Source organism: Lampris incognitus, chromosome 21 (assembly GCF_029633865.1).
Source record: "Lampris incognitus isolate fLamInc1 chromosome 21, fLamInc1.hap2, whole genome shotgun sequence".
Lineage (NCBI taxonomy): Eukaryota > Metazoa > Chordata > Actinopteri > Lampriformes > Lampridae > Lampris > Lampris incognitus.
In genome coordinates this window covers 9,518,447-9,662,625 of record NC_079231.1, presented here as the reverse complement: position 1 = coordinate 9,662,625, position 144,179 = coordinate 9,518,447, and the positions used below count along the sequence as shown (strand labels likewise).

General features: G+C 44.4%; 3 protein-coding genes across 3 annotated transcripts; all 3 read left to right on the top strand.

Moving 5' to 3' along the window:
* Positions 1 to 30,075: 30,075 nt before the first annotated feature.
* trim63a (tripartite motif containing 63a) lies at positions 30,076 to 31,826 on the top strand. Its single transcript, XM_056301335.1, is given in 2 exon segments — positions 30,076 to 31,288; positions 31,291 to 31,826. Coding segments are annotated over 2 exon segments (1,029 nt in total). The 5' UTR covers positions 30,076 to 30,285; the 3' UTR covers positions 31,317 to 31,826.
* Positions 31,827 to 51,525: 19,699 nt separating this feature from the next.
* Positions 51,526 to 75,740, top strand: mlpha (melanophilin a). Its single transcript, XM_056301380.1, has 16 exons — positions 51,526 to 51,574; positions 53,064 to 53,223; positions 57,530 to 57,751; positions 58,163 to 58,275; positions 59,955 to 59,996; positions 60,480 to 60,538; positions 60,741 to 60,830; positions 61,216 to 61,327; positions 61,902 to 62,098; positions 62,966 to 63,049; positions 66,342 to 66,572; positions 68,704 to 68,874; positions 69,567 to 69,728; positions 71,108 to 71,167; positions 74,100 to 74,191; positions 74,634 to 75,740. The coding sequence occupies exons 2-15, from the start codon at positions 53,114 to 53,116 to the stop codon at positions 74,157 to 74,159; spliced, it is 1,713 nt and encodes a 570-aa protein (XP_056157355.1). The 5' UTR covers positions 51,526 to 51,574; positions 53,064 to 53,113; the 3' UTR covers positions 74,160 to 74,191; positions 74,634 to 75,740.
* A 3,901-nt stretch (positions 75,741 to 79,641) lies between these two features.
* lrrfip1b (leucine rich repeat (in FLII) interacting protein 1b) lies at positions 79,642 to 134,795 on the top strand. Its single transcript, XM_056301005.1, has 22 exons — positions 79,642 to 80,344; positions 102,904 to 102,990; positions 104,180 to 104,197; positions 105,716 to 105,763; positions 108,026 to 108,070; positions 110,514 to 110,564; positions 114,728 to 114,808; positions 115,313 to 115,357; positions 117,254 to 117,340; positions 117,950 to 118,027; positions 118,805 to 118,840; positions 119,491 to 119,616; positions 119,713 to 119,883; positions 120,846 to 120,938; positions 121,601 to 121,693; positions 121,858 to 121,950; positions 122,594 to 122,729; positions 129,937 to 129,986; positions 130,719 to 130,833; positions 132,244 to 132,323; positions 133,108 to 133,212; positions 133,425 to 134,795. Exons 1-22 carry the CDS (start codon positions 80,255 to 80,257, stop codon positions 133,533 to 133,535), a joined length of 1,839 nt encoding a protein of 612 aa, XP_056156980.1. The 5' UTR covers positions 79,642 to 80,254; the 3' UTR covers positions 133,536 to 134,795.
* The last annotated feature ends 9,384 nt before the right edge of the window (positions 134,796 to 144,179 follow it).

The following is a 144,179-nucleotide window of genomic DNA, read 5'->3' as shown; positions in this document are numbered from 1 at the left end:
TTCAGGGGTGTTTCTCAGTAAGTCTACTTGTCTGTACTTATGTCCTTGTGAAACGTCACCTGTTGCATCTCAACTGTACAAGTTGGTGTGTAGCCAAGAATGCTTCACATACCGAGATGGGTTCTTGATCTGCCCAAGAAACCGAGGACGTATCAGGTGGTCACTCCGCAGACTTTAAGAGAAAAAAACCCGGGATTTTCTGCATTATCTCTCTATATATGTGGTAGGGATAACTTTCCATTCATTAGCAGCCATAATATGGAACAGTCTTCTGTTCTGTGTGTCTCTGAAACGTTGCCGAAAATTTGTCCTCTTGTGACGTCACTGGTGGACAATCCGTAAAAAGGAACACTATTCAACACTTCCTGGTTTGCTGCTACCTTGAGCTGGCGACATCGAAATAGACTACATCGGATCAGGAGCAAGGCAACATACAGCTGCTGCAGTGAATGCCACCGACGACGGTGATTCATGGATTATCGCCGGTGACGTCACCGACCGGCGGACATTTCCCCCTCAAGTTTCAGCGGCGTTTCACAGACACACAGAAGACCGCTCACACTGATTCACGCCGTGAATGCAACGCAAAAATACAATGTTTTGTTTCAAGATTAATTAACGAGGTTTTTTGCTGCTAGCTGAGTGGTCATATTCCACAATCCACCATCTTTACCTTTCACACCAAATGGACCAGCGCCAGTCCAAAACGAATCAGGACATTTCTTTTCTGTTTCATTTTCTTTTTAAAAAAAATGTTTTAACAAAACACCACCGATAAAAACAGAGAGGACACCTCTGATTTAAATTAAAAAAAAACGGAAACAAAAAATGGTAACACTTGAAACTACACTTCATCACACAGAAATCATTCAATAATTGGATAAGTACCGTATTTCCCGGACTACAAGTCTCTGTTTCTTACTCGCGTGGCTGGTCCTGCGACTTACATCCCAAAGCGACTGACAGGTTGTAATTTTGTCAGACGAACACACTGCATTTCAAGTAAGGCCACCAGATGGCACTATTTAATCACGTGACTCATCTGAAAACGCTGTACCGCTTTATAAATGCGACTTATACACCGAGGCGACTTACATATGTTTTTTCCCTCGCAACAACGCGTTTTTTGCTGAGTGTGACTTGTTCTCTGGTGCGACTTGCAGTCTGGGAAATATGGTAATTTACTTGAATATAAGGTGAATAGAGCGGCATAGTGGCGCAGTGGTTAGTGCAGTCGCCTCACAGCAAGGTCCTGGGTTTGAACCCTGGAGTAGTCCAACCTTGTGGGTCGTCCCAGGTCATACTCTGTGTGGAGTTTGCATGTTTTCTCCGTGTCTGTGTGGGTTTCCTCCGGGCGCTCCGGTTTCCTCCCACATTCCAAAGACATGTAGGTCAGGTGAATCGGCCGTACTAAAATTGTCCCTAGGTGTGAATGTGCCGGCCCTGTGATGGACTGGCAGCCTGTCCAGGGTGTCTCCCCGCCTGCCGCTCAATGACTGCTGGGATAGGCTCCAGCATCCCGCGACCTGAATTTGGATATGTGGGTAATGGATGGATGGATCAGGTGAATAATGTATGTGGTGCTATCTTTACTATGGTTATGTTACCCAGCAGGACATTCAGTATTGAAGTTTAACAAGTTTAACACATAATTACTATTTATCCCAGTGACATGAAGAATTCAATACTTGTTTGGTTCAGTGTGATGTGTGAATTTATGCCATCCAGTGTTTGATGTAGATCATATTTAACATCACATTATGACAAGGAGCCAAACTCAAGATATAGAAAAATCTATACTTCAGCCATATTTACCACTCATGATAGTACGGTTACATCTATTTTACTCATATAACACTTGGTTATTTCTGAGCAATGAATGGCCTGTAATTTGAAGCATGACCAAAACTTTTGTGATATATCTTGATGGTAGAAGTCATCTTATTTCAAGATCAAGCGACATGGTGGCCAACTTACTGATGGTTGTTTTAAGAAAAACAAGACCGTGGGACTCATAAGGCTTCATAGCACTTGTTAAAGTGAACATTGTCTATAGTGAGACAACTTCAGGTTTAGACACTCTTTACAGATCGCGTCTCTTCTCAGTTGTCTGACGCCGACCTCTTGTGTCACTGCGTTAAAGCTGCTTCGTTGGAAGTTTGCCCCGGTCAAACTCAATGGACCCCTTAGTAAATACAGAGCCGGCTGGACTGCGAGGCTGAATACCAGCAGAGAGCTGATCGCCTTTGGCATCCGTGTCGGCCGCTGTACATGATGGACAGCTGAATGCCCCTGTTGCACACCCTGAGAAGCGGTTTGGAGGCATTGTTAGCATTTCTTCAGCTTCATGTCAAGGAGCGAGCTGTCAGGACAAGAGATCCTACAGAGTACGTTTCTTTTTATCCCCAACATGGGGTCTGAGGACCACCGGCCGGTCTTTGAGGGAGTTCCAGGTGGTCCGCAGCAAGACAAGGGAAAGCTTATTTCTGATTGGAAATGAATTTCATTAGATAAGAGACTGAAGTTGACCAAAGTTGTTTTTGGTAAAGACCAGCCTGGATAACATTGAGGCCTCAGTGATGCACTAGTAAGACACACGACAATTTATAAACACCACAACTGGAACAGAAATCCTATGAAAAGTAAGCGAGATAAGTCAAAACACACCATAACAAGGCTTTAGAAGTTTAACAGACCAACAGATGGCTTGCAGGCCGCCTGGTGCTGCACATCTGAATGGCAATATCTATTTATGTCCATATTTGTATTTGGATTCATACTTAAACTCATTTACATGAAAATATCTTCAAGTATATTTGCACATGAATGTTTATTTGCTCGACCATATCGGCAGCAGCTGTGGACAAAGACCAGGCTGACACACAAGGAAACTGGAAACAGTGTCTGGCCATCAATTCATAGTCACACATGAGACTCCAGCATTGTGAATCACACGAATGAATAGTGACACACAGATATATGAAATGTCCTCCTGGGTTTGTTGTAAGAATTCATTATGAATTAGCAGTAGTGTACCATGGGTTTCAGTCAGGGCCTTCAGTAAAGAACCCCCCCCCCCACACACACACACACACGCGCGCACAAATTTCTCATATGGTTGCCAATACAGCCACATGCAAAACACACTATCACGCACTACTGCATCAACACCAAAAAGACAGCTTATCTTCAACAACCACAACACACACCACTGTGCACTATAGCAGCTACTGCAGCATCACCATCACATCTTCCTTTATGTCACCAAGCAACCAGATGCACACACGCACCACATGGCACAAAAACAACAAACAAGTTCCCACAGTCGATGTAGTGTTCACCCGTCACTCACACAACTTCACCAAGTTCAATAAAGTATAGCCACAATATTATCAGTGCACCGCCTTCAGTTCAATAAGAACAATGTGCACACCAACCTGGAGTGCAAGTTCCACCTCACTTGAGAGACTCGTTGCAGCCTTCTCTTGCAAAATTCATCTGGTAATTAAGTCTGTTTGGGAGGACATGTAAAAAATGCGGACAATCCCCCCCAGATTCACAAAAAACATGAAGTAGATTGGCAACAAGATTGTCAGCAGCCATGAATGTGGCGGCCATTGTGTCTTCCATCAGCATGTAGCTTAGTTTGCTCATAACCTGCTTAAGGTTCAAGCCCAATGTTGATGACGACACCGGGGGCTAGCACGGACACATCGCAGGGAGCGTTCTGTCACTACACATCAAAATCTGATTGGCTGATGATACGGTCATTCAAAGTTGGAATCAGTTTGCAGCTTCGGGCTTCAAGGAAAGGCTCGCAATACAAACCAGAGCTGATCCAAGGAGCTGTGATGCGTTTAGATGATGTAGGAAATCCCTGCTCAGCCCCACGAGTAAACAAGTAACTGAATTCAGAGACATTTCAGGCACACTTCCAATTTATCGATGAAAAACAAATTATAATTTTGATTTTGACAGGGCCAGCAGAGAAGGCCCCGATGGCCCACTACTGTGAATTAGACAATTTAATACTAAATGTAAAGTCCATTACTGCCATGACCAAAAAGCTGGTGGGATACTTTATACGTCGTATATACGACTTGTCCCTGTCATAAAGTGGCTTTCAAATACTTTCAAATTCATAGATGGAAAGTAACAAAGTACATTTACTCAAGCACTGTACTTAAGTACAGTTTTGAAGTACTAGCACTTTATTTGAGCATTGCCATTTGTTGAGACTTTATACTCATACTCAACTACATTTCACAGAGGAATATTGTACTTTTTAATCTACTCCATTTATCTGACGGCTGTACTTATGACTTACTTTGCAGAACAAGGTTTAATTTTAATTCAGTTTTAACACTGAAAGGGACGTTTTCGGAATGAGTACTTTTACTATGGATACTTACTACATTTGAACACTTTTACTTAAGTGAAACTTTGAAAACAGGACTTTACGATTAACAGCATATTTTTAGTGTTGTACTACTACTTCCACTCGAGTAAAGGAGTTGAATACTTTTCCCACCGCTGGAGATGAGGTAACTGTCTAGGAAGTGACGGATGACTTTCGTGCCACTGTGGCTTCTAAACCAAAGTTGGACTTGCTGGTTCGGTGTGACGGATCTCTCCTCACCTGTGATGCAGTGGCCTTCATCTGAAAGCCCTCCGGAGCCCATTCGTCTTCACGGTGTCTCACACCGTCCAAACACAACACAGACCCTTTTTCAAAAACCCGTCCGCCAGGTTTCAAGGAAATAACACCGTCCAGAAAACATTTACAAGAAATGTAAGGCTTTACGAATTTAAATTAGTTTAAGAATTAAAAGGAAAAAGAAGAGAATTAAAAATTAAAAAATTAAATTAAATCAAAAATGTTGAATTTAAATTAACTATTTAATGATTAAAACTTAACTAAGAATTAAATTTGGCGGCCTGTCCAGGGTGTCTCCCGGCCTGCTGCCCAGGGACTGCTGGGATAGGCTCCAGCATCCCGCCACCCCGACTGGGACAAGCGGCTCGGTTAATGGATGGATGGATTTAAGGCTTTATTTGGTGATTTTAAAAGGGGGAAATGAACGAGCACAAAACTCAAAAATTGGTGCAATTTGCATGGAAACGTTTAGAAAAGAGCAAAAATAATCAAATTTTAAAAGGAAATAATGGAGGAAAAAAACTAACAGAAAAACTATTTAATAAGAACCGAAGTCCAACAAACAAAAACCCAATTTCCACCTAAATCTGCCAGAGACGACTTTAGTTTATATTTTCTGCTAATAAATGAACACATTCTCTCTCTTCCTTTATCTCTCTCACTTCTTTCTGCACCCGTGTTTCTCTTCCTCTCTGTAAACGAATAAACAGTTAGTCTCTTTTCTCGCTTTGTAAAGAAACAAACTCAACCTCCTTCTCTCATCTCCCTCCTCTGTCAACACAAATATAAACTGACGTCTTCCTTTCTGTTTTCCTCTCTCCCTCTCTCTCTAAACAGTCAAGTATAACCCCCTCTCTCCATCTAGTCTGCATATCTTCCTCTTACCTCTTCCCAGTTTCTCTTCCTCTTTCCTTGCTCCCTCTTTCTGTGCACCCTTACTGCCTCCTATTTACTTTCTCTCTTTCACTCATCCCCCTCTCTGTAAACATACAAGTATAACCCTCTCTCTCTCTCTCTCTCCATCCCAGTCTGTGCATCTTCCTGTTACCTCTTCCCAGTTCCTTTCTTCCTCTCTCCCTCTCTTTCTGTGCACCCTCACTGCCTCCTATTTACTTTCTCTCTTCCACTCACCCCCCACCCCCGTCTCTCTCTAAACTGATCTGGGGTTCTGTGATGGAAGTTGAACTCTTTTGTGGACATGTTCATTTAAAGGGGTGACTTTGGTAATATTATTATTATTATATAATATAGTAATATAATAATAATAGACGTATCATCTCTCTCCATTTCCACTTCAGTCTCTCCCTGTGTTTTATTTCTTCCATTTTCTGTCCGTCTTCCTCGTCTTCTTTATGAATGAACACTGGCCTACATCTCTCTCTCTCTGGTGGCTGGCTTGCACACAGAGGAGCTCTGTTCGTGGTTTCTGCTGTTGGCAGGCCCACATGCTGCCGCTCTCAGCAGCTCTCTCTTCCCCTCCAGTCTTCATCATTAATAATAAATAGTTTATACAGCGCTAAGCCCCGGCCCTCTGCATCCACACACATATCACAGCAATGACTGTTGTTTTATACGCTGCCCACTCCTGAGCACTTCATCTGGGACAGGCCCCTTCCATTTATCTCCATTAGACCAGCCGGACCGCTCAGACCACCACTTGAAAAGACACACACACACACACACACACACACACACACACACACACACACACACACACACCAAGTGTGTGTGTGTGTGTGTGTGTGTGTGTGTGCGTGTGTGTGTGCGTGCGCACCACAGACCGGTTCAGTCAGTGACAAACTAACGGGAGGTCATGAGGATCACAATAGGGTCAATGATTTAATTTATCTAAAGTAATGACATATTTATTATTATAAAACTACGGCGTTACTGAGACCAGTAGAGAGGTTCAGCGTGACAGCAGTGGATGGTGTGATCAGAGGCGCCGGTAATAAATGGAGGAGAGGAAACAGGCTGGGAGGATTGTTTTGGTTAAAAACAAAAATAGAAAAAAAAAAACCAAATGGTGAGAAAGAACAAGACGTGTTTGGTTAGGAAGACGAAGGGTGAGTCCATGAAAAGGGCCGAGAGTTGGAGGGTGTGTGTGTGTGTGTGTGTGTGTGTGTGTGTGTGTGTGTGTGTGATGTGATGTGCACTACCTCCTCTATTTAACCTTTGAAAAGTGAAACGAGGATTTGAGGTAAATGGAGAATACTGTAGTTTAGAGGTGTTGTGCACTGACCCGGGGCGTATCTTAAAGGGCCGTACTGGTGTTTTTGCATGTTTTAGCCCATCTGCTACAAAATACCGTCCATGCAGTGTCTCGGTCCACATCTGCATCTAAGTTTGTGTCTTGCTTTGATGGCTGGGAGAGCTGGCGCTGGATCGGCTGGGAGAGCCTGGTCTGCTGGGTCCTGTGGGCCCGGGGACCACGGCCCTGCCTGGGGCTGCACCCGAGGAGGAAACACAGAGGGTGGGCTGACAGGACGCGGGAGCGGGGCAGGCTAAGCTAACTGCTAGCCCATGCAGACCGGCAGTTCTGACCAGAATTCTCTGGCGACATGAATGTTCGCCAGAGAATTCTGAGGAGAGTTTATAAAGAAGAACGCCACCTCATTTTACAACGATATTAACCCATCCTATTGTGTAGGAGTGGTGGGCGGCCGCAGCGCCCAGGGACCAGCTGCAGTCCTTCTTTCCACTGCCTTGCTCAGGGGCACAGACAGGAGTATTAACCCTAACATGCATGTCTTTTTTTTTTCCTTTGGATTTTTTTCCCCCTTTTTCTCCCAAATTGTATCCGGCCAATTACCCCACGCCTCCGAGCCATCGCGGTTGCTGCCCCACCCCCTCTGCTGATCCGGGGAGGGCTGCAGACTACTACATGCCTCCTCCCATACATGTGGAGTCACCAGCCGCTTCTTTTCCCTCGACTGTGAGGAGTTTCACCAGGGGGACGTAGTGCATGGGAGGATCACGCTTCCCCCCCCCCTTCCCGAACAGGCGCCCTGACCGACCAGAAGAGGCGCTAGTGCAGCGACCAGGACACATACCCTCATCTGGCTTCTCACCCACAGACACGGCCAACTGTGTCTGTAGGGACGCCCGGCCAAGCCGGAGGTAACACGGGGGTTCAAACCGGAGCACCCGGAGGAAACCCACTCAGACACGGGGAGAACATGCAAACTCCACACAGAAAGGGACGGCCTGGGGTTTGAACCCAGGACCTTCTTCCTGTGGGCCACAGGAGTCAAACTAAAGATGACAGGGAAGTCCGGTAATTATTTCAAAATGTAGTTTGCTTTTGGAGAATGGAGGTGAATAATATAAAGGACATGCATTTTGTAGCAAATGTGCTAAAACACGGAAAACCACCGATCTGACCCTTTGAAAAGGGAAGACGCTTTAGTGGCCTTGACAGAAGCTTTACCGTCGTCCTAAAAAGAAATACATGCCAAACCAATTTCTTGATAAAAACAGGTGTGGAAAATGTTTTAGTCCCATCCACGTTGACCTCCTGTTTAATCTGCTGTGTGGATGGAAAAGTCCCCTGCTTCTCTTTCATTGTGCCAACTGAGCACATCACGCACACGGCAAATGACCTCCAGATAGAGAGGTCATTTGTCCCCGTCCTAAATCGACGAGGTGAGAAGAGTTTTAATTGGGGATCCTGACCTGGCACTGACCCACACATCCTGCAAAGCTGTCCAATTAAAATGGCTCTGTGGTGCATTTACAGGCTTCAGCTTCGAGAGAGGAAAACACTTAACCCCCTTGAAAACATGCAGATATTAACGGGCTTTGTTCCACTCCAACTCTCTGGAAGGAGACGAACTTCTGACATAAGAGCATCTCGTAAATCTCACCAGCCAGCAAATGCAGTCTCCCGCTAAATCAAACCCAGAGTCCAGGTTTTATGTTCTAATCGGTCCGCTGTCGCTTTCATCTGGAGTAGCTGCCGAGGAGGGGGTCGGCGGTGTGCGATTAAATTACTCTTTGTTAACCAACATTACATGCAACCGGTGGTGACGAGGTCAAAGGTCAGAACTGGCGTTAGCCGACAATAGATGTAATAACCATTCCTTTAATTCTGGAATAATCTTGTTGGAGAGCGAAGTGATGGAGAAATAAACCTTAAAAATACACTTTCTTTTTTACTTCAAGACAAAAGGACGTTGGAGAAAATATAAGTTTGAATAAAAGATAGTAGAATAATACAGAAGATAGAAGTACAATATATTAGTAGATAGTAGAAGACATGGGGTGGCACAGTGGTTAGCACAGTCGCTTCACAGCGAGAAAGTCCTGGGTTTGAGCCACGGGGTAGTCCAACCTTGGGGGTCGTGCTCTGTGTGGAGTTTGCATGTTGTCCCCGTGTCTGTGTGGGTTTCCTCTGGATGCTGCGGTTTCCTCCCACAGTCCAAAGACATGTAGGTCAGGTGAATCAGCCGCACTAAATTGTCCCTAAATATGAATGTGTGTGTATGTGTGTGTGGGCCCTGTGATGGCCTGGTGACCTCTCCAGGGTGTCTCCCCGCCTGCCGCCCAGTGACTGCTGGGATAGGCTCCGGCATCCCCATCACCCTGAGAGCAGGATAAGCTGTTCAGATAATGAATATATGGATAGAAGACAGATGAGAAGATAGTGGAAGATGATAGGAGATAAAAGAAGATAGACCAGAAGACAGCGGAAGATAGTTTAGTAGACAGTAGGAAATAGAAGACAGGACAGAAAATAGTAGAATATAGATTAGTAGATAATAGAAAAATGCCAGACTAGTATTTGTTAAGTAATGTGGTTTGGCACAGCTTCTCACTGAATTCAATCAGACTCATCTGATAGAAGTTACACATAGCAGCATAAAGTAAATAATGTGTACTGACATACAATAGAGAACAAAACACACACCTTATCCAAGGCTACAAGGAAGAGAATCTGCAAAAAGAGACACCAGCATAGAAAACAGAGGAAGGGACCAGACAAACAGTCAGTCTATACCTTTGATCTCCAAAACACAACCCAGTACACTTCCAGAGGGAAGGAAGATAATTAATCCTGCACTTCATTACTGAGAACGAGGTCACCGCCGGCAGCTACCGAGCAGAGGATGGCTCCTCCATCCTCCAAACAATCACCGCCATCAATGGGGTCAAACAACAACAGGCAGGCCAAGGGATGTAAAAAAACCACAAAAAAAACCCAAACCCAAACACACCTTCAGCTTGTAGGAAAACCCACACAGATATGAGACTTGGTTCTAGCACCACGCCTTAGCACAATGCATCAGCTCTGGACTCCACTGCTATAAAAAAAAAGTGTCTCGTTCGCAAAGTCAATTGATTAATCTGGTATAGGAAAGCAAAAACTAAGGCAGCTCTTCTGATATCACCGGAAGAAAGAAAGAAAGAAAAAGAAAGAAAGAAAAATGGAAGGCCTTTATTTTTCAGCTAATTCATGATTCAACGATGAAAATACTCTATGTTATGACTTAAAACATAGCCACCATATCTTTATTCACTTCCAAACAAATGAAAACAGAGTGATTGAGGAGTCCTATTGATTACAGTGCAAATTACTTTGCTTTTGGACTTCCTTAAAGAGAATATCTCAAGGAAAGATCGGTGATGCGCTCCATGTTGATACTGCATACATCCCATTCCATTATGTTCATCCATCCATTATCCAAACGACTTATCCTGCTCTCAGGGTCGCGGGGATGCTGGAGCCTGTCCCAGCAGTCATTGGGAGGCAGGCGGGGAGACACCCTGGACAGGCCACCAGACCATCACAGGGCCAATACTGCATACAGTGCCACGAAAAAAATATCTGCCCCCTCCCTGATTTCTCCTGTTTTTGCACATTTGTCACAGTGAATGGTTTCAGATCTTCATACAACATGTAATAAGACATGGAAAACCTGAGTAAACACGAAACAGTTTTTAAATAATAATTATATTTATTGAAGGAAAAAGTTATCCAACACCCAAGTGAAAAAGTAATTGCCCCCCTGAACTTAATAACGGGTTGTGCCACCTTTAGCAACACCTGCAACCAAACACTTCCTATAATTGGAGATCAGTCTTTCACATCGGCCCACTCTTCTGTGCAGAATTGCTGTAATTTAGCAACATTGGGGGATTTTTGAGTATGAAATGCTGGTTTAAGGTCCTGCCACAGCATCTGGATGGGGTTCAAGTCAGGACTTTGACTAGGCCACTCCAAAACCTTCATTTTGTTTCATTTGACTGAACCTGAGGTGGACTTAGTCTTGTGCTTTGGATCATTGTCCTGCTGCATAACCCAATTATGCTTTAGCTTCAGATCACAGACTGATGACTAGATGTTCTCCAGAATGTTCTGGTAGAGAGCAGAGTTCATGGTTCCTTCAATGATGGCAAGTCTTCCAGACCCTGAGGCAGGAAAGCATCCCCTCACCATCACACTACCACCACCAGGTTTGATTGTTGGTGTGATGTTCTCATTGTGAAATGCTGCGTTTGCTTTATGCCAGACATAACGGGACCCGTGTCTTCCAAAAAGTTCCACTTTTGACTCGTCTGTCCACAGAACATTATCACACGAGGCACTGTCCCAAATGTGCTTTTTTTTTCAAATGTGAGATGAGCACTAATGATTCTCTTAGTTAGCAGTGGTTTGTGCCGTGCAACTCTCCCATGAATTCCAGTTTTGTCCGGTCTCTTTCTTATTGTCGAATCATGAACGATGACCTTAGCTCAGGCTAGAGAGGTCAGCAGTTCTTTGGATGTTGTCCTGGGATTTTTGTGACTCCCTGAATGACTTGTTGCTGCACCCTTGGAGGAATTTTGGTAGGCCGGCTACTCCTGGGAAGATTCACCACTGTTCTATGTTTTCTCCATTTGGAGACAATAGCTCTCACTGTGGTTTGCTGGAGTCCCAGAGCCTTAGAAATGGCTTTGTGACCCTTTCTAGACTGATATATCTCAACAACCTTTATTCTCATCTCTTCCGGAATTTCTTTTGATGGCAGCATAATGTGCTGCTGGTTGAGACCTTGTAGCCTACTTCACATTGATGGTAAGGATTTACGAGTCATGTTTAGATTCAACAGGACTGGCAGTGATCAAGTCTGGGTGTGTCAGCTCTTACTTAATCCAATGATCCATTACATTGGTTAACCGACTGATTAAGTAACTTAGTGGACACTTACTCTTTCACACAGGGTCAGCTGGTGTTGGATAACGTTTTTGTTTGAATAAATAAAACTATCATTTAAAAACCGATTTTTTTTGTTTACTTGGGTTCTATTCGTCTTATATTACATTTTGTACGAAGAGCTGAAACAATTAAGTGTGACAAATATGCAAAAGTCTCCCCGCCTGCCGCCCAATGACTGCTGGGATAGGCTCCAGCATCCCCACAACCCTGAGAGCAGGATAAGTGGTTTGGATAATGGAATGGGGGAAAAAAAGAAGAAGAAGCAAAAACAGAGGAAATCAGGAAGGGGGCAAATATTTTTTCACACCACTGTAAGTGGGTTTCCAAGAGATATGTTAAGACTCGTTCTGGATTAAATTGAATTTTACATGGAGACTCTTCACAACAAAGTCAGTTCAGAGCAGAACGATAGACTTAATGTCTGGGAGAAACTGGCACTAAATTAATACTGTATACCGTATCATTGGTGTTCCCCTGCCCACCCTGCAGGACTTGTACACCTCTAGAGACCAGAAACAGGCGGGCAGAATCAGCACAGCCCCCCCACACACCCAGAACACAGTGTGTTTGAACTCCTACCCTCTGGCAAGTGCTACAGAGCATTGTGCACCAAAACCAACAGACACGGGAACAGTTTTTTCCCACAGACCAGCTCTCTCATGAACACTTAATAGCACGGCGCAATAATGGACACTTATTATGTAAACATGATACTTTGTACATAGCCCCCACTCCCCTACGTAGTATTATTTATCACAGATACGTGTCCCAGTCCAGGGAAACAGACCGTCAGTAACCTCCCCACCCCACTATCTATCACTTAGATACCTCAGATGTAGAATATAATGTACACTTGTGAGTAAAGACTTGTAGCCCAGTGCTGGGAGACAGACTGTCTTCTCTCACTTACATATCTCCAATGTGCAATACAAATGTAGCTGTAAATACATATGCAACTACTTTACTGGTTACGAATTATTCAGCCATCACAACACTCTGTATACTTGTGACATACCTTGTTGTGCACACATCCATCAATCCATCCATCCATTATCGAAGCCGCTTACCCCAACCAGGGTCATGGGATGCTGGAGCCTATCCCAGCAGTCACTGGGCAGCAGGCGTGGAGACACCCTGGACAGGCCGCCAGTCCATCACAGGGCCCACACACACACACACACACACACACACACACACACACACACACACACAATAACACCTAGGGACAATTTAGTATAGCCGATTCTCTGGACCTACATGTCTTTGGACTGTGGGAGGAAACCGGAGCACCCGGAGGAAACCCACGCAGACACGGGGAGAACGTGCAAACTCCACACAGAGGACGACCCGGGACGACCCCCAAGGTTGGACTACCCCAGAGCTCGAACCCAGGACCTTCTTGCTGTGAGGCGACCACACTAACCTACTGCGCCAATGTGCCACCCGTGTTTAGTAATGGATTTTACAAATCTATACATTAGAATTATATTTATTGTTCATTTGTAGACCTCTAGTTTGCATTGATATTTATTGTTCATTTTTACAAACCTTTTCAAATGTAGAGTCTACAACGGTATGCCACTGTTCTTACATTCATGCACTTTTGCAGTTGTGTAGCTGAACTGAAGTGTTTAGCTGCAGCGGATGCTTGCATGCATGCTTTGCAGCCAGTACAATTCATTATGCTTTTGTCACTGTGTGTTTTCTAAGATACTGGCTAAATGTGAAATTGAGTACTGTGAATGACATGAGTACTTGGGTCATATATGGCTTCCAAGTCACACTCTTTTTTCTTACTTGTAGTTTTGCTGTGTTTTTTTCAGGTTGGCTCAAGGCATCATGCCACATTTTCCTTTCATTGATTGACAAGTCTTCCCCCACTACTACATCAAAAACAGCCCTGAGCATCCAGGTGGCGTGGCGGTCTATTCCGTTGCCTACCAACACAGGGATCGCCGGTTCGAATCCCTCTTACCTCTGGCTTGGTCAGGCTTCCCACCCGCAGACACAGCCAACTGTGTCTGCGGGTGGGAGGCTGGATGTGGGTATGTGTCCTGGTCACTGCACTAGCGCCTCCTCTGGTCGGTTGGGGCACTTGTTCGGGGGGGGGGGCTGGGGGGAATGGCGTGATCCTCCCATGTGCTACATCACCCTGGTGAAACTCCTCACTGTCAGGTGAAAAGAAGCGGCTGGCGACTCCACATGTATCGGAGGAGGCATGTGGTAGTCTGCAGCCCTCCCCAGATCGGCAGAGGTGTGGAGCAATGACCGGGACGGCTCGGAAGAGTGGGGTAATTGGCCGCATAAATTGGGGAGAAAGGGGGGGGGTCAAAAAAAACCCCCAGCCCTGAACGTTGTCAACCATTTTGAAGTTTACAGATTTGTGCAGGTCATCTCAGTTTGTCTTCCATTTCTACAAATCAGTGCAATTACTCATAAATAATATTTACTGTTCACTTTCATTATACAATTTTTGTGATTATGTTGATTTATTTCCTTTGTTTTTCTTTTTTGTTTATGAGTGATATATGTAAGTACTACAAGCTACTGTATACCGGGGTCAAATTCCTTGTATGCAGAAGAATGCCTGGCCAATAAAGTTGATTCTGATGTTAATACCGGTGGCGGCTGGCCAGTACAGGGCGATGGGGCACGGCCCGCCTTCAAACATAAAGAGATGAAAATCTACATAAACATGTTAAAGATAATTTAGTTGTATAATACAAATAATTATGAATAAAAGTGTTTTCAGTCTGTGAGCGCCTGTCAGCAGCATTAAATATTGGTTCAAATGGTATCTGGTTGATTTCCATCTGAATACATATACTTCCTGGGTGAGGGGCGACGGCCAAACGACACCTTATGTAAGCCCTCAAACTTGTGGCGAGCAGGTGACCTGAGGCTGCTGTCTGATTGGTTTCTTCAGATTTTCCAGGGGGCGCAGTTCTGTGTGCCCCAGACACTCCCACTTTTATTGGCGGTGAACTGGTATTGTTTTAATGTTTTTTCATCTAATGTGATTGGGCAATTCTCGTGGCTGTCAATCATGTTCACACCCACCATGACGCCTCATCTCGACTGTCAATCATCCACCGTCTACGAACCCTGATAAAATCTATAGGCTACATTGTCCTTCTTAATAACTCTGTGACTGCGTGGACATTAAAGCAGCTGTCAGGTGTGCTGCGCCAAGCTAAATTGCGCCCCCCCCCCAAAATCATTAGCACCAGCCGCCACTGGTTAATACTGTATATAATGTTAACACTGTATATAATGTCAACACTGTATATTATGTTAACACTAATACTGTATATTGTCACGAGTTTAAACAAAACAGGCACAGATGAGTTGGATTATGACCAAATGAAAGAAGTGTATTCTGTAGAAGTGTGTATGATTTAATTTGAACCAAGTGACTGATTTAATTAAACCTGACCTGACCCGGGCAGACCAACACCACTGTTAGAAACCAGTCGGAGTCATTTCATGCCTGTCTGACGACTATGGGATTCAAAGTCCCTCTCAAAGAGGCAAATTTGCTCACGGCTTTTCAAGGTTTTTCGTGGGAAATGAGTAAACATGACCAGGTTTAACTCAAACACATACCGCTGAATGTGTAGGCTTTTTGTGAGGATAATTCAAGAGGGTATGCACACACTGAGGTTGGTATGTCTGGCCAAATTGAATTTGGTAAGACATACATGACGGTAATTGACTCAGAAGCAAAAGGTTTCTTGAATTAGAAACGCTTGGAATGAAAAACACAGGGACTCGTTTCAGCGAGCAACACATCCCGGTTTTATTAAGACATAAACCTGCTTTGCTGTTTTAATTATAGTCAGATTTACTGCCGCAGTCAATCACAACAAATCTGTGAAGGTGTTCCCCTTTATTAACATTTTCACAGCTTTAAACCAAAACCATATGCCGCTTGCTGGGCTCTTTAACCCGGGCGTTACGAGAGCATCTTTTATTTTCTGTTCAAATTCACGGCGAATAAATCCCAAGTGGACTCTCCTCTTGTGTGAACCTGGCTGAGTAAGTTCACAACCCAAAACACAGCTGCCAATTCCACCGTGACCCTGAGACGAAGTAATCCCCCTCACGTTCAACTAGTTCCTCATCGCTCTTCTTTCGATGTCTTGACGTTAATGCCACCGGCCAAAGGAGACTCCATGTTGTGCTAATCTCTTGTTGGCAGACTCTTGGGCGTTGGTTCCTGTTGGTGCAGACTCTGGGGGCTCAGCATAGTCCTGTTTCTATCACAGGTAACCTCTTTTATCTGTGGAACTTACAGAGTTTCGCTGTTGCTCTGTACGTATCTTCCAGCTTTTTGCATTGCTTGGCATGAAATTGAAGGATATTCTTCTGTCTCTCGGTAAATGTGAAGCTGATGTCGGGCCGGGTCTCTCTTTAGTCAAACACAGCCAAGGTATCAGGATCAGGCTTTATTGGCCAAGTGTGCTTTTACACATACTCAGAATAGTTGTCAGAATCATCACCGGTTACTCGGGGTCGAGTATGACCGTCCTCCCTCTGGGTCCTCAGGTGGGTGTAGAGGAACAGCGTGATCCTCTCACGTGCTACGTCCCCCTGGTGAAACTCCTCACTGTCAGGGGAAAAGAAGCGGGTGGCGACTCCACATGTACGGGAGGAGACATGTAGTAGTCTACAGCCCTCCCCGGATCGGCAGAGGGGGTGGCACAGCGACAGGGACGGCTCGGAAGACTGGGGTAATTGGCCAAGTATAATTGGGGAGAAAAGGGGGAAAAAAATCCAAGAAGGGTATGTACAACTATTAAACAACAAGTACATTCGCCACAAGTGCAAAGTGAGTCAGCTGACTTCAGCTTAGGTCAGGTCAAGTTGGCAGGTGTGGAGATGTGTAGTTTAGTTTCCTTACTGATTTATCTTAGTGAATATTTAGTGATCTTTGCGTTCATTATTACATAATGGTGAATAATCAGTTTTAGTGACACTGATTTTTCATCAGATCAGATTGTTTAATAGGTTATGTTCAGTAGAAGAGGTTCTGTGTTACGACGGCCTCCTTTCACACATGGATGCTCTCACATCCAAGTGACAGCTAGCGTATACATTTCAGTTTCTGATGTTTCTGCACCTGCAGATGGAGACCTGAAGTCCTCTGTGGTGAACAGTGACAGGTCAGTACATGGTGTCAGGACGTGGGTTAGTACACGGGATGACTGTCATCATCATTAAAGGGATTGTTGTGTTGCATCCTGTGTGTTGCTGTAAACCTCAAGCCAAGTTTTGTCTGTAAAATGCTTTTACCAAACAGGTTTGTCACAATTAAAGTGCAAACAAATTAGATCGCAAAGTAGATTTGTGTGTGTGTGTGTGTGTGTGTGTTTGTTCTGCTATATTTGTGAAGACCAATTTAGGGTTTTAACTGTCAAAGTGAGGACATTTTGGCCGGTCCTCACTTCTTTAAATGTCTATTTTATGGACCGAACAAGTAAATAAAAACGTTTGCATGTGTGTGCGTGTGTGTGTGTGTGTGGGCGTGTGTGTGGGTGTGCGTGTATGTGTGGGTGTGACCACACCACAAGGGGTTGGCACACAACCAGGAGTGAATTGGAAACTACTTAAGAACTTTCTTTGCACACAAACCCCCACAATATTAATTTTTTTCTAAAATGAAAAGTTTTTAAACTTCATGAAATACAGTGAACATAATTTATGTTGTGTTCAACATTTCTTTCTGTTCATTTAGAGACACAGGCCTGAGCTCACCTCCTCCCACCTCAATGTGAAAGACACATGTGTGTGTGTGTGTGTGTTTCTAAACAGCATTGGCATGTATTGATATAAATGACTTGACACTAAGTGGTGTGAGAGGCGAGGGTGGCGGCTGTGACCTGCACACAATTCTTCCTCCACACCAGGAGATATAACTTGTGGCTAAGTACAGGATGGGGGGAGTCACACTTTCTCTCCTCCACATTCCTCAAATGTCTCTAAATGAAACTCATTTCAGGTGGAGCGAAAGCGAGAGAGAGAGCGAGAGGGAGAGAGAGACTGAGAACAAGAGAGACCGAGACAGCGAGAGATGGAGTGAGAGAGAGCAAAAGAGAGAGTGTGAGCGAGAGCGATAAAGAGAGTGAGAGATAAAGAGAGCAATAAAGCAAGAGAGAGAAAGAGAGAGAAAGAGGGAGGAATCACTGCTTTCAATGAAAAATGATTCACTGAATGGTTTAATAAGATCTCCATGTATGAAGGGGGTGGGGAGGGGTGGGGGTATATATCTAATAATACCACCATAAAACACACACAGAGAGAAAATCAAACCCTTGTTTGCTCTTCCTGGGCTCGGACTCAGATATTTTCAGTAACAAAGACTCTTTTGTGAGAGTCTGCTACCCGACAGCTAGCTTGTCAGTCATGAGTCCTGTCCTTCTTCAGTCAGTCTCAAATCAACCCACTCTAATCTAAAGCAGCAAAATGAAGACGGACCCTTAAACAGCTCAGCCGTCTTCCTGTGGGATATCTTTCCCGGTTTCTAGTGAATTATGGGAATCTGTGCATTGCAGGTCTTCACTGTGGTTACCCATCGTACTGAAGGTGAATATCAGTTTTGATTAAGAAGATAAGACTTAATAACCTACCTCACCGAATTACCATTTAAAGGACTATTTTCAGCAACTATTTTCAATGGTGGAGATATACTGTATATTGAGAGCCAGAGGGACAGCAGAGTATAGTATAGTATAGTACAGTACCGTATAGTACAGTATAGTATAGTACAGTACAGTACAGCACAGCAGAGTATAGTATAGTACAGTACAGTACAGCACAGCAGAGTATAGTATAGTACAGTACAGTACAGCACAGCAGAGTATAGTACAGTACAGTATAGTATAGTATAGTATAGTATAGTACAGTACAGCACAGTACAGTACAGTAGAATACAGTATGGTATAGTCAGGCCTGCCCACAGAAATGACTGGGCCCCTGAAAAGGTCCAGTGAATGGCCCCCCCACCCCAAAATCTGCTTTACTAATATCAGCTCATGCGTGTGCTCTCTCTCCTGCTAAAAACATACATGTAAACTGAGAGACTTGGTAATACACACACACACACACACACACACACACACACACACAACAATAGAACTGTTTGACACATACACACCAAGGTCAACAAAGATCTGCCACACGTTTCTTAGTAGGAAATGTAGGTTTGGGTGTCCGGGTAGCGCGACAGTCTATTTCATCGCCTATCAACACGGGGATCACCTGTTCGAATCCCCGTGTTGCCTCCGGCTTGGTCGGGTGTCGCTACAGACACAATTGACCGTGTCTGCGGGTGGGAAGCCGGATGTGGGTATGTGTCCTGGTTGCTGTGCTAGCGCCTCCTCTAGTCGGAGGGGGAACTGGGGGGAATAGCATGATCCTCCTACGCCACACGCTACGTCCCCCTGGTGAAACTCCTCACTGTCAGGTGAAAAGAAGCGGCTGGCGACTCCACATGTATCGGAGGAGGCATGTGGTAGTCTGCAGCCCCCCCGGATCGGCAGAGGGTGTGGAGCAGCGTCCGGGACAGCTTGGAAGAGTGGAATAATTGGCCGGATACAACTGGTGAGAAAAAAAAAAGGGGGGGGGGAAGAAGCAAGTTTTTACCTTATGGCTTCATCTTTGCCTCTTACACAGCCATCTTTCTTGTCTTAATGGATGCAAACTCCTGGATAATGTATCTACAGTCCATCTGTTTAGCCAGCAAGTGTTGCCATTATCATTGCTTATATTTAGGAAGAACATGATTACCGCTGGCGGCACGGTGGTGCAGTGGTTAGTGCGGTCGCCTCACAGCAGGAAGGTCCTTGGTTTGAACCCCAGAGTTGTCCAACCTTGGGGGGGTGGTGGTGGTGATCCCGGGTCATCCTCTGTGTGGAGTTTGCATGTTCTCCCCGTGTCTGCGTGGGTTTCCTGCGGGTGCTCCGGTTTCCTCCCACAGTCCAAAGAGATGCAGGTCAGGTGAATCGGCCATACTAAACTGTCCCTAGGCGTGAATGTGTCGGCCCTGTGATGGCCTGGCGGCCTGTCCAGGTGTCCAGGATGTCTCCCCACATGCCGCCCAATGACTGCTGGGATAGGCTCCAGCATCCCCATGACCCTGATAAGGATACGCGGCTTGGATAATGGATGGATGATTATTGCTGGCCTCCATGCCCCCCCCCCCAGAGACTAGGCCCAAGGGAACCCCCCCCATGAGCAGCCCTGAGTATAGTATAGTGTAGTATAGGAAATATATTGTTGTTTTCCATGACAACTACACAGATGAATGGTTTACAACTGTAACAAATGAATATCAACTGTTGTTTCATCGGGAAATTGTGAGTGGAATTGATTTTTTGTGTCCAAACATGTACAATCCATGTACGTAGGACACGGATGAAGTGTGTCTTTGAAAGACCAGACAGAAACTATTAGTTGTACTGCATTTGATTCATAAGTTATTTTTAAGCGAACTTGTTCCCCGTATCAGTTGACACAGAAGGGAATAAAACGGCATGCCTTGATTCAGAAATAGAATTCTTGCAAACAGAAGCTTGTCTTTTTCCGTCTTATTTAACTGTGGGAACCTCGGCCCATCTATAAACACCCTGTCATTCAACGCAGGGAGCACCTCACAATGCACAATGTCTTCAGTCTGGCCTTTGATTTCCTGTGAAAGAGACTGGCCGGGTTTGTGTGTTAAGTTTCCATAATGCCACATCTTAACAAGGTGTAAACGTGGAAAGTGTAACATAATCTTAATCAACAAGTCGTTTACTTCCACTCTTTCCAACTTAGTGACAGATTACAGTCCGGATACTAGCAGGGTGCCTCATTCCAGTGGTCTCCATTCAGGCTGGGGATTTGAACTGGTGACCACGGGTGCCAACGTTTCGCTTAGCGCTTCTTAAAATACCAGCAGAGGTTCCTGTCACGCTCAGGTCGCCCTAACTCAGACTCACACGCCACAATAAGACGCCATTGTTTTTCCATACACAAACGGACAATAGATTATTCTGGCGAGATGGCGTTGGCCGATACGTGTCCCGCTGGCACCGTTACAGAGGAAGCAGGCCTATGGATCGTTTATCTTGAATTGTCTCCGGAGCACAAACACGCTGGAATAGACCTTCTTCCATCGGAAAGGTCTTTAGAAGGCTTTACATAGGACTGTACACGAAACTGTCTCGTCAAAGCCTGACGTCTTGTAGGACAGGGCGGTATTTCCCCTGTGACTTGGTGGACGTGGTTGAAGTTTAATAATACCAAGTTCAGTTTGCTAAAATGAGGAATTTGCCTTTGCTCCACTTTGTTCAATATAAAGACACAAGGTTATGAAAACATTTCAGAAAACAAAGGGAATTTGTTGGCACAGTTTCTGCAAAAAACCAAAAAAACCTGCAATTTCTAACAGTTGCCCAATACATACACATCTATCTGACTGAGAATGCTACTGATGTGGCCACATCGTTACTGATGTGACTGGATGTAGCACCCCCCCCCTTTCCCCCCCAGTTGTATCTGTCCAATTACCCCACTCTTCTGAGCCGTCCCGGTCGCTGCTCCACCCCCTCTGCCAATCTGGGGAGGGCTGCAGACTACCACATGTGGAGTCGCCAGCCGCTTCTTTTCACCTGACAGTGAGGAGTTTCGCCAGGGGGATGTAGCGTGTGGGAGGATCACACTATTCCCCCCAGTTCCCCCTCCCCCCCAAACAGGTGCCCCGACCGACCAGAGGAGGCGCTAGTGCAGCGACCAGGACACATACCCACATCTGGCTTCCCACCCACAGACATGGCCAATCGTGTCTGTAGGGATGCCCGACCAAGCCGGAGGTAACATGGGGATTCGAACCGGCGATCCCTGTGTTGGTAGGCAACGGAAGAGACCACCACGCTACCCGGACACTGGATATAGCAGACTTAACAGTTTTATGCTTCTTTATTTCTAGATATTTACATCTGTCTGTCTGTGTCAGTGGAATTACTGACTTGTTTTGGGGACTTGTCTTTCCAGATGAAGTACGGCACATAATTCATGATACTGTTATCTTCCTCTCCCATCCCTGAGATGCCTCCTCTGGCCCATGAAGCTATTCACATTACACACACACACACACACACACACACACACACACACACACACACACACACACACACACACACACACACACACACACACACAGAACCTGTCATAACAACAGCTTAAACATAATATTTAACAAGTGGTATGATCTGTCTTTGCTGTACTCGTTGTACAAGCCGCTTGACATTTATTTTCCTGTATTTCCCACCACTGGCCTTAATGGTGTACCGCGGGTCTTCCCCGCAGACGCCTATAAAAGACCCTCAAGTCACGTCTCTCTGTGGGTGAACAAATATTTCACATCTATTGGGGATTTTTGGCAGCTCTGTGGCTGATCGTATATCCAACCCAACCAGAGAGCGAGGACGCAAACGCAGAGAACAGTCATCTGTATGAATGTGTGTACTAGTTATCTGTATGAATGTGTGTACTAGTTATCTGTATGAATGTGTGTACTAGTTATCTGTATGAATGTGTGTCCTAGTTATCTGTATGAATGTGTGTACTAGTTATCTGTATGAATGTGTGTACTAGTTATCTGTATGAATGTGTGTACTCGTCATCTGTATGAATGTAATCCCCTGCTGTTGTCCTGTGCATTGCACCGTGTCACACTACAGCTCTGTGTTAATACTCTGTTAGTTTTCCATTTGACTCCCGCCATCTCCAGTTTTTTGTATTTTTGTTGACTTGTTACAGCCCAACGCCTCAGCGCACGGTGAAAAATGGGTAAAGTCCGCCACCTTGTGGCTAACGATGAGAACTGTATTAAAGTTTCTATGTCAAATCCCGGTGGCTTCATTTTCTGTAATATATATATATATATACACACACACACACACACAGACACACACACACATTTAAATAAATAAAACACTCTGTAAAGATGTCCCCTTCAACAAATCCCTGTAATCTTCAGTCTTTTAAGAGAAAATCAGCTGAAGGTCCCTGCAGGTCAGGCGATGACACGTCTCGTTTCAAGACATCGACTTGTTTGAAAATCAATGGAAACAAATGGAAATGAATAAGAAAAGCGAAATGATAAATAATAATAAATAATTGCTCATCAGATAAAGAAGCAGACTTGAGCTGGTGAAAGTTCTGACACTCTACAGAAATGAAGTTTTCCAAACCAAAACCAAACACGAAGCAAGTCAATGAGTTTGTACACTGAAACAACTTTAAATTGTGTGAACAAACCCTGACCTGGAGGAAGAGCCTGCAAACACGTGGATTTTCTCTGCAGGTTGGTTTATCATTATAAGCCTCTTTTTATTTTCTTTTTATAAAGGTGAATCTCACTTGTAATACTGCTTCACGGTCCAACAGCCTGGACGTTACAACGTGAGTTGAAACCCACACAACAGATGCAGGTTCTGAGTTGGGACATGTGGACTGTATGTGGAGTGTGTGTGGACTGTATGTGGAGTGTGTGCATAGATACACAGTGTACTGTGGTGTTTTATGTTCGGGGGTCCTCTTGCCATATGTGTAACATGTATGTACAGCACTGTATGTTCCTGTGACATGCACACCGTGTTGCACTTCACATGAGACACATTCAGTGTGTACTCACTATAAAGGAGCATGAGTTGTACTGATAACATATATAAATGAAAACATATGTATATAAATGATAAAATATAAATATAAAATATAAATAAAAACATATATAAATGAAAACATAAATGATAACATAATAACAAATGATAACATAGGAACGATAACATATATATATAAATAATATATAAATGAAAACTTATGTAAAAGATAAAATAAATAAATAAAAACACATATAGATGAAAATATAAACGAAAACATAAATGAAAACATACATTAATGAAAACATATATAATTGAAAACATAACAAAATGAAAACAGATATAAATATATAAATGAAAACATATGCAAAGGATAAAATAAAATAAATGAAAACATAAATGAAAACATACATTAATGAAAACAAGTGAAAATAGATATGAAAATATAAATGACAACATATATATGAAAACATATATAAATGAAAACATATATAAACATATAAATGACTGCATAGTTGTGAAATATTCTTCTGTAAAGACGGAACAAGAAGCTGTGTTGTATTCCAGCAGTGTGTTTGTGAAAAGTGTTTTAGTGTTTTATATGTGCTACTGTACTCCTCGTGAATGTATACACACGTATCTTTCTTTCCACTTTGTTATTTTAATCTTTTTTGCCTGTCGTCCACTACTGCAATTGCATTTGTTTACCTGCTTAACAGTTTTGTTTTCATTTCTATTCAATAAAAGTAAATTAAAAAAAAAAACAAAAAAACAACAACAACAAAAAAACAAAACAGTGAGCAAAGTAATTTCATCATCTTTCTTTCGTTTTCCGCTCAGTAACCCGAGGTGAGGCAACGTTCATTCTTGACGGCTAAAAACACCTCGACGTAAGACCAGCTGGAGGAAATACAAACTGTCATGTGAGAATCGCCGTGAGGTCAAAGGTCGGGAACATGTGGCGTTACTACAGATGTCTGTGGCCCCCGACCTTCCCTCTGACATTCACTCAACGACATTCAAATGCTTCTTCCAGCCATGCAGGTTTTCCTAAACACCACCTAACCTTGGCTCTTGTTGCTTTATTTTATTTTATTCTACTCTATTTTATTTTAGCCAATGCTACCCAGGGGCCTTTGCAACTTGCCTTCACTTGTCATGTTTTATTTCTTTATGTTTTAGTTTTCTTACAGGAACGGTGCACGAAACATGCAAAATAACCTGCCATTCTAATATATAAAGACACGTCAACTAGGTCAGATTTCCTGAAGGATAAAATCCCTTGTTTATGTGAAAGAACAGAATCCTTAACAAGTTGAACTGAATTCATTTTAAGATATTCCGAAGACAGAACCTGCTCAATGTAATCAGGCAACCATTACACAGAACCACTTAAAGCAGCTCCGCACTAAAAACCTTATTGTACTTTGTCAATTCACGCACTGATTTGGGAAAAATTGTCCGTGGGCCGCCCTTCCTGACACAACCACTAACCCTGTGGACGGGGGCACAGGTAAAGCGCTGGATGCCATCCCAGTATTCATGGACCTGCGCCCACGCCTGTCGCTTGAACATTACATTACAGTCATTTAGCCGACGCTTTTATCCAAAGCGACTTACAATAAGTCCATCATTTAACGTAGGAAATCAGGAGAACTACCAGTCATCAGAGGTCATAAGTGCATCTAAACAAGCATCTAAGAGCAAAACCAGTGCTAAAGTAAAAGTGCAAGAAAGAGATTTTTTTTTTTTAAATGAGTGAATACAATAAGTGCTAAGAGCAAGTAAGAGGGTAGACTCATTCAGATATACTGTTCCAGGTCTGCAGTGCGCTGCACAGAGTATAGCTGTTATTACCGGTTTACACCTCTAGTCCCTTGTTCAGCCCCTGGGGCGACAGTGGCTCAGAAGGTTGAGCAGGTCATCTGGTAACTGGAGGGTTGCCAGTTCGACCCTCGGCTCTTCCCTTACATAAATGTCGAGGTATCCCTGAGCAAGACATCTAACCCGACGAGCTGGTGGTTGCCTTGCATGGCTCACACCGCTGTGTGTGTGTGTGTGTGCGCCCATGTGTGTGTGAACGTGAGGTTTCATTGATTGCAAAGCACCCTGAGTGGCTGTTTCAGCAATATGAATGCAATGCATTTACCAGTTTAAGTGTCGTGGCCTTTGGATCCTTTACAAATCAGGAATCAGGACCATGTATTCCCCAACCCACAGTTGTGCAACACAAAGACAAAAACACATCCAAACTACAAGAACACATATAGCCAACACATCTAAAAATAAAAGTAAAAAATAAAAAATAAATCTTATAGCCAACGAACCCTTCCACCCCTTCCTGCCACCCCATCCTGCACCTGACGCTCTTGTCTGGGATGGTGACATGTGTTTTCAGGAGCACACCCGCCTCCAAGAATTCCTCGGAGCCGGGGCACGTGGCCACGTTTGACGAGATCACATGGTTGATTGTGTGAGCCCGGTGTGTCAGGATGCACCGGGATGTGTAACTGAGAAGAAAACAAAAAAGGAGGAAAATATTTCGAAGAAGCGTTAAGTGTTTTTGAGAACAGAGAGCGTTCCGCGTTTCCCCACCGAGTCCTCTGGAAGTGTGAGAGTTAGCAGTTTGTCATTCCTTCCTCACAAAAAACACACCAGCAGGGGAGAGGTCGACTCCAAAGGGAAAACTCACACGAGGAAAAGGTCTTCGCTGAACCAGGTTAAGAAACACAAGGGATTAGCTACATTCAGGCTCACACAACCACCTTGTCACCTGATTACTTGTTCTAATTGATAAGTTGCTTTCTGCCTTTTGAGACGCTAACCCGGTTCTGTCTGAGGTGTTTGAAACGCTGACCCGGTTCTGTCTGAGGTGTGTGTCTTTGGTCGACATCAGGAGGGTAGAAGAATGTTCAGTTGACTTGCCTGTCTCCGGGTACAGAGGTTTCAGATATTTCCATCAGTACTTTGGTTTGGCTTTGTATTTACAGTGCATCCGGAAAGTATTCACACCCCTTCACTTTCCCCACATTTTGTTATGTTACAGCCTTATTCCAAAATGGATTAAATTCCTTTTTTTCCCTCATCAATCTACACACAATACCCCATAATGACAAAGTGAAAAAGGTTTTGTAGAAATTTTTGGCAGCTCATTGGCAGCTCATTTATTAAAAATGATAAACTGAAATATTGCATGTACATAAGTATTCACACCCTTTACTCAGTACTTGGTTGAGGCACCCTTGGCAGCGATTACAGCCTCAAGTCTTCTTGGGTACGAAGCTACAAGCTTGGCACACCTATATTTGGGGTATTTCTCCCATTCTTCTCTGCAGATCCTCTCGAGCTCTGTAAGGCTAGATGGGGAACGTCGCTGCACAGCTATTTTCAGGTCTTTCCAGAGATGTTCAATGGGGTTCAAGTCTGGGCTCTGGCTGGGCCACTCAAGGACATTCACACACTTGTCCTGAAGGCACTCCTTCGTTGGCTTGGCTGTGTGCTTAGGGTCGTTGTCGTGTTGAAAGGTCCTGAGCGCTCTGGAGCAGGTTTTCCTCAAGGATCTCTCTGTACTTTGCTCCATTCATCTTTCCCTCGATCCTGACTAGTCTCCCAGTTCCTGCCGCTGAAGAACATCCCCACAGCATGATGCTGCCACCACCATGCTTCACTGTAGGGATGGTATTAGCAAGGTGATGAGAGGTGCCTGGTTTCCACCAGACGTGACGTTTGGCATTCAGGCCAAAGAGTTCAGTCTTGGTTTCATCAGACCAGAGAATCTTGTTTCTCATGGTCTGAGAGTCCTTGAGGTGCTTTCTGGCAAACTCCAAGGAGGCTGTCATGTGCCTTTTACTGCAGAGGCTTCCGTCTGGCCACTCTACCATAAAGGCCTGATTGGTGGAGTGCTGCAGAGATGGTTGTCCTTCTGGAAGGTTCTCCCATCTCCACAGAAGAACGCTGGAGCTCTGTCAGTGACCATCGGGTTCTTGGTCACCTCCCTGACCAAGGCCCTTCTCCCCCGATTGCTCAGTTTGGCTGGGCGACCAGCTCTAGGAAGAGTCCTGGTGGATCCATCTTCTTCCATTTAGGAATGATGGAGACCACTGGGCTTTTCGGGACCTTCAAAGCTGTAGAAATTTTTTTGTACCCTTCCCCAGATCTGTGCCTCGATACAATCCTGTGTCGGAGGTCCACAGACAATTCCTTTGACTTCATGGCTTGGTTTCTGCTCTGACATGCACTGTCAACAGTGGGACCTTATCTAGACAGGTGTGAGCCTTTCCAAATCATGTCTGATCAATTGAATTTACTACAGGTGGATTCCAATCAAGATGTAGAAACATCTCAGGGATGATCAGTGGAAACAGGATGAACCTGAGCTCAATTTTGAGTGTCATAGCAAAGGGTGTGAATACTTAGGTACATGCAATATTTCAGTTTTTTATTTTTAATGAATTTGCAAAAATTTCTACAAAACCTTTTTTCACTTTGTCATTATGGGGTATTGTGTGTAGATTGATGAGAAAAAAAAAGGAATTTAATCAATTTTGGAATAAGGCTGTAACATAATAAAATGTGGGGAAAGTGAAGGGGTGTGAATACTTTCTGGATGCACTGTATATTTACAGTCAAAGATTTTTTTTTCTCCCCTCTTCTTCCCAATTGTATCCGGCCAATTACCCCACTCTTCTGAGCTGTCTCGGTCGCTGCTCCACCCCTCTGCTGATCCGGGGAGGGCAGCAGACTACCACATGCCTCCTCCCATACATGTGGAGTCGCCAGCCGCTTCTTTTCACCTGACAGTGAGGAGTTTCACCAAGGGGATGTAGTGCATGGGAGGATCACACTATTCCCTCCAGTTCCCCCGAACAAGCATCCCAACCGACCAGAGGAGGCGCTAGTGCAACGACCAGGACACACCCACATCTGGCTTTCCAACCGCAGACACAGCCGATTGTGTCTGTAGGGACGCCTGACCAAGCCTGAGGTAACATGGGGATTCGAACCACCGATCCCCGTGTTAGTAGGCAACAGAACAAACCGCTACACCACCCGGACGCCCCAAAGATGCTTTTTACAGAGCCCTGAAAGCGACACGGTGCACCGTGTTCTGCAAACGTGTTTCAGGTGTGAACTGGTGTGTGCGACAGTTTCTGACATGTATGAGATTTAACTTGTGGTGTAAACTGCCCAAGCATGTACACATGTAGCTAGCCTATCCATACTGTATGCAAAAATAAATATTTAAAGTTGCCCTCTATTATCACCCCTAAATATGACACATGGGAAATTAAAGTAGCACAACATCCACAAGTAAAACCATGACCGCAAAACAGTTTTTATTATCATAAATTATGTTGTTGTTATTTTCTTATTACTAATGATTTGGTAGTTTCTTATAGCCTTACTTGCCTTCGCACGCACACGAACGCACACACACGAACACATTCTTGTAATTGTCTGCATAGACAACACCACTGTTGTGGTCATGTTGTGAAGCTGGGCTACAGGGGATTTATCAGATTGCTACACACACTTAGCCCTCCCGCCCAACACACATACACACACGCACTGATACCGCTCCCACCAGCAGCTATTTCGTGGAATTATTTCCATGAAGCACGGTGAGGCAAGGCCAAAGCTGCCCGCTGCTCTCTGTGAACTGAGTTGCACAAGCAGCCACGTACAAGCACATGACTTCCTGTTTACATGTTGGGTACACCTCGTGGTGTAATACTCGAGGTGTAACACTGGTGTACGCAATGTGCTACACACACGAACACACACACACACACACACACACACACAGAGGGTGAATTGTATGTGCATGTGATATAGTACACAGGCAGACACGTATTGTCTGAACACACAGAGGACAGGAGGTCACAGGAATTTGAACGACACATGGCCGAGCCAGCGGCTTCAGCTTGTCCAACAGCTTTAACTATCTTCAACATCACTTTCTGTTGTCCTGTGTTGGTAAGGGTTGGTGTTGATTCTCCCCTCACCTTGCAATCGAACCTTTAATTCACACAAAAATAGCAAAGCCTTGATTTTCATTCGTGTCATTTCTCCAGACGATGAACTGATGTAGAGGAAAGGCAATTGTCCCCTTTTGTGCTGCTGAGTCAATGGGTTTTTCTATAGAATATGAAGAAATGTACGCCTCAAGGACATGCGTGAGGATTCTGCAGGTCACAGAGATGTCACAGGTTGTTGTTGGCAGGTGCCACATCTGCTGACCGCAGTCCAGTCTGAATGTCTGAACACCCTCTCTGTGTCACAAGGGGGCTTGTTTGGATCGCCGTTCTGTTTGAAACACTCCAACAGAACAGGCAGGGTGGTAATAAGGGGCGGGGGATTGAGGCTAAGTATGGCATGTGCCAGAGTGGTAGGGTGTGGGGGGTGGCTATTTTCTCCGAATTGAGCCTGACAAACAAGCCGGTGGTGGTGGTGGTGGGGGGTAGGATCGTGCCTCAGATGGACTGGGGAGGGGGTATCGGGTTTCCCACCCCCCTGGGTATAAAAACAGAGGACTCTCTCACGCCCGGGGTAGACCAAAATAAACACGGCAACTCTAAGACAGCACGCTAACACTCTGCCAAAGAGAGACTTACAAAAGGACAAAGCGTTGCACACAAATCTGAGAGACCAAAAGCCACAGGACTGTAACGAACTAACTGCAAAAAGAACCACTGACAGAGAGTGAGAGAGAGAGAGAGAGAGAGAGAGAGAGAGAGAGAGAGAGAGAGAGAGAGAGAGAGAGAGAGAGAGAGAGAGAGAGAGAGATGGACATCAAGACGTGCCAAGTGGTTCGCCCCCCGAGCCCGATGGAGAGCCTGGAGAAGCAGCTGAGCTGTCCCATCTGCCTGGACATGTTCACCAAACCCGTGGTCATCCTGCCCTGCCAGCACAATCTGTGCCGCAGCTGTGCCAGCGACCTCTATGACTCGCGCAACCCCTACCACTATTCAGGCGGCATCTTCCGCTGCCCCACCTGCCGCTTCGAGGTGGTGCTGGACCGCCACGGTGTCTACGGCCTGCAGAGGAACCTGCTGGTGGAGAACATCATTGACATCTATAAGCAGCAGCAAGAAAAGAAGGGGGACAGTGACGGGCAACTGGATGTGCCACTGAAGGACAAGGACACCAAGGAGCCCATGTGCAAGGTGCATGAGGACGAGCGCATCAACATCTACTGCGTGACCTGCCAGATGCCCTCCTGCTCCATGTGCAAGGTGTTCGGCCAGCACAAGGACTGCGAGGTCTCCCCGCTGCAGACGGTCTACCAGAGTCAAAAAGCTGAGCTCCGCAGCGCCATGGAGGCACTGGCCACTGGCAACAACTGTGTGCAGGCTGTCATGACTCAGATGGAGGACACCTGCAAGGTCCTCCAGGAGAATGGCAACCTCCAGAGGCAGCGCCTGGGTGAGAGCTTCGATCTGCTCTACGCCATCCTGGAGGAGCGCAAGGGGCAGCTGCTGGAGCAGATCACCCAGGAGGAGGAGGAAAAGGTGGCCGTGCTGCACTCAATGGCTGAGCAGTACAAAGAGCAGCTGCAGGTCAGCAACCAACTAAAAGAGAAGGTCTCGCAGAGCATGGAGAGCACCGGTGTGGCCGAGTTTCTGGTCAGTGCCAAGGAGCTGATCAACCAGGCCAAGGAGATGGCCAGGGGACCCCAGCTGGAGCGGCCTGAGCCAGGCTTCGAGAGCATGGAACACCTCACCGTGGACACGGAGGATGTGGAAGCCCTACTGGCCCAGATAGACTTTGGACTGAATGATGATGAGGAGGAGAGGAGGAGGAAGAAGAGGAGTAATTTTTTTTCCTTTGATAAAGACAGTAGTGCAAGTTTGGTGCGAGTTTTGGTAAGGATGTGCTGAGGAGAAACATGACAAGAAATGATATGAGGTAATAGTTAAGGAGAAAATATGGATAATTTCAGGTATTTGAGGAGAAATGAAAAAATGTGCAATTTTCGGGAAGTTTTTTGTACAAGTACAAAATGACATTTTGTATTGACTTGCCTTTTTATACTTTTGTATTTCCATTGTTGTTTATATTGTACTGTACCATTGCAATATCTCTGGAAACTTGATATATCACAAGAAATGTATTGTTTATACTTGAAGGCTTTTAAATTGTCATTCAAGTCTATACAACAAAAGAAAAAAGAGAAACAAAAAAAGAAAGATATTTATTGTATTTAGAATGTTTTTTTTTCTCTCTTTGTACAACTGGAAACTTGAAATGCAAATCATGCACTTGATCATTTCAGACACTGTTGTTACTTTTGAATGTGTGAATAAAGTTTTATTCGGTCATAAAACTCATTGGTTTGGACTCGTTCAGATAATGTCGCATGGTGAACTTATAAGTCACCCTCTTCATCATCACCATCATGTCTCTTCAACCTCATGGCTCTCTGTTGTGAGTTTCCCCCCATAAAACACACTTGAAGCTCTTAAATTAGCATCGGAATGTATTTTTTACATAGATCATGAAAAAACCCTACAGCCTTACTTAGTCTTCCGTCTGAAAATAGAGGCTATTTTTACCGGGGTGAATGGCCAAGGTGGTGAGAGGACTGGAATAGCTGTTTTTGAAGAGGGCTGGTGGGGGTTCGGGTTTCTCTGTTTGACCTCGCAGACCATCCCAGATGCCAACTGGTATTCCTGGGAGCGCTTCAAGCGGCAGGTCAGACCGCTGACACCATTATCAGGCCTCTTCATGAATGGAAAAAAAGGCCAGGCCACTTTGACAAACATGGTTCGGATGAACTCGCCGGCCCTCGCGACGCTATTTTTGCTGCATCACATCACAGTTGCACTGAGCAAAGATGTTGGATAATGCCAAAATGTGAATGAAAAGTTTAGGTCTTGAAGTTTGACTTTCAGCTCAATACGTTTATATTTCAGGGCACTTAAAATATTATATGTCTCTTTACCAGAGGAGAGAAACCCCACACTAAACATTTGCTTATGTCCGCCATTCATTATCTCCAATACCATTTTGATAACAGCTTTAAATTTATTGGTGACATAACTTCCAGTGAATTATCGCTTCCTTCACACACACACACACACACACACACACACACACACACACACACACACACACACACACACACACACACACACATAAATACATATAAATACAGCCTCCAAACAGATGCACTAAGCATCTGTTTGGAGGCTGGCCCTCAAGTTTCTCTTTTTCCTTTTTAATTGGACTGTTTTATTTTAGTTATTAGATTAATGTATTCAGTTCAACTCAATTCAAATTTTATTTGTATAGCATCATCTCACACAAAAGCAGTTCAAAGTGCTTTACATAAAAACAAAAACAAACAGCAAAAATACAACATACAAACTGAACAAATACGGTGTGTTCATTTAAGAGAATGCTTGACGGAAAAGGAAGGTCTTTGGCTTTTGTTTTAAAAGAGAACAGTGTTGGAGCAAGTCTGAGATCAGTAGGCAAGCTTTTTCATACTTTAGGTGCATAAATACTGAATGCCATCTACCAGACTTTGAAAATGCTCTAGGCAGATGGAGGGGATTTCCACCTTGTGACCGGAGAGATCTGTGGGGATTGTAAACTGACAGCATGTCTGAAATAAACTGGAGCCAGACCGGCAGTGCTTTGTAAACCAAGGAATTTGAATTGTATTCGGAAAGCAACAGGTACCAAATGAAGGTTTCAGAGGACTGGAGTTTTGTGGTCTGATTTTTTTTGTCCTGGTTAGAACTCATGCGACTGTGTTCTGAATAAGTTGTAATCTATGAATTGTTTAGTTTGGGAGACCAAAAAACAGAGAATTGCAATTGTCCAGCCTGCTCATGACGAATGCATACACGAGTTTCTCTGAATCAGACTGGGAGAGAAAGCCTCTGATTTTGGAAAATTGATACCTGGAACCCAACTGATAGGAAGACAGACAGCCAGATACATAGACATATACATGCACGCAGACAGACATACATACACAGACTGTCAGATGGAAATCCATACATACATACAGACATACACTACAAACAGATAGACAGACTGTACATGGAAAAACAAAAACAGAAAGACAAATGGGCTAATATGTTCAACACACATTTTAAACCACTTCCGGTGTAGGAAGATGGCGGCGCAAATTCACGTTTGCAGCAGCCTCACCCAGTACCGTCCATGCAGTGTCTTTGTCCCCGTCTGCATTTAAATTTGATGGCTGGGAGAGCTGGTGCTGGATCAGCTGGGAGAGCTTGGTCTGCTGCGTCCTGTGGGCCCAGGGACCACTGCCCTGCTTGGAGCTGCAACCAAAGAGGGAACACCGAGGGTGGGCTGACAGGACGCGGAAGCGGGGCAGGCTAAGCTAACTGCTAGCCCATGCAGACAGGCAATTCCAATAACACCGAGGGCGGTCTGGCGGCAGCCTCATCTAGCCTTGACTGTGTTTTTGGTGTCATCGTGTGGAGTGCGGGGAGGTGTGTTGAAGGTGTCTGGCTGGGAGAGCTGGCGTTGAATCGGCTGAGGGAGTTTGGTCTGCGTGTCCTGTGGGCCCAAGGACCACGGCCCTGATTGGAGCTGCGCCCGAGTAGGAAGCACCGAGGGCGGTCTGACAGGACGTGGAAGCGGGGCAGGCTAAGCTAATTGCTAGCCCATGCACTAGCAGTTCCGACAGTCATCCTGGCTGGTGTTCGTTCTCCTGGACACTGATTTTTTTTTTTGGTTAGATATGTTAGTTTGGATATGTGTGTTCTTGCAGTTCTTGGATGTGTTTTTGTCTTTGTGTTGCACTGCTGTGGGTTGGGGGAAAATTATGTTTCGTTTCATTTCATGTGCGCAAGTGCAAATAAAGTGTTTCTGATTCTGATTCTAATAAAATGCAAAATCAAACTGATTATTTTTTTTCACTGTTGCAATCTAAACGGGACCACCTTGTTGACCAATAACTGTTAAAGGCTATTTTAAGAAAGTGCCAGATGAAAATATGAATCGCTTCGAACTTTTCACCCAGTAAGGCAATGGGAAATGTAAAGAGTCCTTGACACGGACGACCTTACACTCCGCTGGTTGGACTGGGAGTGTATAGCCCTGTATACTGTGTCTCACACCTCGGCCTCCGGTTCCCAGCGAAGAAAAGAGCAGAAATAGAAACTTAAACCTTCAGTCTTCACCCGTGAAATAGCAGTTGTGCAGGCATATGCTAATTCCTGAATAACACTGTGTTGAGTCAACTCCCCGGCATGCTGGGAATAACCCGTAAAATCAGCTGGTGTATAGTGTCTGGCTGAAGATCTCGATGGCAAGCAGTCGGTTATATTGAGTCAGTCTTTCCAACCTGAAGGTCACAGTGAAGTGAGGTGAGGAGAATAGACGAGTGACATATTTGGACGTTGGTCACTAACGGCAAAACAGGACGTGCCACCATGTTGGAATCGAGTGTGCTGGTTTCAGTTGTGTCGGTGTTGAATGAAAACGTGTTATCTTACTTTAAATGGTAAACAATCCACTTTCAAGCGTTTACTGTACAGTCTTTTTGCTTTATCATTCATGTTACTTTACTGAAATCAAAGCTGCTGGCCCCTCTCTCTCTCTCTCTCTCTCTCTCTCTCTCTCTGTCTGAATATAGCTCAGCGGCTCACACAGCTGTTTTAAAGCTTGTCGTTCCTCCCAAGTTGGCCATGCCCAGACAGGTTGTGAACTGACCAACGCACTTCGCATGCTAGCTAGCAGGCATGGACAGGTGCATACAAAAACATACTGTAGGACTGCACAGTCACACATCATGTGCAGATGTGTTCACATATGTGTGCAGACACACACAGACATGCACAACAAACAGATTCAGTCTCACATACTGGACCCAATAAACACACACTGCATACATGCATGAATGGACAAGACAAAGTTAACAGGCATGTACATACAAACAGACACACATGCACATCAGCACACAAACACATGTACTGCAGCCACACACACGCACCAACCATATGAGGTCAATACAGGTGCAATCAAAAAATATTTTCACTTTGACAGGTACTGTAACAGCAGCTGGCTATGCTATTCTTGAACCTCTCTCTCTCACTTTCTCTCTCTCTCTGTCGCTCTCTCTTTTTCTCGCTTGCTCACACCCACACTCTCTCATACACATACAGAGACATTAAGAGAGTGAGAGAGACTGTTGCTTTCATTAGCAAGGCCCACTGCTGCCTTTGGAGAGGAAGAGGGAGAGAGAGAGATAGGGAGAGAGAAAGGGAGAGAGGGGAAGGGAGCGAGGGAGAGAAAGGGAGCAAGGGAGGTAGAGAGAGAAAGGGAGCAAGGGAGAGGGAGGGGGAGAAAGAGAGAAAGGGAGCAAGGGAGAGAGAGGGAGAAAGGGAGCTAGGGAGGGAGAGAGTGAGAGATTGAGACTGTAATTTTAAAGTCATATATAAACACACAGAGCAAGAAATTAATGAGATTTCCCTCAACACACACACACACACACACACACACACACACACACACACACACACACACACACACACACACACACACACACACAAACCACTCAAGGTGAAATCATGTGCAGTTAAAGTAGACAAGAGGCACTGTTTTTAAAATGAAATGTCAAAGTTTCAAATGTCAGTCCCCCTCAGTCTCTCTCTCACTCTCTCACGCACACACACGCACACACACACACACACACACACACACACACGCACACACGCACACTGTAATGTCCGTGCATCCTCAGGGCTGCAGCGCTGCTCATATTTTAATAACCACGTTGCATATCTGGTTACATTGTAACCGGAGTCACACGAGACGCCGCAGCACATGCTGCAATGACAGCATGTCTCTGTTGATGTGGACACACGTTACGATACGGTAAACACCCACCTCCACCCTTCACTCTCTGCAAAACTATTATCATATGGAGCATCTCTGCAATCAAAAGATGACCCAGGCTGTTTATTCTTTTTTTACGGGGGCACATAATTTACAATAACTTTGTGTTTTAATTTTGCGTTTGTCCACCTTTATATAAACAAAATAAGGACAAAGGATGAAGCTTTTCAAATGTTGTCAAGTCAGTATGAGGCTCCTACATGGGGGCGTCCAGGTAGCATGGCGGTCAATTCCGTTGCCTACCAACATGGGGATCGCCGGTTCAAATCCCCGTGTTACCTCTGGCTTGGTCGGGCGTCCCTACAGACACAATTGGCCGTGTCTGCAGGTGGGAAGCTGGATGTGGGCATGTGTCCTGGTCGCTGCAGTAGCGCCTCCTCTGGTCGGTCGGGGCGCCTGTTTGGGGGATTGGGGGAACTGGGGGAACTGGGGGAATAGTGTGATCCTCCCACGTGCTACGTCCCCATGGTGAAACTCCTCACTGTCAGGTGAAAAGAAGCACCAGGAGACTCCGCATGTATCAGAGGAGACATGGTAGTCTGCAGCCCTCCCCGGATCAGCAGAGGGGGTGGAGCAGCGACCGGGACGGCTTGGAAGAATGCGGTAATTGGCCAAGTACAACTGGAGAGAAAATGGGGGGGGGGGGGGGGGGAGACAGAGAGAAAAAGGCTCCCATATGTCCATCCATCCATTACCTGAACTGCTTATCCTGCTCTCAGGGTTGTGGGGATGCTGGAGCCTATCCCAGAAGTCACAGGGCGGCAGGCGGGGAGACACCTTGGACAGGCTGCCAGGCCATCACAGGGCCAAGAGACAGACACACACACACACACACACACACACACGGACGGACACGAACACACACGGACAGTTTAGTACAGCCGAGTCACCTGACCTACATGTCTTTGGACTGCAAGAGGAAACAGGAGCCCCCGGAGGAAACCCACACAGACAAGGGGAGAACATGCAAACTCCACACAGAGGACGGCCCGGGACGACCCACCAAGGTTGGACTACCCCTAGGGCTCGAACCCAGGACCTTCTTGCTGTGAGGCGACTGCGTTAACCACTGCACCACCATGCCGCCAGCTCCTGTTGTATTGTGGGAAATAAAAAGGACACACGGGGAATGGCAGGTTGCTTTCCAACACATTTTGCGATACAAATTTGGGATATGAGGTATATTTACAGTAATGATAATAACACTGAAGCAATCACCATCTGATGCCTGGAAGATTCCTCTGAGGTCTTTCTAGCTGGGTCAACAAACTGGCTGGACTTAATGTAGGTCAGTCAGTGACCAGTCGGCCAACACTTCACAAACACACATGCACGCGCGCACACATGCATGCACGCACAGAGCTCACACACACACACACACACACACACACACATACACATCTCACATGCTCTCTCACACACACACACAGAGCTCACACTCTCTCACACACACACACATCTCACACGCTCTCTCTCTCTCTCTCTCTCTCTCTCTCTCTCTCTCTCTCTCTCTCTCACACACACACACACACACACACACACACAGAGCTCACATTCACAAGATACATGTATATAGAGATGGATATACATATGGAGAGATGGAGAGAGAGATGGACATACATATGGAGAGATGGAGAGCGAGAGATGGACATACATATTACATTTGATTAGTCATTTAGCCGACACTTTTATCCAAAGCGACTTACAGTAAGTGCATCATTTAACGTAGGAAATCAGGAGAACTACTAGTCATCAGAGGTCACAAGTGCATCTTCTCTCTAAACAAGTATCTAAGAGCAAAACCAGTGCCAAAGTAAAAGTGCAAGAAAGATTTTTTTTTAAATGAGTGAATACGATAAGTGCTAAGAGCAAGTAACGAGGTAGTAGTTCTTGAAGAGGTGAGTTTTCAACCTGCGCTGAAAGATGGGCAGCAACTCCGCTGTCCTGACATCAGCGGGGAGTTCATTCCACCACTGTGGGCCAGGACAGAACAGAGCCGTGACCGGGTTGATCGGCAGCAAGGGCCTCTGAGCAACGGGGCAACCAGGAGTCCCGAGGCAGCAGAGCAAAGTGGTCGGGCGGGGGTGTAGGGCTTGACCATGGCCTGGAGATAGGAAGGAGCTGTTCCTTTCACTGCCCTGTAGGCTAGCACCAGAGTCTTAAACTGGATGCGAGCAGCTACTGGGAGCCAGTGTAGGGACATGAGAAGGGGAGTTGTGTGGGAGAACCTAGGGCGGTTGAACACCAGATGAGTTGCAGCTTTCTGAACAAGCTCCAGAGGTCTAATGACCGACACCGAGGTGCCAGCAAGGAGGGAGTTGCCGTAGTCCAGCCGGGAGATGACCAGAGCCTGGATGAGCACCTGTGCTGTCTCGTCGGTGAGGAATGGCAAATCCTCCTGATGTTATAGAGAAGAAATCTGCAGAAGCGAACAACTGATGCAACGTTTGCAGCAAACGACAGTTGGTCGTCCAGGATCACACCCAGATTCCTCGCAGTCCGAGCTGGCATCACCATGGTGTTGTCAATGGTGATGGCCAGGTCTAAGTGCGGGCAACCTTTCCCCGGGAGGAACATCAGCTGTCTTGTCCAGATTGAGCTTCAGGTGGTGTGTCGTCATCCACTCCGAGATGTCAGTCAAGCATGCAGTAATGTGTGTCTCTACTTGTGTGTCAGAAGGAGGAAAGGACAAGATCAGCTGGGTGTCATCGGCATAACAATGGTAAAAGAAGTCATGCGAGCGAATAACAGAACCCAAGGATGTCGTGTACCGTGAGAAAAGGAGAGGACCCAGAACCGAACCTTGTGGAATGCCTGCAGTCAGTCTGCGAGGCTCCGACACAGATCCCCTCCATGTCACCTGGTAGGAGCGACCCGTCAGGTAGGATGCAAACATTGAGAGTGCAGAGCCTGTGACACCCAGCCCCTCGAGGGTAGAGAGGAGGCTCTCTGGTGGTTCACTGTGTCGAACGCAGCTGACAGGTCCAGGAGTATCAGGACAGAGGAGAGACAGTTTGCATATGGATAGATGGAGAGAGAGATGGACATACATATGGAGAGAGATGGACATACATATAGATATGGAGAGAGAGAGAGAGATGGACACATATGGAGAGAGCTGGATATACATATAGAGATGGAGAGATGGAGAGACGGACATACATTTGGAGAGATGGAGAGAGATGGACATACATATGGAGGGATGAAGAGAGATGGACATACATATGGAGAGAGTGAGGTGGACATACATATGGAGAGGTGGAGAGCGAGAGATGGACATACATATGGAGAGCTGGAGAGAGATGAACATACATATGGAGAGAGATGGACATACATATAGAGATGAGAGAGAGAGATGGACATACATATGGAGAGATGGAGCGAGATGGACATACATATGGAGAGAGAGATGGACATACATATGGAGATGGAGGGTCAGACAGTTCTACATGATAACCAGTTAAGCAGCCAACCTTTCCCCCACTTTTCCAGCTACAGCTCTCTCTCGGTATCCTACAGGAGACATCGGCAGTCTTCCTCACTGGACTCACGACAAGGACATGGGTCAGTGCAGGTAGAGGGCAGAGAGGAGCTCTTCCTCAGTCTAGCGGCCAGCTTGCTGTTTTCCTTTGCCTTAATAAGAGCATCTGGCGGGACTTCCCCTGGCTCGCCGCCCGGCTCCCACACAGCACCGCCAAGCTAATTTTAGGGTGGTGAGTAGCTGAAACAAGCTCTCGAAAGCACCTTGCACAGTGAAGGGCAGCTTCACCCGCTGACCTCCACCAGCTCCTCATCAGATGACATGCACACATGCCCACATGCTGCGTGCCCACACGCACACGTTTAATAGCTTCATTTACACTTTATCTGTGAAATTACAAGAACTTACATGTACACTGACTGACACGCACACATACACACTCAAGCACAGATGTGATTAAAAGTACACACACACCAGCTGACACACACACACACACACACCATGTCTCCCTATACTTGTGTGGACCCCTCATCCTCGCACTCACACTCACACTCACACACACACATACACACACCATGTCTCCCTATACTTGTGTGGACCCCTCATCCTCGCACTCACACTCACACACACACACACACACACCATGTCTCCCTATACTTGTGTGGACCCCTCATCCTCGCACTCACACTCACACACACACACACACACACCATGTCTCCCTATACTTGTGTGGACCCCTCATCCTCGCACTCACACTCACACACACACACACACACACCATGTCTCCCTATACTTGTGTGGACCCCCCCATTCTCACACTCACGCACAAACACACGCACACACACACACACACCATGTCTCCCTATACTTGTGTGGACCCCCCCCATTCTCACACTCACGCACAAACACACGCACACACACACACACACACACACACACACACACACACGTCTCCCTATACTCGTGGGGACCCCTCATTCACACAAAAACAAATGTACACACACCATGTCTCCCTATACTTGTGAGGACCCCCCCACACACACACAAACACACAGCTCAGTAGGGCAGCACAATATATGGAAACTTTACCTTCATCGCGACATTAACACGCGCCACATACGTATCACAGACCACTGCTTAAACTGTGATAAACGGTACATGCACGTGCCATGCATTCCCTCTGCATATCAGTATAGCTGGCCAGTCAGATGGAGCCCTACTGCCCGAGATGCCCGGATGTACATGCGAGCAACTGAGGTTAAGCGTGTGGCGGTAGTTCGAGCGTGAGCTCCGTGATGGCCAAAGGGAGATGAGCGCTGAGGAAGATGTGGGTGATGAAGAACTTGTGGCTAAAAAGAACAGCACGTCTGTTATGTGGCAACACTTTGGACGCAAGAGAGACGCGGTGTTACAAACACACATACTGTGCACGTCACGCCGAACACGTCTCCACAGCCACACACTACACAACCACAAAGAACTATACAAAGAGTTAACAATCTAGCAACAGCCAAAGCAACAAAAGTAACGCCAAGTCAAAAGTAACGCCAACACTTTGGACACGAGAGCAACAAAACTAACGCCAAGCAGCAGCAGCAGCAAAACAGTCCAACACGTGTTAATTCATCAGTTTTACAGGTAACTCCTTCTGAAAACATCCACGCACCACAAAGAAATAAGGGAGGCCATCGCACCGCAGGGTTATTGGGCTGAGGACATGACGTCTGTGAAGACAGGGAGCAGGGAGGGCTTTGTGAGTCTGACAAACACTGGACCGAAGATACCACAGTCCACCAGGGAATTATTTTCCCCAAGTCGCCATTCCACACATGTACGACACATGTCGGAAGACGGTGAAGTCTGAACTAGAGTGGAGCACTACGCGTCGTGTTGACTTTGGTGCCCCCTTGTGGAGAAAGGCGGTAGTGTCACTTGGCCGATTCCGCCTCAGTAACAACAAAATGTAAAAATACAATTCTAGCATTAGTTACTCACTCTGCAAAACTGGCAAGACATCACTTTTAAATGGAGACTGTTATGTGATCATGTATAATATACACTAGTAGCTGCTATGCTTAAAAAGGCCCAGATGTTGTGTTAAAGTGACGAGGCAACCAAGTTGGTGCTATTTGCTCATTGTCAGTAGCGGCTGTAGCCAGGTGCTGTTTTCTGCTTTTTTTTTTTTTTTTAAATAAAACCCTGTTGCTGGAATAGAAATAATGCATTTCATGTTTTTATTCAGTGTGCACAGGTGTTCGTTGTCTGGGGTGTGTGTTAGCAGCAAACCTGAAGCACAAAGACACTAAAACTGTACACTTCAATATTTATTTATTCATCGTCACCGCAATATTCAACAACGTTATCGCATATTGCATGTTTTCCTAATATCGTGCAGCCCTACTTCCAAATGCATATATACATACAAGCACACACAACAACACAGATACACACAAGCACACACACGCGAAAAGAGACAAAGAAACACACACCCACACCTACGCATCTATATGCACATAAAGACAGGCAGACACACACATGCACAGATACACTCATTCAGCCACAAAGCCAAAGATTCAGTTTTGTAGTTGAACAGCATGGGGCGGCACAGAAATGAGGGGAGACACACACACACACCACACACGGGGGTCTAGGGACAGGATGTGGTGTTGCTGTAAAGCCCACTGAGGCAAATTAGTAATTTGTGATATTGGGTTAATTGACTTGACGACCTCACACACACACACACACACACACACACACACACACACACACACACACACACACAATTATGCAAGGTATGGGGTAAAGCAGCTGGATGAGATTAGAGAAGGTCTATAAATTAATGTGCTTTTCTCACTGACTAAACTACTTACAGTTATACTGCACTGACTACATCTGTCTATCTATCTGTCCGTCCAGTGGTCTGGCTGTCCGGTCGACTGGCCGGCCGGCCATCCATCCATCCATCCATCCATCCATCCATCCATCCATCTGTCTATCTATCTATCTGGACGTGTACATGTGTGTGCTGGTGTGAGTGTGTGAACAGTGTGTAACTGAACAGTTAAACAGAGTGTATGTGACGACTGGTGTTCAGTGTGTGCTGTGTGTGTGTGGTTGGTGTGAGTGTGTGACTAGTGTGTAACAGAGTGTATGTGACGACTGGTGTTCAGTGTGTGCTGTGTGTGGTTAGTGTGAGTGTGTGACTAGTGTGTAACAGAGTGTATGCGATGACTGGTGTTCGGTGTGTGCTCTGTGTGTGGTTGGTGTGAGTGTGTGACTAGTGTGTAACAGAGTGTATGTGATGACTGGTGTTCAGTGTGTGCTGTGTGTGGTTAGTGTGAGTGTGTGACTAGTGTGTAACAGAGTGTATGCAATGACTGGTGTTCGGTGTGTGCTGTGTGTGTGGTTGGTGTGAGTGTGTGACTAGTGTGTAACAGAGCGTATGTGACGACTGGTGTTCAGTGTGTGCTGTGTGTGTGGTTGGTGTGAGTGTGTGACTAGTGTGTAACAGAGTGTATGTGACAACTGGTGTTTAGTGTGTGCTGTGTGTGGTTGGTGTGAGTGTGTGACTAGTGTGTAACAGAGCGTATGTGACGACTGGTGTTCAGTGTGTGCTGTGTGTGTGGTTGGTGTGAGTGTGTGACTAGTGTGTAACAGAGCGTATGTGACGACTGGTGTTCAGTGTGTGCTGTGTGTGTGGTTGGTGTGAGTGTGTGACTAGTGTGTAACAGAGTGTATGTGATGACTGGTGTTCGGTGTGTGCTGTGTGTGTGGTTGGTGTGAGTGTGTAACTTACAGTTTTTCACAATTCCTTTAACACATTTCCCGATAGACTACCTCACTTTCTCAAAACTCTAAACACAAATCACAAAACTCACACACAAAATGCAGAATCCTACACTTCTCTTGCAAAAGCACACTTTGCCCTCAAAACAGTGTTAACTCTTCACTAAATGGTATTTTCTTTTCAAATGACAAACACATACATCATATGAGTAGACATTTCTAAGCACCCACTGAACACTGATGTGCAGAATGGAAAACACTGTATGAAGGCTTTATCAGTAGAATCATGGAATTGCGTTGGAGAACCCGGTCCAGTGTGGATAAACTCACTGTTGCTATATTTTGGAATAGGTGTTGGTCTGCAAGGATTGCATCTTGGATTTGTCGGAGAGTTATGACATTGTTCGCCAGCACCATCTTGACTACTGCAGTCTCCTGCTCATCTGTGAGGAGTCTTCCCCCTCTCCCCCGCTGTGGTAATCTTGCAGTTCTGCAAAAGATACAAATAGATACAAATACAGCAAGGTCCTTGCAACACTCATTGAATAATGTATTGATATGCAGTACTACAGTAAGGCGAGTAGGTTTCTTACCTATGCTCATTTCTGAAAGTCCGAATTATTGAGGCAACCGAGAAGCGACTCAGGTTGGGCTGGACCCTCTGGCCAGCCTCCCTCATGGCCAAACCATGGTTGACCACATGATCAATGACAGTGTCCCTAATCTCATCAGAGATTATGGTTCTTCTCCTTCCTCCTCCTTGTCCTCTTCCTCCTCCTTGTCCTCCACCTCCTCCTCCTCCTTGTCCTCTTCCTCTCACTCCTCTGCCTTGCTGCTCACCTCTCTCTTCAATGTTGCCACCATCCATTGTTCTCCAAACAAACCAGTAGCTCATCTGTGACCCTTCTATGGCAAATTGCTGATTGCAAATTGCACAACAGCCTTTGGAGTTTAGAAATGTGATTGGCAGTGTGTTCTGTGTGAGAGGGAATTCAGGAAGAGTGTGCAAGATATAGAGAATTGTGTGTAGTGTTGTGAAAAATGTGTGGTATGGAATGGGAATCTGAGTCTAAAGCAGAAAATGTACTTGGAGTTCAGCAGAATTGGTTTAGGCAGTTGGTACATGAGTTTCAGGTTGTGCACATTGTGTCTGATGTTCCAATTAATGTGTTTAAACAATTGTGAAAAACTGTAAGAGTTAAAACACAGTGGATGTGACATGACTGGTGTTCAGTGTGTGGTTGGTGTGAGTGTGTGACTAGTGTGTAACTGAGTGGATGTGACATGACTGGTCTTCAGTGTGTGCAGCTCATAAGTGACATGATGTGATTTAGTTCCACCGTACTTGGTCAGAAATACACATCCTGTGTTTTCTCTATTAGCACCCTTGTGTCGGAGTTACTGAGGACAGTGTTGTGTGTTAGGACTCTTGTGTCAGTGTTACTAAGGACAGCGTTGTGCGTTAGGACTCTTGTGTCGGTGTTACTGAGGACAGCGTTGTGTGTTAGGACCCTCGGCCATGCTGGGTTTTCTTTTTAAAGGACGGCCACTGTCCAGTGTTATAAATACCCCGGGTCTGCAGCAGAGTGCAGGAGTCATCGAATTACACAAAAATTCCCTGCATCCAGTCTGAGATGTGTGACGTGTAGTATTACTTGTGTCGCTCCTGAAGGCGCCGTTTTACTTTAATCTGCTGATACCTGTGGTGTGATACGTGTTAGCTGCAGAACAGTTTGGTCAGTCTAACACATCCATGCAAACTGAGTTGCACACACACACACAAGTACAACACACTACCACTAAGTTAGACATATAACCTCTCTCTCAAACACACACACATACGTATGTACACACACACACACTTGCATCTTCCCTTCTGCTAAGCAAAAAAAACATGGTTGTCCTTAAGTTTTAGCAGTTGAAAATTTTGAGAAATGGCAACGTTTTGTTGCCATCGCTCCTTCACATGAAATCTCTTCTGTGATTACTTTCTCCACCTACAATAAGACTCAAAACTCAGATTTCATTTAGTTATATTGGAAATTAACATAAAAAACACCCATCCATCCGTCCGTTATCCAAGCTGCTTATCCTGCTCTCAGGATGCTGGAGTCTATCCCAGCAGTCATCGGGCAGACACCCTGGACAGGCCGCCAGTCCATCACAGGGCCCACACACACACACACACACACACACACACACACACACACACCTAGGGACAGTTTAGTGCAGCCGAGCCACCCGACCTACATGTCTTTGGACTGTGAGAGGAAACCGGACCACCTGGAGGAAACCCACGCAGAGAACACGCAAACTCCACACAGAGGATGACCCAGGATGACCCCCAAGGTTGGACTACCCCGGGGCTCGAACCCAGGACCTTCTTGCTGTGAGGCGACCGTGCTAACCACTGTGCCACCATGCTGCCCTGGGTCAGAGTTGATTTAATTATTTTTTCCCCCACGTACATTTCAGTTGAAGCACTCTTGTTATTTTTATCAACTATAGCAGCAGCAAAGTCCACATCAGTGCATGTGCACTGACAGAGCAGCAGTCCTATCTGGGCTAAATGGCAGTAAGTGATACTGTACAATAAACTCAAAGTAGTTGATCATCAGCACCAGAATTTCCACTAGCATTGAGTAGTTTTGCAACATTAATAACATTAATGGTAATAATAAAATAATAATGATAAAGAAGTAAAGTAGATTCATATTTCAACTGGGAGCTACACTAAAGGACAGAGAGCTATAGTGGTGGTTCCTGGGTTCATAGGGCCTCATTCATCAATCGCTCGTACATACAAATCCGTTCTTACATACGCATGGAATTCCTCAGCCCTCAAGATTGTCTGACAGTCAGCAGCAAAGTTATAACTATTTTTTTTTTACAAGTTCACTTCTACAAATGTGTTGCCACCTACCTTTTTTCTACATTTGACCACGATGGTCAAAGTCAGCTGGTGCAGCAGGCACCAGCTGAACGTGTTCTCTACGGTAAGGGTGGGTGTGAAGTCCACACTCACGGCTACGTTGAGACTAGTTGGTCTGACACTAAAGATGTATCTTTGTTTCGTTGCACCACAGAGACTTAAGTTACATCTTAACTAGTAGACCGTTAAGGGGCCACTAACCACAACACTGTCACAGACAGTGACATCATCGCCTGCTGCAGCCAAGCCAGATCAACAGTTTCTATAGTAACGTCAGCGTAGCTCCAAAAGTAGATAAGGTGACATCATAAACTATTTTAACATTGTAAACGTCAAGCACAGAGGTACGGTATGAGGCACAAAGATGAGGGGGAGTTCACATGTGGCCTTATAAGCACTGTAAGGATTTGTTTTTAGTTTACCAGAATTAATATAGGCCTAAGCAACAGGGGTATCAAAAGGTTATTCTCAACAGAGTAACATTAGCTAAAAGCTGTGCAATTCCCTCTCATTATGGGAGGGCGGCACAGTGGCCCAGTGGTTAGCACTGTTGCCTCACAGCAAGAAGATCCCGGGTTTGAACCCCAGGCCGTCCCAGGTCCTTTCTGTGTGGAGTTTGCATGCTCTACCTGTCTGCGTGGGTCTTCTCCGGGTGCTCCGGTTTCCTCCCATCATCAAAAAGACATGCATGTTAGGGTTAATCCTCCTGTCTGTGCCCCTGAGCAAGGCAATAGAAAGAAGAACTGGAGTTGGTCCCCAGGTGCTGCACAGCGGCTGCCCACTGCTCCTTGCTACACAGCTAGGATGGGTTAAATGCAGAGTGAATTTCACTGCAGCCTGTCCGGGGTGTCTCCCCACCTGCCGCCCAATGACTGCTGGGATAGGCTCCAGCATCCCCGCGACCGAGAGCAGGATAAGCGGTTTGGATAATGGATGGATGGATGTACAAATGACAAATAAACTGTATTCTATTCTATTACCAGGTAGAAAATGTTAGCATACCTGTGATACTGACAGGTGAAGAAAATTTGGGACTTGTTAAATTCATTATTAGTTTGTCCCAACTGCAAAGCCTGTGGTTCCCTTTGTTACTATGCAGCATCCTGAATATGTGGACCCTCTCTGCTTAGCAAGTTGCATCGCTGCACACGACTGTGGTGTTTACAAAGAAGTCAACCCTGTGTAATTGTGGACGGAAATGATGATAATAATAAACCCCCGCTAATTGCTAGAATTTCTGCTGCACTTTGTTTTATTGTTCTAGCTGCACAGGAAATCCCACATAATTATCATCCAGGGGTCGACACAATGCCAAAGCCACCGATCTTACGGTCCTGTTTACTTTGGATTTGTAATGAACCCTCCACTAAACTTTGAAATGCGGCTGTGGCGAAGTATCTCAGCGCAACACAAACTTGAAGTGGTGGACTAATAGCGCCGTTCTTATCAGTTTCATCTTGTAAATCAATGGTCAGTAAATCCGGAGTCAGGAACATTTATTTGTTATTTCATGAATTTGCATACATGAAATGAAGAAAATTATTGTTTCCCCCAGCCCACCACAGTGCAACACAAAGACAAAAACACATATCCCAAACCTACAAGAACACAAATATTCAAACTATAAAAAAAAATTAGAAAAAATACAAAACTACAAAAACACATATATCCAAAAAATATATATATTCATTGCCCAAGGGAACGAACGCCAGCTAGGATGACTGTCGGAACTGCCGGTCTGCATGGGCTAGCATTTAGCTTAGCCTGCCTCGCTTCCGCGTTCTCTCAGACTGCCCTCGGCGTTCCCTTATTTGGGTGCAGTTCCAGGTAGGGCCGTTTTCCTTGGGCCCACCAGATGCGGCAGACCAGGCTCCCCCAGCCGATCCAGCGCCAGCTCTCCCAGCCAGACACCCTCAACACACCTCCCCACACTCCACACAAAGACACCAAAAACAGTCAACGCCAGGCGACGCCGCCGCCAGACCACTCTCAGTGTTATCGTAATTGCCGGTCTGCATGGGGTAGCAGTTAGCTTAGCCTGCCCCACTTCCGTGTCCTGTCAGACTGCCCTTGGTGTTTCCTCTTCAGTCACAGCTCCAGGCAGGGCTGCGGTCCCTGGGCCCACAGAACACAGCAGACCAGGCTCCCCCGGCCGATCCAGCGCCAGCTCTCCCAACCATCAGACAAAGACACAAACCCAGATGGCGCCAAAGACACTGCATGGACGGCACTGGGTGAGGTGGGGCAGCCGCCATCTTCCCACACTGGTATTGGGTGAGGCCGCTGCAAGCGTGAGTTCGTGCCATCTTCCCACACTGGGAGGGGAAGTTATCTTCTGTATCTCTGCTTGGCGAAAGCGGGAATAGTGCACGCCAAAGTCATCAAACATATCAAAGGGATGCACTCTATCCAAGGAGAATGTGCAGCTGGGGCAAATTAGGTAGAAATTATTCCTCCGGATCATCAAATAATAGTCTCTCTCTAGTCTCTGTAGTTGTTCCGTCACGTCAACGGATGATTTAGGAAAGACTTTACACCTAGTAGGGCATTAAGTGTTAATTTTTAGTTATATCTTAGCTCTACGTTGGAACTAACATATGGTGCAACTAGTTTAAATAAAGTTATAGCGTAAATCCACTCCTTATGTTCAAACTTATGCATAGCTGGTGCAACAGGCTGCAGGCTCGCCAACAGAAAAGGCTGGGCCCCTGAAAAGGTCCAGGGAACCCCCCCCCCCCAAAAGAAATCTCCTTTACAGTTCATGTATCCTCTCTCCTAAACACATACATGAAAACTGAGAGAGACTGACTCAGTAACGGGGGCTACATAGACACACACACACACACACACCATAATAGAACTCTTTTAACACACTTAAACACACCAAGGCCAGCAAAGATCTGTTACACTTACACCACACGTTTCTGAGTAGAAAATGCAATTTCTTACATCATGGCTTCATCTTTGCCTCTTATATCGCCATCTTGCTGTATAAGAAACATAAAAGAAGCATGCATGTTAGGGTCTATACTGCTGTCTGTGCCCCTGAGCAAGGCAATGGGAAAAGAACTTGAGTTGGTCCCCGGGCGCAGCCTGAAGGCGACCGTCCACTGCTCCTAGCTACACAGATCACAGCTAAGATGGTTAATTTGCAGTAACTGAATTTCCCCAAGGGGATCAATAAAGGAAACTCGATTTAATTTTAATTTAATCTTCCTTGTCTTACTGGATGCAAAGTCCGTTATAATGTCTTTAAAGTCCGTCTGTTTAGCCAATTCATACTCAACGGCAAGTGTAGCCATTATCATTGCTTATGTTTAGGGTGAACATGATTATTGCTGGCCTCTGTACCACCCCCACCTCCCAGTGGCATGGATCCAGAAAGCTTTCCCCCATTCCCCCCTTATGGGCAGCCCTGGTCAAGACATAGCGGTTAAGCCAAAACAGTCAAGACAATTCAGACAATCTGAGTTTTGATATATTGTTATTCACACTACCAAAAAAACCAAAAAAAAAGGTCGGCATTCGAGTAAAGAGGACACAGAGACTCAGAGACACCATTTCACAAACTTCACAGCACATTTCACGCAATTACATTTCATCTACGCCTGCTGTCTTGTGGTATGCAGCAGAAACTTGCAGCCTGATTTTTATCCCAGGCTGTGGCACACAAAACGCTGTGCAGCACAAGATGAACAAATGACTGCACATGATGCTCATGTGCGTGAATCCATGACGGGGGCTAAAATGTCACACACTTGCGGCTTTTCTCTGAAGAAGATAAAGCCGCTCATTCCTCAGCATGTAGGACGAGATTTGGCTAAAACAAGCGTGGCAATTGAGAGATCCTCCTCTCTATACTGATTTGCCTGGATAGTATGCAGGTTCAAATGACATCTCCTGGCATGATGTGTCTGTGCCTGTGGGCGTGTGTGGGTGGAATCATGTTGTGCCTGTGCACGCAAGTGTGTGCATCTATTTGTCTGTACGTGTGTGTCGTGTGTTTGCCTCTGTGTCCATATAAATGCCAATGTATGTGTTTGCACATATACACATGCAGGGATGTAATGTGTATGCATGTTCACACATGGATCTCTGTTTCTGTGTGTGTCTACCTGCAACAGAGTAAGAATGTGTTTCTTTAGATTAAAAGAAAAAAGTTTAGATAAAAGGAATTTTGGTTAGGTTGCTCATATGAAAACACAATAAATAGAAAATAACTATTAAGTTATTTATAACTTTATATATTATATTGTATTGTATATTAAATTAATATTTATCTATTTAGAAGTTGTGTTGCTATAAAGCCTCTTGAGGCAGATTTGTAATTTGTGATATTGGGCTATACAAATAAAACTGACTTGACTATAAAGTAAATATGTAGGTTAGGGGATAAAATCACATAATGATGTTAAGGAATAACAGGTCTCTAACGTACAGAGTAAAAAAGAAAATCACGTGTCACGTGTGTGTCTTCATGTGTACAGTACATACATATGTATTTGTACATTAATGTGTGTGTATGCACGCAATATGAATAAAAGACAGCGTTTAGGTGTTTGCAGGCATGTGGGTCAACAGGATATTTGTGTTTACATGTGTGTATGCATGCATGCATGCATGTATGATTGTTAGATATATCTGTATGTGTATTTTTGTGTACTTGTGTGTATCCGAATGTGTTTGTGTTTGTGCACATAATATTCTTGTGTCGAGGATGTCTTTTTCTCTGTGTGTTTATGTGTGAATGTGTACGCAAATACCTTGTGTAAGGGTTTTTTTGTGTCTGTGTCACTATCTTTGTGTGTGTGTGTGTTTGTGTGTGTGTGTGTGGGTAACTATCTCGAAGGAGGAGAGAAGGGATGTCCGTTCCTTACCAACTGGCAGGCATGTGATTAACCCGACTGCAGATCCAGTCAGTTGTGGATTTTTTCCCAGGATTTAGCTGCTGGTGAGCTCACACGGCCGTCTCAGAGCGGAACTAACAAAGGTAAGCTAAACCCCCGAGTGACTAGACTAGCCGCAATTTAATCAGATCGTTTTGACAGAATCACGCCCGATAATCTGATTTTCTCTAACCTGCGCTTTGTAGAGCTCCTGTCTAATCAATGCATTCACACATTGTGCTCCATTATAATGCAATAAGTTTGGGAAGACTTGGCTGAGCAGAGCATCTGTGATGCTCCCTACAGGAAGCTGCACAAGCTCTGGTACTGAACAAAACATATGGACGATGGTCTGTATGAACCGCTGACACGCCAGTTTGTGTCAGAGAATACCGATATTGATGTAGCACAACAGGATGTGGCTTAAAAGATTGGGGTATAATGTGAGCATGTTAAGAGTTGGTAAAATGATGTATGTATGAGTGAGAAAAGCCAAATCTGAGCTCTAGTTCACAGGTTTGTATTTGTCTTCTGTGTGAAACTTGGATGAATGATGGACATAAAGCTTGACCGTTATTCTATATTTGATGACGGTGATTTTTCTTCATCCGCTGAGTGTGTTCGTTTCACCACAGGGTGGATCTGGTAAGGGACGTTTTTTTTTTTTGTGCAAAAAACTTTGGCTGGCCAATGACAGCAGAAATGGAGAACAAAATTATACAGATATAGATATGAGGATTCAAACCTGTGTTAGGGTTTAACTTTAACTATATGTGTTTTTGTAATTGAGGTGAATGTGTCGAACGTTGCCCATCGGGATTTTTCCCAGTGAAAGTTTCCTGGTATCTGTCTGCCTGCAGGGGTCGGTGAAAGATATTTCTGGACAATTGTTGTTTGTTTCACTATTGAAGAAAAACATCATTTTGTCTAGAAAAGAAATCTGAGATTTCATTTTTCTTTCAAGTGATCTTATTCCAAGAATTTCGCGTCATTCTGGGACGATGTCTCATGTGGGCAATATAGACAAAATCAAATATCACCATATGTTTGGTTGAATTCCTCCATATGGAGAAGATGCTGATATTTAGCAGATGCCTATCCGTTCTTCCATAAGATATTCACACAGCAGTAAATGATGATAAATGATCATCAGTAATGCAGATATGGTGACCAAGCAGGCAGAGACATTCATTCTTCGTTCCACTAAAACAGTGGAATAAGTTCAGAAAATGGTCTCACTTTACTGTAACGCAGCCTTTAAGACCAGGAAATGACGAACTGTTTTAAGTTCTATCACCATATCAGCAGAACGACAATCCCACAACACATCTAGTCTCACATCACCAGGTCCACACTACATCCAGATACAGACAGAACTTAAGTCAGTAGTTCTGTTGGATGTGAAACTGCATCGAAGACACTTAAGTGCATTTTTAAGACTCACAACAGGATTAAGTGTCCAAACAGAGGTGATTCAGTGTGACATCACATCTGGCCATCCATCCAAGTTTTACTGCATCCTACCAAGGTCTACTACTTTTGTTCTTTTCTTTTAATTCTTGTGCTAACTGGTATTTTGTTGCATCTCTCGAGTTTCTTGTATTGTGTTGAGGTGCAGAGGAATATATCAGTGTGCGGACATCATGGAGCGCAAGCTGGACTTGTCCAGGCTGACGGACGAAGAGGCCAAACACGTCTGGGACGTCATCCAGCGAGACTTCAACCTGCGCAAGAAGGAAGAGGAGAGGCTGGGGTGGGTCTGTCTTCCTGTCTGTCTTTCTATGTGTCACTCTCTCCCTCTTTCTTATTTTACTCATATAGACAAATACCTGCCTAGGGGGGTCGATCTACAAGTACACCACATGATGCATGATACCGCAGTTTTCCTCTCCAAACCCTGAGATGCCTCCTCTGAAACACACACACACACACACACACACACACACACACACACACACACACACACACACACACACACACACACACACACACACACACACACACACACCGCTTTTCACATACACATGCACACACGTTTATTTAGGTCACTGAGACTTACCTTCATTCCTTAGCCCTTAACCATCAGAACGACATGCCGAAACCCTTACCTTAACCTAACCCTAACCTAGACCACTGACCAAAAAATCTGCTTTTTCCCAACCGGACAAGCCAGCCCCCAATAACTGGTCTTTAGTGTGAAATTTGTTCTAAAACGTAGGCTAAGTTAGACACACATTCGTCGTGTCTGCACATTACACTCAGTGTGTGTGTGTGTGTGTGTCTGTGTGTGTGTGTGAAAGCGCGCTGTTGTGAGTCAGGCTATCACGACAATCATGGCTAAGTCACAAGGTACGGTGTCCATGCAGAGAAAACAAGTCACCGTGAAGGCCGCCCGTCTTCACTCACAAAGACGCTCTCTGTTTCCTGCCTCCCCCCCGCTCTCCCATGGTTCATGAGCAAACGCGCCCTGTGATAACAACACAGGGCCGCTGCTACCGAAACACACAAACAGGCAGGTCCAGAGTTTCCCTGAAAATGACCGTGTTGAAATCGCACTTTTGACTGAATCAATTTAAAAAGTGGGATTTCTTCCCACTTGGAAGAAAATATTGAGGGAAAAAAAAACATGTTGGGCTATAAAAAAGCTGCTTATCCGTAAACTGCCGACAATGAACAGCCCCTTGTCCCCTTGCTGTAAACTGCAAGGTCTGATTCGATTCTGAAGTGACTGGGTTATGAGCACACAGTGTCTGGTTGTGCTGTGCTTCTACAAAGGAGCGGCCAAGTTTCTATCATAGCGCTACGATGTGAACAAATTTTGTGTAACTTTTAAAGCTGAAATCAGTGATTCCTCTACTCCTCCCTCCGGCGGTGAGAACTACAAACAAGGTGTAGCAGGACTACAAACCAGGTGTAGCAGCCATTGTGGCTGGTGTGCCATCAGCTCAGCAGTTAACAGTTCCCGCCCTGGAAAAATGTATCCTGGGACCAAAGCTAACACAGAGAGTCTAATGTGTTACAGACTACATCAGACTATATGGGAACACTGTTCATCTCATCTCATCATCAGCCGCTTCTCCGGGGTCGGGTCGCGGTGGCAGCAAGCTAAGTAGGGCACTCCAGATGTCTCTTTCCCCAGCAACGCCCTCCCGCTCCTCCTGGGGGAGCCCAAGGCGTTCCCAGGCCAGATGTAGTCCATCCAGCGAGTTCTGGGTCTACCACAGGGTCTCCTCCCAGTTGGACGTGCCCGGAAAACCTCCACAGGAAGGCGCCCAGGAGGCATCCTAATCAGATGCTGGAACCACCTCAATTGGCTCCTTTCCAGTCAAGTCTTTTCGAGTCGAGTTTGGGTCTATGGATAGTGTCTCCAACCGTGGTATTGATGCTAGTTAGCATAATACAACCTGACTCCATGGCCCATATGGATTAAATAACTATCTATTAATTGAGAAACAAACCAAGCATTTCAGCTTTAACCGCATTTTGATGGAAGAAAATCACAATAAAATTTCTCAGAATCTAAACAAATCTAACCTGCCTCACAGCAAGAAGGCCCTGGGTTCGAGCTCCCGGGTAGTCCAACCTTGGCGGTTGTGCCGGGTCGTCCTCTGTGTGGAGTTTTCATGTTCTCCCCATGTCTGCGTGGGTTTCCTCCGGGTGCTCCGGTTTCCTCCCACAGTCCAAAGGCATGTAGGTCAGGTGAATCGGCCGTACTAAATTGTCCCTAGGTGCGTGCGTGCGTGTGTGTGTGTGTGTGTGTGTGTGTGTGTGTGTGGGGGGGGGGGGGGGGCCTGTGATGGACTGGTGGCCTGTCCAGGATGCCTCCCCGCTTGCTGCCCAATGACTGCTGGGATAGGCTCCAGCATCCCCGCGACCCTGAGAGCAGGATAAGCGGCTTGGATAATGGATGGATGTAAAAAGCAGGCCATGTGTGTGAGGAGGTGTCGTTATCAGGAGTTTAGACTAACACGTACGTGACTATAAAGTGGATGACTCAAATCCTTTCCAACATGTGGAAATAACTCTCGGTTCCCAGCCACGGTGTTTGGTTAGATAAACCTACCTCATGAGACCAGAATGATGTAATGAAACTGAAAATAGTTGTTTTTTTTAAGCATAGCCACAGAGCTGCGGGCAAAACAGGGACCTAATGATTTTCTGTCACATGAGATACTGAGAGCTAGTGTGTCTGCTGAGCCAAAGAACAGTCAGTACACCACCAAGGCAGGAATGCACTGGGAGCATTTGATACGCATGTTGTGAAATACGCCAATTGTTCTAAATGGACAAACGAGCATGAAAAAACATGAATTGGTCTGTCAAACTACCTCGATGCTCCTAAAATCAACTTGCCTGGATTTTGGAGCATCACACAGAGACCCATTGATCAAACACTGCTGTGTTTTTGTGGGTTTCTGCTCTAGATGACCTGTCTGGTGGCCACAGAAGTCAAGATGATGTATGTCAATCATCATTTTCATTTTTGGGCTGTGAGATGCTATTAGAAATATTTGTTAGCTAAGTTAGTTTGTTAGTCAAGGCCATTCAAATCCATACAAAGTCTTTTAGAGTCCATGCAAAACTGCTTTTAGAGCATATCTTGCTTCCGTCATGTGACGTATTTCTAAGTAAAACAGGATATTAGGGCGAAACAAAGTGTCGAAAGGGATGTGATTTTATTGGACGATGCAAAACATTCGATTATATCATCAGAATCAGAAACACTGTGTCGTTTCATTTCATGCACTTGCGCACACGAAATGAAATGAAACTTCGTTTTTTCCAGCCCAAAGCAGTGCAACACAAAGACAAAAACACATAACCAAAAGCTACAACAACACATATATCCAAACTAACACATATATCTAAAAAAACAAAAACAAAAAAACAACGCCAGCCAGGATGGCTGTCGGAACTGCCGGTCTGCATGGCCTAGCAGTTAGCTTAGCCTGCCCCGCTTCCGTGTCCTGTTAGATCAAGCTTTCTCAGCCGATCCAGCAGCAGCTTTCCCAGCCATCAATCGAAGACAAACTTAGACGCAGACGTGGACAAAGACACTACGTGGACAGTACTGGGTGAGGCCGCCGTAAACGTGAATTTGCGCTGCCATCTTCCCACACCAGAAGTGGCGCAAATTATGGTTGCAACCAGCTCGGACTTGTTGACGCAATCACAACTTGGCTGTTTTAGAGGAAGTTTAGGTGATTAGATTTTGATGTAAAATAAGTAAAAGACAGAATTTGGGATTTCTTTTAGAACAAGTGGTTGAATAGGGGAATAGGGGCATAATCTGACTGCAGAAATGAGCTAACAAAGTAAAAAAAAAAACATTTATTTTCATGTCACGTCGTTGTTAAAGGTGTAAAATCCAGCTCAGTACAATTGGGGCAAAAACTTGTGTTAAGACTGACACCAGAACAGTACAAGTCCAACTGGACACCATGACTAGCTGTAGTAGTCTACCATCGTAACACAGACATATTTAACGACTTTTTCTCCTCTGTCAGAGAGGGAACGCTTCAGATTCAAATTCTCCAATGTTTCAGAGACTTGAATTAATAACAGATATTCACATCTGTGTTGTCTCTTTCTCCCATCACACCTCTCTTCTTGTACACTCTCTCCTCCCTCCCTCTTTCATCTACTCGACCCTCTCGTTTCCTCATTGGGTAATCTCCTGTCGATTCCTCTCTTCTCCTTCTCTCTTTTCCTATTTCTCCTCTTCTCCTAGTCCTCAAATCTGTGCCCTTCTCTTTTCCTGCTCCTCCTCTTATCTCTTTCCTGTCTTTTCTCCTTTACTCCTATTTCCTTGTCTGCCGCCACTCATCTCTAATTCATCCCTCCTCTTCTCCCCCTTTCTTTTTCCTCCTCCTCTTCTATTTTCTCTTCTGTCCCCTCCACTTCTCTCTCCTACTCTCTTCTCCTGCTCTTTCTCCTGTCCTTCTATTTCTGCCACTCCTCTCTTCTCTCATCTCCTCATTCATTTTATCCTTGTCTCCTCTCTTCCTCTTTCATCTTATTCTTCTCCTATTTTCCCCTCATCCTGCTCCTCTCTACAGTGAGTTGAAGACCAAGATAGAGAAAGAAGACTCGAAGCGGGAGCTGTTTGGTTCTCAGAGCAACCTGACCGATTCTCACTGCATCCGCTGCCTGCAGCCCTTCAAGTTCCTGGTCAACAGCAAGCGCCAGTGTCTGGACTGCCAGAGCTACGTCTGCAAGTCCTGCAGCCGCTACAACAAGAAGGAGCACGGATGGGTGTGCGACAACTGCCGGATGACCAGGTGAGAGAGGACTAGTCCAGAATTGGTCCAGATTTGGCCCAAGACCGGTCCAGAACTGGTCTAGAACGGGCTGGTAGAGCCCAACAACAAAGCTAAACAGGTAAGATAGAAGAGCTAGGCTGACACCACAACACCGCGCTGGACAACATTTTGAAATATTTAATTTTCTTCTGTACGTCATTTTTAAATATGAAATATATCAGAAAGAAAAAAAATTGTAACCGGTGTCTGACTGAAATATCAAACTACAATTCTATTGTAGTTTAACAGGATTAATGATAAACATTTTTAAAAAGTGAAAACTAGCTAGCCTCCAGCCATCCTGCTAACTGCATTAAAACAAATACTATTTTCATTTAATCTGAACTTCATGAAGTGACTACTGAGTTTATGTGCATTGTGTTTCTACAGGGTGCTGAAAATTGGCACGGTGGGTTGGTACCACGATAACGTACGCAACCGCTTCAAACGCTTCGGCAGCGCCAAGGTCATGAGGTCGCTTTACAAGAGGCTAAACGGAGATGGTGAGTTCTGGCCTTCAGGTACCATGTTCTGCAGGTTACGTTTAGAGCAAAGACATGAAACTGGACTTGGCTACAGCTGTACACAGACCTAATGCAGGTTAGATACAGGAAAAATACACAAAGGAAGATTCCTATAATGACTAACACAGTATATAATACTATGTTAGATGCATTATAAATACATGAAAGAGGACTACTATATTGACTAACACTAGTAGTGTTTTGGCAGGCCATATCACTCCCAGTAGATTGTCACATATGAAGGTCCAGCCTGTTGATCTGAAACGGGCCACGTTAAATCATACTTACTGAATTAAGCTAATTTGATGCTAATTAAGTTTGAAAACTTAACTTTTGTCATTTTCTGCAAGTTACATTCAGTGACTACATGCGATTTGACTTGGCTACTGCTGTATACAGTACTAACACATGTTAGATTCAGGGTAAATACATGAAGGAGGACTCCCATAATGACTAACACAGTACCAGTACAGGATAGATACATAATATGTACGTGAAAGGGTTACTTATGTGGATGCCTCCTTAATGCTAGTTTGGGTGAAATTCTAAATGTCCTCATGAAAATTACAACAAAAGATTGCTACCTAATCGAAACAATATGAAAATATGCAACAACAAAAAAAGGAGAAGATAATATTCATAAATAACCTCAAGGCTCGGTCAGATTCATTCTGCCTCTTACACTAGCTTACTGTTGAACATAATGGTGATAATGGCCATTAAAAACGGTGGCAACTGGTCACTAGACTGTCAGCTGGGATGGCGGTCATGATCGGTCAGAGACGGTTCATTCACTCACATGTCCGTCTGTACTGGTCTCCCATGTTAACACCCTCTCTGAACGCTGTACTGACCTCTACCTCGGGGTTTTTTTATCAACATGCCTTTGCTATGACGGTAGTGTGTCACATGTGGCGCTTATCTGGAGGACCAGGCAGCTCACTTACAAAACACACACTTCAATTTCATGATAACAGCATTATAAATTATTTTTATACAGCAGGACTATTACAATAATAGTTATCTAGCCTATCTGGACTCTATCCCTATCAAATCAAGCTGTTGTTTGAGTAATACTTGTCATGACCCACCCGTCTGGCACTGCCTGCACTTTAAAACAAACTCTTTGTAAATGTCTATTTGACCCATTTCACCTTTAAATATCACACATATTGCACAATTTGATTTTTTCTGACAATAGTCAATCTTCAGGGATTGAAAGCGTGAGCGACTGAACCTTAACTAAATTTGAACCAAGTTAACTGTGTATTATGATCTATTTATGTCAAAATCTATTTCAATGCGACAGGCATGTGCGCAAGTCCATGAATACTGGGATGGCATGCAGCGCCTTACCCGTGCCCCCGTCCATAGGGTTAGTGGTTGCGTCAGGAAGGGCATCCGACGTAACATTTTGCCAAATCATTATGCGGCTTGACAAGACCATACTGCATCAGCCAAGGCCCAGGTTAACGACGACCGCCATCGGTGCTATGCCCTCGCAGGGTATTGATGGAAACTATCAAATGGGCTGTGGTGACCCCTGGGAAACAGGGAACAAGCAAAAGAAGATGTCAAAATCTATTTCAAATAAGCCAGTTTCATTAGTACTGAAATAACAATGACACTGATAATAATGCTTTCTCTTCTTGTCACAGCGGGCCGTGATGATGATACTCAGAGTATGCCCGATGTCCACAGTAAGTATCTCAGACTACAACAAAAAACTAATTCAGATAATCAAATGTAAAATCAACTTAAGAGATCCATCTAGAACATTTGACATACACAGATCTAGCACATTTTACATTAAATTATATTATAGTAGATTATAGTAGCTTAGATTAAACGTTATCATTGCTCATTACAAGTACTAGAATGAAACGAACATTTGTGTCAAACATAATGTCATCAACTCATAACTGAAATTAACATGCCGTTATTAAAACATATGTACTGAACAACATGTAACAGACAAAGGAACACATGAATAAGGATGTATGTCGTCCCAACAAGACAAAGGGATTAAAAATGACACAAAGCATGTAATATAACTGGTAATATAGTACATGTTACACAATTACTTTTATTGATCCATATTTTTATATTTCTGTAGACATAACAGTCATCACGAAGTTATTTCATTTGTGAGGCAGCTGACTTGCTATAACCTTTGACCCCAGGTATGTACAACGACCTCGAGGATGACCCCGCGGAGAGCGAGGCTCAGCGGTACAAAGCGGTAAAAGAAAGAAAAACCTTTTCTCTTCTGAAGCCTTCTGGGCTTTTATGTGCTTCCAAAAAAATGTGCTCTGAAGAAACCTCAAGTTGTTGTCATTTGGGACCGAGGGCTGCAGGGTGGCCGGAGGGGGTTTTTAAGCTGAAGAATACGAGACACAGATAAAGATGGATTAAGACAGTCTTTGTCTCTGGATGCTTTTCAGATGCGCAAGAACAAACGTCTGCTCTCGGTGCATCCCATGGATTTTGACCCGGAGGAATATTTCCCTCACTCCCGGAGACAGTCCTTCCAGGTATACACACCTGTATACCTTCACTATAATGCTTTAGGCCGTTAGCTAGCGCTATTAGCCAGCATCCAAGCCGAAGCCATAATTGCAACAAATGCAACAACAGTCCATCCATCCATCCATCCATCCATCAAGCAGACGTTGCAAATACTTAAAAATGCACTCTTCATGTGAACAAGGTAAAAAAAGAATTACAAAATACACACAGAATAAGAGTATACATGCATGGATATTGTATGCAAATGTGCACATAAACACACAAGCACAAGTCCATGAATCCTGTGTTTAACCCCTTTACTATCGTGCAAATTACTTTGAGGCCGACCTGTTTTGTGTCATGATGTTTGTGAATAACGCTGACTTGTATTTTGACTTTTGTGCTTTTTAGCAAATCCAGGAGGAGCGAGGAGGCTACAGGAACGACATGGAGTACCAGAACGACATGTATAACCACCAGATGAACCGCAGGAAGAGCCTGGACCGCTACGGCGTGAGGCCTGGTAAACGAAATAATGAAATACAAACGCCCCCTGCTGGCGTACACACACACACACACACACACACACACACACACACACACACACACACACACACACACACGTAAAACACAAACTTATTGTACAACTGTACAAACACACATAATGTACAAACACACTCTTATACGACACACACACACAAACATACACACAACATTAAACACACACCACAACACACACGCTGTAAAAAAAGGCATACAGTCATAAACACACATAAAACACAAACTTATTATTCAAACAAACCTAAAACACACACACACACACACAAAAGGGCCAACATTTTTCCATGAGCAGATGACTGCAGTGAGCACAGGATGGCTTGAACTCACTCCTTGTGCATGCACGTGCGCACACACACACACACACACACACACACACACATACCTAACATCAATCTCACATGCACACATGAACACAGGACACATGTGAATGTTAAGTGCAGTATAAACAATCTTACCCTTGTACACACACATACACACACACACACACACACACACACACACAACAGGGTATACATAACCCCTTTTTCCATGAACAGATGATTACGGTGGTGAGCACAGGATGGTTCGAGCTCGTTCCCTGTCCAGGATCAGCTCCTCGGTGGCCCGCCAGCAGTATGTGGACACCTCGGATGAGGAGGAGTACCAGCGGTACCCCAACATGTACCAGCAGCCTCCCTACCGACGACGCAACAGCCGGGCCTCCTCCCAGGAGAACCTGATCCAAGCCCCGCCGGTATGGTAATGTTTAACATGCTCCTGCCATACACTAATACAACTATAACGACCTCTTACTACTACTGACAGTAATAACAAGCCCTGTGTGCATTTTTGTGTTACTATCAAGACAAAAAAAAATGTGCGTTGGTTTTTAATGGTTACAATTATCCAAAAAGTACAAAGAATCAATTCAAAAGTATATTGTAGCGAATTCAGGGGGCAACTGGGAATCCGCCGCAGCCGGGAAGCGAACCTGGGTCGCCTGCACCACGGGTGACTCCGCTAACCAGCCAACTAAAGGGTCCGACCTGTTAGCCAAAGGGCTAGCGAGTCTAGCCCTCCATGATCGTTACACTACCCGCCTTCTTTGGGAAGCGCGTCCCCGCACTTCAGCATACCAGCTCCCTCACGCCTCTGGGCGCACGCGCTTCCGATGGCCTCACGGTCTCACTGTCCCACTTCTGACACCAATGTAGTGAATTCAGGGGGCAGCCGGGAACCGCCGCCGCAGCCGGGAGGCAAACCCACGTCACCCGCACCACAGGCGACTGCGCTAACCAGTCAACTAAAGGGTCTGACCCATTAGCCAACAGACTAGCGAGTCTAGTCATGTGATCGTTACAACATTATAGCATCAAATCCAACTGAAGTTTCTCATAAATCATGAAAGTTGTGCAAAAAATAAAAAGTGATGAAACGATTCTTTGAAAGCTATTTCCTCTCAGTACCAGAGACATGAGCAGACAAACTTGGCAGAGCCTCTTTTTTTTTCATTGACCCAAGCAGCGATTTATTTTTTGGCATAATGAAATTATCCACACATAGTTATGTTATGCAGCAATGTCCTGATAACAATCTACGATGTCCCTGTGGTCCGATTCAGATGAATGAGCTGAGCAAGCGCATGTCGGCCATCGAGAGCCTTCTGAACCGACTGGAGGAGAAGATGACCGTGCCAGACGATGAGGTGAGACACACGTTTGAACAGGAAGAGAAATTCATTCACTCATTGTCCAAATTCAGTTCAGAGTCACAAATTGGGGGATAGGAGGGTCTATCCCAACATGCACTGGCTTGAAGGCGGGGAGGCAATCTGGACAGGTACCCCGTCCAACACACACAACCATCCACATCCCTTCATCCCTAAAAGCAGGTCAGAGCCTCTTGTTCAACTCGTATGGATGTCTTCCAATCAATCAACCCATCTATCAACCAATCGATCAACCAACCAACCAACCAACCAACCAACCAATCAAAACCTTTATTTATGCAGGGGGTAAAAAGCCCATCTGAGACCAGAACCTCATTTGCAGTAGGGCCCTGCTACTCAATCTAATACAGTAAAAACCCTGTGAGGTACCTACAACATGAAACACAACAGGAAGTCTCCAAATGGAGATCAAGAATCACAAGCAAAACAGTTTAAGCAAGGGCATCTGGGTGGTGTGGCGGTCTATTCTGTTGCCTATCAACATGGGGAATCGAATCCCCGTGTTACCCCCAGCTTGGTCAGACAGAATTAGCCGTGTCTGCGGGTGGGAAGCTGCCTGGATGTGGGTATGTGTCCTGGTCACTGCGCTAGCGCCTCCTCTGGTCAGTTGGGGTGCCTGTTTGGGGGGGACCTGGGGAATAGCGTGATCCTCCCGTGCACTATGTCCCCCAGGTGAAACTCCTCACTGTCAGGTGAAAAGAAGTGGCTGGCGACTCCACATGTATCAGAGGAGGCATGTAGTAGTCTGCAGCCCTCCCTGGATCTGCAGAGGGTGTGGAGCAGAGATCAGGATGGCTCGGAAGAGTGGGCCAATTGGCCAGATACAATTGGGGAGAAAAAAAGGGAGAACCCCCCCCCCCCCCAAAAAAAAATTTAAGCAAAAATCAACAAATCAGTTTAGAACAAATGCAAGCCACATGAATTTTATGACTAAAATGAATCTGATTGAAAAATCCATCCATTCATTATCCAAGCCACTTATCCAAATTCGGGTCACGGGATGCTGGAGCCTATCCCACCAGTCATTGGTAGGCAGGCAGGGAGACACCCTGGACAGGCCGCCAGGCCATCACACGGTAATCTGATTTAAAAATAAAAACAAAATAATCAGTTAAAACAAGGACACGCCTCCGTGAGTTGCACATCTAGAACTGATTAAAATGTTTGTCATGAGACAAGGTGTGATATAGATGCAGATTAGATCATGGGTTGGTAAATACAAAATCACCATGCTGCCTCCATTGGAAAATTAAAGACCAGTTAATTTCTACATGAGCAGCAACCACCCCCGACTAATTCTGAAAGCCAATGCAGGCGTGTCTTAAGACGCTGTTGTTCTTATAGCCAGTAGATACTAGATATTAGGAGTAGCCAGTAATAGCTGGCTCCAGTCAACACGAACATTTTTAACTTCTCTCTAGAAATACAAACTCAGCAGGATTTTTTATTTTTTTCACAGGAACCACTGATTTAGGGCGTAGCTCTGGGTCCAATGGCCCAATGAGTGGGTGGTCTAGATACAGTCGCATCCCTTGTTCTGTTTGTCCGGGCCTCTTTAAAATTACAAGTCTTATTATCTCTGCAAGGTGGTGGTAGCCTGAAGGGGACTATAAATTTAGTCACATGTGTCTCTCCATGGCTAATCTCACAAACTACTGGACCTATCAGCCTAACATTTTTCTGTTCACTCTTATGACTGTACAATGAAGAACCTCTCATGGTCGCGGTGATATAAACCTTTGAGAAACATTTGTTCTTGCCATCGCTGCTCCCTCTCCTCATTCTCTCTCTAGCACATTCGACCAATGCTGCTTCTGTCGCTGCCCAATCTGAGTCAACTGTGAGCACGCGCGACTCATATCTACGGTTGAGTCAGATCAGGCAGCGAAAGCATCAGAACCAAAACATTATGTATCTGGATATGAGTCTTGAAAGTAAACGAGAAGTCAATCACATTTTGCAAGCCAGCAAATCCTTCACTGCTGACCCCAGCACAGCAGAACTGGAGGAACACTGGATGAACCAAAAGTAATTCACCTTATTCATCTCGCCGCCACGCGGAAGTGCCATAGTTGCCAATGTTAAAATGCCACTATAAAAATACAATGTCAAGAGTAGGATTAATTACAGTCACAGCTGGACACCATCTCAGTAGCTAAAATGAAACATTTGCCATGGCTGAGCTGTTTTCTTACTGTTGCTTCATGAATGAAAGTCAATCAGCAGAGCAGCCACTCACGTTCATTCATTTTACATCATGAAAACCGTGATGGTTAAACACATTTTCTTAGAAGAATGGAAGAAAGCCACTTTAATTTGTCATTGTATGGTTACAACGAAATGTGTTCTCTGCATTTAACCCATCCCATTGTATAGGAGCAGTGGGCAGCTGCAGCGCCCGGGGACCAACTCCAGTTCTTCTTTCCATTGCCTTGCTCAGGGGTACAGGAAGGAAGGAGTATTAACCCTAACATGCATGTGTTTATGATGGTGTGAGGAAACTGGAGCACCCGGAGGAAACCCAGGCAGACACGAGGAGAACATGCAAACTCCACACAGAGAGGACCTGGGACGGCCTGGCGTTTGAACCAAGGACCTTCTTGCTGTGAGGCAACAGTGCCTCACTGGGCCACCGTTTCATTACTTTAGAATGAGTTCACCTTCATTCATTTTATATCATGTAAACTGCAACAGTTAAACACATTTGAAGTCTTTTTTAATAAGGTATTTGAAATTATGATCACGTGATTGCTGTCATTTCATGTCAGACTTGGTCACTGTTATGTGAAGCCAGGGGCCACCTAGGAGGCTGCATACCCACAGACTGACTGACAAATTTTTATTAGGTAGATTTTTTTAGCTTGAGCGCTGCATATTAACTACTTTTCTCCCCCATATTTCCCATTCAATCGACTTGGGCACTGCGCAAAAGTCTTATAACGGCAGGAAAAAACCTTTTTTTTCCCCTGTCCGTGCGTGCTGGTATTTCCCTTCTCCCGCTAGGCGAAAAAAGGGTTTGTCGCCAAGTTTGAACACCGGAGAAGAGGAGATACGAACACCTGATGAAGATCTGCACTCTACTGATTTTCTGTTAACTGAATTGAGTCTTTTCAGTTGGAAATCTCTATTTGGCGGGGTTTATGTTACTGAGCATCATCAAGCAGGCCCCATTCCCATGAAAGTGGTGGGAGATAATTACACAATAGAATTTTTAGATCCGCTGTGTTTTTGAAATACCCCACAGAGCATGCGTTGTGTGTCCTCACAGGATGCTGATCCAGCTGCTGGCCAAAATGAGGAGGAGGAGAAACTGAGGAGGAAGCTGAGCGAGCTGGCAGGAAATCTCAGCGACAAGGGCCTGTCTTCAGATGAGGAGACCGGGAGGAAGCCCTTCTCCCTGGCCAAGGGGTCCTCAGCCAAGAGCAGCCAGTCGGCGGCACCCCTGAAAGACCCCGAACTTAGTTCCTCCAGTGATGAGATGCCCACCGACGCCCAGAAGGTAGGAAATAGGAGCAGAATAAGGTTGAACTGCAGGGTGTCATCCTTTTACATGATAGCCGTGATAAGGACAAATGGGAAGTTTCTGATCTCCAAGCCAGACGGAAAAATGAGGAGAGATCGGTTATGTCACCAGAAGCTGAAAGGGCCAATCAGAAGTTGTCTGCATTTTTAAAGCCCGCCCCATTTCAGCCTCTTATGACATCAGCGTCCTCTCCACAGAAACTTAGCAGGCATTAAGTCAACATCAGGCTGGGGGCTTCCCGGCATGGCTGATCTTCAAGTTTAAAGACTGTTTTCCACAGATCGTTGTCTATCTTTTATTCCATGTATCCCTGTTCCAGAGATGAACGATATCTAAATCTAAAGCTATGATTCAGCCACTTCCCTGCTGTATCAGGGGTTTCAGTTAAAACGAGATATCTATCATTTTGAAAATATGACACATAGAAGAGCAGCAGTAGTAGCTCTTTCTCCTTACAGCCTACATAATCACATTTTTATGATTCATTTTATATCTCTTCGTATACTTACACATATTCACACCTGAGAGCTACCCAGTAAAACCAGTCTTCTCCATTGGGAGCAACTCCAGTTTTGGTTGGACCAAGTGAATCCTCCATATTTTTGATATTTTAGAAAAATTGATGTAATAAACTTATCTTGATGATTCTTTTTAACCAACAGAGATTAACATTTTGGAAATTAACTCTGAATTTTTTGACAGCGCTGCTTTGTTAATATGCAACGTCCTGAAAAGCTGATGAATCCTTCTGTTACCATGTAAACTCAAATATTTTCTCCTCCAACGTCAAACTATAAAACTGCATAACTACATCTTTACTAACAGGCTACCTCCCTAATTTATTAATACACTCAAGACACTCTTCTGCTTATTAGTGGACAGGTTATACAAGAACGATAACAAAAATTTATAAGATGTCCAGGCTGTTGTCATTAGATCCTCTTAGCAGTACTTGCTAAGGAATATATGATATGGAGGCGCGGCATTGTTTCTGCATTGGTATTGACCAGAGTTATATATAAATCATAGATAAATTATTTCTCCTGTATCTTTATTTGTCCAGGAATGATTCTGGTCAATGTTCTTTACAAGTAGAATCTGTAATGGTGTGAAACAGCAGCCTCTAGGGTATTTTATGCTGACTGCAAAAACAACTTTTGTTATTGGGTGTAACCGCCGGGTGGTGCTCCCTCACCACAACACCACCCACCCCCCTATAACAATTCCCAGTGCACACCCCCCACACACACACTTCACAAACAGCAAGAACTTCAAGCCAGAAAACTTCATGTTTGACCACGAAAGGGGGAGAAAAAAAAACCAAAAAAAAAAAACAAGTCATCACTTACCTGCACAATAAAAATGCTACAAATGCAGCATCACTTATGAATTCTCTCTTGGCTTTAAGATATTTTCATTCTAGGAAAGCATATCCAATATTTATACATGAAAAATGTCCTCCCACACTCTCACAAGCCCCTCACCCATCTCCACTAAACTCAAACACACAAACCCCAACATCAGACCAAAACAAAACATGTAAGCAAACTGCAGCAACCGAGCCGTGTTCCTTTGCCTAGAGACCACTGTTTCACAATATTACAGAGTCTACCTTGAACACAGCTATGTCATACACACATCCACCCTGGGAGCTGCCCAGCACAACCACAATCCTCTGCTGCTGGCCTTGGAGCAGCTCCACTCATCCAGTTGGGGTTTAGGTGTAAATACTATAAAATCTATTACTCTGGCCATTTTATTCTGTGAAGAAAACTAACTCATTTTGAAACAGTCTGTCAAAAACTCACAAAACATGAAAAAAAAAAAAAAACCACAAAAAAAAAAAACAAACTGAAATGAACTACGGAATTAAAAAAGTGATTATGGCAAGGATACATCAAGTTTAAAGATTTGGATTTTAAATTGAAATGAGCTGAAAGGAAGTGAACTTAGCTGGACAGAACTGAAGAGAAATGACTAAGTTAACTGAACTGAACTGAACTGAAGTGCTCTGAAACAAAACAACGCGCGTGTATGGTGGCCGCTGTCGGAGCGGGTGGTATTTTCTTCCGGCATCTAACATCTGTCCCTTTTACATGGCTTTCAGAGATCTACCGCGGCCGGCCTCTGCGACCTCACCACTGAGGTCCTGAGAACCATTAATGCCACAGAAAATGCCATGATCGAGTATGGCCACTCAGAGCCAGTTGACAGGTCCCACTTAGTAGGAACTGACGTAAAGCAAGCAGATGATGCTTACAGAGAGCTTGAGGAAAATGTAAGCTAATCAACAAACAAACCAAAAACCAAAACCCTGCACACCCCCTCTCCTCACTTTTAGCATAGTTCGTCTGTCCGCTCAACTAAAGTCACGCTTTGTAAAAGGCATGCAAGAAATTTTTGGACTGGCTTCTTTCTCCCTGCCTGCTGTGTCTTAGAAATCCTTGTGAACAGGGCTGGATATCGGGACAATGCTTACCTCATCGCAAATAATAACTGGAAAAACTAAGCCAAGTTGGTGGTGAATTTAGGCTAGAAATACTTCGGACACAACCCTCAGAATTTAGATACTTGAGGTAAGCCTCTGAACTGATGCGGAAAACAGTTGAGTTGCGCCTCATTTATTAATAAACCACTTGGCATGTTCACAGCCATTTACTCCCTCATATGACAAAATGTGCTTTCATTCAACAAAGCAAAGTTTTGTCCTACGTTACATCACATTTTAATCCTTCACAGTACTGCTGAAAATCAGTGCAGCAGTAAAACAAGCCTCAGTTTGTAGACTGCACACATCAGAAGCAACCAAAAATCATCACTTTAGAAGCAGTGTCGTATTCAAAGTGGATCTTGCGGAATTTGTATCAGGGAAGCTCCGATGATACCCAGCCCTAGCTATGATTGGACGGTGCCGGTAATTTGACACCAGTGAGCTCACACCTCTGTGTTTGCCCCGCCCCCTTCCGGCAGGTGTACGTGACCTCTGGGAAGTCTTTTGATCTGGAGAAGAAGCTGAGGCAACTGGAGCAGAACGCCAAGAACCGCTTCGGAGGGACCACCGACTCCGAGCTGTCCGAGCTGGAGGACGTGGTGGCTTTGACCGCAGCCCGGGTCCAAAGCACCGAGAGCGAGGTGGGCCGGCCCGGCCTCTGCCACAGAGATAAATTCGCTTTTTTATTTGAATTGCTTTATGACAAAGCGCAATGGTAGCAACAAGAATCCGGAAGTTATGATGAGACGTGAGGTGAAATAAGCATCCTTGTGGACTGCTCGTTATTACAAACACATCAAATGGTAAATCATCAAGCTGATATTCAGACCTGTCTTCCACCTGCGCAAAGTCAAGTCGTTTTTATTTTCTCAGGCATTTCAAGAGTAAGCATATACAACACACCGACTATAATCACAGCCATTAGATGGCAGCGATTTCACTGTTCCAGCAATCTAATGTGATTTAACAATGCAATAACACGTTGTTGTAGTGCATTGTACGTCACAGTTGAGGACAGAGCCTGCAGCAAGGTGAAAATCAGCCACTAGATGGAAGCAAAATAAGCCTTTTCCAGTCGCTGTGCGCTTCCTCTTTAAACAGCCGTTCATAATCAAGAAATTTTCTGCGGTTTGTTCTCACTGTAATGTCAGTTCAGTTCAGTCCAGCGTTTCTCTCCCTGTTCAGACACACAAATGCTGAGAGATGCTTACCAAACAGAGGTGGTCATTGATAGCCAGATTTGCAACAAATGCTTCTCCGTGGATCCAAATCAGTACTAAAAAATGGCACTCTGCCAAAGGGATATCTACTTATTGAAGTAGGGTTTCATCACTTTCCCCTTGGCGCTGGGTGGTATTTGCCCGACTATGTGCATGAACGGAAAAAGTAGGGATTTTTAAGGATGCTGCAGGGTACTGTAGATGCTTGTCAACATGAGATTTTTAACTTGGATTAATTTGGAGGACGAGCTCTCATTACCAGTAAACCAACCTGCTCCCGCTCAAAATGGCCCCCACTAAAGCTCATCTGTCATTTAGAAACATAAATGTAAATACCTAAATATCTCCTCCTGAACAAAACTATTTTGAACAAAAACTATAAAGTTCTGTAGATATGACGAATTCATTTATGGCAATGACAAATTAGACCTATTAACTTTATCATTCAATACTTCCAAATAGAGAATAGTGTCTGTAAAGATGTAATGTTGTTAACTTCGGACTTAAATTACCTACTAAACACACAATTACATTTACTTTTAAACTACAAATTACTTTTTGGGAGTAGCTGCAAAGGAAACAATTTTAAGAAGTAAATAGGCCCTCGTCAGGTTTGAACAACATGGTGCTGTATAGAAATGCAGACGTTCCTTTACTGCAAAAAAAAATGTCCCTGTTTTTGGCTAAGTTTCTTGAATGGATGTGAATTGTCATTCAAAACACATAATACAGAATACATACCAAATTAAGGTAACTTTATATGGTTGTTCTGCTCTCACAATGACGGTCTTTCTCTGCAGGTTTCCGACATAGAGAGCAAGATTGCTGCCCTTAGCGCTCTGGAAAAGACCAAGAAAAAGGCAAGTTGAAAAATTGGTTCATCAGCTACAGCTGTGTCACGTAAAAGTAGACAATGGCATTATTTATTTCCAAACCAGTCGCCAGAACAAAATGTTTGCATTTGAAGTTTCCGCAAACCATGGATATGTTATAATCTATTTTCAACCATTTAACAATTAGATATTTAAAATCTGATCACAAAATTTTTTTCCCCAACCTCTTACACCCCTCTGTGTATTTTTAACTCAGTATTTACAACTTCAAATTCTAGGAACTACACTAATAAAAAAAACACAAAAAAAACTACAATTCCCTCGAGCCGCGTCATGCAGCTTGATACAAATCAGCGTCATAAGGTCGTAAAAAATACATATCCACAGAATAGATCAAATATTTACTGCCACTGAAACATGAATTACACTGCATTTAGGCGTTTTATTTTAAACAAGACATACAAATGTTGATTTATTTAGGATGTTTTGTCAAATATCGTGGAAACGTGTTTTAGGGTTGTGTTCACTGATAGAAACGTTTCATTCTGGCGAGACCTGAAAGAATCTTCGTTATAGCTAACAAACTAAGTAACAAATACATTCACTGAACGAAGTTATCAAAATAAAATGCACGTTTTTAAAAAACGAATTTTAATGCCGAAACTATCATGAAATGGTGCATTTTCCACTGAGAATAAAAGAAAAGTCAGCCATTTTGTTTTTCCAGTTCGCAGGCAGAAACTTGACAGTCACGTGGTGTGGACGCAAGCTCCACCCACCAACATTGGCTATAACGCGAAAGGTGATGGTGGTAGTAGTAGTAGTAGTACTAGTGCTCCCGTTAGGGGGTCGCCACAGCGAATAATCTGTTTCCATTTTTCCTGTCCTCATCTTCCTCTGTCTCACCAGCCACCTGCGGTCTCATATATCGGAATATAGATCGGTATTATAGATCTGGGAACTAGAAGAACCCCGCTACAATGTAGCGGTTTGGTTCTCCACCCGTCTAAATCTCCCTCCTCTTCATCCTGCCAGCTAACCGCCTTCCCCCTGCCCCTAACCCCCCCCACTCCAACTCCCTCCCCCCAAATGCTCAGAATCATCTGAAATGCCGAGAAAAGTGGTTTTTAGCCATTTTTAGAAAATGCATATTTTGCATAATTATTATAATTATTTTAATTTTCTGCTATTTTTTATAGGTGCCCCTGGTCATCCCCAATAACCTCCAAAAAGAATCAAGGCCCCAAGTGCTTTAGTTTGGCCGTTTATAGACTCTCACACAGACACACACCACACACCAGACACACATTGTGAAAATACAGGAGTAGATATGCGGATCGTAAATTGAAACGTCGATATGAAACGTAGTTCTGGTTCATTAACGTCGAGATTTTAATGTGTCCGTGGTTTGCAGAAACGTAAAAAACTCTGGCGACTGGGTTGCTTTTGTTTCAAGTTAAATAACCCAACAGTGGCAATCACAGCAGACTGCAATTTGGTCCTCCCTCATGAACACATTTGACAAAACATAGGAAGGGTACAATCTGTGGGAAATCAAGGATTTTATGGAAAAACCTCTCAACTTTAAAGACTTGAAGGTTGACAGTATTTATGTGAAAGAGCAAGTGGAATACTATCCGTCATTTAATTGACCTAATGCTGACTTTTCAGTAATGTAATGGATTAATGCATTTGTTTTCTGTCATGTGAATGGCTGAATGTAAATAGTACTTCATAAACATGTGATGATGTAGATTAACAGATAAGATGTTTTTAAAATGATTTCTATACTGTGTCGGTCAGATGAGTTTCACATCAAATCAAAATCCAACTCAAAAATGTGATCCACATTTTCTGGACTCATTAATGATTATTTCAATTCAGTTCAAAGCTGTGTTATTAGCATAACTGCCAAGGTACACCTGACACACACCTAATGACAGCAACCAAAGCTGACACGAATTAAAATATGAACAGGATGAAAATCTTGCAAAAGAAAAGACATTAAACCGGACAGATAATTGCAGATTAGCCTTTTAATCTAAACTTTGTAGCTCAAACCTTCTGGTGAGTTGCAGAGGCCTGCTTTTTAGTTTTCTAATCTCAACACGACTCAAGAGAGGAACGCAATTATGTATGATTAAATGTTTACAGATTGTGTGTGTTTCGGCCCTGTGATGGTCTGGCGGCCTGTCCAGGGTGTCTCCCCGCCTGCCGCCCAATGACTGCTGGGATAGGCTCCAGCATCCCTGCGACCCTGAGAGTAGGACACGTGGTTTGGATAATGGATGGATGGATGGAAGTTTTGATATGTTCCCTCTAAAAATGGGTCAACCACCTAAGAATGGAAAATATCCCCAGCAGATGTGTGGAGAGGTCGCACTTCTTATTTCTGAACTATGCCTTTAATGTCAGAATAACGACTGTTCTTTGAAGGTACAACCCGTAACAACATGCGGCGCCATGGCTATGTGGAGTACTGTGCTAACACAAGGCGACAAGAAACCTGACGTATTGGACCATCGAGTCAACATTGTGAATTTGTCTGATAAATGGAGACAACCGAAAGCCTAAAAAGGAACTGAAAGCAATGTGGTATCGTCTGGTTTTCTTATTTGCATAATGAAGTGAACATTTACAATGTCTGAACAAAACGGCAGAAGTGGAATGGACAGCCGCTGCATTTGTCAATTGCAGATTGAACCTTTAGGCGCTTCAGACAGCCTACGTGTTGTTCTCCATGGCTCAATGAGTCAAACATAGCATTCATATGAGGGATAGGGTTTCCATTCTGGATTGAGCAAGGCACCAGTACCACCACGGGGGTTCCAATCCCACCATAAAAACTATATGCTCTCATGGTAGCATATGGAGCTTTTCAAGTCTCCAGTCAATTGCAAATGCTGTTTCTATTTTTCTGTTTAAATGTTCTCTGACAGTTTTCGATGTCGTCTCACAGGTCTCTGGTTCACAGCAAAGAAAAAGGACCAGCCAAGATTTTCCAGCAAGTAAAGCCTAAAGACCTTGCCACGATCCAGTATGTCACATCCAGTATGTCCATCATATGAAAACTAAATTGTATGAATTTACTACAATACAGATTTACTCAACCGAATATTAATATCAATACAACTTGATGTCTGCAGAGAATGAATCACGGCAGTTTGATAACAACTAACTAAAGTTTTGCAGTTTTTCTCACTCGAATTGAGAATTTACTACTTTCATATACTGTATGTGTGGAGTGACTGCCATTGCACACTTTATCCCGTAACACCTGTCAAAAACACAATTTTGTAAATATGGAGTGAGAAATTTCACTTTTTGTCTTCCAGAATGACACAAAGTGTTGAGTTGTGTGTTCTTTGTCTGACAACAGAGGGAACTTGTTTTATTATTCGATGATGACTTTCATCGAATAATGTCGATTAATGTCGATGCTGAGGCTTGGAAAAAGTTTTTCATCAACAAAAACAACCTTCTCTTCTTTCAGAAACCAGTAATGTTCCGGATCTCAGTGGGAATCCAGTAACATCTATTGATCTGCGTCAGAGAGCCTGGCCAACCAGATCATCTCATGAAGAGCAGAGTTGCAAAGATTCAGAATGCCTTGGTATTTGGGTCAAGTTTGAATCAATACATCAGGAAAAGAAAAAAAATTCAAAACCTGCACTGTTACCTGCCTTTTCAAATCTTCGCCTGTAGCTGAGGTCATCCTGAAATATAATGGAGCAAAAGATGAGTATGAAGAATTGCATCTCACATTTCCCTGACAGGCATGGTTGTAGTTGTCAAAATAACATGAAGACAGTGAACTGAGTGTTTGTTTTGACCATTCCCCCTATTCAGGCAGGTTTCTTAAACATTTCTCTAATCCTCTGAAAAAAATGTAAGCTACATCACATTGCATTTTTTTTAAATCCAGCTGCTACACATAGAAACGGGTTGCATTTCAAGGACGGGACAGTCAGAATGGAATCTAGGTTAAAATATCAACTTTTCATCACATGTTTGACCGTGTTCCCTCCCTCTTACCATTCTCATGGCCTGTATGTGCTGTGGCAGTTAACTAGCTTCTACAAAATGGCTCTTTGTTTCATAATACCCACAGGTTCAGTGAAGTTAAAGTGAAGCTTATTGATATGTTGGAAATATTGGCCAGTGGGTTCTTTTTTGGAGCTACAGTAGGAGCCATTGTAAAAACTCCCTGTCATGTGATGAGCCTGCCTCCATCCTGACTTAGCATGGCTAACACGTCGATTTTAAAGACTGAAAACGAGAACAAAATGCTTCAATTTGCTTACTTGCAGATTGGTCCTTGTAACTTCTATTGACCACAAAAAGACCAAAACTTGATTTGGAACAACTGCTCCTGTAAAAAGGACAAAAGTTCGGCGGTAATTTCAGCGAGCATATAGTGCAAAGTAGGACTTAATTGTCTACATTTGGATCTGATGCATCATAGTCAATTTGCGATAATAACAATATGTTATTATTTTAAACATTGTCTTTTCAGATATTAAATGATCATTACTTTGGTTATGGATAATGATTCTATATAATCCTTTCTTCTTAAATGTCTATTCCTGAATTTCAAGCATTTCTAGATTAACTTTGGGGATCTAACTTTATGGAGATTAAATAGTGTCATTACAGCAGTTAAGAACAGAGTTGTGTGTTCATTTAAACGTTTAAAAACTACACAAAAAATAAAAATCCAATTGAAGATCACCATAATCAGATAAAGATAAAATCCTTATATTCATACAGCGTTTCAGCTGAATAAAGAGATGGATAGTGAGAGTTTACAGACGTTTACAGATTTATATATGCGATAGGTTATAATAGCATCGTAAGCTTTGTGTCAAAGATATGACCGTTGGAAATAATATTACTTTAAAGATTTGCATATGATATAGATTATAAATACAACATGCTAGTGTAAAAGCTTTGCTCTTTGGAAATAAAATTTGTGGAAACTGTATTGAGACGCCTATTGAAAGCTGTCCGTCTCATTGCTGCGAGTGTATTTCAAGAGCTAATATGAGAAATGAGACTGAGAACATGAGCCTCTTGCTCTCTGGACCAACATGTCTCTCAGAACAATAAAATACAGTATTGACAATGCATTCGTATCAGTGTTTTCTTATTTTACTGTGGTACAGCATTTCTCACGCTGGCCCGTTTTATTAGTGGTTTTCAAGCTACAACAAAACAAAGCATTTAGCGCTTATCTGTATAGCTCAGTTTTTTATGAGTTTAAATACTTGGGGTCAACTGTCCAAAGTAACGAGGAGTGCAGAAGAGAGGTGAAGAAGAGAGTGCAGGCAGGATGGAGTGGGTGGAGAAGAGTGTCAAGAGTGATTTGCGACAGAAGGGTACCAGCAAGAGTTAAAGGGAAGGTTTACAAGATGTAGTGAGACCAGCTATGTTATATGGTTTGGAGACAGTGGTACGGATAAAAAGACAGGAGGCTGAGCTGGATGCGGCAGAGTTGAAGATGCTAAGATTTTCATTGAGAGTGACAAAGAAGGACAGGATTAGGAATGAGTATATTAGAGGGACTGCTCAGGTTGGACGGTTTGGAGACAAAGCAAGAGAGGCAAGATCGAGATGGTTTGGACATGTGTGGAGGAGAGATGCTGGGTATATTGGCAGAAGGATGCTGAATATGGAGCTGCCAGGGAAGAGGAGAAGAGGAAGGCCAAAGAGGAGGCTTATGGATGTGGTGAGGGAGGACACGCAGGTGGCTGGTGTGACAGAGGAAGATGCAGAAGACAGGAAGAGATGGAAACGGAGGATCCGCTGTGGCGCCCCCTAACGGAAACAGCCGAAAGCAGTAGTAGTAGTAGCAGTAGTAGTGTGTAGCTTAGTTTTTATTAGCTCTGCTACAATGGTTTTTATTGCGCAACACAGAGAGGATACTTACGTAAAGCTGCTTCAGAATAATTTCATGGTAAAATAATTTCTATATTTCATAGTAAAATATAATTTCAATATATAATGTCTAAGCCCCGGCGAAAACCAAAAAATAAATAAATAAACAAACTTCTTTTTCCCGTGGATTTGCCGATGTGCTTTCCCGCTAAATCTTAACCGGTACACAGGGAGTGACGTAATCATGGACTAGCGTTCGTCTAATGTCTAATGTTCTAATTAATCTAATGTTCATCGAAAAATACATACATAAATAATGTGTTTGTTGCATTTACGGTTTTTTAATTTAAATCTCTTACTTTCTCGACGTTAATTTTTGCCGAATCATTATGCGGATTGAGAAGACAGCCATCGATGCTCCGCCCTCACAGGCCACCGCTGGAAACTGAAGAAGAAGAAGACGACGAAGAAGACGAAGAAGAAATAATAATTTAATCTTACCATGATTTGTAGAAGAAGAAGACGAATGGCGGTATGCACCTTAAAGTAGTTTGCGATCCGCCAGTAAACCGAGACAAGAAGAAAAAGAATAAATAATTTAAGTCTCTTACTTCGATTTGTGGTTTAAAAGAAGTCAACGTTAGAAGCCACAAGCGAATTCAAACACCACCCGCATGGCACTTTAATTATCTCACTTTGACAGGAAGAAGAAAAAGAAGACGAAGAAGAAGAATAAGTAATTTAAGTCTCTTACTTCGATTTGTTTTTTTTAAAAGAAGTCAAAGTTAGAAGCCACAAATGAATTCAAACACCACCCGCATGGAACTTTGATTATCTCCCTTTGACAGGTAACGAGAATGTGATGCTTATTTCGTTAAATACACCTGACGGCTCCCTGCCCAAAAAGCATCTTGACGGCAAGAAAACGACGGGGAAAACCCTGGTATACCAAATCACATGATGTCCAATGCAAACCACTCCACAAACACAGAAGGCTTACAAAACGACCAAAGGTTTTTTTCCTTCTTCGAAATCCCCCCGATTAGAAACCTTCAATAAGTGTCCTCTTTTAAAACACGGCGAAAACGTTTTGATATTTCCTCTCGCTCTATTCCTGCTTCTTTCACCCGGCTATGTTTTCCAGTTGTGTTTGATGCCATATGAATTGAGTTTTATTAGTTATTGGGTATCAGGGGCGCCGGAATGGGGGGAGGGGGGCAGAAGGCCGTTGCCCCCCCTACACACACACATTTTTACCCTCTTTCCACATTTTTTTAAAGTCAGGAATCCCTGTATCCGCCGCTACTGCCCCTATATTGCAACACTTACGGTATAAAAAAAGACCTTTCAATCATTCCCGTCCACTCTGAAGTGATTCCTTCACCCCGTGGGCAGGCAGCAGAGAGAGTGGGATTTCAGAACGGAACACAATGCACCACATAACGCTACACTGAGCCTGCCTAACTGCAACCAAGTCAAAAGATGGGGCGGACACGTGTCTTCAATAACGTGCTTTATTCTGAAACCGCAAATACGGGCATACGGTGCGCTCTTATAGCACTAATAGTAAACCCCTGCACACGCATATATATCATTGTTGCCCCCCCCCCGTTGGATATTATTATGTGCCCATTAGGACCGCACAGCTGACTGGGTCAGTTATTTTGCAGCTAATTATTCACACATTCTAAAGAAAAATTTATTTTTCTGAACTGATTTCCATGTCTGAGTAACACCGAGCGAGTCAACGTTGCTCTACTTTCCTGGTCCCGTGTTACTGCTGTGTAATAACGCAGGAGGGCGCATTAGACCAAGATAATAATAGAACTCTGTCCATGTCGCGTTTCCTTCATCTTTCCAATAGAGTCTGGTATCTTTTCCCCCCCGCTTTTGTCTAGACTCTACACCTATTCTTTAAACGCTAAATCAGACTTAAAGTGTAGAAGGACATGTGAAATTATAAGGACATGTACGAGATAACGGGCGTGTTTAAAATCATCCCAAACGGAAGAGAATCAGCCTCACATCAAATCGATAACTGCATGGGACTTTTATGGGTAACGTCAGCAAGTATAAACGAGTTATACAGTAAACCCGGTTTTTTCCTTCTTCTTCTTCTAATTCTTCTTCTTCTTCTTCTTCCTCACCTTCTATTTTTCCATTAATTCCATTCCATTCCATTATCCAAACCGCTTATCCTGCTCTATGGTCTGCAAATCTGCAGTCTACAAGGGGGAATAATTTTCATCATATTGTAACGTGCATGGATAAGTAGACACAATATTATCAAATGTCTTTTCTGTGCTGATGGGTTTATAAGCTTTTATTGAACAACAAGTTACAGCAAATACATTTTGCCAACATACCTAAATTACAGTGAATGAATTGTGGGAGTTTTGGATAATGGATGGATGGATGGATGAATTGTGGGAGTAGAGGTGCTCCAGTATTGAAAAGACAAGACGTGCAAGTAAAACCAGCGACATTCGCAACATAATAGAGAACGATAATAAGAAAGAATAAAAAAAACATACTAGAAAAGTGAAATAGAGACAGACAGAGGCATAGGTAGACTTGTAACAGTGCACGCAGGCTGCAGCAGGCCTCACCCCGGAACATGAATAGCACGACGGTTCGTCGTCATCCGGGGTCGCCGTGCAATAAAAGTTTCCTCCCCCTGTTCGGACGCCGTGGATTTTAACGCGATGCTGTCCGGGGCAGGCAGGGTACCGAACCTCCGGCGCTGAAATTCGCCAAGCAGACCGTCGTTTCTCAGGCCAGAGTTGACGTGGTCTCTACGCCATGTTTACACGGAGGCTTAAAAATGTTTGCGGTTGACAATGGCGGATTAAGGAGCCGAGGGATCCCTCTCTCCATCACAGCCGTCCCCGCTCTCAGCAACAGGCATCTGCCGCCGTCGGAATCCGCGTCATGCCCGCCGCCGTCCGCTGGGAACGCTTAACGGGACCCGGAGGATGGAAGTGAGCGGCCGGGAGGCGAATTGAGGACCCGCCGGCGAGGCTGAAAACAGCCACCCCGCACAATTTTCATCGCTTCTATTTTTTTCCATTACGTGATTATCCCGGTTTATACTGCGGGAGGGGGAGGAGGGGGGGCATTCATTCACCGGTTGACTTTATTCCTTGGGAAACCTATGAGTCTGGCACGCGCGCCAGCGAAACCTGGCATCCTTCGGCTGACGGGCTAAAAAAGAGAGCGAGAGAGCGCGAGAGAGAGATGGGGACTCAGGTCACCGGGAGAAAACGAATTCCCAACCGGGAAAAGCTGACCGCCGAGGACGATGCCCTCAACCAGATCGCACGCGAGGTAAGTTTGGATTTTATCATGTGCGTTTTTTTTTATTATGGGGAGGCGAGGCGCTCGCCATTCGTCCGGGAGCGGAGCCTGTACGGTAGCTTAAGACCGGATCACACTGCGCCAAATCCACCGACTGCACCCACTTCTTCTACCTTGATGGCTGCCTCAGGTTTCCTCTTTACCACGCACCACAGCAAAGGTTGTGGGACGCTGGTGATTGGGGGACTTGATTTTTCTGTCTGCATCCCGGCACCCACCCACCCACCCACCCAGCCAGCCAGCCGACCAGCCAGCCAGCCAGCCAGCCGACCAGCCAGCCAGCCGACCAGCCAGCCGACCAGCCAGCCAGCCGACCTTCAATACTGCAGACACATCAAGTCACCACAGTGTCGTTTATTCACCGGCCCTGTGCATTCTCCCAATGCACAAAAGCTCCATTATCTGGCCACGGGGGGGGGGGGTGACATTGTTAGTTTGGCCTACATAGTCAAGAAGAATGTGGATGGAAAATGCAACAGATACGGGAAGAAAAAAAACAAACAAAACAGAATGAATGGTGGCGGTGGTGGGTGGGGTTGTTGTTAATGGGGGGCCGCATGTGCAGGAAACCACGCAGGACATTCTCTGCTGGTTGCTCCAAGTCTCGGGGACTGTGACGTCAGTCTGGTCTCTCACTGACGTTAACCTGGACGCCGTTTCTCCGTAACCGAGGAGATGGGAATGTTTTGTGACGTCACCTGCAGAGAGGCGGCCTGGCACGCCCTCCCCTCGGCGGCGCTGATTTGGGCCGCAGATGCCGTCCTCATCCAGTGTGCTGGGCCTCCGGTATCTGCTGCCGGACGGGAGGAGTGCCCATCGTCATGCCAGGACTTCCAGGATGTTTGTCTCTGCGGTTGATTTGCTGTTCATCTCTGAAGGAGGACTGGGTCTTTGAGTCGCCCAGGGATGTCAGGGACGGCACCAATTAGAATAAAAACTTTATCTGTATCTCACTTTTCAAAACAGAGTTACATGCTTCACAAAACAAGATAAAATAAACAACAGTGAACAAAATAACATCAAACTTAAATAAAATAGCATACAAATGTGAGATGAGGCAGGGACAAAGGAGAGAGTAGAACAATAAAAGAGAAGGAATAGAAAAACACTATTATATAAAGGCTTTTCAGCTACAGTCCAGTCACCTTTAGTAATAACGGTGGTGTACAGTACAGCAGATGCTTGTCGTCACGTGCAGGAAGGAGTAGAATAATTGTATTCTACTCTATTCTGGTCTATTCTAGCTGTGGACCTCGTGCTCTCGTTCACACAGAGCCGTCGGACATTTCACCATAGAAAGCTGCACAGCTCAGCCAGGACGATGGAATATGCCATGAGCTATGTTTCTCCCCAAATGCTGCCCTATCCCATCTACAGTTTCTCTCTTTAATGAACTTTTGTTCACATTTTTTACTTGTTTTACTGCAAGGATGTTTGTTCCTGCAGCAGGCATGGCCACCAGTCCCTGAATACTGGGATGGTGTCCAGCGCTGTGCCCCGTCCATAGGGTTAGTGGCTGTGTCAGGGAAGGCATCTGACGTAACATTTTGCCAAATCATTATGCGGATTGACAAGACCATAGCGGATCGGTCAAGGCCCGGGTTAACAACGGCCGCCATTGGTGCTGTGCCCTCACAGGGTATCAATGGAAACTGTAAAATCTGCTGTGGCGACCCCTGAGAAACAGGGAACAAGCTAAAGAAGAAGAAGACTGCAAGAAAGTTTGTTCAGTTCAGTACAAGAACAAGAGCAAAATGGCTGCATTTCTTTGTACATTTGTCTTCTGGGATACTGGTCGCGTCGATGTTTTTTGTCCCATAATAGCAAACCCATGCGAGCTTGCTTACTCACGTGCACAGAGACACAGAAGCACGACAGGGTTTCTGCAAGGGAGAGCGACAGGATAGTCTGAGGACGAATGTCCCAAATCCCTGGACTCTGCGTACTTCTGTGTTTGCATCTGAAATCGGATTTTATGTCCCCATTCTGAGATTCTGTCCGTGTTTTGCACGTCATGGAAATCAGCAGGCCCTGAAGGGAGGGACCGCGACCTCCAAACAAACAGGGGATGAAGATCAGCACACGTCTTGTTCATCACAGCACGCCAAACGACGGTCCACTTCATTGAAGCGCCGCTGAGGCCCACATCTGGAAAGAGTTCCCTTTGGGGGGCCCGCGGCCTCCAAAACATCAGTAAACACTCTCCTCATCCTTCTTGTATGTCCCGTCAGGGTCAAATGTCACGGAAATTCACCTCACCGTGTGTCGAGATCCTTCCAGCAGGTCGTGTCATGTCGTGTCGTGTCGTGTTATGTCGTGTCGTGTCGTGTGACTCTGCTGTTCAGTTTGGATGTAGACGGTCTTTGACGATCTGTCACTCAGTCCAGGTTGTACCATCTTACTATGGATGCATGATATTGAACTTTCTCATGGTGACCAGTGTCGTTGATCTGTTATTATACTGTAAATGTGATGCTTAGCAGATGCAGACGTCTCTACAAAACACTGCTTTATTGCACCCTGTCTGGACTTAATACTGAACACAGTTTCCAAGTGTCTGCCTTCACTGAAGGAGATGAACACAACCTAGCTCAGCTTCAATGGCGAAAACGTGTCACATTTATTTTGGCTTTACTTATTCAAGCATCTTTAGTCTTACATTTGTTCTATGACAGCCTGATCCTTCTGTGTAAAATGTGAACATCACACCGTGGCCTCAAGTCAAAACTAAGGGCCAACACGTGTTTGGAGGGGGCGGCATGGTGGCGCAGTGGTTAGCGCGGTCACCAAGAAGGTCCTGGGTTCGAGCCCCGGGGTAGTCCAACCTAGGGGGTCGTCCTCTGTGTGGAGTTTGCATGTTCTCTCCGTGTCTGTGTGGGTTTCCTCCGGGTGCTCCGGTTTCCTCCCACAGTCCAAAGGCATGTAGGTCAGTTGAATCTGTCTTACTAAATTGTCCCTAGGTGTGAATGTGTGTGAGTGTCGGACCTGTGATGGACTGGCGGCTTATCCAGGGTGTCTCCCCGCCTGCCGCCCAGTGACTGCTGGGACAGGCTCCAGCATCCCCGCGACCCTGAGAGCAGGATAAGCGGTTTGGATAATGGATGGATGGATGAATATGTCATCCTATTTGATGCCATTTGTTGTTATTATACTGGTCTGCATCTACCTGCCATCAAAACCAAGGAGTCAGTCAGCCAATCAGCCATGTTCAGCTGTAATACAGCAGCTAGCTTAAACACCTGCTGGAGTCACCCATGTTGAAAATATAAGCACACCCAGTGGTGCTGGTTATGTCATCCTGTTTGCTCATCGATTTAGAATAATACAGATGGGCAGTTTTTCTGCCCTGGAGACTAAAACCTGTTAATTGACATATTACATCAGTGTCTATGAGGTAGTCCACCCTACGCCATGATGACACCTGATGTCATGATAGCCCTGCATGATATGGAAAATATGGTAACAATTTCTATGAACCTTGCATCTATAACACCCTATAAGCATCTATAATGCCCTATAAGCATCTATAATGCCCATATTTTCCTATGTGTATTACAATGACTAACAGCTATGGCTGAAGACTGTGGTATAGCGCTGGAGTCTCATTATGCATCTCTACAAAACTTCAGCAAAACAAGTGGGCTATGATGCATTATGACATCTGACAGATAAACAGGGTAATGATGACATATTTATAATGCATAAATCCGTTTTAAATTGACATAATGTATCATAAAGGTGGTTATGAGGTGTTGTGAGGGCGTATACATGGTTATAATGAATCTTACAATGACTTATAGCTACACTTATAGGGCGTTATAGATGCTTATATGGCGTTATAGATGCAAGCTTCATAGAAAGTGTTACCGAAAATATTAATGTCATGATAATAGTAGAGAATTTTAAAGGCTATATATATATATATATATATATATGTATTCACAGGGCCGCCCCCCCTACACACACACACACACCTAGGGACAATTTAGTACAGCCAATTCACCTGACCTCCATGACTTTGGACTGTGGGAGGAAACCCACGCAGACACAGAGAGAATATACACAGAGGATGACCCAGGACGACCGGTTGGACAACCCCAGGGTTTGAACCCAGGACCCTCTTGCTGTGAGGCGACCGCACTAACCACTGCGCCACCATGCCCCCCACACCCACGCGCGCGTGCACACGCGTACGTATAGATATAGATATATATATATATAGCTCACGACATCTGCTTACACATGCAAATATGCCATATTTCAGAATCCAGCTGAGGTTCATCACAATTTTAGGTGGTAGATTCATTATTATTACTGTAGTTTAGGCAGCGAAACTTTCACAACGTGGCAATATCTTAATTTCATCCAGATACAACACCAAAGGAAGAAGAATAATGTTGAACTGTTGCCCGGACCAGATGTGAAGATGAGGAACATCAGTAGAAATGTGTCTCACTGTTTTTGTTGCTGTGGCCTAAGAAAACACAAGGCAAACTACTCGTTTTAAAGCAGCAGTTTGTGTGCATCTTACCGTCACAAATAAAGATCATTTGGAATAATCTGCTGGCTACCGTCACGGTGGGGGGGGGGCAGGAAATGAGGACCCAAATGCAGACGCGGTGACAGGTGACACAGGAGGTTTACTGGTAGGAAACACGAGGGTATCGGGATCACACGGGGACACAGGACGGTACGCTCTGACAACAACCAAACTTAAATACACATAAGTGAAAAATTACAGCAGCTTCGGGGCAAACGAGTAATGGAGGAAACTTAGACAGGATTCCGGACTGGGTTGGTGTCAGAGCAGGGCTGGACAGGAGACACAGGAAACTGGGCTGGAGTGGCCGGAGCCGGGAGCGGCCATGACAGCTTCCCCCTGAAACGCCCTCAGGCATCCCTGGAGGTCCCCATGCCTCGCTTTGAGAACCACTGGTCCAAAGGTTTCAAACAAGCTAACTTATGAGTGTAAGGTGGCGGGCTAGAAATTCTCAGCAAAGCTCAGGAAAGGTCTGGTTGCCTGGCCCAGTGAGTGATTCTGATTTTTAGGGACCCAACATAGCTTAGTGTAGCATAGCATGACATGATGTGACGTGACAACATAACGTCACATCACATCACGACACATGCGACAGACCCCGTTGAAGAACCTCAGTTTTCTCGAATGCCAGCATGTTGCACTGTAGCATGACTGTTCCCACTGGGAATGCAGAAGTGGTTTGGAGCACTCCCTGTGCCATCCCACATAGTAATTTGCACAGTATTTTACATTGTATTTTACACAGTATTTTACTCCTCGCTCAAAGCCATGCAGCTGGCGTTACCCGCGACGACACTTGTGTGTGTTTGGCTGTGCTACCCATGCACGCCTCTCATCACGGGAAGTGGTCCTTGCAGCGATACAGAAGCAGTTACCAAGCGAGCCCCTTTCATAAGGAGGTCGCTGCCATGACAGGATGTGTTGTACACACCGACATGAATGGAGGGACCAGGACAGAATGGGGCACTTGGCTGTGGAGAGTGTAAGCGTTGAACTCGGTGCCGGTTCACACGGGCCATGGGGGGGGTGGGCGGATTAATGGATGCAGTTAGCACACTCGTGGTGCCGTTGGATACGGTGGATATCGCTGTGTGTGTGTGTGTGTGTGTTATTGGGTGGGTGGGGTGGGTGTTTGGGGGATGAGAGGATGTTGGCAGCTCAGAAATGGGTCTCGCTTGGCTTTGTACCCTCACTGGTAGGAACTGACCTACTGGGCGAGCTGACAGCTGTGCCCTTTGATGCACCCCAGTGTGTGTGTGTGTGTGTGTGTGTGTGTGTGTGTGTGTGTGTGTGTGTGTGTGTGTATGTGTGTGTATGTGTGTGCGCGCACGCAACTGTGTGCATGCAGGAATTTTTATCAGTCTGTTTGTGCATCTCTTTTTGCTTGTGTTCGCATGTGTGTCTGTCTTGTCAGATGTGTTTATGTCTGTCAGTCTGTCTTTACTGCCTGCTTGTGTGTGTGTGTGTGTGTGTGTGTGTGTGTTTCTTGATCTCTTGTGTGTGTTTGTGTCTGTGTGCATGTGTGTACTCTCTCTGTCTGCTGCGTGTGCCGTGTTTGTGTGTGTATCCCAGTGACCTGCATCTTTTAAGCCTCTGCAGCATCAACAGTATCCACATCCTGCTCACAACACCAGGCTCCAGAATCAGCCTTCCTCTGGATTACAGTGAGGGATTATGGGTGATTATATTCTAATGTTTTACATTATGAACCGAACCTGCTTTATTCTCGGCTGTTTGTTCTTATGGCTTTGTGTGTAACCAGATAATGTACAATTCCTTTGTTGTGAGAGTTATTACTGATTGAGCAAGTTTTCCCCCGCACCCTAAAACGTTTAAACAGTTTAGTTTTATTATTTGTGGGTGTCGTAATCTCTCCAAGGTTTCCCCTGGCACGAGAAACAAACGATAGAGGAAAAATAAATTCATAGAATTTGTTTTTTTATTGAAGTGTGATGAAAATATTCTTCTTCATGGTCTCGGAGTTTTGCTTTGCTCCGCCAACACAGAAGAAGATGTGGCTGTGAAAGGGACAAGAAACTTGTAAAAAAAAAACTGAATTATCAGTATGATAGAATGGGCACCAACAAAAAGAAGTAATGTGGTTTCATTTAAAAAGATTTTGAATTAAGATGCAAACGTGTGATAAAATGTGGCTCCTATTGGATGTCTAGCTGTCCTGGAAGAGGGAGCCATCTGATGCTCTTCCAGAAGTTGTTTTTTTTTCCCTGATAAGGTTTTTGTTTTCTTCCTGAACAGAGTGTTTAAGGATAGGGAACTTCTAAAAACGACTCCTCTGGTTATAACGAAGACACAGACGCTAATGCTAATGCTAATGCTAGCATAAACCACCCACTAGGAACATTCAGCTGCGCTGGGCATTAAAACAGTTTTCTATTTTAAATACAATGTCAGTGATCTCAAAATTCTCAAGCCCTCTTACTTTCACCACCAACAAATACACACATACACACACACACACGCCCATATTTAGGCCAGCCAGCTCAGGAATCTGGCCCAGCGACATCCCCGCAACATGTCCTAGTAAGCTAGTGCATCAGTCACAGACAGTACTGCTGTCCACGTACTTCCCATTCGTCCGTGCTGGTTTGTGCGCGCGCTGAGGACAAGCCCTACATGGGACTTGACAGCTGTATTAAGCCTCTTCTTAAGTCAGCGTGCAGGGCGCGGCCTGCGAGGAAGTGATGCATAATGTGGGCCATTTGCCATGTTTAAGAGGGGATTAGTCTTTACTGTGTCTGAATGGCTCAGTACACACACAGCCCTGCAGCGGCCTAACCACCACATTTACACTGTTAAACATGCCATGCCAGCTCGAGCCTCAGGGCTGGATGGACATTTAACCAGAACTGGCTCCATCCAAACTGTACTGGAGTGGTACTGTCAATTCTGTTTACTGGAATTGGCTACTCTTTCTGTCACATCACGCTGTGTAAAATGATTTTATACAGTTATTTATTCATTTTGACAGAGTAACATTAGTTACACAGCTTTTCTTTAAGTAAACGTAGAAAGCAATATGACTGGCATTTCCATCCAGCAGCCACTCCTCCTGTAGTATCATGAAATATAATACACTCGGGACAATGAACATCTTGTAGAACACCATATCACTAATAGAGGAGACTGAATTTGGTCCACGAGGTCTAGTTTGTGTGGCCTTGGTTTCGAGCCGCTGACCGTTAGCACAGGTGGGCCCAGACCAGCCAGCTGGACCCGGCTGGAACCTTGTGACAGGTCCCTCCACTGACACGTGGGTTGGACACGCAAGCATGCTCAGCTAGAGAGACAACGATCTCACAGTTCTCCGGGGTACCCCGGAGTAGACCCAGAACTCGCAGGAGGGACTACATGTCCAATCTGGCCTAGGAACGCCTTGAGATCCCCCAGGAGGAGCTGGAGGGCGTTGCTGGGGAGAGGGAGGTCTGGAGTGCCCTACTTAGCTTGCTGCCACCGCGAACCGACCCCGGAGAAGCAGCTGATGATGAGATGAGATGAGATGAATGAATGAATTTCCATCTATCACGAACAAATAACTGAACCTTAATTTGGAAAGATTTCCTAGGACCCCCTTCTCAGAGAACTCTTTCACACACACACACACACACACACACACACACACACACACACACACTCAACCTTTTATACTGCCAGGATGCGAGAGATTTTAACCAACTGCACTGCAGGAACTCTGCCCTCTGATTGGTTAAGGCTAGCGTTAGGGTTAGCCAATCAGAGGCATGCAAATGCTTTCGTCACATGGACGTTTGATGTAATAAAGTTGGTTGGAAAAACGCTACACGCTGCCAGGACTAGTTATAAGCTCTTCATACAATTACCAGCATTGTTTTCCAGTAGGATTTCCTCTAAATGTCTCTGTACCAGAACTGGTATTGGTGTCAGATATTGGGCCAGAACCAGGCTAAAATTGAGATTGGTACCAGAGATTCTCCCCAAGACGAAAATCCGATACCAAAAGCCATGCTTGAGTCATAAATAAAAGCAAAATGGCTTGATTTACTACATTTTTGGCACACAGAAGCCTGCATTTCTTCAATATTGGAAAAGAAAACCTGATTATGTCTGAATTATTTTTGCCCTCTGACTCCAAACTAATGGTCAGTACTGTAATCAGTACTGTTCAGCAAACGTAATGGATCGAGTCAGTACTCGGTATAGGTCGATATTTAAAGAGTCGTACTTGGAATCAGTACCGGCATTTAAAAAGTGACACCAGAAATAAAAACATTTGTGGCGCAGCTGGAAGTGCAGTTGCACACGTCTGCGGTGGCTTTCGGGCGGCATGGTTCCAAAACGCATCATCCTCCTGTGTGCCAAGCCAACCCGGCGACGTCTTTGGTGAAGAGCCGCCAGTCGCTGTGTAAGAGCGGGTCTGTTATCGGCTGTTTGGAGTAAATGTCCTGATGCGATACTATGGGACTATGCGCTGGGGCCGCTGGGATTTCATCCTTTTCTAATGTAATTTTTAAAATTTGATTTAGCCTGCAAATGGAAAAATGTATGCGTTTGATTTTCTGTGGATTCGTGGAAGAGAAAGTTGATGAAAGAGGGACCATATTGAATTAGTTCAGTTAATTGATGCTCCTGACCTCAGCACACTATCCTCCATTAACTCCTCTGTTATCTCCTCTGGTAACTCCTCGTTAACTCTTGCGTTATCTCTTCTGTGAACTATTCGTTTACTCCTGTGTTAACTCCTCATTCACTCCTCTGTTAACTCCTCATTATCATCTACTTTCTCTTCGTTAACTCTGTTAAGTCCTGTTAACTCCTCGTTAACTCCTTTTTAAGCTCCTCGTTAACTCATTAACTCCTGTTAACTCCTCATTATCTCCTCATTATCACCTGTTAACTCTTCATTAACTCCTCTGTTTACTCCTCATTATCTCCTCTGTTTACTCCTCGTTAACACCACATTATCTTCTCCTTGTCACTCCTAGTTAACTCCTGTGTTGACTCCTCTCTTAACTCCTGTTAGCCCCGCCTGAAGGAGCCATAGCGGGGGAGTCACACATTGGATCTCCTTGTTCAGGAAGGGAAGGGCGCTGCCTGTTTACCTTTACATTTCAGCAGCATATCTGGCAATGTGACAGGCAACCCTCCACTCACAGGACCCCTCATATAATCATAAACCCTCAGGATAGTTGAGGGTGAAAACAAAACATTCGAGATCCGTTTTTTTCTTAACTGTTGTATGAACGGTGTGGCAAATCTATAGCAGTACATTACATTACATTACATTACAGTCATTTAGCCAACGCTTTTATCCAAAGCGACTTACAATAAGTGCATCTAAACAAGTATCTAAGAGCAAAACCAGTGCTAAAGTAAAAGTGCAAGAAAGAGATTTTTATTTCATTTTTTAAATGAGTGAATACAATAAGTGCTAAGAGCAAGTAACAGGGTAGTAGTTCTTAAAGAGGTGAGTTTTCAACCTGTGCCGAAAGATGGGCAGCTGACATCAGTGGGGAGTTCATTCCAGTACAGAATTTTCTACTTTTTACACCATTTCGGCTACAAGCACACAACTGACAGTGTTTTTCTCCTCTCCCTTAATTAAAAGGAACATGGCATCAATCACTAAACACTACCCACACATGTTTGGCCTCAGTACGCCAACATGCACAGAAATAATGTGTACCAGTATGTACTGTGGTACTATGTTAGTCTGTTAGAGGTACTGTTGTCTGTGTTCCATGTGTATCAGTTTGTACTGTGGTACTATGTTAGTCTGTTAGAGGTACTGTTGTCTGTGTACCATGTGTACCAGTTTGTACTGTGGTACTATGTTAGTCTGTTAGAGGTACTGTTGTCTGTCTGTGTACCATGTGTACCAGTATGTACTGTGGTACTATGTTAGTCTGTTAGAGGTCCTGTTGTCTGTGTACCATGTGTACCAGGATACACTGTGGTATTATGTTAGTATGTTAGAGGTTAAGTATGTACATTACATACTGAACGCTTTCTGCTAGCCCACACATTTTCTCCGCTTTCCAGTTTATCGATATATAGTTCTTATTTATTTCTGTCACTGGACAAATAAACTTAAATCTCCTGCGGTACAAGTGGGCCAGTGGCTTGACTTTCTTCACTTCAATTTCCAAAACACACACACTCATTATTTTTTACCCCTCCATCCCTCCAGCAGGCGTTTCTGATGTGTACCCTTTCTTTAGTGGGCAGATTTGGGCCCAGATCTTTCCTCGAACCTGCTCGCAGGCAAACACGATGTGGTAAACAGGAGACTCTTGGAGCATGTGGTGTTGTTGCTTTAGGATTCCCATCAGGCATTTACTGAAACGCCTTGAAGGGAGAGTTCAGCACAAAGGGCTTGTAACTCACTGCATGTAAACAGCAGCACTGACTCTCTCCGGGCGGAGGCTCTTCGAGCCAGGGGGCCAATTTGGGGCCTGGGACAAATTAACCACAGTGGGTCATCAGTTCTTCCCAAAATAAAATATAATGAGGTCAAGGAACAAACTGTAACCCAGTGTTTTCAGCTTGTCTCTCCATCCAAAACATTTTGAATAAACTCAAAGGGGAAGTGGGGGGTGGGGGTGGGGGGTCTCTTTGATGGAAGGACTGATGTCAGAGTCTAAGTGGCTCAACCACTTGTTTGTCGTAAACCTTTTAATTACATTCGTTGAGTTGAAAACATGATGGTATGGATCTAGGATGGCAGAACTGATGGTCCTCATGACGCATTTTGTAAAAAGCGAGGAGCTGGGACGAGATGTTCTACTACAGCACTGTTACCTTCAGACCGACGCACCCCTCCATCACTGTCTACATCTACACCTCTTTATATCCTTTATACATGGACACCTCCATCAGTGTCTACATCTACACCCCTTTATATCCTCTATACATGGACACATCCATCACTGTCCTCTACATCTACACCCATAGGCGTAGATTTGGGTAGGGATGTGTTCCTACCAACTTTCAGGAGAGCTGAAATATCCCTGCCAACATTCAGACCTGTAATCGAGGCTAAAACGGAAACTTTTTTTTAACTCACTCCATTGGACGCTGTCGTGCGCTTCATGCTCAGCCAGAGAAGGTCAGTGGTCCATACCATCTGGCTCAGTGCTTTCTGCAGGGCAGGCTTACTGCACATGACCGGAGTCGCTCAACACCACCTTGTCAGTCAGTGTACTAGCTATTTATGGAGACAGATGATGGATGGAGAGTAAGAAGTTTGGTTATAATGTAACAGAAAGACTTGGTTTGTCTTTTTTACGTCTTCTCATAGACTGCAAAAAGGTTAGAAAAAAAACACAACAGACAGCGTTCCCTTGCATTCTTATCCAGCTGAAAGTAGTAGTAAGGGCATAAGCTTGCTAGGTAGCAAACTTCTTCTTTCAGCTTGTTCCCTGTTTCTCAGGGGCCGCCACAGCGGACTATTGCCCTCCATAACTTTCTGCCTGACGCATCCCTCTCCCGCGGTCCAACCCTCCTCATGTCCTCCTCTATCTGGTCTCTCCATCTTTTCCTTGGTCTTCCTCTTTTTCTTTTGCCAGGTATTTCCAGGTCCAATACCTTCTTTCCTATATAGTCTATACCTCCTCTCTGGACATGTCCAAACCATCTCAATCTTGTCTCTCTCAACTTCTCTTCCATTCCTCTGATCTTGAACGTAGCTCTCACTTCTTCATTTCTTTTCTGGTCTTTTCGAGTCACTCCCAAGCACCAACGCAGCATGTTCATCATCTCTAGGTAGCAAACTATGCCATGAGAGTACTCTGACAGTACTCTATGTACTACATACTAATAGTATATACTGCATACTAACATTACTGCATAATGTGTAGCACTTACTATTCCATCAAAACATGTTTCGTTTGTGGCGTAAATCTATTATATTATCCTCACACAACCAGTCAGTTCAATGTTAGATCTTTCAGCAAAATCCGTATATCTACCCTGGCGTTCATAGTATTCTAGATGATTACACACAGTGAACATTTTGATGTAGTATACTTACAAATAGGTACTATATAGTATGTTCTATGGCTGTAGGATGGATATATATGGACACAACTGCTGAGCCTCATGGCATCTTCACCACCGACGGCTTTGGAACCTGATCAATTTAACCTGCCAGCTCCAGTTCAGTCGCCAAGCTTCCTCTCTCCGACCAAATCCCAATCCTGGTTGAAGGCGACGGCTTAGTGAATAACAAGATTACAAATGTACCGCCACTTTCGGGAAGTACCACTCCATTTCTGATACATTCAGTGCAGGAGTGCCTCGTTGTCTTTGGTTAGAAGTTGCTGATGGCAGCAGGTACAGAAAACCATCTTGGTGTGAAGTTTTAACCAATGATGGGCCAGGAAAACTATGACTTACTTAACTATGACTTCATTACACAGTGATTACGCCTTAATCACTGTGCAATGAAGCTGACCAGGATCGATCCTTTCCACGATAAAGACGGAACGCATGAAAACAAAATCCACATTCAGAAATGTGATTTATGGGTGTCCGGGTAGCATAGCGAGCTATTCCGTTGCCTACCAACGCGGGGATCGCCAGGTCAAATCCTCATGTTACCTCTGCCTTGGTCAGGCATCCCTAAAAACACAATTGGCCGTGGCTGTGGGTGGGAAGCCGGATGTGGGTATGTGTCCTGGTCACTGCACTAGCGCTTCCTCTGGTCGGTCACCTGTTCAGGGGGAGAGGGAACTGGGGGGAATAGTGTGATCCTCCCACGCACTACGTCCCCCTGGTGAAACTCCTCACTGTCAGGTGAAAAGAAGCGGCTGGTGACTCCACATGTATTGGAGGAGGCATGTGTTGTAGTCTGCAGCCCTCCCCAGATTGGCAGAGGGGGTGGAACAGCGACCGGGACGGCTCGGAAGAGTGGGGTAATTGGCTGGATACAATTGGGGAGCAAAGGGGAAGGGGGGGGTTAAAAAAGTTATTTACACTTTATTGTAGTCAGGGAGAACCACTCTTTAACTGGAAGTCTTCAGTTTCTGTCCTTGCTGCAGTGAATGTGCCAATCCCTGTTGAAGTGTCTTCGAGCAAGAGGAACCCCACCCTATCCTGGCATACCACGCCATTCTGACCCTGAACCATGACTCCAGTCGAAGGCTTCATTGCCTTTAAGATGAAATCATGTCCTAAGTGTGCAACAAGGCAGTTGAAATGTTGTTTGAAAAACCCATTAAGCATGTCACTTTAATGGTCTGCTAGCCAACCATGCTAATGTTATTGTTGCTCTGTGGATGAGGAGAGCATGGAGGCCCAGTTCGCCTAGTTTAGGAAAGCTGTGAGGCCAGAAAGTCTGCTGAGGTTATGACATGGATTATTAAAATGCACAATCTCAGAGCTGCATTGAAATCTGCGTTGAAAAAAGCAGTGCCTAATTAACATATTTTAACATTCATAACCCAGTTTTTCCATCTCTTTTAGTTTTGGTTAACGTTTTCCTTTTAGCCCTGAGATAAACCTTTATCAGCACTCATCAGCGCTTTCTTACATTCACGTTTAATTATTTAGCAGACGCTTTTAGAGAATCAGTAATTAGCAGATAAATCAAAATGTCACCAACTGGCATCACAGAAGGCTGCAAAGTATGAAGCCATATAAAGTAGCAGTAGTATATTTACTACATAGTAATCATATTATAGTAGTACTATATGAAGTAGTAGTAGCAGTTGTATATTTGCTACATGGTAAATATATCACATAGTAGTACTACATGCAGTTGTATATTTACTACATGGTAAGTGTATCACGACTGAGCAATTGAGGCCACGTGGACCTTAAAGGTCAGTTGGTCATAAGTCATGACGCCCAAGTTTCAGGCAGACTTTGAGGGCATGAGTTGGATTGATTTCGAGCTGGATACTGATCTCTTGTTGTAAAATTATACTGGTTGGGATGAGAAGGAGCTCAATAACATTAAACAATAGTGTTACTCCAGGGTAGTCCAGCCTTGGGGGTCGTCCTCCTAGTGGAGTTTGCATGTTCTCCCCATGTCTGCGTGGGTTTCCTCCCACAGTCCAAAGACATGTAGGTCAGGTGAATCGGCCGTACTAAATTGTTCCTAGGTATGAATGTGTGTGTCGGCCCTGTGATGGCCCGGCAGCCTGTGCAGGGTGTCTCCCCACCTGCCGCCCAGCGACTGCTGGGATAGGCTCCAGCATCCCACGACCCCAATTGGGATAAGCGGCTTGGATAACGGATGATAAGGATATCACATAGTAGTACTATATGAAGTAGTCTTAGTACATTTGCTACACAGTAATCATGTCACGGTAAGTATATTTAGTAGTAAGTGTGCCTTACATCATCAGCAGTTGGAGAAAAGGAGAATCAAAGTACAAAGTAGATGTACATTTTGAGCCTCTGAGGCTTCTGTACCTGCCAGGCCACCTGGAAGACACGTCTGCTGGTTTCTAATGAATCAGGCAGGACTTGTGTACCATGGCTGACCTCAGATCAGCGTACTGATGCTCACCTGGGGTCAAAAAACATCTGAACCCTCTTTATTGACACTACATTTGACCATAGGGGTGTGTTTTGTGGTTTCGGGCGTTTGAAGACAGGGACAATAGAGTACAAGACCTGTGTGTAGTCAGTCTCTATGTCTTGGTGTGTGTGTTGGGGCAGTCATGTGAGTCTGGATGCAGTGTGTGGTTGACACTGGGAGAACTGGTTGAACCGTTGCCTTGAAGTGTTGTGCAAGGAGCCAGTAGAGAATGCAAACGGTCCCGAAAAAGGGGACCTATCTTTATTTAGTGTTGCCGGGCTTGTGCAGAAGCTGTCTGTCTTGAGCCGCGCAGTGTGTTATGATCGCTATTCTCCAGTGTGTTTTTCCAGATAGGCGGCTCGGTCACAGTCCACTACCGTGTCACACCGTCTTGTAAAAACATGAAAACTATGTCAAGGGGCGTGCGCGGCCCGTTCCTTCAAAGAGAATCAGGAATGTGTATTGCTAATGGGTATGCCATGTGTTTAGGAGGTGAAAAAAAAGAAGCTGTTTCTCTGCTATCACCAGCCAGGCAGGACTGACGTCTCACTCCTGCAGCTCGCTGCTCCTGTCCTGGGGTATTTTTAGACCCATGTGTTTGAAATTAGCTGGAAATGAAGCTTTGTTAAATTGCCCCTTCTTGTTCCGCAGTGGAAAAACTGTATTTTCCACCTTTCTATTTTTGGTATTGTGTATTGTTATGAACAGTGTTGTATATTCGGGCTCTCTAGTTTTTGTGTTCATTGCAGCCTCAACACACAACCTTTTGCATTTACAAAGCAGACACTGCTGAACCCACATGACCAATGATCAGTATTTTCATAGGTAAACATTTTCTTCCTTAAATCGTAGGCAGGAGGAACGATGCGTCCTTGTTCCCAAGGTGTTGCCATTCAGTTTGCACGGCGCGGGAAAGCAAAGTCTCAGTGTAGCGTTAAGGTCATTAAGGGCCATGTTAAAGTGCTTTGTCTTCATGTCTCACAGCATATTAGGATGGACCATTCACTCAAGAACAGTAAATGGATGAGAAATTCATTTTCCCATTTAATCTCTTTTCAGGCGGTACAGTGGCACAGTGGTCAGCGTGGTCGCCTCACAGCAAGAAGGTCCTGGGTTCGAACCCCGGGGTAGTCCAACCTTGGGGGTCGTCCCGGGTCGTCCTCTGTGTGGAGTTTGCATGTTCCCCCTGTGTCCGCGTGGGTTTCCTCCGGGGGCTCCGGTTTCCTCCCACAGTCCAAAGACATGTAGGTCAGGTGAATCGGCCGTACTTAATTGTCCCTAGGTGTGAATATGTGTGTGTGTGTGTGTGTGTGTGTGTGTGTGTGTGTGTGTGTGTGTGTGTGTGTGTGTGTGTGTGGGCCCTGTGATGGCCTGGCGGCCTGTCCAGGGTGTCTCCCCACGTGGCCCCCAATGACTGCTGGGATAAGCTCCAGCGACCCGGATTCGGATGGGCAGCTTGGATGATGGATAGATAAACAATAGGGGTGGGATCTGATCAGAGGTGGAAAATAAAGTAGTACATTTACTCAAGTACTGTATTTAAGTACAGTTTTGAGGTACTAGTACTTTGAGTAGTGCCATTTTTTTAGACTATTTTTACTGCAGTACATTTCAGAGAGAAATATTGTACATTTTATGCCACTATATTAATCTGATGGCTGAAATGTTGCTGACATGTTAAGAAATAAGTTTAACATTCTGAAAAGGAGCATTTTCCTGACCGAGTACTTTTACTTTGGATACCAAAGCACATTTTTACCACTAATACCTCATTACTTTTAGTGAAGTGAAATTTTAAATGCAGGATGTTTACTGTTAATGGAGTATTCTTACACTGTTGTACTGCTACTTTCAGTTAACTGTAAAGGAATGGAATACTTTTTCCACCACTGGGTCCGATGAAAAACATCCCTTCCTGTGTTGTGTTGAATGGCTTCCTCTGTCCGTGTGCCGGTCCTGTCCGTAGGAACACCTCCAGCTCAAGGACAAACCGGTCTGGTATCGGACTGCCGCCGCTGTGAAAAAACAGCTAGTGACAGTTGAGATGGAGCTGGTATGCAGGAGGGAGTGTTGACGGGCGTTGTTGTTGTTCTGGGTGTGTCGTCGTATGGTACACAAATGCTGTCTCATCCACATTCCCCTCGGCTCAACACTCGGCCTTGGAGTGGGACTCTCTCACTGCATCTGCTGCCCACTAGTGGTGGATCTGAAGTTTGTGTTTATTGTTTGTTTTTTAAAGCTGTACTAAACCCTTTTTTTTTTGTATTTTCGGCCTTAATTGGATAGTGATAGTAGTGAGAGACAGGAAGGGCAGGGGAGAGAGAGGGGATGACATGCAGCAAAGGGTCCAGGCCAGATTCAAACCCAGGCTGCTGCGGTAAGGACTCAGCCTTATGTGGTACCCGTCTACCAGGTGAGCCACCGGGGTGCCCCATAAGCCGTTTTTTGGACCCAAAAACGTGTTGATATGGGTTAGGATGGTAGAAGTGACTAGCCTCACACAGCCGGCCTAAATCTCACCAGCCCAGTTTTTTTTTTTTTTTGATTAGAGACATTCATCCAGTAAGGATCCAGTTGGGAATCGGCCGTGACCAGCTGCTGGAAGTCGGACCACGCAGTGAATTATGGGGAGAGTCTACCGGGAACTGCCCAGTACAACCCCAGTCTCCTGATGTTGGCCACTGGGAGGTGACCAGTACAACCTTCTCTGTTTACTGAGCAGCTCTACTGCAGCTGTTGGAGGTTAATTTTCTTGCATATGAGCACTTTGGCAGTAGATGTCAACAAAGAGGAGACTGTTCTCATTAATTAAGAAAAAATAAGTCCTCACTCAGTTTTTCCCAGTCAGGATTTTTGAGCAGGCGACCTGCTTCTTAAATCCCTTAACCATCAGCCGGCATTACGTGTGCATGTATGTTTCCACCAGCCGGATGTGGTCCAGCACGGCACCGAGCCCACAGGGAGAGCCGGCCGGCCCATGGCCAACTTGCCTAAAAGTGATTCTTTACGTTTGGGCTCAGTGGAAATTTTTTCACTGTAACTGTGTAGTCTAAATGCTGTTTAAGGGATTTAAAGATGGTATTGGTTTCAGTGGAATGTTTTAGTGCCCTGTGGTTTAAATGTATTAAGATGCAGGAAAACATTCTGCAGCCAAAGTGAATTTATGTTGTTCAAATCCAAGTTTGAGCTGAATCCTCCTCTCCCTCCTGCTCACAGAGCCGGATTCAGAATGGCTTACAAAGGTGAAACGGACACCATTTCATTCCTCACCATTGAATTATCAGTGAATTTTCAGCTGTGACTTAGTGAAAAGATAAAACTTTGTTTCTGCCAAAGTTAAATTTATTTCTGATTTTTCCCTGTTTCTCCCAATTTAGTGGCCAATCGATCCCTATTTTAGCTCAAACACCCACCCTCGCACTGCATGCATTCGCCAACTGCATCTCTCCGGCCGGCAGTCTCGAAGGAGTCACCTCGCCACTTTCGTGACGAGGTGACTCCAGGCCAAACCACTGCTTTTTCCCACACACAGAGACGCATTCATGTGACAAACACAAGCCGACTCCGCCCCCGTCCCGAAGACAGCGTTGCCAATTATTGCTGCTTCATCGAGTCGGGCCATAGTTGGATCTGACGAGACCGGGGTGCAAACCCCGGTCCCCAGTGGGCAACTGCATCGACACAAAGCTGATGCTTAGACCGCTACACCACCGCGGACCCTGTTTCTGACAAAGTTATGTAGGAACCCCCCCCCCCAACACTGATAGCATGGATGTTATAATGTCCTTATCAGGAATGTAGTACTGCGTAATACGGAAAATATTATTTTCACAATTGTCACAGAAAGTTTTACACGGTAACAATATCAGGGTACACCATGGGGTTGTTTTATCCAGACTATTCTGGCGGTTCTGTCTGGGCTCCCAGGGGTCTAGGTGAGGCCGGGTATGTGCCACGGGACATCACAATATCTGTTTATATGTGCAAAAATACCATCCAACTGAGGTTCATCACATTAAACTGTTTGGAAATGTAAAGTATAATATCAGACCTAATACTCCCTCAAATATTACACTGAATTTTGAGAGGAGTTTTTGGTTGTACTTCCTTGTTATCATTAATTTAGACCACAAAATTGTCTCTCACAAAGATATCTGAATTTCATCCTGATGCAATCCTATTGAAGATGAAGGATAACGTTGAATTTTTGACCAGACCACCTGGAATCTCCCTATTTCCTGTATAATGTTTGTAAATGGAGAGAATTAATTATTTACACTGTTTACAGACTGTCCAAACTGCCGGCAGCAAAACCACTGAAATAGATTCACATATAATCTGTATGAGACAGATTGACGTCACCGAACAAGGGTCTTTTAAAGGAAACGCCACAGGAATCAATGTAATGCCGGATTTGTCTCTAAATCTTTGTTGACTGTTATGTGTCTGTTAGTGGACACGAAGTGGAGATGATAACCGGCCCAATTCTTTGTTTATCAGCCATTATTGATTATATTGCATTTTATCTCAGAAGAAGTCATCCTCGAGTCGACGATGGGTCACTTCCTGTCTGAGCGGATGTGCTGCTGGAGAGCTGGCGAGGGACAGGAAGTGACAGAGAGACCGACCGATGGACAGAAACACAGCTGCTATGACGGGATACGGAAAACAGAATCCATCCCCTCCTGTAACATGCAGCACATCAGTGGTTATTAAAACACGTATAACACTGAGTAAATATCGATGTTTTCAACCATGATTTTAGAGAACTGCGTCATCTCAGGTTTGATTCTGCCTTTCTGAAATGATCTGAAACGCCGACTAGTGGTCTCTGAAGCCCCAGACAGACGACATGACTGCCTTACACAATCATATCAGATTGTGAACAGAACAGAAAACGCACACTTTACGACCACACTACACGAGCATGTCCAGACCTGATGAAATTGAGACGACGGCTCTGACTGGTCGATTTGAATCTCAAACCTAGATTTGAATCTTGAAGCTCACAACAAGACTGTCCGTGGTGACCTCAACTATTTTGCAGTGAGCGGTACAGACCCTTCAACATCTTCAGAATCAACCGTGATGGCTGAATCGGGGCTATAACCGGCCTTTAGGTCATACAATGTGATCCCATCTTTACTCAATAAGAGGTTAACGCTAACCCAAAAACATACTGCACCGCTAAGACCAGAACATGAAATGAAATGAAATGAAATGTAATGAAATGACTGCATTCCTATAGCGTTTTTCCAGTCCGGGGTCACAGCGTGCTTTATAATGAAAAGATTGCATGTCATTACAGTGTGGTACATATCTTTTACTGTATACACATCCATAGTATTTCAGTTTGGTGCAACTAAATCCGGTCTAAGACGCTCTCTCTCCCTCTCTCTTTCTCTCTCTCTCTCTCTCTCGTGCTCTCTGACTCTATCTCTCTATCTCTCTGTCTGTCTGTCTGTCTCTTTCCAATTCGATTCATTCGTTAGCTTGATTCAAGTCAGTACAAGGAGGGATTGATCCTAGGAAATCTTATCTTTCTTTTTTTTTTGTGTTATTTTTGGTTGCATCATCTATGTGTCACCTGTTTCTCATGTTTGCGAGGATGGGGGTTAAATTCATGTGCATTTTGTGTTGTGATAAGATAGGAGAGTATAAACAAGCTTGAGAGAGAGAGAGAGAGAGAGAGAGAGAGAGAGAGAGAGAGAGAGAGAGAGAGAGAGAGAGAGAGAGAGAGAGAGAGAGAGAGAGAGAGAGAGAGAGAGAGAGAGAGAGAGAGAGAGAGAGAGAGAGAGAGAGAGAGAGAGAGAGAGAGAGAGAGAGAGAGAGAGAGAGAGAGAGAGAGAGAGTGAAAACAATGGCATCCAATGATGAGATCACAGGATCCTTGATAACCACATGAAAAAGGGTAATTGGGAAGAATGGGTTGTCTTTTTCTTTATCACAACCATCTTTCATCTGCTCTGGCTGGACCTCTGTCCATCTTTACCACAGGACAACAGAAATAACTCGGTTATCTGTGTGCTGCAGCAAAGCTCTGCTCTGGCTGTGCTGTTTCTTAATTGTGACGTTATTCATATTTAGTGACTTACTTCCCACATTTGATCCATAGTTAATGGTTGAATGAGTATTTTTTTTTCTTCTTAACGTTACTGTCCTGAAGACTTAAATGCGAGCACTGATTTTAGTGGCGTATGAAATGAAAAGCGAGGCAGGTAGTGTTGAGATTGAAGAAGTGAAGTTGTGTCTAACAAGCAGATATGACAGAACAAGCTGGTAGAAGACCTTTACAACAGCAGACAACAGATAGTACTACATCAATAAGTCAAACTCAGCTTCAGCCAGGTTTTGTTTGTTTCTGCTGACTCCCATTCATTTCCAATGGAGCTCTGAAACTTAAGACTTTAAGATGCTAGCTTTAACAAACAAGCAATTTTGTTGATCATTCATGACTTTGTTGAGTTCCTCTAGTTTATCTCATCTCTATTATCAGTCAGCTAGTTCTCTTTTCATTCTGCAGTGAAGAAAACACCCTTACAGGGAAGTTTTGCTGCCGATAATCTGCTCGTCTAGTCTTTTAAACCTATGATGGCCTCTGTGCAGTTCATTCTGATTGAGAAATCAACATTTTCCTGTCAGGAGAGCTGTTCTACGTTACCTACATGTACCAGAATGCATTGCATGAGTTTCGCAATGGTGGAGGTCAGAAACAAACATGTTAGTCGATCTGCCTCATAGTTCTTCTGTCTTCCATTGATGCCAATGGATGATGGAAGAAAGACAGTTTGCTATCGTGGGCTATGACGATACAGACCACACCGACAAGAATTGTTATGTCTTGTTATATGTTGTATGTTGTTACATGTTACATTTTGTGAGATGTTATGTTGTTACATGTTGTTATATGTAATATGTTGTATGTTGTTATATGTTGTTACATGTTGTTCTATGTTGTATGTTGTTATATGTTGTTGTAGGTTTCTATGTTGTAGAGATGCCATGGCTACAGTTAATAGCTGGGAAAAGGGTTGAAAATAGGCAACATTTCCCTTTAACAGTTATTGTTTAGGGTGTTTGGAGAGACAGGAACTCAGGAGAGATTATGTGATTATGATCATTATTCATGATACGTACCCCTGATAATTTAAGGAACATTATTTTTTACACATCTTATTTTAGCCCTTTGACTGTTTTTCAACTACACAAGGTCTTTTAAATGAAATGTAATGTTTTGCTAATGCTGTTACGCACGCCAGAATTGTACTCATAGGATATTTACTTAGTGATGGCTGCAGATTGTGAAATCTAAAATTTATGTGTTGCATCAGTGACAGTTTTGGCAGCATGTCTCAAGACCGTAGCCTTTTAGATCAACCAAAATGGCTCCTACGTATGTCATATGAGATATGAGGTGTGTTTGTAATTAGGTTTAAGTCATTCTCTCTCTCTCTATCTCTCTCTCAGGCGGAGGCGAGGCTGGCGGCCAAGCGAGCAGCTCGTGCAGAGGCGCGGGAGATTCGTATGAAGGAGCTGGAGAGACAGCAGAAGGAGGTAAGCGGAGCAGGAGGTCCACATTTACATCCACCCAACACCGTGACCTCCCGCTATCTCAGACACAGCACCCGTTTTCCACTCTTAATGTCGGTAAAACTAGATTTCCTGAACAGCACAGGACCACAGTGACTTGCTCAGAATTGAATAGATTTACATGTTTACAGTGGTATTAATTGTAAATCCATCAACTGGTCGCGGCCAAATTTATCAGCATTTGGTTGGTGACCATTGGTCATCTCACACCCTGGAGGTGGGGTTTTAGGGGTCAAAGTTCGGGATATTGATGCAGTCAAGTGAGGAATGTGGGTGGCCGACTGTCTTTTTTCCCCTTTAAATTCTACTCAAGACACCCAGCCAGCCTTCATTATTTAACATTGATCACGCTGTAGAGGTAAAGAGGACCGTGTGTTTGTGCTTGCATCAGGAAAATGTTGTTCTGTCCGGAGCTTCAAGAGCTGATCTGTTAACTTTACATTTTTTTGGGGATGCCCTCTTGGTTTGTGGTGAGTAAATTAAGACTACGACTTTATACACACGGGTGAAGATATGTATTCACACACACACACACACACACACACACACACACACACACACACACACACACACACACACACACACACCACACACATACACATTTATGACTGCAGACCAACTCAGGTTCATGTCGTTGTTGTTTTTGGTCTCATTTATGAGTCATATAAGGACGATCACCCAATTTAAGCCAGACCAGATGCACACATCTGTTGAAAATCACACATAATTTTAACAAGTGATTCAATAATCCTTATTTTCAACTGTGTATCTTGAACAGCCTGACTGTTTTCCCTTACAAATTTTAAGGACTCTTTTTTTTTCTTCTCCTGAACCCTCATTAAATTTCACAGAGTCAACCTGGAGATCTGTAGTATTATGGGCGGTTTTGTATGACCAGATTTCCAGTAGCACCTGTCTACGTTAGACCAAACAAAGACCGTAAAGACATTACTGACTGTATTTCGGGGCCTTGTTATGCTGCATAGAGAAACAGGTGATCAATGCTAATAATGAACTCTGTATGCTGACGATGTCCTGGTATTTCTCATTCTGACCTCTAACCCCGTCTAACATTCCTAACCTCCGCCTCATCTCTCTTTCTTGTTCTTCTCCTCTTTTCTACCTTCTGCACGGTCTTCCACTCCTGGTTTAGCTTTACCAAACCCAGAAGGTAAAGACTCTCTCCTTCTTTTCTCTCTTTTCTGCACCCGCTCACTTACAAGTTAACCTACTGATTCTACTTACTACTCATCACTGTTATCGCTCTCTCTCTCTCATTCTCTCTCTCTCACTCTACCTCTCGCTACCCCCTCTCTCTCTCTCTACCTCCGTCTCTGTCTCTCTACCGCTCTCTACCTCTGTCTGTCTCTCTCTACCACCCTCTGTCTGTCCGTATCTCTCTCTCTGTCTCTCAAACCAATATTTGTCAATGTAAGTCTTAACGGTTGACCTGACGGTGCCAGATTACATTGCAAATAATTAACTGTGTTTGTTTCCCCCTGCTTGCTGTAAGAGGTGGATGGTGTCGGTTGCGTAGGGCAATAAAACAAGTGGCAAAACTGTCGGAAAATTGGAGGTTAATTTAAAGCTGTTATGAGGATTTTTGTTTTTGGGTGCCTGTGGATAAACTCAGTAGTGTTTCCACACAGAATGACCTCATTTCACATTTGGATTACCTCTTGTTTCCATTCGTCCTCTGGTAGCCGGTGCATTTGTTTTGTAGAGAAGAGCAAGAGATTTCCTGTTTTGGAAAAATAGCTTGTTTGCAGATATACAGCCATGAGGGAACGTATCACCGATTGCGGCTGTGTCCCATCTGTGTGTGATTTTACAGGGAATCCGACCTGGAGATAAACATTAGAGATCACCTCGTCTTCTCAAGCGGCACGGTGGCCCAGTGGTTACCGCTGTCGCCTCACAGCAAGAAGGTCCTGGGTTCGAACCCCGGGGTAGTCCAACCTTGGAGGTCGTCCCAGGTCATCCTCTGTGTGGAGTTTGCATGTTCTCTCCGTGTCTGTGTGGGTTTCCTCCGGGGGCTCCGGTTTCCTCCCACAGTCCAAAGACATGTAGGTCAGGTGAATCGGCCGTACTACATTGTCCCTAGGTGTGAATGTGTGTGTGTGTGTGTGTGTGTGTGTGTGTGTGTGTGTGTGTGTGTGTGTGTGTGTGTGTGTGTGTGTGTGTGTGTGTGTGTGTGTGTTGGCCCTGTGATGGACTGGCGGCCTGTCCAGGGTGTCTCCCCGCCTGCCGCCCAATGACTGCTGGGATAGGCTCCAGCACCCCGCGACCTGAATTCAGATAAGCGGCTTGGATAATGGATGTATGGATAGTCTTCTCACTGATGGTTTTGTTTGGTTATGTTGGTCATGTGGCGGCATCACCATTAAACTGACACTGATAAATAATTGGTGCAAAACGCCTCGTTACAGCTTTAAGTCAACTGAATCGTCCTGATGCAGTTAATCCAACTAATCTGTTGCCTGAAGCAGGATAAAACAAACACCAAGATTAGTCCCTGAGATAATTTGTCCCACTTCTACTTGATACCTGTCACCCAGTTTGCATCCTTTGTACTTGACATCTCTCCATTTTCTCACTGCTTCTTGATAAACTTTTCCTTTCCTTTCTTTTCAACCGATGTTGTCTTCCTCCACTTCTTCTGCCCCCCCACCCCCACCTCCCCCCTCAGAAATACTATGGTGTGGACAGCAAGTGGGGACATATTGAACAGTGGATGGTAGGAATGAACCCGGCAGACTGCGCTCTGCGGATCACATGACTCACAGCCGCACCAATGAAAACCTTGTATTTATCCACAACAAAGCTCTGCTGTTGATGATCAGGTGGTTAATGAAACGCGTCCAATCACTGAGGGGTTTGTGTTTGATGGCTGCCATGCCACACCACATGTGTGTCCCTGTTCTAGTGTCTTTGAGCAAGGCACTATGCAACCTACCTGGTTAAGACAGAATATGAATAATGTAAAGAGATGAATTTCTAATGATCCTCTTAGACGAGCAGTTTTAGGGCCCTATGATTTCCACAAAACAGAAAACGGGGGCGTCCGGGGAAGCATGGTGGTCTATTCTGTTGCCCACCAATACGGGGATCGCTGGTTCGAATCCCCATGTTACCTCTGGCTTGGTTGGGCATCCCTACAGACACAATTGGCCGTGTCTGCGGGTGGGAAGCCGGATGTGGGTATGTGTCCTGGTCGCTGCACTAGCGCCTCCTCTGGTTGGTTGGGGCGTCTGTTCAGGGGGAGGAGGAACTGGGGGGAATAGCGCGATCCTCCCACGTGCTACGTCCCCCTGGTGAAACTCCTCACTGTCAGGGGAAAAGAAGCGGCCGGTGACTCCACATGGATGGGAGGAGGCATGTGGTAGTCTGCAGCCCTCCCCGGATCAGCAGAGGAGGTGGAGCAGCGACCGGGACGGCTCGGAAGAGTGGGGTGATTGGCCAAGTACAATTTGGGAGAAAAAAAGCAGGGGAAAACAACAAAAAAAAACAGAAAAGGGCGACAGAATCACAGACAGGAGGCATAAAAAAGGGATTTCAGATGGAAGTGTGTCGAATGATTGGAGCGTTTCGACAGATTATTATAGAATTTATGAACTTCTTAGGGATTTAAAGTAATTTGTCCTCAGACCATCAGTCCCCGTCTCTCACAGAAACCCCGTAGCTAGCACGTGTCTTTGTGCACGTGAGTGTGCACGTCACAATGTGCACGTCAGTAAGCACGCGTAGCTTTGATTAAAAGTCAAACCAGCAAAAATCTCCGGATTTAAGTGGAAAAAGGTTTAAGGTGAAGAACCGACGAGGTTTTCATGTGGCAGTTGTGATGTATGACATGCATGATGGTGGGAACGCTGAAATAGTACGATGCCTGTTCCCCCACATCCTGACAGACTAGAGGCCTCTGTGTGTGTGTGTGTGTGTGTGTTCCCGGCTGGTTATCATTCAGACATGGATTAGAGCCGCTGTACGACAGTCCGCCACCTCTTAATCCATGTCTGCTAGACTGTCTGCTTGTATGTTCTGCATGCTAGTGTGTTATGTGTTTGTATATCACGGTCACACACAGTATGCAGCAGGCACTCCATAAGAGCACCTACAAGTGTACAGTGGCTTGCTACCATTATATTACATGTTGTGTCTACAGGTATCGCTACATTGGTTCATGAAGTGTTATTTTATTATTATAATAAATGTAACTATGAGTACCGAAGCATGCAAGTGTTTGAAGTGTTGCATGAATGTACATTACAGCACTCGTCAATCCATTTGTGTGTGTGTGTGTGTGTGTTTGTGTGTGTGTGTGTGTGTGTGAGAGAGAGACTGCAAGGTTTCAGCTAAACCAGCGGCACACAAAAAGGATTACACATGTCACATGACCTTAGGGGGTTTACACACACACACACACACACACACATCTACATTTAATCCCCTGCAGCATGTTGTGACAGTCATGCACACTTGGTAGTGGGTGTCAGTGGGATGTGTCAGTGGGATGTGTCGGGGAACGCTCCCTCCATTCATCATCCTCAGTTCAGGAAACCTAAACGAGTCTGGGCATTAAATGGAAATGGGCCCCCATTTGTTTTGGGAGGGACACTTTTGACTTCTGTTGTATTTTCTGCATGTTTTCCACTGAGCGACTGCACCGTGTCATATTCATGCTGACAGCCCTGTTGCTGTCTATACGGAGTTGTGTGGACAGCTTGACGGCAGGGTGCTGATTCGGTTTAGAACTGGCCCATTTTCACAGGATGCTGACACAGCATCAACTGGGATGAAACCAGTTAGTGACCACTTTTTACACTGGTACCAGTACAACACAGTACTGGTACTGTATCGTATCCAGAGTAAGACCAGGATGGGCTGCATGGTAGTCGTTCAGTGGACAAACTATGTGGTGGTGGACTTTCTCACCCTCTTCTTCTCCTATTTTCAGCTTGTAACCCTTCCTTGTTCTCTCTTTTCTTCTGGGGCCTTGCAGGAAGAGAGCGAGAGGTACTCGCGTCACTCGCGGAGACACACATCGGTCTGTATCTCTCTTTGTTTCTTCATTTTCTGTCCGATTTTCTATTTTCGGTGCTTTCTTTCTTTCTCATCTTCTTCTCTGCTCAAACCTCGCTTCTTTCTTCTTCACCGCTGCCTTAATTTAGGACTGCCAGACGGTCGCCAGCGTCTCAAACATGAACACACAACGTGCACAGTCACTCTAAACTTGAAATGAATTTACAATTTGCTGCATCTTCACTACAAGTTAAATTGAGAGTCACTGAGGGCGTCCGGGTGGCATGGTGGTCTATTCCGTTGCCTACCAATACGGGAGTCACCGGTGCAAATCCCCGTGTTAGCCCCGGCTTGGTCGGGCGCCCCTACAGACACATTTGGCCGTGTCTGCGGGTGGGAAGACGGATGTGGGTATGTGTCCTGATTGCTGCACTAGCGCCTCCTCTGGTCAGTCAGGGTGCCTGTTCAGGGGGGGGGGACTGGGGGGAATAGCGCATAGGAGGGGAATAGCCTCCTATGTGCTACATCTCCCTGGTGAAACTCCTCACTGTCAGGTGAAAAGAAGCGGCTGGTGACTCCATATGTATCAGAGGAGGCATGATATCTCCTCATGATATCTGCTGACATATGCAAAAATACCATGTTTAAGAATCCAGCCGAGGTTCATCTTATTGAACTGTTTTGTAATGTAAAGTATATCAAACCTAAACTAGTTTTCAAATAATACGCCCTCAGATATTTCACACTTAATTTAGTGAGACATGTGAAAAGAGCCATTCATAATCAGCTCTCCATTTCCTGCAATGGGAGACATCGGTTGTAATGTTCATTATCAGGAATCAGGGAACATTTATTGTCATTTCAATCATGTACTTGCGTACACAGAAGAAACAAACTTTGGTTTCTCCCAGCCCACAGCAGAGCAACACAAAAGACAAACACATATCCGAAATTTCCCAAAAACGATACCACCAAAAACATACAAAAACTGAGAGAACAAATCATCCATCCATCCATCCATAATCCAAACCGCTAATCCTGCTCTCAGGGTCGCAGGGATGCTGGAGCCTATCCCAGCAGTCATTGGGTGGCAGGCGGGGAGACACCCTGGGCAGGCCGTCAGGCCAAGGACAAAAAAAAAAAAAACCACAAACAGTTAACAACACAGTCCAAAAATTCCACTGTCCAGAGAGCGAACGCCAGCCAGGGTGACTGTGGGAACTGCTGGTCTGCATGGGCTAGCAGTTAGCTTAGCCTGCCCCGCTTCCGCGTCCTGTCAGACCGTCCTTGATGTTTCCTCTTCGGGCTTAGCTCTGGGCAGGGCCGTGGTCACTGGGCCCACTGGACGCAGCAGACCAGGCTTCCTCAACCGATCCAACGCCAGTTCTCCCAGCCAGACACCTTCAACACACCTCCCCGCACTCCACAAAACGACACCAAAAGCGGTCAACGCAAGGTGGGGCCACTGCCAGACTGACTCGGTGACACCTGTTCAGGCGCAGCTCCGGGCAGGGCCGTGGTCCCTGGGCCCACAGGACACAGCAGACCAGGGCCCCCAGCTGATCCGACACCAGCTCTCCCAGCCATTAAACAAAAAGAATCGATGATCAAAATAAAAACGTCACACGATGACACAAACTTAGACGCAGATGTGGACAAAGACACTGCACAGTCGGTACTGGGTGAGGCTGCCGCAAACATGAGTTTGCGCTGCCATCTTCCCACATTGGAATCAGAATGAGAAACAGTCCTCTGGCAAAGGCAAAATCTTGAAAAACACTGGGGGAAAAAAAACGTGTTTCTCTGTCCTGGTTAAACACAAAGACTGAAGAAGCCAAAAGGGTTGTGTTGGGTCTGCTGTTGTGTGGCCACTGACCTCGTCACCGCGGACCGCTCGTGTTTGAGAAAGCTGAATGAAAGTGTAACCGTCTGCGTGCTTCCTACATGAAAATGTGAGCTAATTTCCTGTGCTCAACCCCCAGTGAGGAAGATCAGAGAGAATTCAGACCTATCCTTTATTTTGTGAACAGTGATTTCCACACTGTCACTACACTGTTTCTACACCGTCACTACACTGTTTCTACACCGTCACTACACTGTTTCCACACTGTGTCTACACCTTTTCCACACTGTTTCCACACTGTTTCTACACTGTTTCCACACTGTTTCTACACCTTTTCCACACTGTTTCTACACCTTTTCCACACTGTTTCTACACTGTTTCTACACTGCCCCGAGGTAACACATTCCAAACTATCAGCAAACAGATGAAAGAGAGAGAAAAGAAAGAGAGAAAAGAAAGAAAGAACAAGCTGTCCTGACCCAGTTAAACCATGCTGTGGATATTTTCTTGTCTTACACACCAAATCAACTGCTAACACAATCGATGCTTGTCTGCATTGTCTGATAACCTAGTGTGTGTGTGTGTGTGTGTGTGTGTGTGTGTGTGTGTGTGTTCTCAACTTCAGATCTCAGACGATGAGGAGCGAATGTCGGTGGGGAGTCGAGGCAGCCTCAGGGTGAGTGACACACACACACACACACACACACACACACACACACACAGTGCTGCGCACATAAATACACACAGTGCTGCGCACATACACACACACAGTGCTGCACACATACACACACACACAGTGCTGCGCACATACACACACACACACAGTGCTGCACACATACACACACACACAGCGCTGCGCACATACACACACACACACAGTGCTGCACACATACACACACACACAGTGTTGCATACATACAGTGCTACACACACATACACACACAATGCTGCACACACACACACACACACACACAGTACTGCACACACTCTGACCATTCAAGTGAGGTGTGCGTGTGTGTGTGTGTGTGTGTGTGTGTGTGTGTGTGTGTGTGTGTGTGTGTGTGTGTTTTCTGTCTTCTTGGTACTTGGAGCCCCGTGGGAGGTTTTATCTGGTATGTTTTCATCCAGACCACAACAGAGGATCTTTTGGTTTTAAACAGCTTCAGCCTTCTGTTTATTTTCTGTTTTGTGGTTTATTATATTTCCTTATCCTTTTAATTTCTCTCTTTCTGTCCATCTTATCAATTCAAGCCCAGTTCAGTTCAGTTCAGTACACACACACACACACACACACACTTGCATAACACACATTCCTGCGAGTGTGTTACCACTTCAGAGTCTAAGTGTTGAGGTTTCGGTTCCAGGATGCCGGTGGAGCAGCTGGACGGGGGATCGAGTGTCTGTTTGACCTCACAGAATAACACACAACACACATCTCACCGGAGTCGGTACAGATCACTTTCCACAGGTGGAGGATAAGCCTCGCCCTCGTTCATTTGTTCACTTCCTCCTCCGTTTTATCCTTTCTTCATTCACACTTCCTCTCTTTCATTCAGTCATTCATTTGTTTTTACTTTTGCATTCTTTCTTTTTCTCCTTCCCGCCATCCCTTCCTCTGCCGTTCCATCCTCGCTGCGTTGCATCTTTGCTCCAGCTTATTTCTGGGCTGCAGACCGACTTGGTGCGTGTCCAGGTTGTCAGATGTTGGTTGTGTTTTGTCTCAGATGAGTGTGGGCTACCTGCCAATGCCAAAACTTAAAAGATGTTTCTTTTCATTTCAATTAAGAAGATTAATTACCCCATTTGCCTGAGTTAGTCTGTATTTACACACACACATGCACGCACAAACAAGAAAACAAAATGTTCCTTCTCATCGCCACGGACAGAAAATTCTTTTGACTTAGCTCTTTGGTGAAAGCAAATCAGAATCAGAATACTTTATTCGTCCTTGAGAGGAAACTGGGTAAAAAAAAACGTAAATGCACAATAACCATCGCACTAGTAGTCCTTAACAGTTTGCCCTTCACTAGCTGGATTAGCTTGACTAGCTTGATTAGCTTGACTAGCTTGATTAACTTGACTCGCTTGACTAGTTTAACTAGCTGGATTAACTTGACTAGCTGGATTAGCTTGACTAGCTTGATTAGCTTGACTAGCTTGATTAACTTGACTCGCTTGACTAGTTTAACTAGCTTGATTAACTTGACTCGCTTGACTAGTTTAACTAGCTGGATTAACTTGACTAGCTTGATTAGCTTAACAGTACGTATCTTTCAATAGCTATACATTCATTATTCATGGCCAAAGACATCAAGAGCTCACATACATTATTACTAAGTGATGTAAGATACTGCAGAGAGTAACCCATATATACTATAGAACAAAGTATAATGCAGAATTAGCTTTCTGTCGCTGTGAAGCAAGCTAACGGGCGTGTGTGCTTGCTAGCATGTGCGCTACGTCAGTGTGTAATTTCAGATTGAGAGTTCATGGGTCAAGAGGTTAGCTCTAACTGTCCGTCTGCAGTTTTCAGAATACGCAACTCAGTATTACAATACCTGATGACTTTATGGGTGAATAAAGATTTACTCTGCTTGCCAAATACAGCTGAAGTACAGCACTTGATGGATGGCAGGTCACAAAGACGTAAAGGCCACTTTCTGAGTTGTCTAACCCGGGTACATGTGGACTTCACATGGAAAGGCACAGTGCAAAAACAAACAACGCATATCATCTCTAATAAACAGCTTAGCGTGTGTGTCTTTGTAAATATTGGCTCTCAAACGTAACGTCATTCAATTCGTCCAGTTAGATATTTAGATATAAAGGTAATGTTAGGGATGTCTTTTCTTTTTCCTGTCTTTATGTCGCGCATCCTAACCCCTGTTATGTGTAAACTACTACAGCCAACAATAAACCTGACAGGTATTTCACAAAGCAGGATTAGCAAGTTAGCCAGATCATTTCTAAAAATGATATGCAGTAGCTTCCTGAATAATGGTCTTTACTAGCAATAATAAATACGTATGGCCAAATTATATCCAATGAAGATGAAAACCAGGCTCGAGAGCCACGCATGAACCAACCTCAATCTCTGTAATTATAAATAAACTCGAGTCAGGCATCTTAGCTTCAGGCTCTTTAGATTCCAGTCCAGACCTTTATTGACCACTTATGCTTGAATCCAAACTCTCCCTTTTAGGCTGGAGTTTAGGCTGAACCTAAACGGATTTTAGTCCTTTGTTATCATGGGCCAACGACTTCTGCCTTCATCTTTTATTTCAACTCCATTTGCTGTTTTCTTTTGTTCGGTTGTGTTTTATTTGCATACACAAGTGATTAGAAACAAAAGAGAAATTGGAAACTTCAAAACATTCAGCTCCAAAGTCTTAAGCCTGCTTTATCAATGCATTAAACACTGGCGGGTCTTTGGCAGGTAACACCGTAGTTTTGCTCATTACTAAGACCTTCAGGGTGGAAGGTTAAAGTCAACATCATTGCCGCCAGATGAAAAACTCATTCAGCATTTGCAGCAGAACTTACAGACTGCTCAAGTTTTTACCCATGAAAACCGCGGATGTTTTTGGACATTCACTGTAGGTTTTGGATGGATTTCATGGATGCTGGTGTGATGACACTTTGCTCCTCTGAAGAATCAAAGACCATCAAAGCATGACGTAGACTTTCCAGCCCTATCAGGGACTCTTACTTCCATTGGCTTGCCAGTCTAATGGGAAAATGAATAGGGGTATAAAATCATGGCCTCGAACTTACGTTCCAGCGCCAACACTGACTATTTTGCTCAAGACCTTCGGATATGATATGGGTTTCTGTAATTATAATGGTGGGTAAGAAGCAATTTGAAATGAAAAAATGTAAAAAAAATAAAAATGTAAAAAAAGCTAGCATTAAAGCTTAGCATTCCAGCATTTAACGCTGCAGTCACCTGCCGTTCTAGCAGATGGAGATGGTGGTTGTGGTTGTACGAACGGAGAGAAATGGCGGTACAGTCGCATTTCTTTGCAAGCAAATACATATTTTATGAGGTTATGTTGATATCATGTGTAAGGCATTCACCCTACGGTATTTGCAATGTCTCAGTTTCATATATTTAGAGAGGCGAAATGATTGGTAAGTGGGAACCTGAAATCCTATTAATTTTCACCATAGGCAACAAAAATAGTGGAGCCAGAAGTAATCCAGAAGCCATAAAGTGGCGGCAGCACTTCAGCGGTCTATACAGGAAGCCGGCCTGTGCTAAAACAACACACGTCAGCAAAATCCGTTCCAGAGTAAACGGTTAAAAAAAATGAAGAAAAGCTTAATCTCTTTCTGACAGAGACCATTAAGGGAAGTAGCTGCAAGTATTTGTTTCTCAGCAATGGCCGCTGATGACATGACAGTACTGACAAAGTCTGACCTGCAGCAGGAACCACTGCACCATGAATGAATGGAGGGAATGGAGCAAAGGGTCCTCTGCCAGATGTGGTTCACTTTCTGCTGCCAACATTTGTCATGCTAACATAGGTCCCTAACTCCCTAACGTCATTGGAGAGTTTGGCTCATGCAGCTCCTCTGTCAGTCTTTCTGCCTGTCTGTCTCTCTGCCTGTCTGTCTGTCAAGTCTTTCTGCCTGTCTGTCAGTCTTTCTGCCTGTCTCTCTGTCTGTTTTTACAGAGCTTCACTTGTTGCTGTCTCGCTCCTCTTCATCATCCCTTTCTCCCCATCTACCTGTTTTACCCTTCTTCCTTCATCATTACTCACTTGCTGTCTGTCTCTCTTTCTCTCTCCTCCTTCTTTTTCTATTTCTTTCTTTCTCTCTCTCTCCTTCTCTCCATAGGGGACTTACTCCTCGGACCTGCATTGCAGCACCAGCAGCTTGCCATCTCTCAGACACCACACCTCCACTCAGAACGGACGGGTCTGTCCCTCTCTCACTTCACTGCATTTTCTCTCCTTCCCTCCCTCCACTGCCGAGGTGCTGATGAGCAAGGCACATCACCCCCGCAAGCCTCTCCAGCCCCCCCCACCCCCGCAGTGTATGGTTTCTGATTAAGGCTGAAGTCATAACCTGTTTGTCTGGCTAAATCTAAATTAAATGTTCAAACGAAAATCAATAGAGTCAAATCTAATTAAAACCGCAGAAAAGTCAGTTTACTTTCTTTACCCAAGAGTCCTTGCACATGCTCCTAAACCTTCCTCTTTTGACTTCTTTTCCTACATCATTTTGCCTCCTTTCCTCCTCACCAACTTTACATGCATGTCGGAGTTGTCGTAGCTTCTTGTATAGCGGGTCTTGGTGTGGGCAGGATGTGAATGTTAGGGACTAGTTGTGTTATTGAAATATGCTTTACAATGTGTGAAAAAATGACAACTTAATAATGTGCACATGGAAACTTTTCTCTGTCTTCCTCCACATCTGTAGCCCTCCATGCTCTATACTGAAGCCTCTCGCAACCAGAGTCACAGGGTTGGTCTCTCTCTCTCTATTTGTCTCTCTCTTTCTCTCTCATTACCATCATCCTCTAGAACGTAGCGTAGAAGAGATCAGTACATCCATGTGTTTGATAGATCTAGATTGATTAAATTGGTAGAAGTTGGCATATGAATGGGCTGCAGAAGTCTTGATTTCTGTGGCCAAGTTGGTGGATGGAGTGATAGATGGATGGATGGATGGATGGATGGATGGATGGATGGATGGATGGATTGATGTGTAGGTTGGATGGATGGATGAGTAGGTTGGATGGATTAGGGATTTTTGGAATGATTGATAGATTGATATATGGATGAATGAATTGATTCCAAGATGGGCAGAAAGATGGATACATGGTTGGCATATGGATTGGTCAGATGGATGAGGGACATTTGAAGAGAGGGATTGATTGGTTGATTTATGGATGTAAGGATGGATTCCAAGATGGATACATAGATGGATGGATGGGTGCATGGATGGGATGGATGGATAGGTTTAATGGATGAGGGACATTTGGAGAGAGGGATTGATTGGTGGATGTATGGATGGATGGATGGATGGATATATAGGTTAATTTATGGATGGATGGATTCTAAGATGGAGAGAAGGATGGATACATTGATAGCGACTTTGAGTGTTAGAAAAGTGCTATATAAGTTTGATTTATTATTATTATTATTATTATTACTGATGGATGGATAGATGAGGGACATTTGGCTAGATGGACTGATAGGTTGATTTATGGTTGGTTGGGTGGATGGATGATGGATGGATGCATGGATTCCAAGATAGAGAGAAAGATGGATAGACAGACAGACAGACAGGTGGATGGATGTACGTATAGATGCATTGTTAAATATTGACGGACACAGACTGGGCTACAGTAGATGGACAGATAGCTGGTAGTTAAATTGTGAAAAAGACTGAACTGCTAAACAGAATCCACTAGACCGATACAGGGACTGATAGTGGTTTCTATGGGGTTCTGTTTGTCCGTCACTCATTGTCATTCATAGGCATGTTAGCATGATGACGCCACAACGGGGGCCTCTGAGCTTCAGTGATCCTCTGAAGCATTCACAGAATTGTTTGCTTTGCATCTTAGTCTTGGATAAATCATCTAAAGCACTGGCTGATTATTCAGCACCGTATTCAGTGCCGTTTAATCCCATGTGTCCTAAAGACTGGATGTTGCTGCTTGCTTCAGAATGGAGTGTTGTGGATGTGTAGCCTGTTATCCCAGCACGTCAACAGTACTTAGAATTTATTTTTATTTATTATTTTATTTTATTTTATCATATTTTATTTTACTTATTATGTTTATTATTTTGTTATCTTAATTATTATATTTGTATTATTTAATATTCATTTATAATCATCAATATCTATGAGCTAAACAGTGCCAGTAAACACAACTTGACAGTGAAAATGCCACTGGATGAGGTCTTGCCTTTCTATCTGCCCCACATTAGCTCCATATTCTTTTTACTTCCTACTTGCTCTACCCAAAGGAAGTAGAGTCTGATAAATGGAAATATTGTGGGAGGTGCACAAAAAGTCACCCTAACGTTTACCTGGAGGGTGTGTGCATGTGTGTTTGTGTACACAAACTTGTATGTAAAATAATCTCCATGATCACTTCAAGGCATGAATACAGGTCGGTGTGTGAGCTGAACGCTGATCTTTGCCTGCCTACATATACATACATAAATGCCTGTGAGTGTGTGTGTGTTTGTGCACATATGTGTGACTGCTCCTGCATGGACTGCATGTGCTGTCACTGGCAGTACAACATAAAGGTATGTGTGTGTACCGTTAAATTATGTATGTGCATGCATCTATATATGCATGTCCGTGTGTGTGTGTGTGTGTGTGCGTGTGTGGGAGCGTGAGCTTCAAATGTGTGGCTCTCTCCTCTCTGTGTGTGAGGAGGCTGCGTTCACCAGCAGCTGGCGTTTTAGTGGCTCCAGTTCCCGCGGTGTAAGCCCTCATTAACGACAACCCACCACCCCTACAAACCCGTAATGCACCCCCCCCCCAATTCACTGAGGAGGGGTCACCTGGCATGCCCCTCGGTGTCTCTGTCAGTGTTGAGAGCCTCCAGTCGTTTAGAGTCTCAAGAGAGAATTCATCTGTGTTGCACTGGTTGTGTTGTTGTGGGATTTCTCGGTCCATGCCCCTGACCCGACACGATGTGACAACGCTCTGCTTATCATCCTCCACGTGTTGTCTGGCGGGTGACTTTAAGAAGAAAGAGTGAAATATGGTTGGATGTTTATGTCTGGACTCCACAGAGCATGGTACATAAGTCTTTCTGATTTTGGTGTGTGTGTGTGTGTGTGTGTGTGTGTGTGTGTGTGTGTGTGTGTGTGTGTGTGTGCACGTGTGTTGGAACTGAACCTTTTGTCTAACTGGACATGTGGGACTCGTTTTGTACCATTGAGTCTTTTTCCACCCTTTTCCTTTTTCCTGCTTGCTCGGTGTCTATGTTGAGTTTTTCAGAATTCTTTCACTGCTGACGACTAACGTGTCTTTTTGTCTTCCCTTTCTCTTTCACAATCCTTGGGATTCTGTCTTTCTGCAAACTAGCCTTCAGACTACAGTGGTTTTCTGGGGTCCAGCTCGCGGGCTTCTTCCAGGGCCAGCTCAGCCCGCGCCAGCCCGGTGGTGAGCAATCCTCATCGGTCTGTCTTTCCCCCACAGCTCCTGCTTTTAGGCCTCACCCCCCACTGCATACCACTTGTGTTGCTTGGCTTAATGATTAATGAGCTTAATATTCATATAAATAATTAATGGGAGCACTTTTTCCCCCCAGAAAACACCTTACATTTATTGTCATTGTGCATTGCCATCATATTCCCACTCCCGTCTCTGATGCCCCCTGGTGGACATCTTGCGTACTTGCAGCTTTGGTGCATATTTCCTCTGTCCGCTGATAGAGGAGGTTTCCCCGGAGACATTTGGGCCATTCCAAATGGGGCAGCTGTGTTTTTGTGTTGTCACTGTATCGTCAGTGTGCAGGTGACTGCTCAGAGGATTATATTAACTGAAGCTGAACAGGAAAGCGAGTTGTAAAAGGGCCGATTTGAAGAAGAATACAGGCACGAGCTTTTAAATCGCTTTGACCCTTACGTGTGTCTTGCTTAAGGACACGTTTGATTTTTGTCATACATCCATCGCATCTGTCGAAACCCTTGTGTGAGTTTGTGTTTGGGTGTGCTTGTGTGTATCCGAGTGTGATGCATTCATATGTTGAATGTCCATATGAACGTCTGTGTGGGTTTAATTCAATAGATGACTGCAATAAACACTTTGTGTCGCCACCTTGATGATGGCGGTTACTTTCCTAAGTGTCTATAAAGTGTTGTAGGGCTAAGCAGTTGATTGGTCAGTTATTCAGTCAATTAACTAATCAACCAATCGGGTGTGTGCTTTCATTTGCAGGTGGAGGAGAGGTCCGACAGAGATTTCCTGGATAAAGTAAGTGATGATATCCTGAGAAAAAAGTTCTCTAACGTGTTAATCCTCCAGATATTTAGTAGTCATTATATTACAATAAACTATCTCGAATAATTTATTATACTCAATACGTAGCTGTCGTTCACTGCAACTGAAAGGAAGGACGTGTGTATGTGTGTGTGGGGGGGATGGACTGTTAAGCGTCATATGATAGCTGTGGTGATGTGTAATTAACGCCTTCAATTGACAGATGATTGACAGCTCAAAAACATAATTTCCCTCACGTTGCTGATGAGTTGTTAAAGCCAGATATCGAGGTGTTTGTAACGTAATCTCCTTTCTAAGTAGTTTGTATGAAGTCCAGTCACAATGTCTAGCCTAGTTGTCAGAAGAGGAAGCGAGTAATGCAAAATAGCAGTCACTTCCAGGCGTGGATTGTGAATTGATTCATGTGATCAAATGAATTGCAGATGTGAAAATCATACAAAATGTGACTATATAGAGTTGTGAGCAAATAACTTTGGATTTCTAGAACCATCATTCATAAGTCGTGTTAAAACAGTGCAGCTGGAGCCTGCATCTTCATCTGTGCACGTTCACCTAATGTGAAGGGCAATGTTAGAGTAGGAAATGTTCTCTGTAAATGACTCTGATTGATTGATTTCTTCCAGGGCTCCAGGACTGCATCAACGCTGTCGGCCGCCACACTGGCCTCGCTGGGCGGACCCTCCTCCCGCAGGGGGAGCTGTGACACCTCCTTCTCCGTGGAGACAGAGGCCTCCATCAGAGAGATAAAGGTACAGCCATCGTAATTTTCTTCGCTAAACGAGCTGATTGTTCACTAATTCACCGACCGGTGGAATCGTAACGCAAATGTTCTGTCTCTGTGACAGGACTCCCTGGCAGAGTCAGAGGAGAAGTACCGCAAGGCCATGGTGTCCAACGCCCAGCTCCACAACGAGAAGTCCAACCTGATGTACCAGGTGGACACGCTGAAGGAGGCGCTCATCGAGATGGAGGAGCAGGTGTGGGAGGCACGGCGGGAATACGGCGACAAGACAAAGGTCAGAGGTCAAGGAGAGCACGACCACCTGGCTAATTAGGCTGTTAATTGGGTTTCATTTGTGTCATCAACATATTTAGCTTCTGGTGCAGCTAGATGATCGCTCTGCTGTCTTAATCGAACTACCCATTTGCGATTCTGTTTTGCGATCAAGATTTCATTTTCTGTATTTAGCTGGCTGTTAAATGTAACTGTCACATCAGTTTGGCATTGTCTTGATCCCTCAGACTGTCAGGCGTCTTTGTGACAGACATGGATAAATGTGTTAGAATTATGAAGGGTTTCAATCTGAAATGCAAATTTCAATCTGAAACCTCGATTTTGGAGAAGACTTTTTTTTTTCTAACCCTGATTATCCAGTATTTGAGGTAACCTAGGGCAGCACGGTGGCACAGTGGTTAGCGCAGTCACCTCACAGCGAGAAGGTCCTGGGCTTGAGCCCCGGGGTAGTCCAACCTTGGAGGTCGTCCCAGGTCGTCCTCTGTGTGGAGTTTGTATGTTCTCCCTGTGTCTGCGTGGGTTTCCTCCCACAGTCCAAAGACATGAAGGTCAGGTGAATCGGCCGTACTAAATTGTTCCTAAGTGTGAATGTGTGTGTGTGTGTGTGTGTGTGTGTGTGTGTGTGTGTGTGTGTGTGTGAGCCCTGTAATGGATTGGCGACCTGTCAAGGGTGTCTCCCCGCCTGCTGCCCAATTACTGCTGGGATAGGCTCCAGCATCGCTGTGACCCCGACTTGGATAAGCAGCTACTATATTTAGTTACTATATTTATATGTAGTTACTATATTTTACTTAAATGCTAAGGAGAGTTGATGTCTTTAAACATCATCATACTATTCAATAATGACCTATCTTTTCATGTCAGCAATTGTAATGTGAGGAGGTAATCCATTTCTCAAACAGTAGGTATCTCCTCTGGACTTGAGCCTCGACATGTCGCTCTGTCTGGTTTCTCTCCATGCAGGAGTATGAGAGAGAGAGACATGCCCACAGTGTGCTGCAGTTCCAGTTTAAAGAGATGAGAGAGACGCTGAAACAGAGCGAGGAACTTCTAAACGTGAGTCCCACCACCACCACGATCATCCACTGTGTGAATCCTACCAGCAGGGGGCGCTGAACACAGAGCTCATTGATACTAGGGCTACACCGCTGAATGAAAAAGAAACGTAAAAACGGAGTAGTAACTACCACAGATCCATCTGGTCCAACAAAGAGTCATTATACCCCAACAGAGCAGAGGACCACATCTCCTTTGTTCAAACAGTCTGAAATTTGATTCAAGTATTGCTCTTCTTTTTGCAACATAGGTTTTTTGGAATAGCATGTTTCATACACAAAGGCAATTCAAAATGCTTCACGTAAGGCCTAAAAGGAGATTTAACAAGGCAAACAGAAAAAGAAATGTAAAAATATTGATTGAAAACCAAGATAAAAAGAAATTGTAATAACTGGGCACAATCGTTGGGGAACAACGACAACACAAACGCCAAAAACTTTGCAAAAATCTGTTTTCGTCAGAGCGGTGCAGCTGTAGGTCAAGTGGCTCTTGGTAAACTAACCCGCTGAATATCCCCGTTTTCTAGCTGTTCCTACTCACACTGCTTTTTCTGCTTCCTGCTCTCTCGCACGTCGACTTCTTCCCACCTCTCTATACTCTCTCTCTTTTCTTTCCGTCCTTCCTTCCTTCCCTCTCTGCTTCCGATCACTTCCTGTGGCCAGGAGGTCACCCAGCTGCGTCTCAAAAGGGACGGCTGTGCTCGCGAGATCTCTGACCTGCAGGAAACGCTGGACTGGAAGGAGAAAAAGATTGCGGTACGAGTACACAATGCTAACCTCTCACACTCCTAACTATCATTTACACCGCAACTCTTCTTTTTCTCTGCTGTTTTTTTTCTGACTGCAGTGTCTCCCCTCCTTCCTTCCTTCCTGTCCTCTCTCACTAACCTCTAACAACACACCGCTTGGCTGCTGCTCAGGCCTTAGAGAGGCAGAGGGAGTTCTCAGACATTGTGCGGTGCGAGCGAGACCGACTCAGGGATGAGGTGGTCCGTCTGAGAGAAGTGCTAAAGGTACGCCGTGCAATCAGTCGGTATGCCGCTGCAGGCTAACACTACCCATGCATGTTCATGACAGTGACTGACAGCATTAAACACCGATGTTTCCCAAACGTATGCCATCGAGACCCAAGAGTACACAGGCTTTCACTGCAACCAAACGCTATTACCCAAACGCACCGAAACATGCTTTATCCACCTTTTTATTTTTGGATTATAGTTTACTCACTTTTTTTAGGGCCAAGACAAATCTTGATTACAGTATAGGTCAAAGTAAATTGTATCAAACTGAAGCAAGTTATAGAGAATAGTGTATTGCAGTGGGGAAATTCATAAATCAATGCTTTTCTGAAACTACAATTTGACCAGTTGACCCAGCTTTTTATTTACCACTACAACACACATTTTATTAACTGTAATGACCCTACATTACCTGGCACTATTAGCACAAACCCAACCGCCATTTGTCCTGTGTAGCATGCTGTTATATCAGCTGTAAAATTATTAAATTTCCCACATGTACTATCTATAGGCCAACACAGAAGTAATGGACGAAACAGTGTTTCTTTTTTAAAATAAAGGGTACCAATATCAGTTCATCTCAAAGCTATCACTGGCTGCAACTTGTGTTACTTTTGTTGTTGACTTCCTCCAATAGAAACACGGAATAGTGTTGTCACCTGATGTCACCACCAATGGGGAGACGGGACAGGGGGAGATTAATGACTTCAGCGCGGAGTCTGCGACCCGATTGGCCCAGGACCCATCTCATGCCGGCGGAGAGAGCATGCTGGGTAGGAACTGCTGTCAATCACTATCTCGAGCCGGTGAATTTCAATATCAATCACAAGGAGAGGTTCATTCCAAAATGAGATGTTATCCAAAATATGACAGGTTCGTTAAAGGTGCTATGTGTAATATTTTGGCTAACCTGATGAATAGTTTGACCAGTAAATATCAGTAGGGGTTGCTGAGTGGTAGTGATTGAAACAAAGCAAATAAATCATGGCGCTCCCACTTCTCCAGATTTCTGCTTTTAAAAACACAGGAGGTGTACCAGCTTAGATGCTTTTGTAGTTGTCTGAAGCCCCCCCCCCTCAAAAATGACTTGACTCATACCCGAAGACCTCAGCAAACTATGAAGCGATCACAGTGAATGATATTTGCTGAGGGCGTTTGAAAATGGCAGATTTGGGCAAACATGTTGTGGATCCGCTAACTTCCTCTTTGGACTTGTTTGGCTTGCTTGCTTTGATTTGTTTTTATTATTCTTCTCATTGGTAAACGGTAGCAGTCAGGATTCATTTTAGAATTAGATTTAGCACCATTACGTCCGTGGTTTACAAAATTATACCAGTTGAAGAGAATACATCCTTTAAATTTTGGGGGCTTTTGTACTCAGTAAACAACAGATTGAGATTTTTATGCATTAATAGTCTTCTTGAATCAAATACTTTATTTTGTGTATACTTAGCGCAAATTCAGGGGGCAGCTAATTGGTCAACTAAAGGGTCCAACCTGATGGCCAAGGGTTAGCGAGTCTAGTCATCTGTGGTCGTTACATATGTCAAGATGTCATTATAACGATAATTCTTGGATAACTTCAATTTAGTTCTGTTTTTATTTTTTTGCTCAATGTGCTATTTGTTTGAGTGGAATTTCGATCATTTTTTTTTTTATCAAATTGATCATTATTATTAATTTTCCTCAGGTTGCATGTTTTGAAATGTATCTCTAAACTGTTTTTAACACTTCAATGTTCTGATCACCTCCCAGAAGATTAAAAGTCAAGACTGTCCATGACTCAAGTTTTCAATCTCTCCAATTTTCCTGTGATCAAGACCTCAGTGTGTCTCACTTCCAATTGCTACTACGTTGATTTCCCTGAAAACAATTATATGTGTTTTACAATTATTTACAGTTTGTTCTGTTTGACCATTTCTAATCCATAAACTCTGCTTGGTTCTCCAAACTTTGTCCAATGATGTTCCAGGAAAAGCACGGGAAAGGCATTTTGGCTGGGGCAAGAAAGCAGTAGGCAGTAAAGGTCAAAAGGAGAAAATGACCTTAATCCCAAGAAGGAACCAGTCGCTAAATGGCTTCACTTTCACTGAAACTAATACAGACACTTTGAAACAGACGAAGACCATGGAAAAACAGCAGACCAGAAGAGCGAGAACAGAAAGACATCCAATTAGAAATGAAGAAAAAGAGGGGAAACCAATCAGAAAAGGAGCGAAAACGCTAACTCGTAACAAGGGAAGTGAGAAACATTTAACCAAACGTGAAGGAGCCTCGGAACATCAGACAAGGCCTGATGGAAATCTTATATCCTCCAGAGATGAAGGGGCGAAAAAACATCCAATCAAAAGTGAAGGAACTAGAAATCCTGCAGTGAAGAAACACGAAACAGGTAACACCCTGGCAGCTTCTGACATACAGCTTTGTGAAGTGAGACCTGCAATCACTAAATTAATCAGCGATGAACTGGTTTTGAGACAAAGAACCAAACTTGAGAACAACTTTGAAGAAACAGAAGATGAAATACACTTTGAAGAAGCAGAATCCCAGCCAGAAGATGCCATGAAGGAAATGGAGCACTCATGTCAGAACAATCTCAAAGCAGATCTCATTGGAATTCAAACCGTAGGTGATTCTGAATGTGTGAGCCAGGCAAGGAGAAAAGAAAAGGATAAAAAATGTGAGGAAATAATTGATCGAACTAGCAAGGCTACTGCAAGCCACTGTATCAAAAATGTACACAGAAGAGGAATAGGGCTTGTTACACCTAGACCAGCAAAAGACATCCTCCATGATAAGAAAATAATTGTGGCAAATATGTTTGCTGCTGGTAAACAAAATCTTTGGAATGAAATGAAACAAAGACCAAGTTTTAAAGCCATGGCAGAAAATGAGACTTCCTCCTGTAATCCCACAGTTGTGATGTACGGAGCAACCATTGTCAGTCCAGGCAATTTACAGGAAGAGGGTAATGCTACAAAGCTTCTCACCCCAAAAACAATGAAGGAGACTGCCTTTGAAAAAAGGAAGGCGATGCCTGTTATTGAACAGAAAAGTAATAAGATCAACAGACCTGCACCAGTGAAGAATGTCATTGCTGATGAAGCAGTTGTCCTGCACAGCAAGGCCAAGGACAGAGAAAGCGTGGATAATGAACAGAGTGGTGTGAAGCACTTCTCTCCTACCTATGAAGATATGACCTTCGACAGTGCTGCAGTTGTGGGATCATGTGAGACCTTTGATAGCCAACGTCCTGCAAACCCAAGGGAGCCCAGTGAAGAAAATTGTACAACTACATCAGAAATTGCAAAGCACCTCAGTGATATGTCAGAGGGGGAAACTATCTTTTGTGAGATCCAGTCAGCATCTCAAAGTAATATTCGGTATGACAATGACATTCTGGAGTGTGAAATTGAAAATCAAGAAATCTCAGAGATTTCACCGGACACTTTGGAATTCGGGGATCACAGTGAGAAAGAGAGAGAGACGGTCACTGTTAAAACTTTAGGAAAGCCATCACAGCCTGTAGTGTGTGAAAGAGATGAGCAATTAACAAGAGATGCCATACAGATGTTAAAGTATCAACAAAGAGGTCTAGCTGATACAGTGGAATTTCAGAAAAATAAAGAAACAGTTATAATGATCCCAAAGTCACTATCTGTCTCACCATTTGTCAAAACTGAGGTCCAGAATGACTGGAAGTCTCTGGAAGAGATCATGATGCATGTGGTAAGAGTGTTCATGGAAAACCAACATGTTGCCCCCGAAATCTCGTCAAGAATCCTTCCACAAATCCCAATCTCGGTCCAGCGGTGGAAATCAGATATAGAGAAATTACAGATAAACCATGTGGAGAATGTACCTGAACAGGCACAACAGTGGCCCATGTGTGATGTGAAGGTCGACCAGCAGAATGCATTGCATGATCAATTGGAAGAGGATGATGCAATAATTGATTGTAATCCTCTGGATGTGGGTCAAATTACAAAGGATGAATTGGTAACCAAGGACTCACCTGAAAAGAAGGAAACCCTGCCACTAAAGCTGCAACAAGAAACACTAAAAGAGCCTTTAAACGGAGGTCAAAGTACTGCAGAACATGTATGGCTTATTAATCTTGCAAAAACCAAAGACAGCTCATGTGGTCAGACAGCTGAGAGTAATCAATCAAGGAATGACCAAGACACTACAGGACATTACAGGTCAGTTGTCAAATCAACCACGTGTAACTCTGATGGAAAAGTAAAAACTCCACAAAAAGAAAAGGCTGAGCCTTATTATGTTGAGGTAACAGAGACTGGAAAAGAGAGACAAAGTATTGAATCACATCAGTGTTGTCTAAATGATGATCTCGTTTTCATCGAGTCTTACTTTGATGAGCCTAATGCGACCCAAACAAAGTTGTCCAGTTCAGTTTTGGTTTTACTGAATACATCAATAAATTCCAAGATGGACAGAGGAGGTAAAAATGCTCCTGAGCATCACTTGATGACTGATCCCATCACAGCAGATACAGCTAAACAAAAAGGAGGAGGCATTTCTGATTCACATGAGAGCCTTCCTGGAGATCCACGGAAGATACATCCCAAAAGGGGATGGCATTCACTCTCCAAGAAACAGTCACAAGACATCGCTCCAAGTTCACAAAAGGTCAGAAATATCCTGGAGACAATTGCTGATGTAATTGTTTCTGAATTTTTACTGATAGACCTCCATTTTTCTGGAAGAAAAAATGCAAGTATAACCCAGGGAGAGCGACAGAGGGTGGCAGACATGACATTAGACGACTTGTCAGGACTAAATAATCGGGCTCATGAAGAGTTATCAGTTGGAGATATGGACAGCTGCGAGGAAGCTAACCTGCTAGCTGAAAAGGAGGTGACACAAGAAGGGCAACCAATAGCAAAGGCAGAACCAGTTGCACGAGAAGAGCAACCAATAGTAGAGGTTGTTAACAACATACAAATCCCTCCAGTGGCAGCAAGTGTGGATTGTGGGAGCAGAGGAAAAGGATTCAGTTTGGGTAATAAAAAACGAAAGGGCAGCAATAACTGCAAAGTGTCTTAATGCAATAACACTGAACGAATGAAAACTTGTAAAATCTGAATAGAAAGCTGGCAAAATAATGAAGCAAAGTAGGAAAAAAAATTATTCTGGAAAGTGTTCATCTCACCAATTGTTGTTTTTGTGTTTTTGTTTGTTTGTTTATTGTGCTCAAGGGGAAAATCTTGTTCATATGGCATACACCACAGCAGACATTACATCATAACCAATGCAGGTGCACATTATACAAAATACTCATCCAGGAGACATCAAAACAGACAGACCAGACACCATTAAAACACACAACATAAGCAAGAAGGTGTATATAATCTGATATAATTACATGGCAGAGCAGAAAATGTTTAAAATGGCAGATTATTAATCTCAAAATGTTGTTACTGAGTTTATGTGTGGCAGTTGGGAAAAAGCTTCTACTGAATTTATGTCTTGATGCATGCTCAATAATCCAGGTAAGGAAATCAGAACAAGTTGAATCAGTTCATCTGGACACAGCGTTTTTTGAGAGAGAAATATTTCATCACTCATCTAAGTGACCTCTTCAGTCTCAACTGACTGCAGGTATCCCCACCCTTATAAACAATACAGTTGCATGACTGCAACCAAAGATCGGTTTCATATGCAAATATGGGTGTGACCATTAACTAGAGTTTCAATGGCCACATGCACTATTCACAGAGAATTTGGGAATGTTTGCAATCACAGCATCGGAAGATGGTGACAGATGTAATCTTGGGCTGCCCCCTCGGTTCAGGGATGGTCGTTCCCTCTTCACATAGATTACCTCTTTGACTACCCATTCAAACCAGCGTTCCTCCCTATCAAGGATGTGCACATCCTCATCCTTGAAAGAGTGGCCACTGGCCTGTAGATGGGTGTAGACTACAGAGTCCTGGCCTGACATGTTAGCTCTTCTGTGTACACAGAACACCTAATGTTAATGTTAAGAGCTAACGCGTCAGGATCAGTGACGAAACATGTCTCTCAATAAACACTGTGTCTGATTTAACTTTCTATGAGCTACTAGGTTTAGCCATTGAGCTTCGGGAAGTCCTATGTCTATGGCCAGAAGGGAGGAGTATGAAGTATAGGTGGAGTGGGTGTTCAGAATCATGTGCTATGATGTGAGCTTTATGTGTGAGGGCTTTAGAGATAAGATGCTGCAAATTCAGGGTGAGGAGACATTTTTTTGGGGCTTTGTAATTTTGAGGAGCAGGTTTCTGTATGTAACTGTTAGGATGCTGTAGTAACAGATGGAGCCATAGAGGAGGAGAGGGAGAAGATGAGGCTGTTTGTACATACAAGTGTTTGAGTGTCCAAATTACTGATATTCTCTGTTGGCAGCATTTGTGGATGTCTGCCATGTGCTGGCTGAAAGTGAGTTTCTTCTCCAGAGTGATGCTGAGGTACTTGAAATTTTCCACAATCTGGGGGTGGTTTGAGGGCCAGTTCTTTGTTTTGTTTTTTTTATAAGTTGATTTGCAGGAAGTAGACAGGAGGTCAGGAGTACAAGTATGGCTGTATCATCAGCATATCTGAAGAAAGTGGGGATGGATGACATGCTTTGAAAGTCGTTGGTAGAATGAGTGGAAGTGAGGGGACTGAGGAAACAGCAAAGGGGGGCACCGGTGTTGGTTATGATGAAGGGCGGTGTTACGTTTTCAATTGTTATTATGATGAAGATGATTTCATTATGTTTTTCCAATATTAAACTGATTATTTACAGGCTGTTTTGACATGGAAAAAAATTTCCATACTTTTTCCTCACTTCTTTTTGCCTCCGAGCCAATGCACTAACTGCACACCATCTGCCACAGTTTCGTTGTCCTTTGTGTTATAACTCAAAATGTGTACAATTAAATCCTTTGTTTTTTCAACAAACTGTGTACTGTTTTTTAATGGATATAGAACTTACTTGATGCCATGAAATAAATCCATAAACAAATCTTGTGAAGTCAGTTTGCATCTGAACATTAATGATTTTTAGGAGCTAGTTCCACGTATCATGTCACAAACCAAGCATGCGCTACAGATAGTAAGAGTTTTTTATTTAGAAATCATTAAGTACCTCACTAAGTTAGCATCTTTAGTGATGTCAGTGCACAACAACAGGGACAGATTTTGTTTCAAAAATCACATTCAGTGCATTTCACTGAAACTCTGTAAACTTTGGTAACAGTAAAAACTGTCAGGCTGCATTAGCAATGCAGTTCTCAGTGATGAGTTCAGATCCCATTAGTGTTTCCAATTACTGTTTTCAATTAATGCTATCAGGAAGCGGGTGCCACTTTCTTTCTCCAAAATGAAACTCCCAGTGTGAAGGTTATTTGAAATTTCTTGGTAGTGTGTTGTTAATTGGTAAAGCCTCTGAGAAATGTTGAATTACTCGCGGTTTGTCATTAACATATAGATTAAAAAGTTTTACATCTGTACCATGCTGTTATTGAACTTGTATGACGAGCCAAATTGTGGTGAGCTTACACAGTAAATTAGTTGAAAAGGGATGCAATGTTCTCGTCTCACCGATTGTGTACGGGACTGTCCATGTATAGTTGAAAAATAGAAGGTAGTCATATTTAGGTTCAGTCAACAGGGTCTGGTTCATCAACGTGTTTGCTCTCATGAAAACATTTAGAATTTTCCCGACAATGACATCCACCCAACATTTAAAAGGGTAAGCAACTGTAAGAACATATCAAATACCTGGAAATGATCTCTAAATATGGGGGAAATGAATGTTAAATCTATAACTGGTGACTCAGTGTTGTATGCATGATAATTCAGATTTACAGAGGTGCACATTAATCATCAAGGGTTAATTTTGCATGTGTTTGCATACGATATTTCATAGTTCATCCACACAGTGTGTGATCAGATGTTATTGTATCTAACAATGATAACTTGTCTCTTGTGTTGCAGAGCTCCGGCTGAGGAAACTGGTTGAAGAGCGGGAGAGTTTCCAGGACCAAGTGAGTAAAATTTTTGAAATTTTTGAAAAATGGATAATGTTGGAAGTATTGTATTCATCTAAAAAAGCTGCCAAAAGCATTCATAGTGGGTAGCTAGAACCATCTTTCATGTGAAGGACACGAGTTTAACTTGCTACCCTAATGAAGTGTCCCTAAGCAGGGCACAGAGTTTAGGAATGTATGGCTCACACTGTGTCAGACACAGTTTGAATTAGTGGAGACAGTGCACTCTATCAGAACAGGATAACTGGAAACGCTAAAGATGGCGGCACTGACATCATAAGACCATGTGACAACATGCAAAAATGGCCAATCAAAGCTTCTTTGTCTGCATATCACAAAAAAAGTCAATAAAACGTTCATATTTCACGCAGCTGCAACACTCTTATTTACCACAGATCGCATGCTAATTTAATAGCGCATGTCTGCAAGCATGGGTAAAATGGAAGCAAGATCTTTTTCTGTGTACGAATTTACCATTGTTCCTGAATATGAAATGTAAATGAGGACATGTGCCTCAGTAAGAGATATAGATGACTCCCCATCCATCGTACCTGAGTGAACCAACTTCTCCTACAGAGACTTAAACTGTGGGAGTGTGAAATTACTGATAAAAAAGTGGCATGTGTGTACTCAGTGGGGATTTCTTGTGGGTTGGTTGTGTGCGCATGTGTGTGTATATGTATATCTATCCATGTGTGTGTGTGTGTGTGTGTGTGCGCGCGTGTCTAGGTGAGGCGTCTGAAGTCTCAGTTGGAGCAGAGACAGAAAAACGGGTCAGAGGGTGTCAGTCTAGATGAGGACGGTTTGGAGAACGGGATGGACCCCCACATCCTGGACCTGCAGAGTGAGTGACACCTCCTGTGAACCACGTTCTCAGGAGGAGCTAGCTGACTGTAAAATATCTTAAACAGCATGGACAGCATTGATTGTGTGATTGCCATCTTCAGATGTCATCCGGTTATTCAGATTCGTCCAATATGACATGAATGCAACATGAGGATGTTGACTTCAGTGGTTCTCAAACATGTACGATCAGTGGTCAAAACTTTGTAGGTTTTGGTCGGCAGCAGTTTCACTGATCAGTTTCCCCCTCACAGTTTTAATGCATGCAAACCAATAAAATCAGCTAAAAAAAAAAACTACATACAGGGCGTCCAGGTAGTGTAGTGAGCAGTCTTGCCTATCAACACGGGCATCGCCGGTTCAAATCCCCGTGTTACCTCTAGCTCGGTCAGGTGTCCCTACAGACACAATTGGCCGTGACTGCGGGTGGGAAGCCGCAGATACACATGTGGTTGTGTGTCCTGGTCGCTGCACTAGTGCCTCCTCTGGTCAGTCGCGGCGCCTGTTCGGGGGGGGGGGGACTGGGGGGAACAGCGTGATCCTCCCACACGCTACGTCACCCTGGTGAAACTCCTCATTGTCAGGTGAAAAGAAGCGGCAGGCGACTCCACATGTATGAGAGGAGGCATGTGGTCGTCTGCAGCCCTCCCCGGATCGGCAGAGGGGGTGGAGCAGAGACCGGGACGACTCGGAAGAATGGGGTAATTGGCCAAGTATAATTGGGGAGAAAAGGGGGGGAGTGCATACTAATGGCTGTCGATGGCTCATAAGTGAGAGCTGCAGGTCAACTCGTCTTGCTTCCTTGGCAGGTAACCAGACATCATTTGGGTCCTAATTTATTCAAAAAAATGTAGTTGGCTCGGAAAAAGTGTAAAAAAAACAAAAGTGCATTTGGAGATTTCAAGGAACTGGTGCTTCAAAACAGTGACTTTTGTTTTCCCTACTTAACCTATGAAGTTGCTAAATTAGCATTTTGTTCAATATTAAACTAACACCAGCCAGGCTTTCATTTGTGCTGGTTCATTCTTCTAGTCAATAATGAGGCGAACTGCTCGGCTTTCCTGATCCGACACACGCCGAAAGGCCCAATGTTTTAATTATTTAAGAATTTTGAGATGGAAAGATATGGAAATGAAACAAACTTGGAGTGTCGTGTCTTTGAGTTTCCTCCAACATCTCTCTTTGTTTTGGTTCGCTCACTGAGGAAGCGTTCGTCAGACAGGCATTATTAGTGTCGCTTTCCTTTGCCTTTGGATTTTTTGAACCTTTGAGTAGTAAGACACAACACTGGGACACATTGCTGTGTTGATATTTTAATTACCAGAATGTCCTACATTCAAGATTTTGAAATGTATCATGCACCATTTCAAAGAGTTTCTAGCTGCTAAGAAATCGTCTTTTTTTTTTTCAGGGGACGCCAATAGACAGATTAGTGATCTCAAGTTCAAACTTGTCAAATCAGAACAGGAAGTCACCGCGCTGGAACAGAACGTAAGTGGTGTCAGTTTGCATCATCATCACCATCATCATCTACCACAACATTTGGCTGCTCCCATTAGGGGTCGCCACACCGGATCCTCCATTTCCATCTCTTCCTGTCTTCTGCATCTTCCTCTGTCACACCAGCCACCTGCATGTCCTCCCTCACCACATCCATAAACCTCCTCTTTGGACTTCCTCTTCTCCTCTTCCCTGGCAGCTCCATATTCAGCATCCTTCTCCCAATATACCCAGCATCTCTCCTCCACACATGTCCAAACCATCTCAATCTTGCCTCTCTTGCTTTGTCTCCAAACCGTCCAACCTGAGCGGTCCCTCTAATATACTTGTTCCTAATCCTGTCCTTCTTCTTCACTCCCAATGAAAATCTTAGCATCTTCAATTCTGCCACCTCCAGCTCCACCTCCTGTCTTTTCATCAGTGCCACTGTCTCCAAACCATATAACATAGCTGGTCTCACAACCATCTTGTAAACCTTCTCTTTAACTCTTGCTGGTACCCTTCTGTCACAAATCACTCCTGACACTCTTCTCCACCCACTCCACCCTGCCTGCACTCTCTTTTTCACCTCTCTTCTACACTCCCCATTACTTTGATCATCATCATCATCATCATCATCATCATCAATTTCTTCAAATGCTGCTGCTGTGTTCAGGCTTGTGTCAGTCCTCAAAAAAATCCTTGAAACTCATAGAAACTACATAGGAAAATGTTTGCAGACCTCCCCTGCTGGCAGATATTTCTCACTCCTCCGATCTTTGCACTTCCTCCTCAGATTTTACGGCTAGAAGGTCAGGTGACGCGCTACAAGTCAGCGTCCGAGAATGCAGAGAGAGTCGAGGACGAGCTCAAGGTGGAGAAACGCAAACTGCAGCGAGAGGTAAGGCGGATGGAGTCCCTCAGGGCCCTAAAACGTCTAAAACTAAAGCATCAAATATCTATTCAACATGAGGCTCAACACCACACAAATTACTCATTTCCTCATCTGTCCCCACTACTGTTAAGACGTTATTCACTGGAAACCTGCCTTTGAGCCAAGGTGGCTCCCTACACTCCATGTTTTTCATAACTCTCTCTCTCTTGCTACTGTAGCTGAGGTCAGCCCTGGACAGGATCGATGAGCTGGAGGCGAGTAACAGCCACCTGTCCAAACGCCTGGAAAAAATGAAAGCCAACCGCAATGCCCTGCTGGCCCAACAGTGACTCTTACTTCCAGGGAAGGATCATTAATCCGATCCCAACCACAAGCACACACACACGCACGCACGCACGCACGCACGCACACACACACACACACACACACACACACACACACACACACATAAACACACAAAATCCACCACCCCCTGGAGGTCACCATCTTCAGCCCCAACCTTCTTAAGACGTTGGGAAACACAAAACAAACAGCTAAAAAGCAGTAAAAGCTTATTTTAGCGAAAAGCTCTCGACTACAACCACATCCATACTCACACAGTTATCCGTGTCATCCCATACCTCCATTGACCCCCAACAGTAAGTGACAGACAATCATGTGACTGGCAAAGGCAGCGATGTCTGGATGGAGATTGTGGATTAGCTGCATCAGCAGCAGACCCGTCAAACAGTGTTTTGCAGATGGTTCTGGACCTTTGTTTTAAACTGCATTGAGTACATGATGGTGGGGATTCGACCACAGTAGGATAATTCATATCTTCAACAGCTCAAGTGGTCTTGTTATCAATCATGTCGAAGTATGAAAAATATCCTTTAAAAATTTAAATTCTGTTTGTCTTGATACATGCTGAAAAATCTGGGTGTAGAAATCCCAGAAAATTGAATCTGGGATTAAATTCCATTTGTTGGTGACATCAAGTTGTCATCAAAATGTCAACTGGAATGTCTGAATGTAATGTAGTTTTGCTCTCCCACGTGTCAGATCCAGTGACGACTACACATATTGTGATAAAAGTGAGTATGACATCACCAGTCATTTTCAGAAGGGCCTTTTGCAACCTGGGGATTGTGTTTTTGAACGCTGCCATCTTTTATTTTTGGAGCCAGATTTTGCACAATGGAGCTGAAGGGTGAACTGGGATTCCCTGTAACGTGACCAACCTTGGGGATCGTCCCGGGTCGTCCTCTATGTGGAGTTTGCATGTTCTCCCTGTGTCTGCATGGGTTTCCTCCGGGTGCTCCTGTTTCCTCCCACAGCCCAAAGACATGTAGGTCAGGTGAATTGGCCGTACTAAATTGTCCCTAGGTGTGGATGTGTGTGTGTCTATGTGTAGGCCCTGTGATGGACTGGCGGCCTGTCCAGGGTGTCTGCCCGCATGCCGCCCAATGACTGCTGGGATAGGCTCCAGCATCCCCGCAACCCAGAGAGCAGGATAAGTGGTTTGGATAATGGATGGATGGATGTAATGTGACCACAACTTCCATCCACATCTGACTGAAGAAGTGGTTCTGAATAAACTTTTTACTTTTTGCAGTCCACTTAGTTTGGATTTGACACATGGGACAAGACGAGTGGCAGAAGATCTGGATGTTGGAAGAAAAGTGTTTTGAGCACCAGCTCTCCAGTTTTCTGTGATTTACAACATTAAGTGTCTGACACCAATGAAATGTCCTGATGTGTTTAATCCTAGGCATTACGTATTCCATGCAGGTTAAAGCAAATATGAAGAATTATTTACCAGACCCTGTTTGACCCGGCTTTCTTCTGTTAGCATTTAACCGATTTGACTGTACTCCATTCTCTGCCAGTTGTCTGTGAAATGTGTGGCACTACCTCCTCCTGGACACTAGAAGCCGCTGTCACGACAAATGCAACTACAGAGAGGAAAGCCTGTAAGACAGAACCAGGGATTGGGTTTTTTTTTTGTCTCATTTAATTTTTTTCCATGTTTTAATGTGGAAATGCACTCCTTCTTGCACCCCCAACCCAAAAAAAAAAAAGCCAAACTGCGTATCTCGATGTCAGGTGATATCTTATTTTTGTTTTATGCTTCTTGGGTCTGGGTATTGACAGACAATACCTGTTGGTAGCATCACTTTATATGCAATGATTTTAAGGCACGGCAAGGCTTACCATTGTGGAAAAGTTTTAAGAATAACAGTTATCGTTGGTTTCGCCATCATCATCATCAGTCGGCCTAAATCACTGTGGTGATGTCCTGTTGGTGTTCTGCTACGGGAACGGCTTATGATAACGTGTGTATATACACTGATGAGCCAAAACATTATGACCACATATCTAATATGCTGTTGGTCTTCTGTGTGCTGCCAAAACAGTGCCGACCTGCTGAGGCATGGACTTTACAAGATCCCTGAAGGTGTCCTGTGGTATCTGGCACCAAAACATTAGCAGCAGATCCTTCAAGTCCTGCAAATTGTGAGGTGGAGCCGCTGTGGATCGGACTTGTCGGTCCAGCACATCCCACAGATGCTTAACCCAATTTAGATCTGGAGAATTTGGAGGCCAGGGCAACAGCTTGAACACTTAATTATGTTCCTCAACGTTATCCTGCTGAAAGAGGCCACTACCATCAGGGAAGACCATTGCCACGAAGGGGTGTACCTGGTCTGCAACGATGTTTACGTAAATGGCACGTGTCAAATTGACGTCCACATGAATGGCCAGACCCAGGGTTTCCCAGCAGAACATTATCCAGAGCATCACACTCCTCCACCGCCTTGTCGTCTTCCCATAGTGCATTCTGGTGCCATCACTTCCACAGGTAAATGGCGCACACGTACAAGGCCATCTACATGATCTAAAAGAAAACGGGACTCATCGGACCAAGCGGCCTCCTTCCACTGCTCCAAGATCCAGGTCCGACACTCACGTGCCCATTGTAGGGGCTTTTGACGGTGGACAGGGGTCATCATGGGCACTCTGATCGGTCTGTGGATATGCAGCCCCACACACAGTGATGCACTGTGTGTTGTGATACATTCCTCCTGTAACCATCATTAAAATTTTATGTGACTTGTGCCACAGCAGGCCTTCTGTCGGTTCGGACCCGACAGGATAGCCTTCGTTGCCCTCACGCATCGATGAGCCTTGGATGCCAACGTCCCGTCTCCAGTTTGTGGTTTGTCCCTCCTCGGACCACTGTCAGTAGGTACGCACCACTGCTGACCGGGAGCACCCCACAAGCCTTGCTGTTTCAGAGATGCTCTGACCCGGTCATCTGGCCATCACAACTTGGCCCTTGTCAAAGTCTCTCAGGTCTTTACTCCTGCCCATTTCTCCTTCATCCAACACATTGACTATGAGAACTGATTGTTCGCTTACCATCTAATCTACCCAGACCCTGACACGTGGCCCTATTTGCAGATGATTAATTAAGTTCACCTGTGAGTGGTCATAATGTTTTGGCTCATCCGTGTGTGATAAAATGGCACAGCTGAATCAGGAATATCTTGTAGCATAATATTCATCTCTTTATTTTTGTGTCATTTTTATTACGAAGGTTATCATGGCACTTGGGGTATGATATGACCAGCTTGTAAATATCTGAATATTATTTTCCTTGAAGAAACTGAAGTGATTTGTTGATGAATGGGCAAACATATGACGAATTTGGCTTCCAATTCAGATATCCACCGTCTCCCAAAATGACTACGGTGTACATGTTTTATATGCGACTAATACTAATAATCAATTAAATTAAAACGACTTTGTGAATTAGAATTAATGCTACAAATCAGTTTAAGACTTTAGTTTGCAAATAAGTATGATTTTGAAGATGATCTCACATGTTTTGTTGAAGTATTGACTGATTTAGCTACTGTATTTTTGGCGGCGATGGGTATCGAGTTGATGGAGCTAAAGTCTTCAAATGCAGAAAAAACAAAACAAGAAAAAAATAACCTGAGCAATGTATTGCAATAAAATTTTCTTTTTGAATGTATCAGTTGACGTCATTTGGACGTCATTTAATCATTTAGATGACTGAGGAAACGTATACCTGCAGTCTGCCCTGTCTGGGAGTCACGTGCACGTAAATACACGTGTGCACGTGGTGTGGCGAGGGGACGCGTCCATGAGCGCTCCCCTATCACTGATTATCAACGTTTTGAGTGGGTTTTAACTTCGAAAGGCAGCATCAGCAAATTGTTTACAAGGCTTTAAAGAGTTGGTTTTTGTTTTGCGAGGTGAGAAGAAGAAAAAGGCTCATTGAAAGCACGGTGCAATATTTCAGTCTGTCTTTGAGGAGGCTCGATGTGTGACTCCCTCTGACTTGGGTTGACTTCTGTTTCTGTCCTATTGACTAGGATGTGGGCTTTCTCTACGCAGGCTGATGGTAATGGTACCTTGGGGGTTTTCTTGATCATCGGGGTGTAAAGTTCTGCGAGATGATGTTTTGAAGCACTATATTAAACTAATATGACAAAACTCACTTTTTTCTGTCTTGTCATTCACTTACTTGCATTTACTTATCTGAGCACACATGGCCTCGCATCGCTCCCTTGTACAATGACCTTTTTTTGTTTTTGTTTGTTTTGTTTTGTAGCTTGTTTTGGATTTTTCCCCCCTTTTTTGCTACCCAATTGTACTTGGCCAATTACCCCACTCTTCCGAGCCGTCCCGGTCGCTGCTCCACCCCCTCTGCCGATCCGGGGAGGGCTGCAGACTACCACATGTGGAGTCACCAGCCGCTTCTTTCCACCTGACATTGAGGAGTTTCACCAGGGTGACGGAGCGTGTGGGAGGATCACGCTATTCCCCCCAGTTCCCCCTCCCCCCCAAACAGGCACCCCAACCGACCAGAGGAGGCGCTAGTGCAGCGACCAGGACACATAACCATATCCGACTTCCCACCCACAGACACGGTCAATTGTGTCTGTAGGGACGCCCGACCAAGCCGGAGGTTACACAGGGATTGTTGGTAGGCAACGAAACAGACCGCTATGCTACCCGGACGCCCAATGATCTTTTTATAGCTGTCATCACTGACCTTATTGAATTTACAAATACACAATTCATGCCGGGGGATAAAGACAAATACATTGATTATGCATTAAATGCATTAAAGAGAGTAATATAAACCTACATCACACACAAAAAGAGGAGAAAGAGGGTTGTGTTGAATGAATTTAGCGTCCTCTTTTCTATATCCTTAAATACAAGACATACATGTTCCAACTTCATACATAGACTGAAGTACATATGGGATGTAGAGTTCACGACCTGTTTGCAGAATCGGTCCATATACTCACAAAAACAAAGGAAACACACTTCCTGTTTGGAGGTAAGTGAGACGTTCGCATGTCCAATCCAAGTGTTTTTGTCTACAGACTCATAACACATGCAAAACGCCCCCACCAACAATAAATAAATGTTAACTTTTTTTTACAAATTCTTTAACCTCTGTAAAAGATGACACGACGGAGTACAGATGCTGCTGCTGCTGTATTTCATTACATGTGTACTGTTGTGTAAAGCTGTGTGTATGTAGGTGTAAAAAACCCTACCAGGGAAATACAGCATGAAGAAGCAGAGGTTTAAAGGGATATTCCGCATCCTAATGTAATGCATCGAAAACGAGTGGTTCTTTTTCACAGCAGGAGGCAGCAGTCTCCCACATTTCATACCATCGTTTGGTGCTTTACAAACTGCACCGGGCAAGATGGTGGGTGTCCATTCAGCATCAAGGCTGCAAACTTTTTTTTTCTCCATATAGGCGTTACCATTTCTCTGGTATTCAGACATTCATGTAATTACAGCGTCATTTCTGATGAAGTACTGTTGAAAATCTCTGGACGCCACAACAAAACCACAAGGGACATGGATTATACAAAAACACTGCCTTTCTGCAAGCATCTCAGCTTCATCCTGTGGCCTATTTTTTGTTTACTCATGCAAAACAAAGTTAAAACAGGATGGATGACCCTCCTGAGACTTCCTACGACCCACTTCCTGTACGCTGTAAGTTATTATAAGGCTCTCTGGACTCGGCCTCACCGGTGGCTGTGAAAATATTATTGACAAGGGCCATTTCTCCTAATTTGGCCCCTCTGTTGTCACAACGGAGTAGAGAAGTTAGCCATTTTAAAAGTTAACTTCCCATAAAGTTGGGGTCCAGTGTTAGGAGTTTGTAGGAAATTACCTCAAAGACCGCCAAAATACTTGAGAAGAAAAATTCAGTTGTTGGTTTTCCGTTAATGTGGTGTGTTGTTATGTTGGTTTCCATCTCATTGTGTTGTTTTTCTTTGTATGTCTTCTCTTGTTTGTGTCATAAGACATTATCTGAAGGTGCAACGTGGAACACGGTGGGGTTAATTAAAGTTTTACCTCGTGTAATATAACAATCTAACCCAACCTAATTTAAAGGTATTGTTCACGTGTTTGTTTTCGACTTCGAAGACAAGCCATTCTTTATGTCAGCTGGTGCTTTTCTCAGCACATCCTCTCTTCCACGGGGTTCTGCAAGTATCCAATACTTTTCAAGGCTTTTTTACGACAAGAATAAAGGAATTTAAGATCGAGTTTTGGAAAAATCATGGGGGGGGCTTATGTCAGGTGGAACAAGTAGAGGACATTATGACTTTTTAATAATAGGGGGTCACAAAGCGGCCATAATCTATTTTATATGTATATACCAGACAGGTGACAAATGAAAGGAAGAACCTGAATGCTTGACCCCTACAGTGAGGGGGTCCGGGGGCTCTGTTATGCTGTATGGATGGATGGTTTGGGTCCACTTGTCCCCTTAGAGGGAAGGGTCACTGCAAATTAATACAATGTTATTCTGAGTGATCACCTTTATCCTATGATGAGACATTTCTATCCTGATGGGAGGATCCTCTTCCCAGATGACAATGACCCCCCCATCCACAGGACACAAGGGGTCACTGAATGGTTTGATGAGGATGAAGATGATGTAAATCATATGGGCCTTCAGTCACCACATCTCAGCCCAACTGAACACCTATGGGGGATTTGTACCGACGTGTTAGGCAGCGTTCTCCACCACCAACATCAAAACACCAAATGAGGTGTCTGGGTGGTGTGGCGGTCTATTCCGTTGCCCACCAACATGGGCATCGTCCGTTCGAATCCCCGTCTTACCTCCAGCTTGGCCGGGCGTCCCTCCAGACACAATTTACCGTGTCTGCAGGTAGGAAGCCAGATGTGGGTATGTGTCCTGGTCGCTGCACTAGCACCTCCTCTGGTCAGTCAGTGCGCCTGTTCGGTGGTGGGGGGAACTGGGGGGAACAGTGTGATCCTCCCACGCGCTACGTCCCCCTGGCAAAATTCCTCACAGTCAGTTGAAAAGAAGCGGCTGGCAACTCCACATGTATCGGAGGAGGCATGTGGTAGTCTGCAGCCCTCCCTGGATCAGCAGAGGGGGTGGAGCGGCAACCAGGACGGCTCAGAAGAGTGGGGTAATTTGTCAGATACAGTTTAGAGAAAAAGGGGGACAAAATCCACAACAACAACAAAATCACCAAATGAGGGAATATCTTTTGGAAGACTGGTGTTCCATCCTGCCAGTAGAGTTCTGTAGCGAGGACTCTTTCTCTCTCTCTCTCTCTCCCTCCCTTCCCCTCCTTGAAAACTTCACCAGACACCACCAACAGTCTTTTCATAAACTAATTGGGTTTGTGCTGCACCCCACTCAGAAGTGCCAAACTGACATGGAGAAGAGGCTCCATGTCTTTGTCATAATTAGCAGCCTCGCCGCAGCACACGGAGACCACTTAATGACCCTGCCAAGCTATCGCAGATGGGAGACTCAGCAGGAACCACCCTGCTTTTGATATGGGTACTAGATTCACGTCAAGACACGGGACCATCTGACAACCTCTCCAGGTTATCGTCACCGTTGATCACAGGAACAAGATTTAATCTCATCCCCACAAAAGGAGAAGAACTCTCACCATCGTATTATGATGGAGATAGGGCAATAACTTCAATTGATCAATTTAAATCTCAACCCCCCCCTTCGTCCGAGTTTCACACACACACACACACACACACACACACACACACACACACACACACACACCCAAAGCCCTATGATAAATTGTCTTAAATCATAAACTGTACCGCTCCTCGTCTCTGTCTGAATTCATCTGAATGAACTGTCTGACCATTTAGCCATCCTGCCAATATTACTCAGCAGACAATTTCACGATGATCTAAGTCACATAATATACCACCCAAATTAACTGAAATATTAATTTAAGGTTTTACATACATTCCTGCCATGTAACTATACTGCCATTTACTGACCACAGCTACTTAAGTCTTCTCGGTCAAACTATATTCTGTTAACTGTATTTAGTTACTTTATTTTATTATTTTCTTTCTTGTTTTATTTTATTAATGCTATTCTGTAGTCATCTCATATAAGATAGTATTTCTAACATATGATAATCGATGAGTTGTTAGTTAACGTCTGTCCATCTACTAATAGTATATCCAAAGGAATTGAAATGAGTTCCTATACTAATAATATAGGAACTCATCTCATAGTATTTCAGCCTGTCCAGGGTGTCTCCCCGCCTGCCGCCCAATGACTGCTGGGATAGGCTCCAGCATCCCTGCGACCCTGAGAGCAGGATAAGCGGTTTGGATGGATGGATGGATTGATGGATGATAATCAATGAGTTGTGAGTTAACTTCTGTCCATCTACTAATAGTATATCCAAAGGAATTGAAATGAGTTCCTATACTAATAATATAGGAACTCATCTCATAGTATTTCAGCCTGTCCAGGGTGTCTCCCCGCCTGCCGCCCAATGACTGCTGGGATAGGCTCCAGCATCCCTGCGACCCTGAGAGCAGGATAAGCGGTTTGGATGGACGGATGGATTGATGGATGATAATCAATGAGTTGTGAGTTAACTTCTGTCCATCTACTAATAGTATAGGAACTCATCTCACTGGTTTAGTTTATCAGGAATGTCATTTTGGATTTAATGGGATAGGATGATTAGTGTTTACCATGTTCTCTGGCACGATGACGCAGTGGTTCGCGCGGTCACCTCGCAGCAAGAAGGTCCTGGGTTCGAGCCCCAGGGTTGTCCAATCTTGGGGGGTCGTCCCAGGCCGTCCTCTGTGTGGAGTTTGCATGTTCTCCCCGTGTCTGCGTGGGTTTCCTCCGGTTTCCTCCCACAGTCCAAAGACATGTAGTCAGGTGAATCAGCCGTACTAAATTGTCCCTAGGTGTGAATGTGTGTGTGTGTGTGTGTCGGCAGTGTGATGGCCTGGTGGCCTGTTCGGGATGTCTCTCCACCTGCCACCCAATGGCTGCTGGGATAGGCTCCAGCATTCCTGCGACCCTGAGAGCAGGATAAGCGGTTTGGATAATGGATGGATGGATGAATCTCAGGTTTGTATTTATTTGCAACTGAGTAAGCATCATGTGTGATAATTTCTGGAACTTTTATCGTCTGGCCAACGAAGTTACTTTCAGATTATATTTCCCGAGTCAGATCAGTTCAAGTCAGTGTAGCAGATTACTGTTTGACTGTTGCTCAGACGGACCAACGCGCAGCAAAGACCCATCACCTACCAACATCTGGCTGTTTGCTGAGAACCTCCATGCATTCTTTACCCAGGAGTCAACAAAGATTTAAGTGGACTTTCGCCAAGGATAGCCCAGGCAGGTCCTGCCCAAGAAACGCCACACACAACACGTAGCGAGATATCAGCGAAGGGCCGGGCTGCAGACGACGTCGTTGCCTGGAAACCTCGCTTCCCCTGTGGGTGAATTCTCGCAGGGAATTCTCATGCAGGAGTAGGGAGTAAGCCTTCAGGGACCATCACTCGGCCTCCAGCTGAACCGAGTCATCTCATCCTCGACGCATCATCTAAAGTAGGCTCGAGTCATATCTGCTGCCTTTCATAAGAGTTGATGTCAGGCAGTAATCTAAAATCCTAATTTTAAGCCTAAGGAAGATGTTAATCCCTCATAACGTCCCGCGCCTTCTCTGGTAGTTCTGAAATTCACATACTCTCTTACACCATGACCAAACAGACACATAAGCTCTGTTGTTTTGTTATCTGAAAGTTATTTCATTTACCTATTCGATTCTGAGTTTTCATTTATTCATTTATTCTATTGTTGGTAGACATTTAGCTATCAATAAATGTCTATTATTGAAAGTCGTTGCCTGTGCGTTTCTCTGAAGCAAAGACAGAAACCCCTGTAATCGAGCATTTATAACTTCAGATCTTAAACTGGTTGATTTGGTTTATCTAGATTTCCCACATACGTCGTAGATTGAGCCCCAAAATTTGTAAGGAGAGCATAATCATATTGTGGCCATTCCTTGCTACAGTTCAGAGACTTGTAGGAGCATTGAAGATGTTCTGGAGGCTCGAGGTGGCCCAACACCTTTACTAACACACGTTATGTTGCTTTTTCCTTTCATTGGTGCTCCGTCTGTATTTGTTCTTGCACAGCCAATTCCATAAATACTCAACTGGTGAAAACATTTTCTGACATATTGGCTCATTACTTTTGGATCACTGCACATTTTCCGAGACGGCTAAGTGTATCCGGTGGGTTCAGGCTTAGACCGGCTATTAAAAAAATTGATTCTGCTGCAGAAAAAAATAAAAATGCTAATGTAGAAATTAACACCTCATAATTTCACATTTAAGACAATTTAATGACTTGGAATGCCCAATATTTGCATTATTTGGGAGAAAAACTGATTAGTCTTTGAAACCTCATTGGTCAACACATTGATTGAATACTGGAATCACCTTTTTGCCAATTTCTTTATGGAATAGGATTTCTTCTGTTGGTCTGATAAGGAGCTTTTTGAGTAACAAATAAACAAATACACAACAATTTTCTTGCGACAGTGTTGTGTGGAGGTTTTTAAATGTTATTTGTCAAACTT

What these genes read in the sequence shown, in the direction of transcription:
- lrrfip1b (XM_056301005.1), top strand. Translation starts at nt 80,255, where the DNA reads ATGGGGACTCAGGTCACCGGGAGAAAACGAATTCCCAACCGGGAAAAG. An exon ending in AATACGGCGACAAGACAAAG is followed by an intron (nt 119,884 to 120,845) that starts GTCAGAGGTCAA and finishes CTCTCCATGCAG; the next exon opens with GAGTATGAGAGAGAGAGACA. An exon ending in GGAAGGAGAAAAAGATTGCG is followed by an intron (nt 121,694 to 121,857) that starts GTACGAGTACAC and finishes GCTGCTGCTCAG; the next exon opens with GCCTTAGAGAGGCAGAGGGA.
- mlpha (XM_056301380.1), top strand. Translation starts at nt 53,114, where the DNA reads ATGGAGCGCAAGCTGGACTTGTCCAGGCTGACGGACGAAGAGGCCAAA. An exon ending in CCGCTACGGCGTGAGGCCTG is followed by an intron (nt 61,328 to 61,901) that starts GTAAACGAAATA and finishes TTCCATGAACAG; the next exon opens with ATGATTACGGTGGTGAGCAC. An exon ending in ACCTGATCCAAGCCCCGCCG is followed by an intron (nt 62,099 to 62,965) that starts GTATGGTAATGT and finishes GGTCCGATTCAG; the next exon opens with ATGAATGAGCTGAGCAAGCG.